At 46.6% G+C, this 118,413-nt stretch overlaps 1 protein-coding gene across 5 annotated transcripts; it reads right to left on the reverse strand.

The window, feature by feature from the left end:
• Positions 1-1,114: 1,114 nt before the first annotated feature.
• On the reverse strand, positions 1,115-88,095 carry GAS7 (growth arrest specific 7). 5 transcript variants are annotated; one of them, XM_069952823.1, is made up of 14 exons: positions 87,648-88,094; positions 35,534-35,654; positions 25,006-25,083; positions 22,682-22,767; positions 17,433-17,486; positions 10,962-11,051; positions 6,592-6,707; positions 5,841-5,915; positions 4,320-4,398; positions 4,010-4,138; positions 3,629-3,752; positions 3,230-3,309; positions 2,853-2,951; positions 1,115-2,770 (listed from the first exon to the last, which is right to left on the reverse strand). In XM_069952823.1, exons 1-14 carry the CDS (start codon positions 87,825-87,827, stop codon positions 2,657-2,659), a joined length of 1,425 nt encoding a protein of 474 aa, XP_069808924.1. In that variant the 5' UTR covers positions 87,828-88,094; the 3' UTR covers positions 1,115-2,656. The 5 variants fall into 5 exon arrangements, with proteins under 5 accessions (XP_069808924.1, XP_069808927.1, XP_069808930.1 ...); XM_069952826.1 differs by lacking the exon at positions 87,648-88,094 and adding an exon at positions 46,394-46,472; XM_069952829.1 differs by lacking the exon at positions 87,648-88,094 and adding an exon at positions 38,664-38,767.
• Positions 88,096-118,413: the final 30,318 nt, after the last annotated feature.

Consider the following 118,413-nt stretch of genomic DNA (forward strand, 5'->3'; position numbering starts at 1 on the left):
GAGTAGTTTAGCTCGAACGGTAGTTGTGGTAGTATTTGAGTTACAGGCTGGTTAAGATGGCCGCTGCTAGAGGGTGGGGTAGGGGGAAAACAGGCATGGCCTTTGTGTAGAGACAAAGAGGTCATTAGCGGGAATACCTGGGGGAGGTAGTGAGCTCAGCTAGGTGTTAAAGGGGACGGGGGTTTTTGTGTATAAAAGGACAGGGATTTTGGCCAGGGACACAGCACTTTTACAGATCCCACCCTCCCACCCTTGTTTGTTGTATTTATTGTGTTGTATTTCTTGTGTTTAATGATCTGTTTGGTTGTACTGAATTTTTTATTGTAAGGCGGAAATCACGATCCTTTCAGCCCAGGTTTGCACTTTAGGTTAGGGGCCTCATTGACAGGGACAGTTCTCCTATATGGGAGCGCTGCTGCCAATGTGGGAGGGCCGGTCTGGTACGGGCTATCCTCAGTATAGGGTCGTTTTTCCTGAAAGGGTGTGATTTGCGTCGGGCCTCCTCTTTTTTCTATGTTTACAATGTTTAATAAAGGGCAGCGTATGCTGCCATTACCGCCAGCAATGTGTTTGTGGTTTTTGTTGGGTTATTGGGGAGTGGGGTTAGCAGGTTCCTTCCATCACAGTGCACAGTACCACTTCTCCTGTCCTGTATGCTGGGTGTTATTCGCAGTATATATACAGTGCACAGTACCACTTCTCCTGTCCTGTATGTTGGGTGTAATCCTCAGTATATATATATATATACAGTGCACAGTACCACTTCTCCTGTCCTGTATGCTGGGTGTAATCCTCAGTATATATATATATATATATATACATACATACACAGTGCACAGTACCACTTCTCCTGTCCTGTATGCTAGGTGTAATCCTTAGTATATATATACTTACAGTGCACAGTACCACTTCTCCTGTCCTGTATGCTGGGTGTAATCCTCAGTATATATATATACAGTGCGCAGTACTACTTCTCCTGTCCTGTATGCTAGGTGTAATCCTTAGTACATATATACTTACAGTGCACAGTAGCACTTCTCCTGTCCTTTAAGCTGGGTGTTATTCTCAGTACATTCTCTGTAGCTTTGATGATAAATCAGACAGATACGTCAGCTTTCGTTATATAGATGATTTATTAGAGCTCTGGATATACAGCGGGAATCTCCTCAGTTTTTAGGGTTTTTTTTGTTTACATTTTTTGCTTGTTTTTCCCGGATCCGTCTCTTCCTGAAAACATTTTTATGACATCACAACTTTACACGAACGTTAAACATTGGACACAATTCTCCGCTTCATCCGATTAAATTAGTTTTATAGACTCTGAATTTTTTTTGTCTTTTACATTAGATCTGTACAAAGGAATGGGGTTGGGGGGGGGGGGGGGGGGGGTGGGAAGGGTGTTTAGGCAGGCAAGGAGGGGGCAGGGCCAGGGATTAGAAATCTGTTATATTACAGGAAGTGGGCGGGGCATGAATATACACAGGTGGCGACAATATACACTATATGGGGGAATCGCATGAACCGGATGTATCGGAGAGCAAAGTGGAGAAATTGGGTGAAATTCTGCTTAAAAATTGGTAACAGTCATTCTGTGAAACAGAAACAAACAAATTTTACAGAAAGTTTTTGTAGTATTTTATAGCAATCATCCACTAGGTGGCACCGAGTCTTATAGGGAATCATTGTCCTTGATGCGGTTTTTCACAATAGTAAATTCTCATTCTGGATCCGCAGTGTCAGAAGTATACAGATATAAATTGGCCGCCTCTTGCTGACAGCCTGGGTCAAAAATGTTTTCTTCAAATTTAACTAAAACAGTAAAAAATAAAAATGTTCAAAAATATTCTGTGTGTCACAAAGTATCAAGGTCCAAGATATGGGGTTCGAGCAGCATGACTACCTTGGGGAGATGATGGGCCGTCACTTGTAATGGACGCTTAGTGGTATTGGCACTGGACTCATTTTCGGGTGGCAGGAGAGGGTTGAGGGCTAGAGATTGGTTAAGATGGTCACAGAGGTTTTTTGTGACCATTCTTTTTGAACTTTTTGGCTGATGTGGGGGTCCATGGCCCAAAATTGGAAAATTCTCTGAACAAGCAAGGACACCATTGGTGGTCACCCCCTTGGTCTTGGGTCTACAGCTACAATTCAAAGATAACCTGGTGAGTGCCAATAGTCTTCACCAGGTTGGGAGGCATTGAGGTCTTAGTTCACCGCTTGGTAAACCCTCCCCATCCATGTAGGGAGTCTAAAAAGTCTTGAAGTCATGTGAGACATCCAAGAAGTTAAAGTTAACCAAGAACGCTCAATAAAACTCCTCTTGGGTGAGGGGGCACCATTTAGAGCACCCATGGCGTAAGGGGGTCCCCTATGAGGTGACAGTTTGTACAGTTTAGTTTTGCTCATATAATACTTTTCGTATATTAGGCGATATGTTGTATTTATGCGGCACCATCCAGTGTGGCACAGGCTTTATAGGGTCCCCTGCCAGAGAAGCTAAGCTAGTTGGCACCATGATGACTGGCAATTCAGAGAACCAAAAACAAACAAATCCCAGTGTCCCCTATTCCAAAAATAGTGATTTGGTAACTCGGCAAGGAATGACCTTGTGTATTTTACAGCAATGTACAACATCCCAGCAGCGGTGGCCGTCAGTCTATATGTCCAGGTCTATGGGTCGGATGTCGCCCGTCTTGTGCTCCTTCACCCACAATTCCCTGTCTTTGGCAGGATCCACTTTCTGGAGCAGCTGGTCCACGGGTTCCACCGTCTGCAGAGATGGAGCAAAGATGGAGGTTACACATTTTACCTGTGACCGTGGGAGTGGAGACAATGAAGTGTCTGATACTTACGCTTTGGTTGAACATGTCTGTTTCGTGCCGTAGTTGTGTGTACTGACAGAGATGCTGACGGATCATCTCCACCCGCTCCACCTCCAGTCTCTCCAGTTCCTGCAGAACAGAAGACCACATGAGATGCTCCAGCCAGGAAGAATCTCCAGTATTTAGAGGGTAACTCTACCCAATATGCATCACTCCTCCCAATATATACTGCTTCACCAAATCCATCACTCGTCAGTGTTATCACAGGGACACAGGAACAACCAATTAAAAAAAAAAAAATTAAGAGGAGTCTGCCAGAAGATTCTCCCAATAAGACATGAAGTGTATGTGTATATAATGGGACATATGGAATAGAATGGTTCCTGCATCGGGGACTGGACACTTACCAATGTGGTTGTCACCATCTCTTCGAACCACTTGGATTGTGCCTGGTTGTAGAGGTCCATGCACCTCATGAGGTCGTCACCTGCAGAAAGGGGACAGAGAACAGTCAAAGGGTGAGGCATGGTACAGACAATCTCTGATCAGTGGAGATGGGGGAGGACAATATGGTGAACAGCGGCCGCGTTTACGAGAGGAGAAAAGTCCAAGAATCTACAGATCCCGAACTGCGGGATCAGCTTTCAGAGAGGCCTTGGCATCTGGGAGATGGCGGCCACCAATGACCATCACTCATGCCCACTGGTCAATGACAAGACAAGTAGCAGAGTCCGGTGCTGACACTGCAAAGCATCATGGTCCTAAATCCAAGCTCAAAAGAGTAATACATGACACAAATCACTCACCCGCTTGTGTTGACTTCCTCCGCGCTTTCTTAATGTCTTCTTCTGTCTTGTTGCTCAGTTTTATTTCCAGTTGTTGCGTTTTCACTTCCAGATCTTTCTGTCTCTCGGCCAAAGCTTTACGAGCCTGTAAGATGGACGGAAAACGTAACGTGACAGGATATAAGGAGAGGGCGGGGCTTCAAGGGTCACTCCATCCACAATACATGATCTTTATGCTACAGGAACAGCTATTCATCTATTACTGCAGACAACCAGCCTGTATATCATGTGTGAGAGGTAGTCACAGCCCCGCCCCCTGGATGACATCACTGATATAATAGTAACATATTTGGGTGGAGTTCCCCTTTATCCTCCTCTATTTTTATCAGATTAAGGAGTCACCTTCTCCACTGAAGCGTATCGGCTGGCGAGCTGCTTCCGTAAATCCGCTATGTGGTGATCAAACTTCTTCATGTCCTTCTTGAAATTCTCCCTGAAGTTCAGCAGCGGTTTCTCCACTTCGCTCTGTAACTATAGGAAGGAAGGAGACGATAGGAGTTGTACTTCCATATTAACATTAGTCCTGATTTCCTATATGGACCCCTCATACGAAGGGGACCGGACCCCGCTGTGTGGTACTGAGCTCTGATGGCGGCAGCAGGGACCTCAGGCCTCATAAGAACAGTATAGAAAGGTTTGGGGTCTTTATTACCTTTGAGGAAAATTTTAGATGAACTTCGGCCTCATCTGCTAGACTCTTTTTCACTTGGCTCCAAGCTTCTCCTAGGGTCCTGCCAGAAGAGACCATAACATTATAATATGTTACATCTGTACCGGTCTTCACTAAATTCCCTAACCTATTAGTTTCTTCTTTTGTAGATGTCACATTGTCCTCACGTACATAAGATATTTATAATATCTGTAAATAACATGAACGAGCAGGAGCTGCGTAACAAGACGAGATCAGAGCAAAGCATGGAGCGGCTCTGGAGTGTAAAGCATGGTGTAATGTGTATTAGATCATTAGACCACTAGGGATACTATTAGATAAATAAAGCACCGGGATATTATCAAATCACTAGACCACCAGGGTTATCGTCAGGCCACTAGAACACCAGGGATATCATCAGGCCTCTAGACCACCAGGGATATCACCAGGCCACTAGACCACCAAGGATATTACCAGGCCTCTAGACCACCAGGGATATCATCAGGTCACTAGACCACCAGGGATATCATCAGGCCACTAGACCACCAAGGATATCATCAGGCCACTAGATCACCAGGGATATCAACATGACACTAAAAGAAAGGAGAAATCCCCATCACATTCCCACAAAATCCTATACTGGGAGGGATTCTACAACAACTGAGGATTTGTTACATTTTTTACTTTAATCTGTGATAGAAAGTGACACGCTGCAGAGATGAGGTGTTGCAGGTTAATCTCAGCCCAGAAGATTTCTGCTGTACTTTCTTTTCAATGTCATTCTCCTTATTAGTAAATGAGGACACCTAAATTGAGTTGTATAACGCTACAGAAGCTGGACTACAATCCTTCCAGGCCCCAATAAGTTAACAGCTCCTTCTATTCGCCTTTGTCTATGGATAATGGAGTGATCTGATTTGCATCATGTTGCAGGAGGTAATTCCCTGGTCACAGTCTTTATTTTCCTCTCATCTCTTGTTCTACTGAAAGGAATTATTCATGGAGTTTAACAAAAGAGTTATGTAGCGACACAACACGCAGCTTAACCATGAATGGAGCTGTAATTATACGGAACAGCCACTAGATGGGGCAGCAGGATAATTAATGAATGGATGTGTAATCATACAGAATGGCCACTAGATGGTGCTGCAGAATACCAGGTAAATGAAGCTGTAATCATACCAGCTACTAGATGGTGCTACAGGATAACACATTAATGGAGCTGTAATACTATAGAGCAGCCACTAGATGGTGGTGCAAGATAACAGATGAATAGTGCCGTAATCATACAGAATGGCCACTAGATGGTGGTGCACAACAACAGATACAGGTGTATAGGAACAATGCCACAAGCAATACAGAGAACAGAGACCTCCATGGGCCTTTTCCCTATATAAAGCACTGAGCCTGACGACAACTTTCCTAATAAACCTATAGGGTGGCACTGACTTTTACAATCAGAGAAACAAGAGAAGGAAAGTACAGATGCACTTTCCTAGAAAATCTTATTTTAAATACACCTACCCCTCCTCTTGTGCTGCCAGGGAATTCTGGGACAGTTTTGCCAAGTTCTTTGCATATTCCTCTTCAATCTTGATCCTGAATCGTTAAATAAAGAAACTGAGTGAGACATCCTGGAGGATCTCTAAGCTCAAAATACTGCGGACAGTCCAGGACCATGGTTATGTGACAAGTTATGATGTCATCAGAGGTTTTGATGGTCCACAATGGCCCTTAAGAAGCTTATGGGAGGCACTAAGTGTTGCTGCTTCTCTCTGGTGGAGTTTTACAGGTTCCCTTATGGGTTTGCACAGAGCATCTATACGACCTAGTGAAATATTACTAGAAGCATCCTGGAGGGGGGGAGGGGTAAGTACTAACTGGGCTATCTAATTAGTTTGGGGGAATACCAAGCTGATTGCTGGGGGTCAGATCACCGGGACCAACCGATCCTGACAATACTCTGCTCTGCCCCAGATGCTGACAACCCAGGCTAAGGCACTGCCCTCCACTTGTATGAAGTAGAAGTGGACCATGGTCAGCTATATCATACTTTTTCCATCATGGGATCAAGCACGGTCTGTGATGGTTTCTAGTCTGCAGTACCCAACCTCCATCTCCGCCCCCCTCCTGATTAATATTCACCAATATGATTTACTGGGGAGTCTGGAGAGTTTCCCATTAGAATTACATTGTGAGTGAAGTAGGTTAAAACCCAGGAGGGAAGTACGTGGAGGAAGCGATTATTGGGAGAAGAGAAGCCGCTCATGATTACCGCTCACGGATGAATTCTGCCATCTCCTTCTGCATTTGTTTTCCTTTAAGCTGTTTCTGGAGGAGTTCTTCAAATCCGGTCACCGAGCTGTTCCCTTGTGGATCCTTCTTATCTGCCTGTAAAGAAGAAAGGCAAATCATTAAAGGAATAGTCTGAAGGTTACCGAGGACTCCTGCCGAGCAATTTATTACTGCCCCTATGTACAGGAATATAACTACTATAGTAGACTGGCACAGTGTGGACTTAGTGTAGGGACCCATGTGTATCAGATACCTGCACGAGGTACATGGGGCAGTGTGGCTTGATCAATTCACATACAGAATTCTGATGTTTTTTATGCAGCCGAGAGGTACTAGTATCAGCCATAGGTGTGAGGTGCAGCACTCTTTTTCTTCCCTGAACCATATAACTACTATAATACTGCTTCTATATACAAGAATATAACTACTATAATACTGCTCCTATATACAAGAATATAACTACTATAATACTGCACCTATATACAGGAATATAACTACTATAATACTGCTCCTATATACAAGACTATAACTACTATAATACTGCTCCTATATACAGGAATATAACTATTATAAGGGTAGCTTCACACGTACCGCATCGCTGCGTTTTTAACACGTTTTTATCGCTGCATTTTTTACATGCGAGTTTTGATTTTCACATGAAAATCATGTGAAAATCAAAATGCGCATGTAATAAACGCAGCAAAAACGCAGACAAAATGCAGAAAAAAACGCAGCGATAAAAACGCAGCGATACGGTATGTGTGAAGGCACCCTAATACTGCTCCTATATACAAGAATATAACTACTATAATACTGCCCCCTATATACAAGAATATAACGATTATAATACTGCTCCTATATACAGGAATATAACTACTATAATACTGCTCCCATATACAAGAATATAACTACTATAATTGCCACAAAGAGAAAACAGGTAACCAGCACAGCAGTGTATAATATGCCCTAGTACATGGAGGTGGATATATTGCCGTATAGGAGGCTACAACCATATAAAGATGCCGTATTCCCGCGGTGCTCGGAGCAGAAGCCAGCAAACAGTCAATGATGAGGTAAGAGAAAACAAGTTCCGCATCAATAACTACTATAATACTGCTCCTATATACAAGAATATAACTACTATAATACTGCTCCTATATACAAGAATATAACTACTATAATACTGCTCCTATATACAGGAATATAACTACTATAATACTGCTCCTATATACAAGAATATAACTACTATAATACTGCCCCTATATACATGAATATAACTACTATTATACTGCTCCTATATACAAGAATATAACTACTATAATACTGCTCCTATATACAGGGATATAACTACTATAATACTGCCCCTATATACAGGAATATAACTACTATAATACTGCCTCCTATATACAAGAATATACCTACTATTATACTGCCTCCTATATACAGGAATATAACTACTATAATACTGCCCGCTATATACAGGGATATAACTACTATAATACTGCCTCCTATATATAAGAATATACCTACTATTATACTGCTCCTATATACAAGAATATAACTACTATAATACTGCTCCTATATACAAGAATATAACTACTATAATACTGCTCCTATATACAGGAATATAACTGCTATAATACTGCTCCTATATACAAGAATATGACTACTATGAATGTTTTTGCAGAAACATGTTTACAGCAGTGCCATAAAATGAGACACTTGTACATCAGCCATCACTGGAATAGTCAATATTATTAACCTGTGTTAGTGACCGCCAATACGGCTTTTCACGGGCGGTCACTAATGGGCTTTATTCCGATACATACGCCTTTTTACAGCTTATGTATTAAAGGCTCCTACGCTGGCTGATCTCCCCCTGTAACTATCTGGAGCAGAGGATCCCTGACAGCGGCATGTAATGGGTTCCGGTGGCCACGTGGGCATACCCACATGATCGTAAAGTCCCGCAGCGAGGTCCCGGCTCCCGATGGTGTGCATGGTAATCCCAGGGGCCTTGGCTGTGTAGATTGCCTGTCAGCTCATTGCTGACATAGACAATACACTGCACTACAGCTATATTTTATAGCTATAAGCTATAAAACTATATCATTCATTATATCGCACGACACACGCTGTATGTTTGTTTTTTTTAAACATTACCAGTATAGCTGTATTTTATCAATCCTTTTCAGAAAATACGTCATAAAAGAGATCAAAAGGTCAAAACTTGGTATCAATAAAAACTACACATTTTCCCCCCAAAACCAGCTCGGTCACGTGAAGGATAGGAACGCTATGGAACTTTCATTGTGGCTACAGTTTTTAGTGTTTTTTTTTCTTCAGGAAGATAGTTTTTATTGTGTCAAATTGGTAATAATTAAAAAAAACAACTTTGGTAGCCAAACCATAGTGACCCAGAAAATACATTTATTTATTTTGTATTTTTACCGAACGTGGAATATCATAAGTTTAACATAAAAAAAACATACACAAATATGACATTTTTCATTGACATTTTTCTATCATCTCTTCAATAAAGGATTAACAAAAATTGATAGGTTTTATGAATGTGAAAACGTCAGCAATAAAAAGTTTTCCCTTAAAAAAAACAAGACCTCATCTGTCTACGTGGGCAAAAATCTGGCAGCAATTAAAAAAATGGATGAAGGTGGCTGGGTCATTAAAAAGGTTATCCAGCGCTACAACAATATGGCCACTTTTCCCCCTATTGTTGTCTCCAGTTCAGGTGCGGTTTGCAATTAAGCTCCATTTACTTCAATGGAACTGAGTTTCAAAACCCCACCCAAACTGGAGACAACAGTAGGGGGAAAGTGGCCATGTTTTTGTAGCGCTGGATAACCCCTTTAAGGCCGGTCACTAAGGGGTTATCAGAGTTCTTTATAACTATTCACGTCCGGTGATCTGAGGACATATGACCGCTCTGCCCTAAATGTTACAGATGGGACTATCAGCAGCATGTGTCTGGTGAGGACTCCTTAGGATCTTACAGATATATGACTCCGCCCACACTGTAAATTATAACATTATGTGGAACCCCCGAGGTCGTCTGAGGCTAAAAGCGTCCGGGCATTGAGGTATAATCTGCCTGTACTGTAATGACATAATGTCCTGCATCAGTCCCCATATAATAGTGCCACACCATGCATAAACCATACCACCGAACAGTGCTCATATACCGTCATAGTGTCCAAAAAACACCATAAGACAGCGATCAACCAATGTTTCCCTACAGAGTCTGGATATTATGTGTGGAGCTGTATACACACATCATACTGCCATATAGTGCCCACATAACACCACCGTACAGTCGCTGCTGGGTATCTTTGGAGTTGCGGCTGTATTTCTGTCCCGCCTTCCCGATGTTGTAGCATCAGGTATATATATATATTTACTGCTGTGTCCTCCGGGCCCCATCATCGACCCGCCACATATACACACATGATCACTATTGACAGCCGGGAGCACAGAGCGGCCACCAGGACCTGACAATCATCAGCACGTGGTGACGGGTGAATAATGGAGCCAGAGCAAGACGTCCCGGGGGAAGAACGTGCTGCATGGCCGAAGAAGATAAGACGGCGGCACAAAGAAAGAGCCAGTAATGACAATATCGCAAGGTTAATGGATCGTTCTTATATACAGAGCTCCGCTATAACAGCATCCATCAGACGTGTAAGGAGGTTATTATAAGAGTATAATACCCACACAAAGATCAAATACACACAAAGGTCAGGTTATGCCAGCTGTAAATGGAGTATATACCCAGGTTATACCATCATGTTCCATATTATTGAATACAAGAGATAACCAAGTTATACCAGATGTATATACAGTGTATTATAAAATACAAGAGATACCCAGGTTATACCAGATGTATTTACAGTATATTATGATATACATGAGATACCCAGGGTATACCAGCTGTAAATATATAATTATATACAGGAGATCCCCAGGTTATAGCAGCTGTAAATATATAATTATATACAGGAGATCCCCAGGTTATACCAGCATGCTCCTTATCACTATATACAGGATACACCCAGGTTATACCAGCTGTACATATATACACACAGGAGATCCCCAGGTTATACCAGCTGTACATATATAATTATATACAGGAGATACCCAGGTTTTACCAGCTGTACATATATACTTATATACAGGAGATACCCAGGTTAAACCAGCTGTACATATATACAGGAGATACCCAGGTTATACCAGCTGTACATATATAATTATATACAGGAGATACCCAGGTTATACCAGCATGCTCCTTATCACTATATACAGGATACACCCAGGTTATAGCAGCATATGACGTACCCAGAAGTAATCGCAGTAGCTCCACTCCCCAGGCTTCAGCAGTTGTTGCTCCGGCATGGTGTCGGGATGAGGAAACGTCACACAGTTTATCTGTGGGGGATGAAACCATCATTAATATTGTGGTGTTTTGTCATTTGCATCTTCAGCAGCTATAATGCAGGTGATAGTATACAATGCACATGGCGGTGGGTAGGGCCCATGATGGCTCCTTCTCATCTCATGGATCTCTGGTCCCACCAACCCATCATCACCGGATCCTGGGAGTGGGGTTACAAGAAGAGGATCTAAGACCTAATAGTAACAAGGGGTCTTCTTGACATTAAAGATTTAGGTCCCCACCAGAGCAGTGTAATATGGAGAGGCACCACCTTGGTGGGGGTATCACCGGTATGAGCACCCCCCACCTGTGCCACCTGCTCTAAGTATAGGGAATACCAGTGGAATTGGGGGGGGGGGGGGGGGGGGGGGAGGGGGGCGGGCGGGCGTCTCTCTCGGCTTCTGCAGAGAAGTGGAGAAGAAATTCTAAAAACTTTCACAAAAAGAGGAGAAAGAGGGAACTGTCCATCTCATGGAAGTCGAGACCACGTGGAGGGAATCCCACAAGGCTCCTGCAGAGTAATGGTGCAGATCTATAAGCATGAGATGTGTTACCCCCAGTCTCTCATCTGATCCAGAGCTTGAGGGCCAATTAGGATCAGGAATCATGTGCACCTTCTATAGTCCACCATACTACAGCCCACCCCCTATAGTCCTCCATACTACTGCACATCCCCTACAGCCCACCCCCTACTACAGCCCATTATCCTACAGACCACCCACTATGGTCAACCATACTATTACAGTACACCCCCAGATTCCACCAACTACAGACCACAATACTATAACCTTCCCCTATAGCCCACCATCAGGACCCATCCGCTACAGTGTGCCATACTTCGGCCCACCACCATACTACGGCACACTTCCAGAGTCCACCAGCTATAGCCCACCATATAACAACCCACCATACAATGGCCCACCATAATACAAGTCCACCCCCTACAGCCCACCAAACTACAGCCCAACACCCAGAGCCCACCCACTACAGCCCAGCATACTTCAGCATACACCCAGAACCCACCCACTACAGCCCAGCATACTACATAACACAGCCAGAGCCCACCCACTACAGCCCAACACCCAGAGCCCACCCACTACAGACCAGCATACTTCAGCATACACCCAGATCCCACCCACCACAGCCCAGCATACTACATAACACAGCCAGAGCCCACCCACTACAGCCCAACACCCAGAGCCCTCCCACTACAGCCCAGCATACACCCAGAGCCCACCCACTACAGCCCAGCATACTTCAGCACACACCCAGAGCCCACCCACTACAGCCCAGCATACTTCAGCATACACCCAGAACCCACCCACTACAGCCCAGCATACTACATAACACAGCCAGAGCCCACCCACTACAGCCCAACACCCAGAGCCCACCCACTACAGACCAGCATACTTCAGCATACACCCAGAGCCCACCATACTACATAACACAGCCAGAGCCCACCCGCTACAGCCCAACACCCAGAGCCCTCCCACTACAGCCCAGCATACACCCAGAGCCCACCCACTACAGCCCAGCATACTTCAGCACACACCCAGAGCCCACTCACTACAGCCCAGCATACTTCAGCATACACCCAGAGCCCACCCACTACAGCCCAGCATACTACATAACACAGCCAGAGCCCACCCACTACAGCCCAACACCCAGAGCCCACCCACTACAGCCCAGCATACTTCAACATACACCCAGATCCCACCCACCACAGCCCAGCATACTACATAACACAGCCAGAGCCCACCCACTACAGCCCAACACCCAGAGCCCACCCACTACAGCCCAGCATACTTCAGCATACACCCAGAGCCCACCATACTACATAACACAGCCAGAGCCCACCCGCTACAGCCCAACACCCAGAGCCCTCACACTACAGCCCAGCATACTTCAGCATACACCCAGAGCCCACCCACTACAGCCCAGCATACTTCAGCATACACCCAGAGCCCACCCACTACAGCCCAGCACACTTCAGCATACACCCATAGCCCACCCACTACAGCCCACCATACTACAGCACACACCCAAAGCCCATTCACTACAGCCCACCATACTACAGCATACACCCAGAGCCCAGCCGCTACAGCCCAACACCCAGAGCCCTCCCACTACAGCCCAGCATACTTTAGCATACACCCAGAGCCCAACCGCTACAGCCCACCATACTACAGCACACACCCAAAGCCCATTCACTACAGCTCACCATACTACAGCACACACCCAAAGCCCATTCACTACAGCTCACCATAGTACAGCACACACCCAAAGCCCATTCACTACAGCTCACCATACTACAGAACACACCCAGAGCCCAGCCGCTACAGCCCAACATAATACAGTCCACCCCCTATAGATCATCATAATGCAGCTCAACACCCAGAGCCCACCTGCTACAGGCTGCCATACTACAGTCAACCCTCTATAGCTTTTTAAACTACAGGCCACCCCGGCATTTAGCCCATCCCCACAAGGGTTCTGCAGAGAGCAGAGTCCTCGTTCAGATGTACAAGCATGAGATGTGTTACCCCCAGTCTCTGATCTGATCCAGAGCTCGAGGGCTAATCAGGATCATGAATCATGTGCAGCCCACCATACTAAAAGCCCACCCACTACAGCCCAGCATACTACAGCATACACCCAGAGCCCACCCGCTACTGCCCAGCATACTACAGCATACACCCAGAGCCCACCCGCTACTGCCCAACATACTACAGCATACACCAAGAGCCCACCCACTACAGCCCACCATACTACAGCATACACCCAGAGCCCACCCGCTACAGCCCACCATAATAAAGTCCACCCCTATAGCTCATCATACTACAGCCCAACACCCAGAGCCCATCCACTATAGCCCACCATACTACAGCCCAACACACAGAGCCCATCCACTATAGCCCACCATACTACAGCCCAACACACAGAGCCCACCCACTATAGCCCACCATACTACAGCACACACCTAGAGTCTACCCCCTACAGCCCGCCATACTATAGCACACACCCAGAGCCCACCCGCTTTAGCCCACCATAATATAGTCCACCCTCTATAACTCATCATACTACAGCCTACCATACTACAGCATACACCCAGAGCCCACCCACTACAGCATACACCCAGAGCCCACCATACTACAGAACACACCCAGAGCCCACCCGCTTCAGCCCACCATAATAAAGTCCACCCCTATAGCTCATCATACTACAGCCCAACACCCAGAGCCCATCCACTAGAGTCTACCCCCTACAGCCGCCATACTATAGCACACACCCAGAGCCCACCCACTTCAGCCCACCATAATATAGTCCACTCTCTATAGCTCATCATACTACAGCCCACCATACTACAGTACACACCCAGAGCCCACCCGCTACAGCCCACCATAATAAAGTCTACCCCTATAGCTCATCATACTACAGCCCAACACCCAGAGCCCATCCACTATAGCCCACCATACTACAGCACACACCTAGAGTCTACCCCCTACAGCCCACCATACTACAGCACACACCCAGAGCCCACCCACTGCAGCCCACCATACTACAGCACACACAGCCCACCCTCTACAGTCCACCCCCTATAGCTCATCATAATACAGCATACACCCAGAGCCTATCCCCTACAGCCCACCAAACTACAGCATACACCCAGAGCCCACCTGCTATAGGCCGCCATGCTACAGTCTACCCCCTATAGCTTTTCATACTACAGGCCACCCTGGCATTTAGCCCATCCCCTACAGCCCAACACACTACACCCCACCAGCTATGGCGACCATACTACTGCACACTCCCAAAGCCCACTATACTACAACCCACCCCCTGCATCCTGCCATACTACAGCCCACCCGCAACAGCCAACCCACAATACTAAAACCCCTGATAACCCACCATACTACTGCACACTCTCACAGCCCACCATACTACAACCCACCCCCTACATCCTGCCATACTACGGGCCACCACCAGAGATCACCAGCTACAGCCCTCCATACTAAAACTCACCATACTACAGCCACCCAGCTCTACAACTATCTGAATAACCTAACCAGGACTCAACATAGATGATTTGTTTTTCAACGACACAAGATGTCCGCCACCACCACCACCACAGAGAGTGCTCCTCATCCTCACTACATCCCACCAGAGCGTGACACGTCCTGTACACAGTACATATAAGTCCTGACAGCTACCGCCACCAGCAAACACGTCTCTACTGACAGAGAAGATCATCGTACTGGGCACAGAACCATGTATCCAAGTACTACACTCCCAGCTGTGTATCAAAGCCCATCATATGTGATACTACCTGCCTGTATCTAATCCTATCATATGTGATACTACCTGCCTGTATCTAATCCTATCGTGTCATACAGTTTACTGAGCTAGGTATCTAAGCCTATCAGGTGTGATACTGTTGGCCAAGTTATGTATCTAAGCCTGCCATGTATGATACTACCTGCTTGTATCTAATCCCATTATGAGTGGTACTGTCTACTGAGCTGCTGTATCTAAGCCTATCATGTGTTATGCTGTCTGCTGGACTGTGCATCTAAACTTATTATAATTGATACTATTTACTAAGCTGAGTATCTAAGCCGTCATGGGTGGTACTCTCTGCTGAGCTATGTATCTAAGCCTGTCATTTCTGATACTTGCCACCTGTATCTAATCCTGTGTGTGATACTTTCTTCTGGGCTCTGTATCCAATCGCATTATGTGTTGTATTGCCTACTGTGTTTTGTATCTAATCCCATCAAGTGTGATACTGTCTGCTGAGCTGTGTATCTAATCTGATCACGTGTGATACAGTTCGGATGAGATAAGTCGGAGGATGCGATCTCTGTGTGCTCCTATCCAGCTCTGACCAATCCCGGCCATCAGGGGCCCCGGGCCGACCAATCACAGCAGCCGTTACATCTTCGTCTTTTCAAAAATTTTATTATTTACAGAATTTTTTGTTGCTGGAAGGAAAACTTTTACAAAATGTTGCCTGAGAAGATGGCGGGGGTTGGATTGCAGAGAATTACAACTCTGTGGCATTGATGATTACCAACAATCGGGGGTGGGGGGAGGAGCCGGGCTGTATACATGTATACACTCACAATACACACATGCTGTATATACATCCTGGCTCCGCTCTATATTTTGTACATAATTGATAGTTACCAAAAATAAAGTCAAATTTTGAAAAAAAAAATATTAATGGAAATTCAAATTTTGAGAGAAAAAACACCCTCAAATGTCAAATATTTCCCATTCATCTGAATCCAGGCTGGAGGGGGGGGGGGGGGGGGGGGTATACGGGACTGTCGCCATGTGAACGCTGCCGGAGCCGAAATTATGCAACGTTACATAAACGCTCGGAGGGAATTCCATCTGACAAGGAGCAGCAGCATATGTATCCGAGCCCCCCTGAGCCCCCCGTATCCACAGAATCTCTCCTACTCGCTGTCACTCACCCCCGGCTCTACCTGCACAGGAGTGGGCGGCTCGGTACCCAATGGCAGGACGCTGCATTCATTTTTCGAATAATTCTTGTTGTTATTACAACCAGATGGCGGTTACCCGGTGATCGGCGCCTGTTGCTGATTCCACACCTGCAAACACCTTGCTGGATCCTGCTGGATCCTATATTTAGTCCCTGGGTATATTTGGATTCTCACATTAGCCTTGATGCGTCCACATCCCCCCACCTCCAATTATGCACACGCACACACATTAACCCCTTCCCACCAACACAGAATTTGGCCAAAAAAATCCCTCGATGTTTTTGAATTTTCAAATTTAAATTCACATTCGTCTCCTGACGTTCTACCTGTCACTCCCCTCCCACATAGATCTACATTCTCCGATTAACCCCTTCTGCTTAGAAAATTTATTTAACAAAAAAACCCTAAACATACAAAAACAGAAAATGGTTTTAAAAATGTTAACCTTTCTAAAATAAATGTGCTGGGCTACGGCAGATAGCGCACGCCGCACACACACGCCATCATCTCCCCCCCTCTCCTTCCCTATTTACCTTGGCAGTACGAAGTGAAAATGTGGAAGAAAAAAAAAAAAAAAAAAAAGAGAAAAAAACCCACAAAAAACTAACAAACCAAAAACATCAGCTAATTGAGATGATGTTCTCGTAACCCCCCCCACTCCCCCCCTTTATCTTTTTACAATTGAAGATGGAGGTGATTTGTTTCCTGGTTTACGGGGGCTGCAGAATAGATTTTTTTTTTTTTAAGATGTTTTTGAATTTGTCTCCGATGTAACCGAGCAGGTCGTCTCCATATTTGCTGCTTCCAGCTGCTGCTGCTGGAATGGCTACATCGTCATAGTAACAAGGCTTAGATGGTACTCACCGTCATGGTCGTCTCCTTGTTGTGTTTTTTGGTGGGTGACGGGGACCCAGGACTCTGCGGAGAGAGGCAAGAAGCATCGTCAAAGCTGGTCTCGATGTCTGACATGTTTTTGCTGGGGCGATGTGTGAGCTGTGCAGCGGGGCGGAGGGGAGGACGGCTCAGGAGCTGAACATTAGCCCTGCACGCTGCCAGGGAGCTGCATTAATTCTGTCACCGTGTCCTGAGGTAACAGCGACGATCGAGGATCGCTGCTACATGAAGATCGCCGATCCTGCCCAGTCAAGCAGCACATTCAGCCAAAACGCGCTCACACCTCCCCCGTGTCATCTAAAGGGTTATCAGCTATTACACTGACACAAGGGAAGCCCGGGAATACAGGGGGGGGGGGGGGGGGATTTTGTTTTTAGTAAAAAAAAAAAAAAAAGGGGGGGGGGGTTAAAAGAAAAGACAACATTTACATGACACACAGGGAATATACTCCGATAATAATATCCATGGTAATAATAATAAAAATAAAAGGGGGGGAGGAATTTTTTTTTCAAATATTTTAATTATATACACACACTCTCTCACAAATATATATATATATATATATATATATATATATATATATATATATACACACACACACGCACACACACACACACATGTATACAGTGGTGCCTTGGATTACGAGCATAATTCATTCCAGGAACGTGCTTGTAATCCGAATCCACTCTTAAACCAAAGCAAATTTTCCCATAAGAAATCACTGAGATGCAGACAATTGGTTCCACACCCCAAAAATAATGATTTTTTATTCTGAACAACATGTAAAACAGATGAAACCAACAATGAAAAACAGCAGAATATGTGATATATTCTAAGTTACTGTGCAGTATAGCAATCAGCATAACCCTGATAACACAGCAGCAGTTTGTAGATACAGGATGGAGCTGCAGATCCCCATAATGCAGTAGTGTAGTACAACAGGCTAGAATAGAGAAGCAGGGCTGCTGTCAGAGGTCTGTGTGGTCACATGACTGCAATGGGGAAGGGGGTGTGCGCAGCATGGACCAATCAGGAAGTGAGAATCACAGAGCTGTGCAGTGACAGAAACTTTTCTATACAGCAGTGTAAATGGCTGAGTGTAAGTGCAGGCACATTATAGCAGTAGTGTGTATAGCTGAGTGTGAGTACAGGCACATTATAGCAGCAGTGTGTATAGCTGAGTGTAAGTGCAGGCACATTATAGCAGCAGTGTGTATAGCTGAGTGTAAGTGCAGGCACATTATAGCAGTGGTGTGTATAGCTGAGTGTAAGTGCAGGCACATTATAGCAGCGGTGTGTATAGCTGAGTGTAAGTGCAGGCACATTATAGCAGCGGTGTGTATAGCTGAGTGTGAGTGCAGGCACATTATAGTAGCAGCAGTGGGTATAGCTTAGTGTAAGTGCAGGCACATTATAGCAGGAATGGAGAGGATAAGAAAAACAAGGGCTGACAGAGACTGCAGGGGGCAAGAAGTAGGAAGGAAGTGGATCTGCCATGATTTGGAAGGTGAGGGAGACTTCCCTGGTCAGAGTACAGGGCTGTAGATCACCTATGCAGACCATGCCCCTCCCTGCTCCCCCTCCCACCCAGTACTGGGAGGTCCTAAACCAAGTTACAATTTTGAAAGAATGTGAGCTCTTCTTGCAAAACACACACACACACACACACACACACACAATGTATATGTGTGTGTATATATATATATATATTTATATATACAGTATATATACAGTGTGTGTGTGTATATATATATATATATTTAAATCAAATCCTGAGGGTGATGAAGCGTTACTGAGCGGTTTTATTCCATAGACTATAGATTGCGGAGATAATGATTTTCTTATGATGTATCACCAGTCTGAGGTGCGGGGGGGGGGGGGGGCTTCCCCTCCGTCTTATCCCGGACAATCATATATCGCCGCTGACACGCTCGCCGCCTCTTGTCACTATTATACATTATATTGACTTAATGCCTATCAGGCGGCAATGACAAAACATACGACTGTAAAGATAGACAATAAATATCTGTGACAACCTTGTGTTCCTATGTTACATCTGTCCTGAAGCCTCCAGAATCGAAAAAACATCTCAAATATGGGAAAGGGGCCACACTTGGCCCTACAGACAGAAGTGTAGGGTGACATCTAAGTTTGGGGTCATGGCTAGTCCCGGTGATCAGCTACAGGTCAGGGGTCAATGGATGGGCCAACCAGGAGGTAGATGGCGCCACATTACAGATCAAAAAGCCCCTGGCCTCCAGTGAATAACCCCAGTGTGGCGGCCTCTCAGCCTGCAGTGACCTTCTGGTTGGTTCATTAGCTTCGGGGTCATCTGGTCAGGGGAATATAGATGGATCAATGATGAACTGAGAATAGGAAGCCGACTGCTATTGATGAGTCATTTATGGTGGATTATCAGGGACGGGGTCACCTAAGACCTAAGGGGGGCCGCGCTGACTCCTTATAGAAAATATGCAAATCTTATAGTGGATTTGGATGCAGTATCACCCATGTTAAACCCCTTTGGAAGTATTTACTCCTATGGAGGGTAGTTGGTATCACAGCAGGCTGTAAATGGAGACACCCCTCATATCATTCACATCAGTTACTACCATCCCCTCTATACTACACGTTAGGTAATCATACAACCCTTGTAATCCAGATTTGTATAAGAAAAAGAGGCGGGGCTTATCAAAGGGTGTGTGTCCCACTATATAACATGCTGACCCACAGCCCGCCTGGCATTGAGCTTACATTCTACAAATCGGTGGATTGAGCAGGTCATTGACTTGGACTTGAATTTGCTCACCTCCTCTGACTCCTCCAGACTCCACTGGCAGCAGCTTACCTCCCCAAGAACAGGATGTTGAGCTCTAACACATCTAAAGATCCCAAGACACTTTATACTGACGTTGTCCGAACCCGCAGTGTAAAATTTAAGGGGGTTTCTTGAGACACCCCAGACAGATGATGTCACAGAGGTAGAGATTGAGCAGGGTGAAATTTCGCTGCCCGACCCCCTTGTTCTCAGAGATGTAAGAACTGTCTAGCAGCAGCTCACCCCTTCCCACAGAGAACATAGGAATAGTCAACCGATAGTTATTGAGGGTATATAGACCCTTCTAATTATCTTTCTCCAACATCTTCCAGCAGGGGCCCCTATACACGTTAGATGATTGGCCAGTCCTGTTGAAATTGATGGGTTGGGCCAACACTTGTCTAATGTGTAAGGGCCCTATTCCACCGGACGATTATCGTTCAGATTATCGTTAAATCGTTCGAATCTAAACGATAATCGTTCGGTTGAAATGCAGTTAACGATTAACGACCGAACGAGAAATCGTTGATCGCTTTATAAGACCTGGACCTATTTTTATCGTTGCTCGTTCGCAAATCGTTCGCGTTGAATAAGACATCGTTCGGTCGTTCGCAATAGATACGAATGCAATAGCGAATAAATAGCGAAGAAAAGCGATCGCAAATACGATCATAAGTAACGATTATCGTTCCATGGAAATGAGTGAATGTTTTCAGGTCTTTCGCAATAGCGGTCGTTTGAGATCGTTAATCGTTAACGATTATGCAAACGATAATCGTCCGGTGGAATAGGGCCCTAAGAGTAGAAAACAACACAGCAGCTTTCTCCCAGAAACAGCGCCACCCTTGTCCTCAGTTTAGGTGTGGTATTGCAACTCAGTTCCATTGATGTGTAATACTGCACACAACCTGAGGATAAAAACAATGGAAAACCCTGCCCCAACAGGAATAAGACAGGAATAGGCCGAGAGTAGCAACAAGGTAATCAAATAGTAGAAAAATCAGAGCACCATGTGGGATAAGATCAAACATTCGGAGATCCCCAGTCGTAGTCCACGTCTGACCCACTACACCCTTTAAAACATAACTAGGGGACCAGCCAAACCACAGACCCTGTATATACAAAAAGTCACCGCCCCCCCCCCCCCCAAAAAAAAAAAAAAGGAAAAATGAAAACAATTAAAAAAATAAAAAAATAGAAGTACAAAAATAGAAATAGGAAAAGTAATACGGACAAAAAGTAAAAAAAAAAAAAAACAGTGAATAAAAAAACAATAATGGCAAATATGTTTTGTATCCCTATCCAGTGGGTTACCAAGGGTTAAGCTGAGAGATCTGAGATTATGGCGGCCATTAGGCGGTCCCGTCCCCCCCTCGCGCCCGTGCTCCGCTTTCTCATTATACAGGATGATACACGATTGCTGCAATTTTTTACACTCCACAAAACTCAGTCAAATAACTGCAGAGAAGTAAATGCCGCATAAGGAGGAGGAAAAGCAGCGACTGCGCTACAGCACCAGAACCCCAACACTGCCAGGGGGTCTACCGTACAGCCCGTGTTTATACTACAAGGAGATACCTCAGTCTTCCCATAATTTTATGCACTGCAGAAGACCCCTAGGTGGGATAACCCTACACAACGCATCACCCTGGACTCAGGAATACAATGCGAGGCAGCAGTACACACTGACACAAGCACCGAGGACACACGGGATGCGATGGCTGCCATCAGCGGGGGTCACACGGGTATCTCCACCTTACCAGACCGCCTTAATAATAACCTCCAGCTCCAGGACACGAGTCGAAGTGGACATGGACTCTTCCTACACTCCCCCCCCCCCCTTCCACCTTGTGGTCTCCCCTGTGCCCAGAGCCGCCTCCTGTAGCGTGGATGCTGAACATGAAGCGGCAGCTGCAGAGGAAGACGAGATCTACGGCCAACAGATGTTTCCTTATGGGGCCAGTTGGACGGAGGCCATGATGGGAAATGGCAGCGATTCATGTGGGCAGAAATACAAGTACAACATGCTGATGGAAGATACTACACAATATAGAGCTGTACATTTAAAGGGGAACTCTAGTAAAATACCTACAACAGTACACAGAGACACTACGAGATCCACACACATTCTAGAACAGGAACAGCTATTCATCGATTACTGCTGACAACCAGCCTGTATATCATGTGTGAGAGGTAGTCACAGCCCCGCCCCCTGGAAGTCATCACTGATATAAGATTCACACACCTTATAGTACAGGAACAGCTATTCATCTATTACTGCTGGCAACCAGCCTATATATCATGCGTGAGAGGTAGTCACAGCCCCTCCCCCTGTGTGATATCACTGATGTTAGCTGTGTATTCTTGTCTCTGATTGGTTGTATTTTTCATACTCGCTCACCTGGGGGTCACTACTGGGTTTTCGGACAGTCACATGTCCGCTCTCTGGATGATGTACGGGCGATCCTGAGGGATGGAATCCGTTTACTGCAAAAGCATAAGAAAAAGTATTAAAATGTCGCAATGTGTGAATACACCAGTTCCATAAAAGAACATAAATGTTCCCTTTGAATCTCCCTCAATGCTGGTGACCCCATAGGACTGAATATACAGTTACCGACAGAGTAGGGGGTCTGAGAGAGATGGGGGCCATAGGGGACAATCTAGAAAATGAAGGAATGAGGAGCAGTCTGTAGATCAGGTGATGGGTTTGGTAGCGCCCCCTTTCTGTAGATAAGGTGACAGGTTTGGTGGCGCCCACTCTCTGTAGATGAGGTGACAGGTTTGGTGGTGCCCCCTCTCTGTAGATGAGGTGACGGGTTTGGTGGCGCCCCCTCTCTGTAGATAAGGTGACAAGTTTGGTGGCGCCCCCTCTCTGTAGATAAGGTGACGGGTTTGGTGGCGCCCCCTCTCTGTAGATAAGGTGACAGGTTTGGTGGCGCCCCCTCTCTGTAGATGAGGTGACAAGTTTGGTGGCGCCCCCTCTCTGTAGATGAGGTGACGGGTTTGGTGGCGCCCCCTCTCTGTAGATGGGGTGACAGGTTTGGTGGCGCCCCCTCTCTGTAGATGAGGTGACAGGTTTGGTGGCGCCCCCTCTCTGTAGATGAGGTGACGGGTTTGGTGGCGCCCCCTCTCTGTAGATGAGGTGACGGGTTTGGTGGCGCCCCCTCTCTGTAGATGAGGTGACAGGTTTGGTGGCGCCCCCTCTCTGTAGATGAGGTGACAGGTTTGGTGGCGCCCCCTCTCTGTAGATGAGGTGACGGGTTTGGTGGCGCCCCCTCTCTGTAGATAAGGTGAAAGGTTTGGTGGCGCCCCCTCTCTGTAGATGAGGTGACAGGTTTGGTGGCGCCCCCTCTCTGTAGATGAGGTGACGGGTTTGGTGGCGCCCCCTCTCTGTAGATGAGGTGACGGGTTTGGTGGCGCCCCCTCTCTGTAGATGAGGTGACGGGTTTGGTGGCGCCCCCTCTCGGTAGATGAGGTGACGGGTTTGGTGGCGCCCCCTCTCTGTAGATGAGGTGACAGGTTTGGTGGCGCCCCCTCTCTGTAGATGAGGTGACAGGTTTGGTGGCGCCCCCTCTCTGTAGATGAGGTGACAGGTTTGGTGGCGCCCCCTCTCTGTAGATGAGGTGACGGGTTTGGTGGCGCCCCCTCTCTGTAGATAAGGTGAAAGGTTTGGTGGCGCCCCCTCTCTGTAGATGAGGTGACAGGTTTGGTGGCGCCCCCTCTCTGTAGATGAGGTGACGGGTTTGGTGGCGCCCCCTCTCTGTAGATGAGGTGACGGGTTTGGTGGCGCCCCCTCTCTGTAGATGAGGTGACGGGTTTGGTGGCGCCCCCTCTCTGTAGATGAGGTGACGGGTTTGGTGGCGCCCCCTCTCTGTAGATGAGGTGACGGGTTTGGTGGCGCCCCCTCTCTGTAGATGAGGTGACAGGTTTGGTGGCGCCCCCTCTCTGTAGATGAGGTGACAGGTTTGGTGGCGCCCCCTCTCTGTAGATTACAGATAAGTCGTCTCCTCTAAAGAATCTCAGGACACTTTCCTGCAGCTCGGTTGCCGTAGCAACTGGATCTTCAAGCATTAGAGGCGGCAAGGAAGACGCGCAAGGGGAGAGGAATACGTCTTCTACCGGAATGTGTACAGAAGACTATTACCAGCCATTTTTCTTGGTTACCAGTAAACATGGCAGCTTGCCCCTCCCCCCTTCCCTCGTTGTGGAGATGAGTGGTTATTATATTAATATTACGCTATAATCTGGGGGGTGTTATCACAAGAGACGGGTCTGTATGGACACCGCAGCTGCACAGGGAAGCTGAGATACGCAAGCTGTATCACACAAGACGATTAGACACAACAGCTTGTCAAAGAGTATTATACATGACTGGCTTAGATACAGAAACTTTGAGAGTATCACATGATAGGATAAGGAACAGCAGCTCAACAAGCAGTATCACACATCATTGGATAAGCAGGGTCCTTTTACAGAGAGATTTATTTATAGACAGATTATTAAGCCAAAACCAAAAACAGACTGTGAAGGAGAGACTGAGATTTCTCCTTTTCAAATCCATTTCTGGCTTTCTCTTCAAAAATCTGTCAGTTATCTGTGTGTGTAAAAAGACCCTTAGATACAGCAGCTGAGCAGACAATATCGCAGGATGATAGACTTGGATACATCGGCACAGTAGTCAGTATCAAACCATAGGCTTAGATACAGCGGGTTAAATCTCACCTGTTGGCAGTGACGTCTTCTTCACTAGTGGACTCTTGATGCTCACAGGTGAGCTGTTCGGTCTCTCCCACGTTGTCTCTTAAGAAGAAACACAGCAGTTACACGTATGTAATATGGTGCAGTGACATGTCACATATAACATGCAGAGATGTAGGTTATGCTCATATACGGGGGCACACCCTCTCCCTGGACACATAATAACGGTAAGACTCTGGATATTTCCGGTGTATCCCACTACTGACCACCATAGTATACAAACACGAGAACTAGCACCGACTCAGCAGCAGCATCTACAGGTCTGACTGGGTACTGCAGGGTTCTTCAACTCTAATGTCCAAAGTCTTATTATGGTTGGTCATCCAATGGTTAACGACTGTCTATGTGGTGTCCAACCACAGGTGTTGCTATTGGTTACACCCTTCGTAAAAGCCTGTACTTTTAAGTGTAAGTGGTGATGTAGTAGTACCAGAGTTTTGCCACAAGATGCTATTATTGCAAGTACTCAGTTATTGCACAGCTGTAGTACTCAAAGGGTTATTGTTTATTTGTGTACCACATGGATCAGCACACAAATGAGAGTTCTTTCTTCTTCTTACCTATCATCTCTCTCTTTTCATTTTTTACATACGCACTCCTCACACACTCACAGCACAACTTACATGCACTGTAGGAAGGAAGTCACATGGGTAGAGGAAATGTAGGGTCTTTTGTCTTTAGACTCTGTAGAGGAAGGATGTTACCTACAGTTTCTTCTCAAGTAACCTCACTCAACACTATGCAGTGTTAAGCCTTCACTAGAGAGGGCAAGTCAGGGATCATTCGAACCCACGCCGTGGACAAGGAGAGACGCAGTGCAGGACAGTATTCATAAGAAAGTAAGGAACTGATCCGGATAGAGAAAAGTTGCTAGAAGCCTATGAACTCTATCTCGCAGCGTGGGTGTAAGCAGGGAACCCTCAGCATTCCGCTTATCCCAGGTAACAAGTTCTGGGGCTTGTGTCAACCTCTAGGACAGGTCACTTGACACAGAAGGTGGTGCAAAGACCAAAAAGTCAAAACACAGTCACAAGTATTCTCTCTACTTTCAAGTATTCTTCTATTTCTACCTCCAAAGTTCTGGCAGAGCACAGTACTAATTGGGTTGAGACTCTTTCAATATCCTCCTCTCTACTCTTCTGATCCTCTCTTCTACTTCTTATCATGCAACTCAGTCGGCACGACTGTACCACTCTCTCTACTCTCAGTACACATCTGGATCCTAAAGTATTGGTTTCTTATCAAGTGTAAAGTAATGTATCAAGGCAAGGCTGTATTATCTACTGCCTACCTCAAGTATCTTCAGAGTAAACAAGATTATATTTATGCTAAAGAGACTCTGTGATTACTCGTCAAGCACCAACACCGTACAATCACACTTCTTGGGTCATCTCCCCTTTCTGTGGGTGGCAGTACCAATAGTCTGGGTGGGTCACAACTCCACTTCGGACCACCATGATAAGTACCCAAGGGACCCCGCAACAACACCGCAGGTCACTGACCACAAAGAAAAGAGGTATAGCTGGCCCATTAAAATAAAAGCAGGTGTGCCACCATACCTGTGTGCCCAAATGGCACTGGCGTCACAACAAATTACCATCACTGGGTTAGGCTATATCTCGGCCAACCACCATAGAACTAGCGTTACACCTAACCATCTGGCAAGTGACCGTTCGTGCCTCCACAATGGGGGTGTACACCACATCTACTCAGGAGAACAGGGGTCCGGCCCATTCTATTCAAGAGATCCTAACAGTTTACTTGGTGGAACAGTGGTCAGGAGACAGTCAGCCAGGGTTAGTGTCACCCTGGTGGTCTCATGGTAACATTATAAACTTATGAGAACGGGATTACCCTGGTGGTCCCAATGGTAAGAGGGCACAGTTACCGTGGTGGTCCCATGATACAATAGAGTCCTGCGCCTTTAAATGTTACATTGTTTTTGAGCTGTGACAATCAATAAAAACAAAAACAAATGATACTTAGTGCAGAATGCGGACGAGGATTGATCAGTTGCTGTGAATTAATAATGGAGTTTACTGGAGGAGCGAAGAGACAAGACACAGCTGACTGATCCATTGGCCCAGTAAGTGTTTAGTCATGGGGTGGCTCAGTGGTCAGGTGACACTCACTGGTTGTGGGGTAAATAAATCTTATAAACCAGTGGCCCTGCCCTGAAGACAAAGAGGAAGATGATGGAGGAGTCTTTTCGGCACTGGACACATCCAACCATCCAGAAGTAGAAGCACTCTCCCTCTGACTGATACATCAATGAGCACTCTTCCTCTGACTGACATATCACTGAGCACTCTCCCTCTGACTGACACATCACTGAGCACTCTCCCTCTGACTGACATATCACTGAGCACTCTCCCTCTGACTGACACATCACTGAGCACTCTCCCTCTGACTGACACATCACTGAGCACTCTCTCTCTGACTGACATATCACTGAGCACTCTCCCTCTGACTTCTCTCCCATACTTTCCCAGCACTCTCCATATTAGGGTGCATTCACATGTACAGGATCCGCAGCAGATTTGATGCTGTGTTCACCTATCTAGATCAAATCTGCTGTGGATCCAAAGCATAAAATTCACTGCGATCCAGTATGTGTGTGTGTGAAGCTACCCTTAGTGAGCGTTCTTGTAACTGTAATCTGCACCCCAGTAGAGGTGAGGCTGTGCTCTATGGGGGGGGGGGGGGGGGGGGGGGGGATTGCTGACCTCATCTTCTGTTCTATTGAATACAATATTCCGTGTATGGTACAGGTGGAGCGGCATCACCGGTTCTAATCAGCTCTGGCTAATCATCGGTGTAATCATGCGTCTCCGCACAGGTGCGCAGAACACTTGGAAACAATTACTCATTCTGTTCTCCATAGAGATGTAATCCATAGATTTATGTCGCTCTTCAGTGAATTCTCTATTAACCTCTTGAGATCTCAGCACATTGACGTAAAACCCAACTTCTGGGATGGGGATGGAGATCGGGTCAGAAATAGTTACCAAGAACAAGACGTTACTGTAGGTCAAACAACATAAAGGATACACAATCTCAGTACCATCGCAGTACCATCTTATGGCACACAATGATGACAACACTTGACGTCCAAACCAAGACAAAAACCAAGGCCAAGACAGAGATGAGTCCTGGTGGGAGAGGAACAGTGGTGGAAGAATGAAGGACTGCTCTAGTGGACTGTTCCTCCTGGCATCCTGCTCTTGTAACCTTTTATGGTCCTTGTTCCTCCTGGCTTCTCCCTGGCATCCTGCTATGGTCATTGCTCCTCCTGGCTTCTCCCTGGCATCCTGCTATGGTCATTGCTCCTCCTGGCTTCTCCCTGGCATCCTGCTATGGTCATTGTTCCTCCTGGCTTCTCCCTGGCATCCTGCTATGGTCATTGCTCCTCCTGGCTTCTCCCTGGCATCCTGCTATGGTCATTGCTCCTCCTGGCTTCTCCCTGGCATCCTGCTATGGTCATTGCTCCTCCTGGCTTCTCCCTGGCATCCTGCTATGGTCATTGCTCCTCCTGGCTTCTCCCTGGCATCCTGCTATGAACATTGCTCCTCCTGGCTTCTCCCTGGCATCCTGCTATGGTCATTGTTCCTCCTGGCATCTCCCTGGCATACTGCTATGGTCATTGCTTCTCCTGGCATCTGCCTGGAATTCTTTTTTGATCATTGCTCCTCCTGGCACCCTGCTTTGGTCCTTTCACCTCCTGACAATTCCCTGGTTCCCAGTTTTGGTCACTGGTCCACTTGGGAGCTCCCTGGAATCATGTGCTAGTTACTCTATTTCCTGGTATCACGCTGGTGCCCTGTTCTGGTCACTGCTCCTCCTGGCATCTTCCAAACATTCTTTTCTGGTCACTGCTCCTTCTGGCATCTTCCAAACATTCTTTTCTGGTCACTGCTCCTCCTGGCATCTCTCTAGCCTTCTGTTCTGGTTACTATTACTCCTGCCACCTAAATGGTCTGGAACACACCAAACAATAAACACTTTACCAAACAACTGGCACCTTATTACATGGCTCCCTGTTGTTTGGCATATTATGGGCACGTTGGCATCTCCGTATTGGCTGCGATTCTTTTTTTAGGCAATTCACTGTAGGCAGGCAGACTCCAGATACAATGTAACAGAAGAGATTGTGCTGCTGCAGCATATACACTGTAACAACCACTCAGCTGTGCGAACAGAACTGGTTCAGAAGAGATTGCGGAGTTGGGCTGTGCTGCCCTCTATGGCTGATACAGCAGACTGCGCACTGCTTTGGTGTCTGCACCTGGGTGTAATAAATCTTCTGCACTCATTGAGAACTTGAGAGACATTTATGGGAGAAGATACTGACCAGAACATAAAAGATGGCACCCAGAGTGATTACTGCCATTACAGTCATTACCAAGACCATCCCTTACATCCTCTGTGCTGCTGGGACCCTGATCCTTCCTCTATGTAACTCTCACCCTGAGACGTGCCCTATAAGATCAGCACACTCCTCTCCTGACATCCTCTGTGCTGCTGGGACCCTGCTCCGTCCTCTATATAATTCTTACCCTGTGACCTCTCCTATAGGATCAGCACACTCCTCTCCTGACATCCTCTGTGCTGCTGAGACCCTGCTGTTACCTTTATGTAACTCTACGTCTGTGATCTCCCATATAAGATCAGCACACTCCTCTCCTGACATCCTCTGTGCTGGTACCTTCAAACTAGTTTTTTACTCCTTAATTAGCCTTAAAATATGACTGGGGATTTAATAAGAGGGAAGGCTACCCCATCCTAACACACAAAACCCCATTACCCATATGTAGACAGTGAAGAGTTAAGACTGATCCCCTTCTGAGGAGGCTCTGGTTCGCCTTATTAAACCCCCAGTCATGATGTAACTCCTTAAAGGTGAACTGTAGTTATTTTTGCTGTGAGGTGGTCACAGGCGGCCATGTTTGAGTATCTCTCATAGCTGAGTATGTTCTCTCACCACAGTATGAATTCAAGAGAACACATTGTCTCCTGACCCCAGGAGCTCACAATCTAATCTCGTACACACAGTGTCACTTCTGCACATTGAAGGCTTAGGAGTCCAGTAGGAGATCCTACTATATGACTGACAGCCTTCCCTGTATAAGTGTGCAAAGAGTAAGCCATTAACAGACTGGGACCGCCCACTGGACTCCCAAGTGCACAAATCTATTTATCAATCCGCTCGGCATCTCCAGCACTATAACATGGCGCCTGCAGATCAGATGAGATTGTGAAATCAACATGACAATGTTCCTTTAAGGAGAGGAATTTTATATTTAAGAAAAATGTTTCTTGCATGGTCTGATATTCTGGAATAAAACGTCTGCAACTCATTTCTCAAGGAATGGGGAGACGCCCGAGTACAGCTGTACGACATCACCCCCGAGAGAAGACACTGACAGAGACCTTCCTGTAGTGAGGCGCCACCACCCACACAAAGTACTCCGCACCAACTCCACATCCAAGGACGGGGCGGTCACTTATAGAAGGGGAGAGGACCAAGAGTGAAGGGAACAGGGCACAAGGGGGGTCATCAGGGGGCAGTATAATAGTGGTTATCTTCTTATACATAAGGAGCAGTATTATAGTAGTTATATTCCTGTATATAGGGGCAGTATTATAGTAGTTATATTCTTGTATATAGGAGCAGTATTATAGTAGTTATATTCTTGTATATAGGAGCAGTATTATAGTAGTAATATTCTTGTATATAGGAGCAGTATTATAATAGTTATATTCTTGTATATAGGAGCAGTATTATGGTAGTTATATTCTTGTATATAGGAGCAGTGTTATAATAGTTATATTCTTGTATATAGGAGCAGTATTATAGTAGTTATATTCTTGTATATAGGAGCAGTATTATAGTAGTTATATTCTTGTATATAGGAGCAGTATTATAGTAGTTATATTCTTGTATATAGGAGCAGTATTATAGTAGTTATATTCCTGTATATAGGAGCAGTATTATAGTAGTAATAATCTTGTATATAGGGAGCAGTATTATAGTCGTTATATTCCTGTACATAGGAGCAGTATTATAGTAGTTATATTCTTGTATATAGGGGGCACTATTATAGTAGTTATATTCTTGTATATAGGAGCAGTATTATAGTAGTTATATTCTTGTATATAGGAGCAGTATTATAGAAGTTATATTCTTGTATATAGGATCAGTATTATAGTAGTAATATTCTTGTATATAGGAGCAGTATTATAGTAGTTATGAGTGTGAAAGTGAAGAAAAAGAGTCTCGCACTCACCAACTGTAGCATGCAGGAGGGTTTATTGCAGACACACTGGAGCAGGTTCAGCGGGGAGAGGGAAGGTGTTCAGCAGGTGTGTTCACATGAGGAGCAACAAATGTTTCACGCCCACTATGGCGCTTCGTCTGGCTTGAAACCAGGCTAACTGCTCCTATATACAGGAATACAACTACTATAATACTGCTCCTATATACAAGAATATAACTACTATAATACTGCTCCTATATACAAGAATATAACTACTATTATACTGCTCCTATATACAAGAATATAACTACTATTATACTGCTCCTATATACAGGAATATAACTACTATAGGAGGCAGTACTATAGTCATTATATTGTTGTACATAGGGTCGTCAGCAGTGAATGGGTTAAGTCATTATCAGCCGCCTCACCCTCCGCCCACAGGGCAGACATGGCAGAAATTACAGGGAGTGTGTACAATGTAACAGGAAACACATTTTGGGTCTATTTCTGCTTGTTTCAGGATTCCTGTGCTGACGTTGGATTAGACTTGGCTCACATCCACCAGGAATATGTAAAGTGACGGTTACACGGATATTGCTGGGTGTCAGACGGCAGCAGATTTGCTCCGGTTGTTGCGCTGTTCTTCCTCTAGGTGGGAGCAGATCACTTTACAGACCTGGTAATAGCAGGCTCTTCTAGCAGTATCACAGCCTGACATGACTCCCTCTGACCACCATGAGTTATGGGGCAGCAGTACAGATGGATGAAGGAGAAGTATGCTGCCATCTTTATGCCTGATGTAATTGGTGAGTGAAGCACATACATGTACAGCATGCCATAAAGCAGGTGTCACGTACCCCCCTGAAGAGACCACCAATGAGTAGGGTAGGAATACATCTATCTAAGGCTATCTTCCTACAGTTCTCTCTGCTTGGGTTATATTTCAGAAAACTGTAGACTGTCATAATGTGGCTACCATACAGTGCCAAATAGTACTACCACCACCTATTAGCCTGCAACACAGTACCTACATAATAGTACCATATAGTACCCACACCATACCAGTATACAGTGTCTAAAGGACACATAACATCCCATATGGTGCCAAATAATGGTACATTCCTACTACCATTACAAAGGATATAACATAAAAAACATAACATAAGACTGACATCCAGTACTTGCATAATAGTACCATACAGTGAGCACATAACACTGCCACACAGTGCCTTCACCACACCGTTATACAGTGCCTGAAGGACCGGATATAACAGTGCCCTAATAATAGTACCATACAGTGAACACATAACACTGCCACACAGTGCCTTCACCACACCGTTATACAGTGCCTGAAGGACCGGATATAACAGTGCCCTAATAATAGTACCATACAGTGAGCACATAACACTGCCACACAGTGCCTCCACCATACCATCATACAGTGCCTGAATGAGTAGATATAATACTGCATAATAGTACCATACAGTGAGCACATAACACTGCCACACAGTGCCTCCACCATACCATCATACAGTGCCTGAATGACTGGTACTAATTAGGGCAGTATTATATCCAGTCATTCAGGCACTGTATGATGGTATGGTGGAGGCACTGTGTGGCAGTGTTATGTGCTCACTATATGGTACTATTATTAGGGCAGTATTATATCCAGTCATTCAGGCACTGTATGATGGTATGGTAGAGGCACTGTGTGGCAGTGTTATGTGCTCACTGTATGGTACTATTATTAGGGCAGTATTATATCCATACAGTGAGCACATAACACTGCCACACAGTGCCTCCACCATACCATCATACAGTGCCTGAATGACTGGATATAATACTGCCCTAATAATAGTACCATATAGTGAGCACATAACACTGCCACACAGTGCCTTCACCATACCATCATACAGTGCCTGAATGACTGGATATAATACTGCCCTAATAATAGTACCATATAGTGATCACATAACACTGCCATACAGTGCCTCTCTCCACCATACCATCACACATGGCCGTCATGGTGGTCACACATTGAGGATTCTGGATGGAGATGCCCTTTAAGGCAGAGTCCCCCCCCCCCCCACTCCTTGTGTCCCCGATGTCTTTATATTTTTGCTTCACAGTCCATCCCTGATGATTTGGCAGAAAAATCATCTCTGGACTTCAAAAGGCAGAATTAAAGGCTCATCCCTGCGTTCTCTTCCACAAATCCCTCCGACCGCTCTAATTCTCCCGGATCCCACAGAAATCTATGAAAACTTCTCCCATCGAGTTGTTATTACTGCACCGCCGCTGATTCCATGTAAGTTATATTTATGAGATGCAGTCACTTCAGAAACTGGGGTTAAGTTCCCCTTAAAGTTGCCCCCATAATGGAATCTAACCAACAGTATCAGTTGTCAACCGTCATTTCCCCCTTTATCCTTCCTCATGGTTCGTTCAGGCCACCACATGCCCTCCCCAGCACAGTTGAGGCTCCTCGGGGGCGGAGCCTCCTCTTTTGGTAACACTGGTGTTCAGTACAGATTCACATCTTCCATCTATTCTAGAGCTACGTTTACTTACTCTGGATCCATAATTACTGCGCTCTGCTGTATTGCATTGTGGGAGATCCAGATGGCTGCACAGTACCTGTTATAAACACGGCAAGTAACTGGAGGCCAGCAGGTGCAGCCTGAGAGCTAACAGGAAAGCAGCAAAGAAGTCAAAGGACAGAATGACCAATGTCTCCTCATCCATCAGAGTAGATGACTAATGCACCCAGAGGACATGACCTGACCAGATAACACAGAGCATGGTCATGTGACTACCACAACAACTGCATAACATCGCAACATGCTGACCCAGCAAATACTGGGAAAGAGGGATTATTAATACCAGAGACAGTAAGGAAGTATTTATGTGGGGTGGGGGATGTGGATTCATGAACTGTATGGTTTATGTCAGGTCATATCCTCTGATCACCTCCAGAGCTGCACTCACTATTCTGCTGCTACATCATGTATAATCCTCCAGAGCTGCATTCACTATTCTGCTGTTACATAATGTATAATTCTCCAGAGCTGCACTCACTATTCTGCTGCTACATCATGTATAATCCTTCAGAGCTGCACTCACTATTCTGCTGCTACATCATGTATAATCCTCCAGAGCTGCACTCACTATTCTGCTGCTACATTATGTCTTATCCTCCAGTCACCTCCAGAGCTGCACTCACAGCATTGACTTTTTGGACAGAAACTTAAAGGTGTTATCCAGGCTTACAAAAACAAACCCACTTTCTTCCAGAAACAGCACTATTCTTGTCCTCCGTTTGAGTGTGGGGTTTTGTAGCTCAGTTCCATTGAAGTGAATGGAACTGAATTGTAATACCCCACACAACCTGAGGACTGGGTGGTACTGTTTTTTTCAATAAAGTAGCTGTGTTTTTTCCAATCATGGGTAACCCTTTAAATGATGAGAAGAAATCCTGTTGTGTTGCATTATAGGAAGTCTGGATGAAGATTGGGGGGGGGGGGGGGGCTGGGTCACCGCTCCCTCCTCCACCCCTTGGCCCTGCAGTGATGGTCGTTCTATTAGGACTGCGTCTCTCTATCCCCATCTCCTCACTCTGCCTGTATACTGGAGTTTTCTCGGTTCTGCCGTCAGATGTGAAGTGTCTCCAGCTGGGAAGTTATGGGGTCACACACACACCCTCCCCCGGCCCCATCTATTCACAATACTTGAACATTGCAGATGTCGCGTTTCCGTCCCCGCAGCACACATTTTCTTCCAGATAATAAAGCTGCCACATTCTCCAGGATTAATCAATGCGCCACTTATAGAGGAACACGACATTCATGATCTGCTGATTGCTTAATACCATTGCTGATTGTATAGAAACAAATTCATGAATACCAAAGAAAACATCAATTCAGGGGTGAAGGATGGGGGGGGGGGGGGGGGGAGCGTCTGCCACCGGCGCAAAACGGTAAAAGTCCCCACCAATCATATATGTCCGCCATAGGGTATTCACCATTACTGACCAGTGTAGTGCACAAATTATATTCCAGTACAAGGACACCTAGTGGTAAGAGGTGGGACTGCAGCTTCACATTATAGTCATGTACCACTCTACTGTTCTCTCTACAGGACCCTTCAATAAGAGAGGATCCATAGCAATAATAATAATAATAATAATAATAATAATAATAATAATAATAATAATAATATTAGTAGATACTTACCATTGGTGTTGGTGTTGACATAGTACCTACGACCCTGCGGAGACATGTAACACTGCCAGCCCTGGGGTAGAGGACCTTGGCTCGAATCTTCTATTCTCTGTGGGCTCATCATACCTGGTTTCTGTGGGTGAGAAGGAAAAATGTAATTCATTAAATTATACAAAAACAAGAAAAACATAATTCTATTTCTTACCATGCACGCTCCTGTGGGATGAGTGGGCATGTGTTCTGACACCACTGATGCCTTATCCACTGTATTTCCCTTTATAATGGAGGATCAGGCACACAGAGTCTGCATGCCTGATCTTCCCCTGACATCTGCCTAGCCCTTTGTACGCTGTAGACGAGATTGGGGATACTGTGTCAGTACTGTACAGTCTCCCTGTGACTGTATACAGTACACACTGTATGATAAGCTCTCGGCCTCAGGTTTCCGCTCACGTTGTTCCGTCAGATAAGGGTTATTATCTTTTTATTGCTCCTGTGGCTTTCCTATGCAATAAATAAACATTTCCTGTGATCATGTGACGCAGCTTGGCAACCAGATTCGCACCGGGGGATATCAGATACACTGCACTCTGGAAAAACATTGCCTGCAGAACTGATCCAGATCTACAATGACTGCATCAGATCATGCTGGGAGTTATACTTCCTGACATGCATCATACTGGGGTCCTATAGAGGGCCCCTCAGGTGATAGGGCTCGGGTAGGACTGCTTCAACTATAGCTACACATCTATAATAACAGACAAGGAATATTATAAAAATAGTATTGCCCCAAATGAGCATGCTCCTCTAGGGCGTGGCTAGTAAGATGTGGGCGGGGTTTACGGCACTTCAAAATCAAATTACATCTAATTACAGTTAAATTACATCTGTCTGTGTATAGGGAGTCATGGGGTAGGGAGCAGCCCGGGGGGACTAGTGACCCCACATCTGACTATTCCTCTGACATGCCCCATTATTTCAGAGTACATCACAGTTTGCTGCCCCTGCTGTCAGGTTTCCGGAGTGAGAAGTGATAAGATAAGAGCGACGTCCTATCAAATATCGGAAAAATAAGGATCCTTCTGGAGCTTCCGCCGCCCGGATCTAGTGACACGTGAGGATTGGCTGCACAGATGAGCGAACCTGGAGCATGTTTGAGTCGATCCGAACCCGAACTTTTGGCATTTTATTAGCGGTGGCTGCTGAACTTGGATAAAGCCCTAAGGCTATGTGGAAAACATGGAAATAGTCATTGGCTGTATCCATGTTTTCCAGACAACCTTAGAGCTTTATCCAAGTTCAGCAGCCCCCGCTAATCAAATACCGAACGTTCGGGTTTGGATCGACTCGAACCCGGTTCACTCATCTCTAATGCCTAGTGCTGGACAACTTCTCCTTCTCCTCCCTCACTATCTCCTCTGCGGCACTGATCGCTTGGCTTTTCCTCCTATCACCTCCAGGGGGTGCTGGTGTCATAGCAGTAATTATATCAGGGACTGTTCTAGCAATGGATGATATAGATACAATAGATTATATAGATGAGAGAAAGAGAGAGTGTGAGAGAGGGAGAGAGATACAAAGAGAAAGAAAGAGTGAGAGAGAGTGTGAGAGAGAGAGAGGACTGGAGAGACAGAGAGGGAGAGAGATACAAAGAGAAAGAAAGATAGTGAGAGAGAGTGTGTGAGAAGGAGAGAGAGAGAGAGAGGACTGGAGAGACACAGAGAAAGAGAGAATAGAGACAGAGAGGGAGAGAGATACAAAGAGAAAGAAAGATAGTGAGAGAGAGTGTGTGAGAAGGAGAGAGAGAGAGAGAGAGGACTGGAGAGATACAGAGAAAGAGAATAGAGACAGAGAGGGAGAGAGATACAAAGAGAAAGAAAGATAGTGAGAGAGAGTGTGTGAGAGAGAGAGAGAGACAGAGGACTGGAGAGACACAGAGAAAGAGAGAATAGAGACAGAGAGGGAGAGAGATACAAAGAGAAAGAAAGAGTGTGAGAGGAACAGAGAGAGAGAGAGAGAGATACAAAGAGAAAGAAAGAGTGAGAGAGAGAGTGTGTGAGAGGGATAGAGAGAGAGAGAAAAAAAGAAAGAGGGCTGGAGAGACACAGAGAAAGAATAGAGACAGAGAGAAAGAGAGGGAGAGAGATACCAAGAGAAATAAAGAGAGTGAGAGGAACAGAGAGAGAGAGGGATAGAGAGAGAGAAATAGAGAGAGACGGAGTGTGAGAGGGATAGAGACAGAGAGAAAAAGGGAGAGAGAGAGAAAGAGAGGGATAGAGAGAGACAGAGTGTGTGAGAGGAATAGATTGAGATAGATACAGAGAAAGAGTATAGAGAGAAAGAGAGAGGGATAGAGACAGAGAGAAAGAGAGGGATAGAGACAGAGAGAGAAAGAGAATGAGAGAGACAGAGTGTGTGAGAGGAATAGATTGAGAGAGAGAGAGTACGAGACACAGATAGAAAAAGCGTGAGATACAGAGAGAGGGCGAGAGAACGAGAGAAAGGAAAAGCAGAACAGAGAGGGAGAGAGACTGAGAGAAAGAGGAATAAAGAGGTAGATTGGTGAGTAAGGGCCCTATTACACCAACAGGTTATCTTACAGATTTTTGTAAGCCAAACCAGGAGTGGATTTGAAAAGACAAGAAATCTCATTCTTTCCATTGTTACCTGTTCCCTGTTTATAGTCCACTCTTGACTTTGGCTCAAAAAAATCTGTCAGATAATCCGTTGGTGTAATAGGGCCCTAAGGGACTCGGAGCCGATTATCTACTACGATAGTTTATTTGGCCGATAGTCGGTCCATGTAAAAGTGTCAGCGGTCAGCAGAGGAGCGGGAAAACACCGGCTCATCGGCTGATCGGATCTTTTGACCGACAGTAAAATTTATTGTTACCGACCGCTCATCTCTCTGTGTAAACTGGAGACATAAGGCCGATAACAATAAATGTTAATGGCCGCACAAATAATACAGCGAGTCGCTGTATATGCTGCGCAAAGGAACTACAAAGGGAGAGGATAGAGAGACAAAGAGCATGTGTTAGAGAGAAATAGAGAGAGATAAGTGAGAGGGAGAGCTTGAGATAGTGAGGGAGAGAGATGCTTACAGTGAGGAGAATGCTCTCTCTCTTTTCCCCCTTGATACCTCAGTCTCTCTCTCTGTCTCTCTCTCCCTGTTCCTCCGGATTATCCAGACACTATAGACACTTCTAGCTCGTCCTTCCCTCAGGTTGCGGATTTCTCGCGGTTCGGGGTTCGTCGCCTCCTGGACTTCGCTCCCATCCACCCATCAGAGCAGGAATCCGGCACAATGGCCTCATTCTCCACACAGCACAATGCAGGATTGTGTGTGATGTGAGCAAATTCCTGACATATCCTCGATACCAGCCTGTCTGTACTCCACACCACACACCCTGCCTGCCTCCCTGAGCTCAACATCCTCTGTGCTGCTGGGACCCTGCTCCTCCACACCACAAACACTGGGACCTCTCCTATAAGATCAGCACTCTCCTGACATCCTCTGTGCTGCTGACCTTTTCTCTATATATAACTCTCACCCTGTGACCTCCCCTATAAGATCAGCACACTCCTCTCCTGACATCTTCTGTGCTGCTGGGACCCTGATCCTTCCTCTATGTAACTCTCATCCTGTGACCTCCCCTTTAGGACCAGCGCACTCCTCTCCTGACATCCTCTGTGCTGCTGGGACCCTGCTAAGTCCTCTATGTAACTCTCACCCTGTGACCTCCCCTATAGGATCAGCACACTTCTCTCCTGACATCCTCTGTGCTGCTGGGACCCTGTTCCTCCACACCACAAACACTGGGACCTCTCCTATAAGATCAGCACTCTCCTGACATCCTCTGTGCTGCTGACCTTTTCTCTATATATAACTCTCACCCTGTGACCTCCCCTATAAGATCAGCACACTCCTCTCCTGACATCCTCTGTGCTGCTGGGACCCTGATCCTTCCTTTATGTAACTCTCATACTGTGACCTCCCCTTTAGGATCAGCGCACTACTCTCCTGACATCCTCTGTGCTGCTGGGACCCTGCTAAGTCCTCTATGTAACTCTCACCCTGTGACCTCCCCTATAGGATCAGCACACTTCTCTCCTGACATCCTCTGTGCTGCTGGGACCCTGCTCCGTCCTCTATGTAACTCTCACCCTGTGACCCCCCCCCCCCCCCCCCCCCCCCATTAGAACAGCATACTTTTTTCATTGTCACCTATTTCTGTGCAGATTATTCTCTGTCACCCACGGTGGTGTTATATGTAAGTGCCATTTTCTGTGCTCAAATTATCACCATCATATTAACTATTTATAGGCCAGAAATGTTTGAAGCAGCTAAGGACACAAAAGTAAAGCCTTTACAAGGCCAAGAAATGAAAAGCAAAAAAAAAATAATAATCAAAATTCTCATTCTGTCATAATGGAAAAATGGCCTCCAAGTTTTATTTTCAAAAAACGGAGTACCCCTTTAAGTGCCGTACTCCTAATAGTCAGGGGAGGTCGGGTCAGCCGCTAAAATCAGTTTTGGCTGAAATAAAAAAAGCAAAAAGGAGAAGGAAATAACAAAGTATCTAAATGCATCACTTTAATGGAGTCCAGAACAAGTGACAACTTCCTCGCTGGAACTTCACTCAATGACAATATAACGAAAGTCGGACGAGGAGCCAAACGGGAGCAACGGACGATGGAATAACTGACACATTGGAATTTTAACTTTTTCTTCCTACATTTGCATATCTCCACCCCTTCTGTGGGCAAACACTCACTATGGGGGAGATTTATCAAGCATGGGTTAAAGTGAAACTGGCTCAGTTGCCCCTAGCAACCAATCAGATTCCACCTTTCATTTTCCAAAGAGTCTGTGAGGAATGAAAGGTGAAATCTGATTGGTTGCTAGGGAAAACTGGGCCAGTTCTACTTTACACCATGTTCGATAAATTTCCCTCTATTTGTACACCCAGTACTGAGTGCCCCCTATAGATGCCTTGTAAATCCACTCCCCATTTTTAATCCTAGCCCAGTCTGTCTATATTAAGCCCCACCCACTTGTGCAGTTATAGCTTTCGAACCTATATGGTGCTCGAAGAGTTTCATGATGGACACAAACTTCTTCGGATATCAATGACTCCGCCCACTATTCCAAAATCTAGAAGGTTCCACTTCAAATATCCTACTACTGATATCACCTTGATTTCTGTGACTTCCCACAATGCCGTTCTTGTTTGTGAATAAAACTTGAGACGTGCAGTAAGACTGACACAGACAGTCAAACAACCGAGACCCAGAAGTCTATTACTGGTATGTGAATAGAACCCTAGAAGTGCAGTGAAGACTGACACACGATGGGAGGAAATATATAAGTCATGTAGGGTCAGGTTGACGGACTCTTTCAGCAGTATCATGGGAGCAGTGGTGGTTTCATCCAGCACTTTTATTAAAGGGACGGTGCAGAGGCCGATGTTTCTGTTAAGCGATGTCATCAGGGGAAACGGTTACTGATTATTATGTTTATGTGCAGATACGCGAGACGTCTCCATGACAACGCCTTCATCGCCTCGTACTCACCACGCGTGTTGGAGTCTTTTGATATCGCTCATTAACAGATCTGCGAGAGGCGGATTCGCTCACAAACCTGACTGCCAGGCGAAGGAAGAAAAAAAAAAAACCCGCCGATGATGTGACGTGCGAGGTGGTGGGCGCCTGGGGGAAGCCTTCTCTTCGCTGCGCCTTTTAAGTCTGGATCAAAGACTTTCCCGGTTGTAAAGGGGCGACGGTCGATGGAATCTCTATGGAAAATATTCGAAAAAGGGGGAAAAAATTCTACTGTTCATCACTTGGAGACAACAAAATCAATTGTCATCCCAATGTCAGTAAGCTGTGCGTAAGCTAATAACATGGTGATACAGGACTATTGGGTTCTGGATAACTGGAACACTGGTTCTAGTCATCTCTTATAGTCTAGAAGCCATGTTAGACTTTACAAGAAATGTTTTCGAGGCCTTGGCTTCAGATTTAACTAATCTTATGGATAGATATGTAGATTATCAATTATTCTTAGGTGGCCTGAAGCCTTTTGGGGCTGGTCTGCTGGTGGTCACACTGAACAAGACATTTTCCGGCATTTCACATGGATGGTAGCCTCCATATCTCCCACACAGTGATGACAACCACCGAACATTTCTTGGCTCATCTTCAGGTCCGACAATCAGATCTGATTCCGAGAAGAAACAAACAAGACACAAACATCTCAATCCTTACGACCTCTGCCAGAAAACCAAGACATGTTGCCAAACCCTAGATTGGAGCCATATGTCTCGGAGGAACGAGGTGGATGATAGGAGGATTAGGAGGGTGGGGAACATCTAATGAGGTCTCCTGGGCTACTTGAAGAGTAGTGGACAATGGTGAGCTGGAGAGAGTCCAGACCTCCTGACTATCACTGATGGGATGTTGGCACAGATGTGGCACTGGATCAGTATAGTATAAAGCTCAGTGTCTTGGCCATTCCTTCAAATAGAAGTTGAGTCTCGCACTACAGGAGGTACTGACATGGTCCAGATGTTTGTGCAGTGCAATTTCCCACACCAACTATAAACATAAAGCAGATGGCTTCATTCTAAGGAAATCCACTCCTGGGATCAATGATGAGGGGGTTTGAGATAGAACGTTCACCAACTCTCAGATGGAGGAGGAACAATATTAATTGGTGCTCTTATGGTGGTACACCGATGGTGGTAAGATATTTGTGGCAAGACATTGATGATGGTGGAACGCAGATGGTGACTCGCTGATAGTGGGAGATTGGCAGAACATTAACACATTGCTGGTGAGACACTGATGGCGGCACATTGATGGTGACTCACTGATGGCGGCACTTTGATGGTGAGACACATTGATAAAGTAGCACTGGTGAAACACTGATGATGAGACTAATGATGGCACACCAACAATGGCTTTATTAACAGTGAGACATTGGTGGGACATTAACAGTGAGACTGATGTTGGAACGTTGATAGTGAGTCACTGATGGTGGCACTTTAATAATGTGGCAATGGTGGAACAGTGATGTTAAGGCATTGATGATGGTGACAGTTCACTGATAGTGGGAGATGGTTGGAACATTAAGGGTGTGGCACAGAAGGAACTCTGATGGGGGGCATATTGGTGGTGGATACCGATGACGAGACAGTGATAATGACTTATTGATAGTGAGACATTTGTGGACCTCTGATGGTGAGATGTTGCTTCCACAGAAACGTTTTAATATCCGACCAAGTTATGGTTAAACAATGGCTGCTAACTCACTTGCGGCTCATTATGCATACGGGGTGGTCCCCCTGGTTCCCACAGTCGCTGACCTTTTACAACCAAGAACCGGCCTGTTGTCCTGAATTTTCCCCATCTATGACTTTAGTCTCCGAATTCAAAATAACTCAAAAATACGTAGGAGGAAGGAGGACGATGGTCCAGGGTCATGTGATCTTTCTCTTGTGGGGGTCCCGCCAAATATTAGGTTCCTTCTAGTAATAGACCTTGGTGACAAGGCTTTGGTCACCAATGACCCACGGACCACCAGGCTGTTTAACCTCATAGGAAAAACCCTTGGTCCCTAAGAGTCTGCACACGGGCCGATCAAAATAAGACTTTAAGCGTAGGGATCCTAGAAGCATAGAGCTCCCCTTTGGGGTGAAGGACATTTCAGACCCAGAGTTTAGGCTGTAAATATGAGAAGAGAGAAATGGAACAGAGAAAATGAAATGCAAATTTTGAGACAACCGGGAGCAGAGACCGAACGTCAGATACGGACCTGTAACCTGTGACAGTGACAACTCTACAGGTGGCTCCCGAGAGATGAAGAACACTGGATGAGCTCAGCCAAGAGAGACAGAGGGAAATCTCCATCCTGAACATACACAAAAGATCTGAGGATCAACTAAAACAACTAAACCAGCCAGAAGTCCCACAAAGGTGTCCACCGTCACCCAACACCTACCGCAGAGCAACGGTCAATCATTGGTGGGAATATTATATTCTTCTATATAGGCATTTATATTCTCGTACACAGGAGCAGTATTATAGTAGTTATATTCTCGTACACAGGAGCAGTATTATAGTAGTTATATTCTCGTACACAGGAGCAGTATTATAGTAGTTATATTCTTGTATATATGGGCAGTATTATAGTAGTTATATTCTTGTATATAGAAGCAGTATTATAGTAGTTATGGTTCAGGGAAGGAAAAAGAGTGCTGCACCTCACACCTATGGCTGATACTAGTACCTCTCAGCTGCATAAAAAACATCAGAATTCTGTATGTGAATTGATCAAGCCACACTGCCCCATGTACCGCGTGCAGGTATCTGATACACATGGGTCTCTACACTAAGTCCACACTGTGCCAGTCAGCGACCACCACCCCCGCAGGCGTGCACAGTCAGGGAAGGGAGGCCATGGAACGGCCCTGCAACCCCCATGCCACAGGACCAGACCCAAAAATGCCACACCAAAACCCAGCCAGCACCACCGGCGGAGGAAGTCTGGATAAGGTATTGCACTCACCATAGCTATCAAAGATAGAATGGGACAGACAGGAGGGATTAAAACCATGAGCACTCAGCTGTCTCCTGCTAATTGTGGTCATGTGGGTCTCACCAGGAGGAGTGCAAAACACGGAGAAAAGAGAGAAACAAAATACGGTTCAGGGAAGGAAAAAGAGTGCTGCACCTCACACCGAGTACCTCTCGGGTGCATAAAAAACATCAGAATTCTGTATGTGAATTGATCAAGCCACACTGCCCCATGTACCACGTGCAGGTATCTGATACACATGGGTCCCTACACTAAGTCCCCACCGTGCCAGTCAGTGGCCACCACCCCCGCAGGCGTGCACAGTCAGGTACATGGGGCAGTGTGGCTTGATCAATTCACATACAGAATTCTGATGTTTTTTATGCAGCTGAGAGGTACTAGTATCAGCCATAGGTGTGAGGTGCAGCACTCTTTTTCTTCCCTGAACCGTATTATATTAGTTATATTCTTGTATATAGGAGCAGTATTATAGTAGTTATATTCCTGTATATAGGAGCAGTATTATAGTAGTTATATTCCTGTATATAGGAGCAGTATTATAGTAGTTATATTCCTGTATATAGGAGCAGTATTATAGTACTTATATTCTTGTATATAGGAGCAGTATTATAGTAGTTATATTCTTGTACATAGGAGCAGTATTATAGTAGTTATATTCTTGTACATAGGAGGTAGTATTATAGTAGTTATATTCTTGTATATAGGAGGCAGTATTATAGTAGTTATATTCTTGTATATAGGAGCAGTATTATAGTAGTTATATTCTTGTACATAGGAGGTAGTATTATAGTAGTTATATTCTTGTATATAGGGGCAGTATTATAGTAGTTATATTCTTTTATATAGGAGCATTATTATAGTAGTTATATTCTTGTATATATGTGCAGTATTATAGTAGTTATATTACTGTATATAGGAGAGGTATTATAGTAGTTATATTCTTGTATATAGGAGCAGTATTATAGTAGTTATATTCTTGTATATAGGGGCAGTATTATAGTAGTTATTTTCTTGTACATAGGGGGTAGTATTATAGCAGTTATATTCTTCTACATAGGGGGCAGTATTATAGTAGTTATATTCCTGTATATAGGAGCAGTATTATAGTAGTTATATTCTTGTATATAGGGGCAGTATTATAGTAGTTATATTCCTGTATATAGGAGCAGTATTATAGTAGTTATATTCTTGTATATAGGAGCAGTATTATAGTAGTTATATTCTTGTATATAGGGGGCAGTATTATAGTAGTTATATTCTTATACATAGGGAGCAGTTTTATAGCCAATTATTGTACACTGCAGATTATCAGATCAGTTTTCTTCATTGTATGAAGATGCTTTGTTTCACTTTAATGCTATAGAAGGAAACTGCATAAAATCCACAAGAATCATGGTCTTCATAAATATGGAGAAGTAAGGTGCCCGGTGGACGGATCTGTAATGCAGCTTAGAGTCTCTGGCTACATAAATTCTGCAGGATTAAGGGGAAAGGTAAAAACAAAACTGGTAATACCGATCCATCACTGTAATGTCCACAGAAGAAGCAAGAACAGGAAACAGGAGAGAGCGGAGACTGCAGCGTTATGCACAATGCTTATCTTATAGTAGCTGTACATATATAATTATATACAGGAGATACCCCTGTTATACCAGCATCTTCCATATCACTACATACTGGAGATGCCCAGGTTATACCAGCTGTATATATATATGTAAATATATACAGGAGATACCAAGGTTATACCAGCTGTACATATATAATTATATACAGGAGATACCCAGGCTATACCAGCTGTACATATATACAGGAGATATCCAGGTTATACCAGCATCCTCCATATCACTACATACAGGAGATACCCATGTTATACCAACTCTATATTTATAATTATATACAGGAGATCCCCAGGTTATACCAGCTTTACATATATACAGGAGATACCCAGGTTATACCAACTGTACATATATAACTATATACAGTATATACCCAGGTTATACCAGCTGTATGTATACAATTATATACAGGAGATCCCCAGGTTATACCAGCATGCTCCATATCACTATATACAGTGGCAGGTGTAATGGGTGCTGGCAGAGGCTCCCAGTATGACACTTATTGTCAGTCACTGTGTACATGGTGCTTCATCCAGCAGTAAAGCAGTATTAGTGCTGGTGCTGCTCTAGGCGAGTGTTATCTGAGTAATATGGGCACATTCTATTACACACATGTTACCCTGTATATAGTATATATAGTATCACCCCTCATACCGTGTGTCACCTGCTCCTCAGACGTATCTCAGCTCCGCACTCTCTCAGTTCTGTATCAGGACTGGGCAGAGATCGGTATATGGGCAGGAAGTGGCAGCAGTGCAGGGCGATGGATGAAGCAATCCGGGTGATTCTTTCCTGTCATCGACCATTCAGGACATTCATTCAGACTTTGTCATTTAGAGGAAGAGCACCCCCCCCTCACCCGATCCCTCATATGGAGGACACAACACGGTCACAGCACATTCTTGTGGTAAAGTTTAGGGGAAGAGAATGAAAGGATTGTAGTGCGGGACCCTGGACATGAGCCCGGACCCCAAGACTACAAAGACCCCAATGAGAAGGATGAGAGGCTGCTCTGTAGTCTGTATGGCCACCACCCTGTCCTCATGTCCTCAGGGCAGATCCACAATTAGATACAGAATATATCCACTAAGGACATCTATACATACTATACCCAACACCATCCAGTGTCCTCCCACTATCCATCACACATCCAGTGTCCTCCCACTGTCCATCACACATCCAGTGTCCTCCCACTATCCATCACACATCCAGTGTCCTCCCACTATCCATCACACATCCAGTGTCCTCCCACTATCCATCACACATGCAGTGTCCTCCCACTATCCACACATCCAGTGTCCTCCCACTATCCATCACACATGCAGTGTCCTCCCACTATCCATCACACATCCAGTGTCCTCCCACTATCCATCACACATCCAGTGTCCTCCCACTATCCATCACACATGCAGTGTCCTCCCACTATCCATCACACATCCAGTGTCCTCCCACTATCCATCACACATCCAGTGTCCTCCCACTATCCATCACACATCCAGTGTCCTCCCACTATCCATTACACATCCAGTGTCCTCCCACTATCCATCACACATCCAGTGCCCCCCCACTATCCATCACACATCCAGTGTCCTCCCACTATCCATCACACATCCAGTGTCCTCCCACTATCCATCACACATCCAGTGTCCTCCCACTATCCATCACACATCCAGTGCCCCCCACTATCCATCACACATCCAGTGTCCCCCCCACTATCCATCACACATCCAGTGTCCTCCCACTATCCATCACACATCCAGTGTCCTCCCACTATCCATCACACATGCAGTGTCCTCCCACTATCCATCACACATCCAGTGCCCGCCCACTATCCATCACACATCCAGTGTTCTCCCACTATAATACATTCTATCACTACACATTCTACCTCTCATTATTTTCTATACAAAATGGACCTGGTCACCTTTAGGGACATGCTCCACCACATTATATCTGCCAGCCCCTCCAGCATCTGCCTCCACCTCCTCCACCTATGTGTTATGGAGCTATATATCATACATCTGCCCACTACTCATCATTAGAGTTGAGCGAACTTCGAGCACGATCGTGTTCGTCTGAACCAGAGCGTGCTCGAAGATCGCTCAGCTGTACTGATCATACATCTCCCCGCTCCACTCTGACGGGGCCTCAGCTCTTATATCTATGTGTTGGTGTCTATCTGTCCGCTCACATCTATGTAGATATATGATGTCTTCTTACCAAAATACCCAACCCCAGATGTCCTGTCCCTTCTCTGCTCCATCCCCAGATGTTTTCCTCTTTTCCTGGTGTCTCGCCTCCTCCCCAGACACCCTATAAATCCAGTGCTGCCCTATCCTTAGAACCTTGCTGCCCGTGTCCAGTCATCCTACTCCTCTCTGGTCAATGTACCCTCCTCCCATATGCTTCACCACATCATATCACCATAGAACACATGGTCTAGCTGTATCTTCTGGTTGGAGGACAGCCTATGGTGGATGAACTCTACCCACAGTGGATACCACTATGGCTGAGTATGAGAATGGCGTTGGGGAGAGAGCATCACAGAGCGTGGAGATCGCCTCTCTAATCCTCTCCCACAGCGGGAGGACAATACCGTCTGTCAGGAAGCCGGAGGGCACAGGAGACGTCTTGTATATACAGGACAATACCATCCGGCTTCCTTCCTTGAGCACGGCCGGCCTTACACTGTAAGTGACATGTTTATAAGCGCGCTGAGAGCGTTACAAAGACGCAGGAACTCCGCACTAGAAGAGATGGAGAGACTCGCAGTGACAGCTCCGCATATTGATGGGGTAGGATTACACTGCAAAGTGACGCACCCTAAAAGATGGAGGGCAAAAAGACCCACGGGTGGTAATCCTCAAGACTTTCCCGAAATAGGACATTATTAATGCCAGGTCATCTACAATCTGCTACTACTAGATGGAAAAAAGAACTTATGTAGCATCAACCCAAGAGGAGTTTTCGACCCCCATGAAGGATGTGGAGGTGGTGGAACTCCGGAGGTAAGAGTGATGGAAGGAGGAAACCAAGATGGTTGGAGATCCAAAGATTAGTCCAACGTCCAGGCCATGTTGGAGTCCGGCAGTCACAACTCCTCGAGAAACACTCACAACAAGGAGGTTTATTACAAGCTGGGATTATTACAGGTCTGGGGGGTCGGAGCCATCTCCTTCCACTGACTATATTCCAGATGTCGTCTAGTTGTCAAAGACGTTGATCAAACTTTGACCATTTGTGTTGTGTGTCAACAAGGGAAAGCCCACAGGAAGGAAGAACCACTTCAAAGTGACCGGAGACCATCTGAAATTTGTGCAATCACATGACTGCCAGATGATGTCATCAGAGTATATAACGGTAAGCGTAGTTTCATATACAAGGCTCATCCTGACCGTGACCATGGATCTGATGTGGGCCATATTACAAGTGCCCACACTACCCGCGTATAACTCACCGTCCATTGACCTCTAAAGCAACAACAATGCTACTGCTTTTCTGTTAGCTTTCAGGATACAGGTTATACCCTCATTCTTCTGCTCTGCTGTAATGCATTATGGGTGTTGTATTTCTTATGGCCCTTTAAGATGGGCTAAGGGGCCCCAATAATGAGCAGCGATCTCTAAGACTGGCTGATTACTAAACCAAACAGAAGAGTGATTGCAGCTCTGGAGGTGACTGGAGTCTCAATTGAAGATCAGTATAAGATACATAAGGCATATTTCCCCTGCCCCTACCCCACACAATAAAGCTGTACACTAGAGGGGCAGCATTTTATGCCTCTATATAAAGAAGTGCAGAAGATCTGATATCCTGCCCAGGACAGTAAAATCTAAAGCCAAGTACGTCAGATGTTCAGTAGTTGGAGTTTCCGAGTCATAGAGGTCCTGACATCTGCGGTGAGCTCCGGCGTAGAGCGAGGCGCTGACACAACTTCTGCTTTTCACACTTTCTTCATCCTCAGTTTTTTATGTTCATATATGACAGAATAATATTTGGTTTCTATGGTTTTCTGAGTCTCTGTGCCCGAGAGTTCAGCAGCATCGTACAGTGTTTGAGGCGCGAGTCGCCATGGAGATTATTCTCCGGGTGACAATAGTATTTATATAATCAACCCAAAACATATCCGAGTATCTGATCAACAACAGCGCCCCAACCATCACCGCCACAGGGTAACATGCGGCCAAAAACACATAAGAGATGTCATAGTATTATAGTAATATAACTACTATAATACTGCTCCTATATACAGGAATATAACTACTATAATACTCCTCCTATATACAGGAATATAACTGCTATAATACTGCTCCTATATACAGGAATATAACTACTATAATACTGCTCCTATATACAAGAATATAACTACTATAATACTGCTCCTATATACAAGAATATAACTACTATAATACTGCTCCTATATACAAGAATATAACTACTATAATTCATTTAGTAGTATAACTACTATAATACTGCTCCTATATACAATAATATACGTCTATAATACTGCCTCCTATATACAAGAATATAACTACTATAATACTCCTCCTATATACAAAAATATACGTCTATAATACTGCTCCTATATACAGGAATATAACTACTATAATAGTGCTCCTATATACAAGAATATAACTACTATAATAGTGCTCCTATATACAAGAATATAACTACTATAATACTGCTCCTATATACAAGAATATAACTACTATAATACTGCTCCTATATACAGGAATATAACTACTATAATACTGCTCCTATATACAGGGATATAACTACTATAATACTGCTTCTATATACAAGAATATAACTACTATAATACTGCTCCTATATACAAGAATATAACTACTATAATACTGCTCCTAAATACCAGAATAAACTATAATACTGCTCCTATATACAAGAATATAACTACTATAATACTGCTCCCTATATACAGGAATATAACTACTATAATACTGCCCCTATATACAAGAATATAACTACTATAATACTGCTCCTATATACAGGAATATAACTACTATAATACTGCTCCTATATACAAGAATATAACTACTATAATACTGCTCCTATATACAAGAATATAACTACTATAATACTGCCCCCTACAGAGGTTTCTGTGCATGACTTCTGCCCTGGATGTTGGCTGTACATTATATCTAGGGTCTGCATTATTTGCCCCTGGATGTCCCCGGTGGTGACAGACTGTAACATATTAGCTTTTGCTTCGGGCTACTGAGCTCCTTACAGAATACACCACATGGATTCTTCTCTGCTCCTTTGGGGTTTCGGTCGGTTGTGAAGAATAACTCTGCTAAGATGTTTGGTTTCCCAAAATGCCTAAAATAAACCCACAAGTGCAGTAACCACTGGAGGAGCCGTCAGCAGTGGAGAAAAGAGAGGAAAGGTCTCGACACAGAGTATCACACATGGTAAGCTTAGGTACACAGATAAGTACAGTGTATCACACACTATAAGATTAGATACAACAACTCAGCAGTCAAAAAAATTTCCATTACCTCCCCCTTAGGGCATCTCACAAATGCATAAAAAAAAGGTACAAAATAGCGCCCCCAAAGCCATATGTGAGTACTGCAGGTGAAGCAGAGCCATATGTGAGTACAGCAGGTGAAGCAGAGCCATATGTGAGTACAGCAGAGCCATATGTGAGTACAGCAGAGCCATATGTGAGTACAGCAGAGCCATATGTGAGTACAGCAGGTGAAGCAGAGCCATATGTGAGTACAGCAGAGCCATATGTGAGTACTGCAGGTGAAGCAGAGCCATATGTGAGTACAGCAGAGCCATATGTGAGTACAGCAGGTGAAGCAGAGCCATATGTGAGTACAGCAGAGCCATATGTGAGTACAGCAGGTGAAGCAGAGCCATATGTGAGTACTGCAGGTGAAGCAGAGCCATATGTGAGTACAGCAGGTGAAGCAGAGCCATATGTGAGTACAGCAGGTGAAGCAGAGCCATATGTGAGTACAGCAGGTGAAGCAGAGCCATATGTGAGTACAGCAGGTGAAGCAGAGCCATATGTGAGTACAGCAGGTGAAGCAGAGCCATATGTGAGTACTGCAGGTGAAGCAGAGCCATATGTGAGTACTGCAGGTGAAGCAGAGCCATATGTGAGTACAGCAGGTGAAGCAGAGCCATATGTGAGTTCTGCAGGTGAAGCAGAGCCATATGTGAGTACAGCAGAGCCATATGTGAGTACTGCAGGTGAAGCAGAGCCATATGTGAGCACAGCAAGTAAAGCAGAGCCATATGTGAGTAAAGCAGAGCCATATGTGAGTACAGCAGAGCCATATGTGAGTACAGCAGAGCCATATGTGAGTACAGCAGAGCCATATGTGAGTACAGCAGGTGAAGCAGAGCCATATGTGAGTACAGCAGAGACATATGTGAGTACAGCAGGTGAAGCAGAGCCATATGTGAGTACAGCAGAGCCATATGTGAGTACAGCAGAGCCATATGTGAGTACAGCAGGTGAAGCAGAGCCATATGTGAGTACAGCAGGTGAAGCAGAGCCATATGTGAGTACAGCAGGTAAGGCAGAGCCATATGTGAGTACAGCAGAGCCATATGTGAGTACAGCAGGTGAAGCAGAGCCATATGCGAGTACAGCAGAGCCATATGTGAGTACAGCAGGTGAAGCAGAGCCATATGCGAGTACAGCAGAGCCATATGTGAGTACAGCAGAGCCATATGTGAGCACAGCAGGTAAGGCAGAGCCATATGTGAGTACAGCAGAGCCATATGTGAGTACAGCAGGTAAGGCAGAGCCATATGTGAGTACAGCAGAGCCATTTGTGAGTACAGCAGGTGAAGCAGAGCCATATGTGAGTACTGCAGGTGAAGCAGAGCCATATGTGAGTACAGCAGAGCCATATGTGAGTACTGCAGGTGAAGCAGAGCCATATGTGAGTACTGCAGGTGAAGCAGAGCCATATGTGAGTACAGCAGAGCCATATGTGAGTACAGCAGTGCCATATGTGAGTACTGCAGGTGAAGCAGAGCCATATGTGAGTACTGCAGGTGAAGCAGAGCCATATGTGAGTACAGCAGAGCCATATGTGAGCACAGCAGGTAAAGCAGAGCCATATGTGAGTACAGCAGAGCCATATGTGAGCACAGCAGGTAAAGCAGAGCCATATGTGAGTACAGCAGGTGAAGCAGAGCCATATGTGAGTACAGCAGAGCCATATGTGAGTACAGCAGAGCCATATGTGAGCACAGCAGGTGAAGCAGAGCCATATGTGAGTACAGCAGGTAAGGCAGAGCCATATGTGAGTACAGCAGAGCCATATGTGAGTACAGCAGGTAAGGCAGAGCCATATGTGAGTACAGCAGGTAAGGCAGAGCCATATGTGAGTACAGCAGAGCCATATGTGAGTACAGCAGGTGAAGCAGAGCCATATGTGAGTACAGCAGAGCCATATGTGAGTACAGCAGGTGAAGCAGAGCCATATGTGAGTACAGCAGAGCCATATGTGAGTACAGCAGGTAAGGCAGAGCCATATGTGAGTACAGCAGGTGAAGCAGAGCCATATGTGAGTACAGCAGAGCCATATGTGAGTACAGCAGGTGAAGCAGAGCCATATGTGAGTACAGCAGAGCCATATGTGAGTACAGCAGGTAAGGCAGAGCCATATGTGAGTACAGCAGGTGAAGCAGAGCCATATGTGAGTACAGCAGAGCCATATGTGAGTACAGCAGAGCCATATGTGAGCACAGCAGGTGAAGCAGAGCTATATGTGAGTACAGCAGGTAAGGCAGAGCCATATGTGAGTACAGCAGGTAAGGCAGAGCCATATGCGAGTACAGCAGAGCCATATGTGAGTACAGCAGGTGAAGCAGAGCCATATGTGAGTACAGCAGAGCCATATGTGAGTACAGCAGAGCCATATGTGAGCACAGCAGGTGAAGCAGAGCCATATGTGAGTACAGCAGAGCCATATGTGGGTACAGCAGGTAAAGCAGAGCCTTATGTGAGTACAGCAGAGCCATATGTGAGTACAGCAGAGCCATATGTGAGCACAGCAGGTGAAGCAGAGCCATATGTGAGTACAGCAGGTGAAGCAGAGCCATATGTGAGTACAGCAGGTGAAGCAGAGCCATATTAGCAATCATGAGTTGTATACAGGGCAGTCTAATCACCAGCTGATGGCACATAGAGCACTCTAATAACTGGCTGAAGGAACACAGGGTATTCTAATAACCGGCTGATGGCACACAGAGCATTATAATCACCGGTGGATGGCACACAGGGTAGTTCAATCACTAATTTATGGGATACAGTGCATTCCAATATCCAGCTGATGGCACACAGGGCATTCTAACAACCAACGGCACAACCAATAGGACACAAGGGCATTCTAATCATCAGCTGATGGTGATTATCTGACACTCTAATGGTCATCTTACCATACAAGCTCTGTGTGTCATAAACTGGTTATTAGACTGTTAAAGGAGAAGTCCGGCGAAAATTTTTATAAAAATATTGTATTGCCCCCCAATAGGTATACAAATCCCCGGTATACACTTATTAAGGGAAATGCACATAAAGGGGGAGATTTCTGAAAGGGTGTAAATATACACCTGGTGTAAACTGCCCACAGCAACCAATCACAGCAATACTTTAATAAAAATTTTCTCCGGACTTCTCCTTTAAGTACTGGATTATGGTACACAGAGCATTTTAATGGGCAGTTTACAATACAATGCGGTAAAGTGACAGCTATTCTAAGAAATGGGGTAAAAAAAAAAAGAAGGTGGAAGGGGATAGGGACAAACCCTTTGAAGAGATGATCCATAGACTGCCCCCTACATTGTCTGTCCCTACTTTATAGAGTGTAGTACTTTATAGGGTGGGGGTGGGATGACACTCATGCTCGGTATGAGGCTCGGGTCATGTGGCTCTTCCCGGTAGCGCCTTTTGGAGCGCGGTGATGTCATGGTATTTATTTATTTATGCTAATTTCTCCAGCTAATTAGAGCGGCTCCTACTTAATGCTTTAATTTATCGCAAACACGAGCAGATGTTTCCTCTCTCCAGATCTCACTTTCAGCTGTTGCTGCGTCTGTGCTTCTCCGGCAGAGCTCATTACCGCCTGGTAGAGCCGAGCCGTGTCTTTAGAAGAGAAGAATCTGTCTAGGGTGTGACTTAAAGGAGACAGAACATCACACACTGGTCCGAGGGCTGGATATGGGTGCCCATTGGTCTGTATAGTCCCTGGTGATCCAGGGGTGTACCTAAGTAGTTGTACCAAGCCTTGGATTAGTAATCTGTGCAGTCCTCCGTGATCCAGTGATTTCTACAGATACCGTCCCTGGTGGCCCAGTGGCTTACGTAATACCCTGTTCCAGTCATTCCTACAATGTAGAGTCCCTGGTAGCCCAGTGGCTTACATAGTGACCAGTTCCAGTGATATCTATGATGTACAGTCCCTGGTGGACCAGTAGCCTACACACTACCCGGTTCCAGATAACTGATACATTATAGTCATTATACATCATAGTCCCAAGTGACATGGTGGTTATTTTTATAGTCTCTTGTACAGTGTACAGTATTTTTTTGATTTTCTATACAGTCATTTATGATCTATTGGTTGATCTACTGAAAATTCCCTGGTGTCCTAGTAGTATATAAGGTATATACCAATCCTAAGTGGCCCAGGAGATTAGAAAATCTAAAAGTCTTGTCTACAGATTGCCACAAAATCAAACTATATTATTAGGAATCTGGAAGTGGGTATTGGGTTAACTACTGGACCACCAGGGGCTATAAGTATACACAGTAGACTGTACTCACAGTAGTTACAATGCATATACTAATGGGCTCCACTACTTAATATTTCATTCACCAATGGGTTAACAGAACCGTACTGCGCCACCGCCCATCAGGAACCAACAATATACTAGAGACCAGTAGAAAACAGTGTCCATATCTATTCACAAATGTACCAGTGATATAATATGAGATGCTTGAAACCAGTAAACTTACAGAGCCAAGGTCCTGGTGCCCTAGTGGTCTATATAATGCATAATGACTGCCCAGTGTGCTCTACAGAGCCAAGGTCCTGGTGCCATAGTGGTCTATATAATGCATAATGACTGCCCAGTGTGCTCTACAGAGCCAAGGCCCTGGTGCCATAGTGGTCTATATAATGCATAATGACTGCCCAGTGTGCTCTACAGAGCCAAGGCCCTGGTGCCATAGTGGTCTATATAGTGCATAATGACTGCCCAGCTTCTTGTACAGAGCCAAGGTCCTGGTGCCCTAGTGGTCTATATAACACATAACGATTGCCCAGTGTCCTGTACAGAGCTATGGTCCTGGTGCCCTAGTGGTCTATATAACACATAATGATCGCCCAGTGTCCTGTACAGAGCTATGGTCCTGGTGCCCTTGTGGTCTATATAATACATAATGACTGCCCAGCGTCTTGTACAGTGCCCATGGTTCCTGGCAGCACATGACAAACCACAGACCCCCTTTTATAAGGCTGTATAACAAACTACATGTACACAACATGCTGTAAAGTGCCCCTCTGTGTATGCCGCCCTGGCATGAAGGGGGGGGGGGGGGGGTCGTGACGCCAATATAATCAGTAAATCGTCAGCGTGTTGATGTTTTCAGGCGAGAAGAACAAGCTCCTATTAATGGTGTCTGGCAGCAGCTCCACAATGACAGTCTTATAAACATAGAGCAGATCAGCGTGTACCCAGCGCCCCACGTCCAGCCGAAATAACAGATCATTATCCCTTAATCCTCTGTATGGCCGGACCGGCACGCTGAACACCGGCTCATGGCAGCGGCCGCGGAAAGTTCCTGCAAGAGTTATAAACGTTCTTCCAGAACTTCTTATATACAAAACAGTGAAGTTTATATAATATGGGATTATCTTATGGTCAGGAAGGAGGAGTCAGGCTAAGAGGTCAAAGGTGGAGCTGGGGCCCCTATAGTGTTTGGGATGATAACATGGTGTGGATTAGCTCCAAGACTATGGGGAAGTATGGCGCCATCTATTACTGAGCCCCCAAAGATGTAGCGTGAACGTTGGAAGATGAATGATCTCATCCTAGAGACCCCCTCCTCCGCTCCGAGACCCCCAGTCACCTGACACGTTCCTGCTTTACAGATTATAATCCATCCTATCATCTGCGGATTAAAGAAGACAAGTAACATCTGTAGGACCTGCTGTACAACACACGAAGGTCACAGCCGAAGGAAGAGGAGGGGAACCATCACTATCATGGGTGGTCCCAAACCCCCACAGATCGCAATGTATAATAATAAAGCTATAGAACAGGGATGGGGAACCTTTCACCCTCCAGCTGTTGCATAACTACAATTCCCATCATGCCTGGACAATTGTAGTTTTGCAACAGCTGGAGGGCCAAAGGTTCCCCATCCCTCCTATAGACAATAACAATGGTGAATACTGTATATGTTATATAAGATAAATCAGTATGATAGAAGCCTGCCCCCGGTGGTCACTGGGTGTAATCATTCAGTATAATAGATGCCTGCCTCCGGTGGTTACTGGGTGTAATCATTCAGTATAATAGAAAGCTGCCCCCGGTGGTCACTGGGTGTAATCATTCAGTATAATAGAAAGCTGCCCCCGGTGGTCACTGGGTGTAATCATTCAGAAAAGAAGGCTGCCCCTGGTGGTCACTGGGTGTAATCATTCAGTATAATAGAAAGCTGCCCCCGGTGGTCACTGGGTGTAATCATTCAGAAAAGAAGGCTGCCCCCGGTGGTCACTGGGTGTAATCATTCAGTATAATAGAAGCCTGACCCCGTTGGTCACTGGGTGTAGTCATTCAGTATAATAGAAGCCTGACCCCGGTGGTCACTGGGTGTAATCATTCAGTATAATAGAAGACTGCCCCCGGTGGTCACTGGGTGTAATAATTCAGTATAATAGAAGCCTGACCCCGGTGGGCACTGGGTGTAATCATTCAGTATAATAGAAGCCTGACCCCGGTGGTCACTGGGTGTAGTCATTCAGTATAATAGAAGACTGCCCCCGGCGGTCACTGGGTGTAATCATTCAGAAAAGAAGGCTGCCCCCGGTGGTCACTGGGTGTAATCATTCAGTATAATAGAAGCCTGACCCCGGTGGTCACTGGGTGTAATCATTCAGTATAATAGAAGACTGCCCCCGGTGGGCACTGGGTGTAATCATTCAGTATAATAGAAGCCTGACCCCAGTGGGCACTGGGTGTAATCATTCAGTATAATAGAAGACTGCCCCCGGTGGGCACTGGGTGTAATCATTCAGTATAATAGAAGACTGCCCCCGGTGGGCACTGGGTGAAATCATTCAGTATAATAGAAGACTGCCCCCGGTGGGCACTGGGTGAAATCATTCAGTATAATAGAAGACTGCCCCCGGTGGGCACTGGGTGTAATCATTCAGTATAATAGAAGACTGCCCCCAGTGGGCACTGGGTGTAATCATTCAGTATAATAGAAGACTGCCCCCGGTGGGCACTGGGTGAAATCATTCAGTATAATAGAAGACTGCCCCCGGTGGGCACTGGGTGTAATCATTCAGTATAATAGAAGACTGCCCCCGGTGGGCACTGGGTGTAATCATTCAGTATAATAGAAGACTGCCCCCGGTGGGCACTGGGTGAAATCATTCAGTATAATAGAAGACTGCCCCCGGTGGGCACTGGGTGTAATCATTCAGTATAATAGAAGACTGCCCCCGGTGGGCACTGGGTGTAATCATTCAGTATAATAGAAGACTGCCCCCGGTGGGCACTGGGTGTAATCATTCAGTATAATAGAAGCCTGACCCTGGTGGTCACTGGGTGTAATCATTCAGTATAATAAAAAGCTGCCCCCGGTGGTCACTGGGTGTAATCATTCAGTATAATAGAAATCTGCCCCCAGTGGTCACTGGGTGTAATCATTCAGTATAAGAGAAGCCTGCCCCCGGTGGTCACTGGGTGTAATCATTCAGTATAATAGAAGCCTGCCCCCAGTGGTCACTGGGTGTAATCATTCAGTATAATAGAAGACTGCCCCCGGTGGTCACTGGGTGTAATCATTCAGTATAATTAGCAGATGATTGGAGTATAATGAATTTTCTGGCTGTTTACAGTAAATTATTATATAATCCCCCATGTGACACAATGTAGCGATCGCAACAGGATTGTCGCCACGGTAACGGGAGAGGAGATGACAATGACTTCAGTGTCTGTGGGTTGTTGGGTTTTATTATTCCAGATTGTTCTGTTGATATTTACAGGAATATTAAGAGATTATTCACTGGGTGTGTATCCGTCCGGGGGTCCACCGAGACCACCCCAAGCCCACCGAGGGTCATGTGACTCGTCTGCTGAACAGCTCCTCTCCTGAAGTACTCTGTGCTGCTGGGGACACTATGCCTGTCCATAGGGATTATAACATTCGGGGGGCGCTCTATCAGAGGTGACTGTAGGACAGGTATATACAATCTATTACTCTCTGGTATCAGCCATGTCAGGCAGGGGAGAGGTGACTGTAGGACAGGTATATAAATCTATTACTCTCTGGTATCAGCCATGTTAGGCTGGGGAGAGGTGACTGTAGGACAGGTATATACATCTATTACTCTCTGGTATCAGCCATGTCAGGCTGGGGAGAGGTGACTGGTATATACAATTTATTACTCTCTGGTATCAGCCATGTCAGGCTGGGGAGAGGTGACTGTAGGACAGGTATATACATCTATTACTCTCTGGTATCAGCCATGTCAGGCTGGGGAGAGGTGACTGGTATATACAATCTATTACTCTCTGGTATCAGCCATGTCAGGCTGGGGAGAGGTGACTGTAGGACAGGTATATACAATTTATTACTCTCTGGTATCAGCCATGTCAGGCTGGGGAGAGGTGACTGTAGGACAGGTATATACAATTTATTACTCTCTGGTATCAGCCATGTCAGGCTGGGGAGAGGTGACTGTAGGACAGGTATATACATCTATTACTCTCTGGTATCAGCCATGCCAGGCTGGGGGAGAGGTGACTGGTATATACAATCTATTACTCTCTGGTTTCAGCCATGTCAGGCTGGGGAGAGGTGACTGTAGGACAGGTATATACAATCTATTACTCTCTGGTATCAGCCATGTCAGGCTGGGGAGAGGTGACTGTAGGACAGGTATATACATCTATTACTCTCTGATATCAGCCATATCAGGCTGGGGGAGAGGTGACTGGTATATACAATTTATTACTCTCTGGTATCAGCCATGTCAGGCTGGGGAGAGGTGACTGTAGGACAGGTATATACATCTATTACTCTCTGGTATCAGCCATGTCAGGCTGGGGGGGAGGTGACTGTAGGACAGGTGTATAAAATAAATATTTATAGAGACCAATTTAAAGGCGATGTCCAGGAACTTACAGACAGACCTGACTAGTATCCCAGCTCTCCAGTCTATATCCTGGTAGGATGGGCCCCTAGTTCTGATCTCAGGGACACAGGGCAGGCTCTGCACATGTGAGCTCCATGTGGGATCCATTTATCATGTCTTCTCTGTAGGGATTAGACCAGACCAATCGATCCAGCAGGAAGCTGATGGAACTCACAGGGTTAAACGGCTTTTACACGGTTATAGAAATCCCACAGAGAAGAGAAGGGCGAGAAATCAGCGGTTACAACGGTCTCTGCGGGAAATCTCTTTATCAGCTTCGTACTTAACATTCTAACAATCGAGAGACAGAGATAGCGGAAAATTCTCACCGCCAAGGCGACAAAAAGAGGACGGTCACAGCGGATGATCAAGGCCGCAACAAAGACAGTGAAGAGGTCATCCCCCTGACACTACTGTCTGCCACAAAATAACTAAAAATTATAATAGACAAAATCTTACATATTGCCGTACAATGTCACCATATGGCGGCGCACAGGACGGTAGGGATCCTGGAGGCCACAATGCAGGCCAGGCCTGAGCACTTAGAGGGTCACAGGTTTGATTTGTGAATTCTGAGATGATAAAAATGATTCTTTTCAGAGTATATGAATGGTTAAGGGCGAGCCCGCGGCATCCTACGTCACCCCTCGCAGATAGTACCGCCAAACGTCGCCCCGCAAAACCATCACTTAAGATTAAAAGCAGTTTGTCCTTCTGAAATTAAATTTAATCGTAATGATTTTGTGTTCTGTGCAGGAGATGAAAGCCGGAGATCTGAGGAGGAGAGATCACACAAAAAACCAAAGACCCGACCGTTAACGAGATGGCGACATTTTGCTGGCAGGACATCAGTAAACAAGGGACAAGGATCAGGGGCGAAAACGATGAAATGTGACTTCTCCCCCCCCCCCCCCCTATACTGCAGGAGACCCCAGATATGATCATAGAGAAGTGACCGTCCTGCTGGACTGTGGAGGAGAAAAAAAACGCAGAAAGTCATGAAAAATAAAAAGAGTAAAACTATAAAAAATTTACTGAAATAGTTATTAGAATTGTGGTGTCCCACTATGGGTATTGCTACTATTCACACCCTTCATAAAAGTCTGTACATTTTTGTAGTCTCATTGCAGCTACAGCATTATTAGAGATGACCACTTCTGTCCTATCATCTCCTTACTTTCCCCTCTTCTGTTGCACTCTTTACACCCAACCACAGCGCACCTTACATGCTGGTTAGGAAGTTAGTCCCTTGGGTGAAGGAAGAGTTTTAGCTAAGCTTTGGTGGAGAAAGGACGCAGCTTAGATAGCTCTTCACCGTGGTTCTACCTGGGCCCTGACCCTCTGCCAGGTCCCCCAGGTAACAAGGTCTGGGGCCTGTGCCACCCATTAGTACGGTTCGGCCAACGCTAGTGGGCATAAGGTGGTGTGCAGACTATAGGAAAGTCAATACTTGGGCACATGTTGTTTCTTCTACAAGTATTCTTCTCTACACTCCAACATCCCGGCAGAGCACATTACTAATTGGGTTAAGACTCTCACGGCACCCTCCTCTCTACTACACTACCTCAGTACAACCTTATCAACTCTACTACATCCTACTCCGCACTTATCCCACAGATCTGGTGGTTCTATGTGTGTGTATTCAACGCTATCCACTAAGTCTGTGATTATTCACCACCACCTGCACAGCACTTATACCACAACCTTGGGACATCTCCCATTTCTGTGGGTGGAGGGTCCTACTATTATTCGGGAGGGTCATTACACCGCTCTGGCCACCTTTGACTACACTATCCCAAGGGATCCCGCAGCACCCCGGCAGGACAACGACCACAGGGGAGAAGGGTACAACCGGCCTTATACTCTAAAAGCAGGTGTGCCATCACACCGGGGTGCCCACCTGGCACTGGCATCACGTGACAAAACCCTAAGGTCCGGCTGTATCTCGGCCATCCACCACAGTAGTGGCGTCACACTTCCATCTAGCAAGTGACCGGCTGCCCCACCGCTACAACATCATCCGGGGGTCACCACAGAACCATCTATTATTACAGATGACACTACAAGCTTTAGAGTTATAGGATACTGTAAAATACTGTACAAAGGGGCAGTATTATAGTAGTTATATTCCTGTATATAGGAGCAGTATTATAGTAGTTATATTCTTGTGTATAGGGGCAGTATTATAGTAGTTATATTCTTGTATATAGGAGCAGTATTATAGTAGTTATATTCCTGTATATAGGGGCAGTATTATAGTAGTTATATTCTTGTATATAGCAGCAGTATTATAGTAGTTATATTCTTGTATATAGGAGCAGTATTATACCAGTTATATTCTTGTATATAGGAGCAGTATTATAGTAGTTATATTCTTGTATATAGGAGCAGTATTATAGTAGTTATATTCTTGTACATAGGAGCAGTATTATAGTAGTTATATTCTTGTATATAGGAGCAGTATTATAGTAGTTATATTTTTGTATATAGGAGCAGTATTATAGTATATTTTTGTATATAGGAGCAGTATTATACCAGTTATATTCTTGTATATAGGAGCAGTATTATATAATAGAGATGTAGGATATATTATATTCTCAGCTTTTTTATAGGAGCAGTATTATACCAGTTATATTCTTGTATATAGGAGCAGTATTATAATAGAGATGTAGGATATATTATATTCTTCAGCCTTCCCGGTGACATGAGGTAACATAGAGGTTACAGATGTTGGGGTTCGGGGCTGTCAGGATTCTCCGATGTTCCTGGGAGACGCCCGTGCTGCGCTGACATTACGAGCAGCTGCACTCCAGCTGTGTTCGGCCAATAAGTTAATGGAGGAAACTCGTACCAGATCCAAGCGGAGGATGACGAGAGCCGACATGTGACAGAGCAGACAAGAACCCAAACAGGGGCAATAGTATGAGGCTGATAATGTAGAATATCCAGTCGTCTGACCCCTTGGTAGCCTAGAAGAAATATCAGGAAGCTGAGATACGAGGAGCTGTTTACAGGGTGGGATGTGGGATATAGAGCAGCAAAATGACAGCAGAGCGAGTCCTGAACCCATTACTACAGGATATGCAGTGGTCATGTGACTTTCCTACTGGGACCTGTTGTTCTACATACTGAGGCTCGATGGCTGCCCTCCCAATGACCGAGCCCCCGACCCTGCGCTGTCATCCAGGGGGCGCTCTGCAGATGGTTGTGATTACAGCTGGAGCTATGTAAATATTTAGGTTTTTACAAGATGTCCCGAGACCGCTCCCCATGTCCTGAGGACACCGAAGACCACAGAGTCAGGGGCCAGAGAAGTGGTACTGTGCATATATCCTGAGGACACCGAAGACCACAGAGTCAGGGGCCAGAGAAGTGGTACTGTGCATATACCCTGAGGACACCAGGGACCGCAGAGTCAGGGGCCAGAGAAGTGGTACTGTGCATATATCCTGAGGACACCGAAGACCACAGAGTCAGGGGCCAGAGAAGTGGTACTGTGCATATATACTGAGGACACCAAAGACCACAGAGTCAGGGGCCAGAGAAGTGGTACTGTGCATATATCCTGAGGACACCGAAGACCACAGAGTCAGGGGCCAGAGAAGTGGTACTGTGCATATATCCTGAGGACACCGAAGACCACAGAGTCAGGGGCCAGAGAAGTGGTACTGTGTATATATCCTGAGGACACCAGGGACCACAGTCAGGGGCCAGAGAAGTGGTACTGTGCATATATCCTGAGGACACCAAAGACCCAGGGCCGTCTTATCCATTGGGCATGGTAGGCGGCTGCCCGGGGGCCCTTGCGTCCTAGGGGGCCCCTGCCCGCTGTGACATACCCGTATTTTTCGCTTTATAAGACACACTTTTTTTCCTCCCAAAGTGGGAGGAAAAACTAAGTGCGTCCTATAAAGCGAAGGCGGCTCCCAAGCAGTGCCGAGCACCGCAAGGAAGCCGTCCTGCCCGCCCCCTATATTGCCGCTTACTATGCATTTGCATAGGGAGCGGCCCTGAGCGATCCCCCTCAGCCCGCCCAGCCCGCCCCATCTTTCGCCGCTCAGCTGAGCCGAACAGAAGCCCGGGAAAGTGCAATGAGCTGCACTTTCCTGGGCTTCTGATCGGCTCAGCTAAGCGGCAATAGAAGGGGCAGGCTTGGCGGGCGGTCCTGGAATGTCCCTGATGCGTCGTGCAGCGTCTATCATTCATGATAGAGGCTGCAGGACACTTCCGGCACAGGCAGTCTCTCTGTACCCCGCTTCCTGTGCCCGGAGGATGACGGGAGTGCGCGCTGCCAGGAGACATCAGCTGCTGGGGCTGGCGGACGGGTGAGTAACTGGTTTGTTGTTTCTCTGTTCAGCAGGGGGCACTGGCTACTATGTGGGGGCACTGGCTACTATGTGGGGGCACTGGCTACTATGGGGGGCACTATATGGGGGCATTGTCTACTATTTGGGGCACTATATGCAAAGATGGGGGGTTTTGATGGCAGTGGCCGTGGGGGGGGGGGGGGCAATTCGCACCTCTGCCCAGGGGCCCATAATGCTGTTAAGACGGCCCTGCAAAGACCACAGAGTCAGGGGCCAGAGAAGTGGTACTGTGCATATACCCTGAGGACACCAGGGACCACAGAGTCAGGGGCCAGAGAAGTGGTACTGTGCATATATCCTGAGGACACCAGGGACCACAGTCAGGGGCCAGAGAAGTGGTACTGTGTGCATATATCCTGAGGAAACCAAAGACCGCAGTCAGGGGCCAGAGAAGTGGTACTGTGCATATATCCTGAGGACACCAGCAGGGGCCAGAGAAGTGGTACTGTGCATATATCCTGAGGACACCAGGGACCGCAGTCAGGAGCCAGAGAAGTGGTACTGTGCATATATCCTGAGGACACCAAAGACCACAGAGTCAGGGGCAAGAGAAGTAGTACTGTGTATATATCCTGAGGACACCGGAGACCACAGTCAGAAGCCAGAGAAGTGGTACTGTGCATATATCCTGAGGACACCAAAGACCACAGAGCCAGGGGCCAGAGAAGTGGTACTGTGTGCATATATCCTGAGGACACCAAAGACCGCAGTCAGGGGCCAGAGAATTGGTACTGTGCATGTATCCTGAGGACACCAGGGACCGCAGTCAGGGGCCAGAGAAGTAGTACTGTGTATATATCCTGAGGACACCGGAGACCACAGTCAGAAGCCAGAGAAGTGGTACTATGCATGTATCCTGAGGACACCAAAGACCGCAGTCACAAGCCAGGGAAGTGGTACTGTGCATATATCCTAAGGACACCGGAGAACGCAGTAAGGAACAAGGGAAGTGGTACTGTGCATATATCCTGAGGACAACACCCAGCATACATGAGATGCACAAACCTTATACTACAAGAACATTGATTTATAACTGCTGAGAACCAGCCTGTATATCATGTTTGAGAGGTAGTCACAGCCCCGCCCCCTGGCTGACATCACAGGTGCTCCCTGTGTATGGAGGTTCTGGGTGTGGCTCTCCTGCTCTGTTTACCTTATGAGTCAGGGACAGGACTCTGGGAACCGGTTCCAGGCTATGACATCACTGCCCTCACATCCAGCCATTTCACAACACCGAGAGGAGAACAATTTCCTTTTATTTGTCGCTCTTCACATTCCTGTCCTGACATCTGTATTTGTCCTTGGAGAAGCCGAAATCGTATCCAGCCCCCACCTTATATACAGACTCCTGGCCACCCGCCCTATATACTGAGACTCCTGCCCACGCACCCTATATACTGAGCCCCCAAACTGTATACAGAGCCCACCCACCCTATATACAGAGACCCCTGCCCACCCACCCTATATACAGAGACTCCTGGCCACCCACCCTATATACTGAGCCCCCGAACTGTATACAGAGATCACCCACCCTATATACAGACTCCTGGCCACCCACCCTATATACAGAGACTCCTGCCCACGCACCCTATATACTGAGCCCCCGAACTGTATACAGAGCCCACCCACCCTATATACAGAGACTCCTGCCCACCCACCCTATATACTGAGACTCCTGCCCACGCACCCTATATACTGAGCCCCCAAACTGTATACAGAGCCCACCCACCCTATATACAGAGACCCCTGCCCACCCACCCTATATACAGAGACTCCTGGCCACCCACCCTATATACTGAGCCCCCGAACTGTATACAGAGATCACCCACCCTATATACAGACTCCTGGCCACCCACCCTATATACAGAGACTCCTGCCCACGCACCCTATATACTGAGCCCCCGAACTGTATACAGAGCCCACCCACCCTATATACAGAGACTCCTGCCCACCCACCCTATATACAGAGACTCCTGCCCACCCACCCTATATACTGAGCCCCCAAACTGTATACAGAGCCCACCCACCCTATATACAGACTCCTGGCCACCCACCCTATATACTGAGCCCCCGAACTGTATACAGAGCCCACCCACCCTATATACAGACTCCTGGCCACCCACCCTATATACTGAGCCCCCGAACTGTATACAGAGCCCACCCACCCTATATACAGAGACTCCTGGCCACCCACCCTATATACTGAGCCCCCGAACTGTATACAGAGATCACCCACCCTATATACAGACTCCTGGCCACCCACCCTATATACAGAGACTCCTGCCCACGCACCCTATATACTGAGCCCCCGAACTGTATACAGAGCCCACCCACCCTATATACAGAGACTCCTGCCCACCCACCCTATATACAGAGACTCCTGCCCACCCACCCTATATACAGAGACTCCTGGCCACCCACCCTATATACTGAGCCCCCAAACTGTATACAGAGCCCACCCACCCTATATACAGACTCCTGGCCACCCACCCTATATACTGAGCCCCCGAACTGTATACAGAGCCCACCCACCCTATATACAGAGACTCCTGGCCACCCACCCTATATACTGAGCCCCCGAACTGTATACAGAGCCCACCCACCCTATATACAAAGACCCCTGCCCACCCACCCTATATACTGAGCCCCCGAACTGTATACAGAGCCCACCCACCCTATATACAGAGACCCCTGCCCACCCACCCTATATACTGAGGCCCCCACAATGTACACAAAGCCCACCCACCCTATATACAGAGACCACTGCCCAGCCACCCTATATACTGAGGCCCCCACACTGTATACAGAGCCCACCAACCTTATATACAGAGACCCCTGCCCGCCCGCCCACCCACCCTATATACAGACTCCTGGCCACCCACCCTATATACTGAGGCCCCCACACTGTATAAAGAGCCCACCCACCTTATATACAGAGACTCCTGGCCACCCACCCTATATACTGAGCCCCCAGACTGTATACAGAGCCCACCCACCCTATATACAGACTCCTGGACACCCACACTATATTCAGAGCCCACCAAACCTATATATAAAGACCCCTGCCCAGCCACCCTATATACTTAGGCCCCCACAATGTACACAGAGCCCACCCACCCTATATACAGAGACCCCTGCCCACCCACCCTATATACAGAGACTCCTGGCCACCCACCCTATATACTGAGGCCCCCACACTGTATACAGAGCCCACCCACCTTATATACAGACTCCTGGCCCCCAACCCTATACTGAGGCCCCCACACTGTATACAGAGCCCACCCTATATACAGAGACCCCTGCCCACCCACCCTATATACTGAGGCCCCCACACCCTATATACAGAGACTCCTGGCCACCCACCCTATATATTGAGCCCCCACACTGTATACAGAGCCCACCCACCCTATATACTGAAGCCCCCACACCCTATATACAGAGACCCCTGGCCACCCACCCTATATGCTGAGGCCCCCACACTGTATACAGAGCCTACCCACCCTATATATAGAGACCCCTGTCCACCCACCCTATATCCAGAGATTCCTGGCCACCCACCCACTCTATATACTAAGACCCCTACTGTACACAGAGGGAGACCCTTTCCCCCACTCTATATACAAAGACCCATCCCATAAACAGAGACCCTGCTTCCCAAACTTGTCAGGGCATGCTGGGAGTTGTAGTACTGAAGACATTGCTCCGCATGTAACTGACAGGAAGAAGAGATCTTGTTCATGTTGTTCTATTGAAACTTTTGAAAGTAAAATGTAACCATTGTATCTGAATACCTGTAGAAGGATGTATCTGACTGTATCTAAGATGTGGGCAATGTTGAGTTAAGTGATTGTGATGGGAGATTCCTGCGGGTGGCGCTGTTATGTGGGGTGGATACAGGACAGCAGCTGTATTTTCCTGGGTCACCCCCCGCTGGAGCACAGGAAGCAGCGACATCGCCCACATCTGCCTCTGATGTCATCACTCAGGACTATAGAGTTGTGGTCACAGCCCTGCTCTACACCAGGGGTCTGCCGGGGGCCACATATTAGGCACCGACTCCCCTGTATGAGAACAGGGCAGAAACACACGGTTGCTTTCTCACAGCCACAGCACCACCCTTATCTACTGTCTGTTTGTGGTATTGCATCCCAGTTACTACCCTCACTTTAAAGACTAAATTCACATTGGGTACTGCAGATTTTTCCTTTCATCTTCAAGTACATAAGAAAAAAAACCTGATCCGATCGTGCAAGTTTAACAATTTCATAGCCGGTGAAGTGTCATCTACCCTTTATAAACACAAGAAGCATTGAGGTGTTGTGATGTGACGTGCAGTACTCCCTCTCTGACACCAGGTGGCAATAAACATTTCATTTTCTGCTCAAATCTCATCTGGGTCCTGAGGACTGGCTTATACAAGGACCGCCAGTACTGATCACAGCCGCACCCTATAATAACCCGTCAACCTGAGCGCCAGACAGTCAGCTGAATCTATTAGAAAGTGAAGACTGACCAGGCGATAAGCAGTCTGGGTTCCCGAGCTCCTAAATATATTATTACAGACAAACAGTACCTGAATAACACCGTCCTGTAGTGCAAAAATGCTTCAATGCACTGATATCACCTAACAACCTACTAATACCACAGAACAGTTACCGGATAAGAAGTGAAATGGTGCTATTTATACTATTAAACAGTATATTAATATCACTGCCATAAAGTACATCAATAAAACCATCATACAGTATATCAATAATACTGCCATAATGAACATCAATAACACCATCATGAAGTATATCAATAATACCGCCCTGCTGTTCCTCGCATCAATAAAGACTGAAGACATATCGGTGAATGCGGATTCATTTCTACTTGTTTCTATTCCGTTCTAACTCCTATCCATGCACCCCGAACATTAGTTATTACCGTGACGCGGTCCAGACGCCATATATCGGTGTGTGAAAGTTCGTGTCAGTAGAGCCGGCTTTCTATACCAGTTTGTGTATATTAATAATGCCGCCATAGAGTGCCGTAATACCACCGTCCTACGGTATATTAAAAATACCTCCACAGAGGGAAGTAATAACACTATCATACAGTATATTTATAATACCGCCATAATGAGCATCAATACCAACATCATACAAAAGATGAATACCAACACAGAGTGCAGTATTAACACAATCATACAATATATTAATAATACTGTCAGAGTACAATAATAACACCATTATACAGTATATTCTTACCACCATAGTCTACCAATACCACCATAACAGTATAGTAATAATATCGCCATAAAGTGCAGTAATAGCACATCATACATTATTAATACCCCCATACAGTGGATTAATAACACCATGATAGAGTATACTAATAACATCGCCACAGAGTGCAGTATTATCATATAGCATATTAATTTCACCGCCATAGAGTGCAGTAATAACACCAGACAGTATATTAACAATACAGCCATAGAGTGCAGTAATAACACCATAATACAGTATATTAATAATGCCGCCATAGAGTGCAGTAATAACACCATTATACAGTATATAAATTATACCGCCATAGAGTGCAGTAATAACACCATCATATAGGATATTAACAATACCGCCATACAGTGCAGTAATAACACCATCATACAGTATATTAATAATACCGCCATAGAGTGCAGTAACACCATCATACAGTATATTAATAATACCGCCATAGAGTGCACTAATAACACCATTATACAGTATAATAATAATACCGCCATAGAGTACAGTAATTACACCAAACAGATTTATAGAAAGCAGTAATAACACCATCATACAGTATATTATTAATAATAAAGCCGCCATAGAGTGCATCAGTAACACATTTTAGGGTAAAAATAAGCATATGACATTCAGAAAAGCACTGATGGTAACTCGGATTTCTGGAGTATGGCTGCACACGTAGGGTTAATCCCAGAAGAGATGATGGGAGTTGTCTGTAGTTTCTATTCTGGGACCAGTCATGTACAGTTCTACAGGTCTCATAACCCGACAGGAGATTACCGCAGGTAACTGCTATTACTCAGACCCCTGCAGACCCACAACCTACTCCCCCCATGCACCCTACACCCTGCCCCCCCAACGCTTCCTATTCCTTTTTATAACAACCCCCCACACACAAGGATGCAGTGATAATATACAGTAATGCTTCTCCAAAATACCACCACCTCCACCCTGATTCCTCTTATAACGCTCCAGTATTGATATAACCTCCAGAGACATTACATCATGTGACTGATATCACCCTCTTATAACGCTCCAGTACTGATATAACCCCCAGAGACATTACATCATGTGACTGATATCACCCTCTTATAATGCTCCAGTACTGATATAACCTCCAGAGACATTACATCATGTGACTGATATCACCCTCTTATAATGCTCCAGTACTGATATAACCTCCAGAGACATTACATCATGTGACTGATATCACCCTCTTATAATGCTCCAGTACTGATATAACCTCCAGAGACATTACATCATGTGACTGATATCACCCTCTTATAATGCTCCAGTACTGATATAACCTCCAGAGACATTACATCATGTGACAGATATCACCCTCTTATAATGCTCCAGTACTGATATAAACCCCAGAGACATTACATCATGTGACAGATATCACCCTTCTATATATATATATATATATATATATATATATATATATATATATATAGTATAGATGCCATGATTAAGAGCCAGATGTGCTCGAAATGCGTCGGTAACGTTTTTTCGAGATCTACAATAAAATTGATAGTTTTATATGAGCTGAAGGACTCCAGTTACTTCCTTGCTCCTGCTATAATGCTGCAGTACTGGCCCTTTAAGTACCCTGCAGGACACAGATTATTTGCAGGATGTTTCCGCATTCGCTCTCAGGTTTTCCTGGATCTTGGACACATTGGCCATCAGCTCCTCCCGATCCTGAAGAGGAAAAGATTACGGCTCTGTATACACATATTTGTATCACACACTGCAGGCCTAGATACCCAGCTCTAAGATATGTATCACACACAACAAGCCTAGATACACAGGTCTAAGACATATATCACACACACACACACACTACAAACCTAGAAACACAGTTTAAAGATTTGCATCACACACAAGCTTAGATACCCAGCTCTAAGAGATGTATCACACACACAAGCCTAGATATACTGCTCTAAGATGTTTATCACACACTACAGTCCTAGATACACCGCTCAGAAGACTGTATCACACACAACACACCTAGATACACAGCTCTAAGATATGTATCACACATGACAGGCCTAGATACACAACTCAACAGTGGCTGATTAGGCAGCCTCACAGAATAAGCTTAGATACAGCAGCTCAGTTAACATAATAACACAATAGGCTGAGATCCATAGGCTCAGTAGACAGTATCACATAATAGGCTGAGATCCACAGGCTCAGTAGACAGTATCACATAATAAACTTAGATCCACAGGTTCAGTAGACAGTATCACATAATAAACTTAGATCCACAGGTTCAGTAGACAGTATCACATAATAAGCTTAGATCCACAGGCTCAGTAGACAGTAGCGCACATGATACAGTATCCACACTCCAATGGTTTATTAGATACACCCCTTAAATTTATTTTCAGCACTTAGTTTTTCACACTTATGTGGCCACCAGAGGGAGCTGCAGTCTCTACCTCTATAGCTGGGTTGCTGGATGTAATGTAACTACAGATACCATCAGCTCTGATTCCAGAAGATTCCACAGACACTTGACATAGTTGTCTCCTGGCCTCCTTCCTGTGGTCGCCATTGTTCTGCGTCCTGTCAGCCTCTGAGGGATTCATCTTCTGTTGGGGGCTTAGATATCTGTGACAGTCTGACGCTCAGGAGCACACGTCTACACACAGAATATATGTCTACATACATGTCACATGGAGACGATACGTGTGCACTGTGGATGGACTCTAACACTGCCCCACCCTTCAAAGCATGCCAAACACTGCCCCATCCAGCACCCAACGCCAAACACTGCCCCATCCAGCGCCAAACACCAAACAATGCATCATCCAGTGCCAAAAACTGCCCCATCAGCGCTAAACACCAAGAACTGCCCCATCCCGGCTAAACGCCAAACACTGCCCCATCCAGCGCCAAACGCCAAAAACTTCCCCATCCAGCACCAAACACCAAACACTGCCCCATCCAGCGCCAAACGCCAAACACTGCCCCATCCAGCACCAAACGCCGAACACTGCCCCATCCAGAACCAAACGCCGAACACTGCCCCATCCAGCGCCAAACGCCAAAAAATGCCCCATCCAGCGCCAGACGCCAAAAACTGCCCCATCCAGCACCAAATGCCAAACACTGCCCGATCCAGCGCCAAACACCAAAAACTGCCCCATCCAGCGCCAAATGCCAAACACTGTCCCATCCAGCACCAAACACCAAACACTGCCCCATCCAGCGCCGAACACTGCCCCATTCAGCACCAAACACTGCCCCATCCAGCGCCAAACACCAAACACTGCCCCATCCAGCGCCAAACACTGCCCCATTCAGCACCAAACACTGCCCCATTCAGCACCAAACACTGCCCCATTCAGCACCAAACACTGCCCCATCCAGCGCCAAACACCAAACACTGCCCCATCCAGCGCCAAACACTGCCCCATTCAGCACCAAACACTGCCCCATTCAGCACCAAACACTGCCCCATTCAGCACCAAACACTGCCCCATTCAGCACCAAACACTGCCCCATCCAGCGCCAAACACCAAACACTGCCCCATTCAGCACCAAACACTGCCCCATTCAGCACCAAACACTGCCCCATCCAGCGCCAAACACCAAACACTGCCCCATCCAGCGCCAAACACTGCCCCATTCAGCACCAAACACTGCCCCATTCAGCACCAAACACTGCCCCATTCAGCACCAAACACTGCCCCATCCAGCGCCAAACACCAAACACTGCCCCATCCAGCGCCAAACACCAAACACTGCCCCATCCAGCGCCAAACACTGCCCCATTCAGCACCAAACACTGCCCCATTCAGCACCAAACACTGCCCCATCCAGCGCCAAACACCAAACACTGCCCCATCCAGCGCCAAACACTGCCCCATTCAGCACCAAACACTGCCCCATTCAGCACCAAACACTGCCCCATTCAGCACCAAACACTGCCCCATCCAGCGCCAAACACTGCCCCATTCAGCACCAAACACTGCCCCATTCAGCACCAAACACTGCCCCATTCAGCACCAAACACTGCCCCATTCAGCACCAAACACTGCCCCATCCAGCACCAAACACTGCCCCATCCAGCGCTAAACACCAAACACTGCCCCATCCAGCGCCAAACACCAAACACTGCCCCATTCAGCACCAAACACTGCCCCATTCAGGGCCAAACGCCAAACACTGCCCCATCCAGCACCAAACGCCAAACACTGCCCCATCCAGCACCAAACGCCAAACACTGCCCCATCCAGCACCAAACGCCAAACACTGCCCCATCCAGCACCAAACACCAAAAACTGCCCCATCCAGCGCCAAACACTGCATTATCCAGCGCCAAAAACTGCCCCATCCAGCGCCAAACACCAAAAACTGCCCCATCCAGCGCTCAACGCCAAACACTGCCCCATCCAGCGCTCAACGCCAAACACTGCCCCATCCTGTAACGCCAAACACTGCCCCATCCTGTGGGCAACGCCAAACACTGCTCCATCCTGTGGGCAACGCCAAACAATGCCCCATCCTGTGAGCAACGCCAAACACTGCCCCATCCTGTGAGCAACGCCAAACACTGCCCCATCCTGTAACGCCAAACACTGCCCCATCCTGTAACGCCAAACACTGCCCCATCCTGTAACGCCAAACACTGCCCCATCCTGTAACGCCAAACACTGCCCCATCCTGTAACGCCAAACACTGCCCCATCCTGTAACGCCAAACACTGCCCCATCCTGTAACGCCAAACACTGCCCCATCCTGTAACGCCAAACACTGCCCCATCCTGTGAGGAACGGCAAACATTGGGGCAGCACAGCACATGGAGGACACTACTGATCTCTATAAAGACAGAGGAGAAGTGACTGCGGCCCTCAATGACATCACGACTCGTGTCACCTCAGCCACCTCCTCTGAACTTCCTTCCCAAATTCTGTGTAGTGAGAAGTGACCACTTCCTCATAACCTGAGGAAGAAACCCCCATCATCCTCTAGGGAACGGTAAGGGAACTGGTTAGACTCAAACACTTGGTTTATTTTTGATTACAATGATCACAACTGTGAGATCAGCATTAATGGACCTGTATCGTGCGGGGTGACCTTATAATAGGGTAATGTAAGTGGGTGACCCCTACTGAACCCAGGGCTACTTATACAGTGCGCAGTGACCCCATAATAGGGTAGTGCAACTGGGTGACCCCTAGTGAACCTATATAGGTGCCTAGATACAGAATCCAAGATGTCCCCCGTAGAGAGACTGTAATATATATCTGGACATAAGAAATCCAACAATAAATAAGAATTATACCAGACCAGACCCGCCGTGTGTGGCCCCTGTAACCCTGATTTTTTTCTCCCACCGCCAAACATGAAGCCCCCCGTGATTCATCCCACAAACAATTCTCTCTGTGTGTTGGCAGGGACAGCATGTGTTATTAGATTTGTTTTCAGGAAAATGTATCTTTCAGGTCATGAAAGTCAAAGAAAGAGAGAGAGAGACAGCATGACTGCAACAGAAATCCCTAATACTGATAGAGATCACAGTCTACAAAAAAAGTCTTCTATATAGCATATGACTACCATAATACTGCCCCCTACATACAGGAATATAAGTACTATAATACTGCCTCTATATACAAGAATATAACTACCATAATACTGCTCTTATATACAGGAATATAACTACTATAATACTGCCCCCTATATACAAGAATATAACTACTATAATACTTCTCCTATATACAAGAATATAACTACTATAATACTGCCTCTATATACAAGAATATAACTACTATAATACTGCTCCTATATACAGGAACATAACTACTATAATACTGCTCCTATATACAAGAATATAACTACTATAATACTGCTCCTATATACAAGAATATAACTACTATAATACTGCCTCTATATACAAGAATATAACTACTATAATACTGCTCCTATATACAAGAATATAACTACTATAATACTGCACCTATATACAAGAATATAACTACTATAATACTGCACCTATATACAAGAATATAACCACTATAATACTGCCCCCTACCTATATAGCTGTTATACTGTAGGAATGACGTGTGTCCAGTTCATACAGAATTGCTCTTTGTCTTCTTATCTGGGTTCTGGGAAGTTTGGCATTTTTCTGCAGGAATTCTTTTGGTGCCCGTTCAGCCTCTGTGCCCCCCTCCTCCTCCTCCTCCTCCTCACTGGGATTGTTGCCCAGGACCTTGCAGCAGATAACACTGAGTAGTCATGCAATCTTCCGACCCAGCGTTCCTTGTCATTATGGAGGTTATCGGAGGTCACGGTGCTAACATGACGCCAGCCACGCGCTGTGATGATCATGAGTAGTGACATGGAATTAGCGCAAATTTTACAAAGAATCTGCACAGGGGGCGGCACACACCAATTCGCCCAATTGAGTTAGATTACAGGGCAAATGATCTTTGCTCAGGTTCCTCAGGGGCGTGGCTACAGAGGTAAGCTCTTACATCACATGATCAGATATTTATGGTCATAACAGGGCAATAATCAGTGTATGGAGGGTCTTACCCTTTTCCGTACATGACCGACTGACCCGATAATGGTTTAGGGCCCCAGCTGGAGTAAAGGCGGGGGTTGGGTGGAGCAGATTACTTGCTGATCACATGGTACTCCGGCCTTCCCAGACGGTTACCATTCACAGTTTTTGGGCCTCTCTGCGGGTGTATTGATGTTACATTTGATTACAATGTTTTGTTATGTTTGTTATAATGTGTGTTACGCTTCCGCTCGGGCGCAGTTCAGCCTCAGCAGCTGCGCTCCTTTCTTCCACATTCCACTCACTTACGTGCAGAACATTTTGAACGTTTTCCAAGCAGCTTGTTAGCGGCGGCTCACCCTCCCGTGTCCCAGAGCCGGATGACTCATCCGCCACATGGATCTTCACTACATCCCCATCATCCCCAGCACATAGGGGGTTAAATCCCACCGCCATCCCAGACGCAAATCCAAGGAGTGCCGCAGCCAACACAAACACAACATGATACCGTGCAGATTCTATTGTCTCCCAGAACTGTGGGCTCGGATACATCAGCTCACCAGAGGTATCACACATAATAGACCTCCATACACCATCTCAGCAGGCAGTGTAAACACAGGATAATATAAGTTACTGTATCTAAGCCTGTAATGCGTGATACTATCTGCCAAGCTGCTGTATCTAAGACTTTTGTAGCTAACTAACGGTATCACACAGGATATTCTTGGATACAGCAGCTCAGTAAGAAGCATCACAACACAATTAGAATTAGATACAACCCAGCTTAGAGTATCACACCAAAAAACATTAGATACAGCAGCTCAGACGTCCGTATCACACAGAAGTAGATACAATGGCCCAACAAACAGAAAGATAGGATAGGCTTAGATACTCTGCTAAACTGTTGCCTCTACTCCAATTGTGTGATACTACGTGCTGAACTGCTGCATTATACAGATAAGGCTTAGATACATTTGCAAAAAGAACTGAAACCACTGGTATTCCCATGGATTCCTCTAAGCAGATAAGTCGGAGAAGTATCTCATCCTGTTAGGAATGTATCCGAGCTCTCCACATCACATTTGGCCTCCACACTCCCTGGAGCGCAGTCTCTCTGCATAGTAATGTATTTTCCCATGTAGAGGAGGAGCAGGGGGTGACGTGTTCTGTGAGTGGAGCCAACACTTGTACTCAGCTCGGCTATGAATTCCCATCCCCCGGAGCCAGCGCAGCCCAATCATCGGTAATTTGTCTCGGCCTTATTATTTATTCGTTTGTAATGGGTGGAGGAGTATAAATCAGCATTATAATGAATCGTGGGGCGTGTCCAGATTAGGGGGGTGGATGACTGACAGCAATGTTGTAATCTTCCCTATTGACCTCGCTATTCACTCCTGTGATGACAGTAAGTGTCTGCTTGGCTTCTAAATTCACTCTCACACCTCAAATTTGCCAGTAAAACATGGTACAGCACTCCAATGGCTCCTCAGGGGCGGTGCCTGGCTACTCCTCCCATAAGCTCTCATTCCGGCACTGATTTACATAAACTGATGAGCTTACTCGTCTTCTCGTGCATTTACAGTAGCAATAAGGTCACCCCTTCCCCTTAACATGCCATCACAGAAAGCAAGACAGGAAGTTACATCACTTCTAACCCCGCCCCTGCTGAGCACAGTCCAGAATCAATTCATAAAGTTATATCAACCAATAAGATGGTGGGATATTAAAGGGGTATTCCACCCAAAAGCTAAAAAATTAAATGCTCACATCTCCTGTCTTTCTAGCTGCTGCCATTTCTGAGCTACAAGTTTTTCTAAAAACTGGTCTATATCCAAGATGGCGCCGTCCGGGAAACTACATCTCCCAGCGTGCATTGCAACTCAAGAGTGATGTTTAACAGGATTTATTCAGGTAAATACAGTAAACTCCAATGAAAAGAAACATCAGTGGTGACAGTAATGAAATGCTACCTAGCACCCACACAGTCCAGCTGCTTCTAACAGGGGGGATAAGTTTACAGGTACCTGGATTTCAACAGTCCTTTCCTGTAATCCATCTGATTCCCACTGGGCTAAAATCTCTCCCCTTATAACAAATCCAAATGGCTTTCTCTGTCACTATTTCTACCTCACACAGAACAGGGCTTTGCTTTCTTTTGCCTCATGCACAACAGGGCTTTGCTTCCTTTTACCTCACACACAACAGGACCTTGGTTCTTTTTACCTCACACACAACTGACTGGACTGCCTTACTGATTCTTCTTTGTCCCTCCTCTCTCAGCATGCACAGCTCTTAGTGTTAACTCCCTCCCTGCTGGACAACTAGCTGTTTCCTTTCCCCTATACTGCTCTGGAGGCTATCACTGTTCTGTTCTTTCCCCACCTCTTAGCCAGGTGCTCAGTGACTGGTGTGATGTCAGTAGTGGGCGGGGTTAGAGATGAGATGTTACAGAAAAGACAGGGTTCATGTGACTTTAATCTCAGAAAGGAGGGGGAGGACAGAGGAGCCGAGACCATGTGGACCAGGAAGTGAGGGTTTTCTGCAGCTTCAGACTGGAAGTCAATATGTGCTGCAGACAAACGTAATTCATGTAATAGAAACCTATTACAGACAATCATAGATTATGGGTGGGGATTCAACAAGGTAAAAATTTCTTAAGTGCAGTACCCCTTTAAGATTCTCTCTCTCTCTTATAAGGGAACTCTGCCTCCTCTAGACTCTTCACCCAGGAACAGAGGATGAGCACAGATAACAGGTAGCCCCTCCCCACAAAGACTCCGCCCCCCAGGGACATGTGATGTCTTCACATCGTGAGCTACACTGGAGCGGGACTAAGAGAGTGAGTCACAATATCTGGACCCAGAAGGCGATGATTGGGGGATGTTTATCTGGAGGAGCTTGTGGGCTGCAGCCGGAGGTGCAGAGAGGGATGTGTCACCGGCTCAGCAGGGGGAAGAGATCTCATCATCTCCGAGAACAAAGGAGAAATATTATATAAGAGAAGGGGACAAAGGAGACAATATAAGGCAGCTGAAAAAGGAGAGATATACCGGGGACGGTTCTGTATATACAGTATATATAGCGCACAGTACTACTTCTCCTGTCCTGTATGCTGGGATATGGACAGTGCACAGTACCACTTCTCCTGTCCTGTATGTTGGGTGTAATCCTCTGTATATATGGACACAGCACAGTACCACTTCTCCTGTCCTGTATACTGGGTATAATCCTCAGTATATATATATACAGTGCACAGTACCACTTCTCCTGTCCTGTATGCTGGGTGTAATCCTCTGTATATATATATATATACAGTGCACAGTACCACTTCTCCTGTCCTGTATACTGGGTATAATCCTCAGTATATATATACAGTGCACAGTACCACTTCTCCTGTCCTGTATGCTGGGTGTAATCCTCAGTATATATATATATATATATATATATATACAGTGCACAGTACCACTTCTCCTGTCCTGTATACTGGGTGTAATCCTCAGTATATATATATATATATATATATATATATATATATATATATATATATATACATACAGTGCACAGTACCACTTCTCCTGTCCTGTATGCTGGGGGTGTAATCCTCAGTATATATATACAGTGCACAGTACCACTTCTCCTGTCCTGTATACTGGGTGTAATCCTCAGTATATATGGACAGTGCACAGTACCACTTCTCCTGTCCTGTATGCTGGGGGTGTAATGCTCTATTTACATGGACAGCGCACAGTACCACTTCTCACTGTACAGATCAGGATCTGCTCTAAGGCTGGGTTCACACTATGTATATTTGAGGCTGTATTTGTGAGGCTGTATAGCAACCAAAACCAGGAGTGGATTGAAAACACAGAAAGGCTAAGTTCACATAATGTTGTAATTGAGTGGATGGCCGTCATTTAATGGCAAATTTTTGCTGTTATTTTAAAACAACGGCTGTTATATTGAAATAATGGCAGTTATTTACCGTTATATGGCGGCCATCCACTCAATTTCAACATTGTGTGAACAGAGCCTTTCTGTGTTTTCAATCCACTCCTGGTTTTGGTTGCTATGAGGACCTGACTTGAGGACCAAATACTGCCTGAAGTATACAGTGTGTGAACCCAGCCTTATGGTGCGCTTACACAGACAGATTTATCTGACAGATTTTTTAAGCCAAAGCCAGGAACAGACTATAAACAGGGAACAGGTCATAAAGGAAAGACTGAGATTTCTTCTCTTTTAAAATCCATTCCTGGCTTTGGCTTCAAAAATCTGTCAGATAAATCTGTCTGTGTAAATGCACCATCAGACTCTTTCATCAGGACGCAGAGATCGGTGCAGGAAGAGACTTGGATCTGGCGGGTTTCCCGACCGTTCACCAATGTAACAGGTGTCATGTGACCTGCTCAAAAATCACAGCGAAAAGGGAAAGCAGCTATGTATGTCATCAAGAGGAGGTGACGTATCTAATCCCGGTGTAGCCAAGGATAGGTTGATCTTGTATGCACAGGCTTAGCAGATAGTATCACAAATCAGACAGATTAGATACTCTAGCTCAACAGAAAGTATTATGCATGATTGGCTTAGATACACAGTATTACACATGGGAGGATTAGATACAGTAAGTAAGTGGACAAAAGCAAACTTGATAACATGTGCTGGACTATGTATCCAATCCTTTCATGAATGATAGGATTAGATACAGCATTTCAGCATCACCTGGGATTAGATACAGCATTGCATCAAATGGGATGGGATTAGATACAGCAGTTCAGATGACAGTATCACATGATAGCATTAGGTACAGTGACTCAGAAGATGGTATCACATGTTACAGGGCTCAGCAGACTGTATCACACAGAAGAGGGATTAGATACTCTGGCTCAGCAGTAAGTATCATGCATGATGGCCTTAGTTTCACAGTGCAGCAGTATTACACATGGGAAAGTTAGATACAGTAATTCAGCAGATACAACCACACATTATAATGCCTGATGGGTTGTGTATCTAATCCCATCATGTGTGATTCTGTACGTGGAGATGTGTATCTAAACCTATTGTGTGTGATACTGTCTGCTTAACCAGCAAATCTAATGTGTGATACTGTTTGCTGAGATGGTGTATCTAATCCCACGTGATACTATAAATGATGAGATGATTAGACACAGCAGCTCAGCAGACAGTATCACACGTTATAGGATTAGATACACTGATGGTATCACGTATGTTGGTAATAGATTGTCAGCACTGCAGACTGGTAGGGTGCATTTACACAGACAGATTACCTGACAGATTACTGAAGCCAAAGCCGGGAAGAGACAACAAACAGAGAACAGGTCACCACTGAGACTGAGATTTCTCCTCTCTTCAAATCCATTCCTGGCTTTGGCTTCAGTAATCTGTCAGATAATCTGAGTAAATGCACGGCTAGAATTAGATACAGTAACTAAGCAGACGGTATCACACGTGATAGGATTAGATACGGTAGCACAGCAGACGGTATCACACGTGACCGGATTAGATACAGTAGCACAGCAGACAGTATCACTGGGCAGGATTAGATACATTATTACGCATGATTTCTCTGACCCCTTCCTAGGCTGTGAGGGTCTAATAGGGTGGCCCCCCGCCCCCGCCCTGGGCACACACTGGCATCGCCCGCCGCTCTGAATACTTCACATTCCTCTGTATTATAAAGAGCTTGTTCTGTATTACGGGACAAGAGGAAATTGGTTGTTTGGGCGGAAGAGATTCCTGTATAATATATACTCATTGTTAACCCTTCCCAGCACCGGCCAATCAGGAGGCAGGAGATGACAGCCCCGCCCCCCAGCAGGTTCCGTGGATTCAGGGCTCCGCAGGGGTGTGTGTCATGTGACTACCAGGCTGTGCTGATTGGCTAAGCTTACCCATAGAGAGGCAGGGCCAGTGTGACCAATGGATGGCGTCTACATGGCGGTATATTCCCCTTCAGGGTCTCTCAGTGTTTTCACACATCTGACGAATGGCGTCCTGAGACGAAACCATTATCACCTCAGATTATCCTAAAATAGCGTCGCCATTCTCACCTCACAACGTGTGAAAAGCGCCAATCTATAGAATTAGAGCGCAACCATGGCGTATCCCAGAGAATGATTAACCCCCGAGGTGATGGAAGGTGCGAGAATCAGAACCAGCGCCCCACAGATGCCGCTTGCCGGGTCTTGTTCTGGACTGTGTATAGGCCGTGGTGATATTGGTGTAGGGCAAGCTATGGCGGCACAAAACATCCGACTGTCTTACATCTCTGTGCGGCGACAGAGATCGAAGGGTGAAACCTGGAGGAGATGACGGCGAGAACGTTTATACAGTTATATACCGAATATAAAGTCTAAATAAGGAAACAGTCGTCCACCTTCTTATAATACAGGTTACTATACAGATCCTAATAATACCGTATATACATGACAGGCGCTTACTCACGTGTACAATGGCCGGCACCGATTCTAACAAGGAAATAATCATCTGTTATTACAAAGTAATCATGGATCTTCTGTCCCTGGGAGGGGGAGAACCGACCGCACTGCGAGATTTACAAGACCGTAAATATGATGGACGATACAACACAGGCCGTATATTATACTGAGAGCTGCACTATATATATATACACTGACTGCACACGCATCACCGCGAGGAAGAACACCGGAAACTATAAAAATACATGAGATAACCACCGCCAGATACTGGGCACATACTACTATATACTACTATAGTACTGCCCCCTAAATACAAGAATATAACTACTATCATACTGCTCCTATATACAGGAATATAACTACTATCATACTGCTCCTATATACAAGAATATAACTACTATAATACTGCTCCTATATACAGGAATATAACTACTATAATACTGCTCCTATATACAAGAATATAACTACTATAATACTGCTCCTATATACAAGAATATAACTACTATAATACTGCCCCTATATACAGCGATATAACTACTATAATACTGCTCCTATATACAAGAATATAACTACTATTATACTGCTCCTATATACAGGAATATAACTACTATAATACTGTCCCTTATGTACAGGAATATAACTACTATAATACTGCTCCTATATACAGGAATATAACTACTATAATACTGCTCCTATATACAAGAATATAACTACTATAATACTGCTCCTATACACAGGAATATAACTACTATAATACTGCTCCTATATACAAGAATATAACTACTATAATACTGCTCCTATATACAAGAATATAACTACTATAATACTGCTCCCTATATACAGGAATATAACTACTATAATACTGCTCCTATATACAGGAATATAACTACTATAATACTGCTCCTATATACAAGAATATAACTACTATAATACTGCTCCTATACACAGGAATATAACTACTATAATACTGCCCCCTATATACAAGAAAATAACTACTATAATACTGCTCCTATATACAGGAATATAACTACTATAATACTGCTCCTATATACAGGAATATAACTACTATAATACGAACTGGAGAGAATGGAACCGCTGCACATCCCATCTATGGCTGATACTAATGCCGCTAGGCCTATATTAAAAATCAACACCAGAGTGTCTGTATATGAATTGATCAAGCCATATTGCCCCGTGTACCACCGCGCAGGTCCTCTGGTCCACACGGGTCCCTACGCTAACTCCACACCGTGTCGGTCAGCGACCGCCAACCCCGCTTTGCGGGGTTGGTGGCCACTGACTGGCACGGTGTGGACTTAGTGTAGGGACCCATGTGTATCAGATACCGGCACGAGGTACATGGGGCAGTATGGCTTGATCAATTCATACACAAAATTCTGATGTGTTTTTTATTTAGCCTAGCGGCACTAGTATCAGCCATGGGTGTGATGTGCAGCACTCTGTTTCTTCCCTGAACCGCATAACTACTATAATACTGCTCCTATATACAGGAATATAACTCCTATAATACTGCTCCTATATACAAGAATATAACTCCTATAATACTGCCCCCTATATACAGGGATATAACTCCTATAATACTCCTCCTATATACAGGAATATAACTACTATAATACTGCTCCTATATACAAGAATATAACTACTATAATACTGCTCCTATATACAGGAATATAACTACTATAATACTTCTGCTATATACAAGAATATAACTCCTATAATACTGCCCCCTATATACAGGGATATAACTCCTATAATACTGCTCCCTATATACAAGAATATAACTACCATAATACTGCTCCTATATACAAGAATATAACTACTATAATACTGCTCCCTATATACAGGAATATAACTGCTATAATACTGCTCCTATATACAAGAATATAACTACTATAATACTGCTCCTATATACAGGAATATAACTACTATAATACTGTCCCTTATGTACAGGAATATAACTACTATAATACTGCTCCTATATACAGGAATATAACTCCTATAATACTGCTCCTATATACAAGAATATAACTCCTATAATACTGCCCCCTATATACAGGGATATAACTCCTATAATACTCCTCCTATATACAGGAATATAACTACTATAATACTGCTCCTATATACAAGAATATAACTACTATAATACTGCTCCTATATACAGGAATATAACTACTATAATACTTCTGCTATATACAAGAATATAACTCCTATAATACTGCCCCCTATATACAGGGATATAACTCCTATAATACTGCTCCCTATATACAAGAATATAACTACCATAATACTGCTCCTATATACAAGAATATAACTACTATAATACTGCTCCCTATATACAGGAATATAACTGCTATAATACTGCTCCTATATACAAGAATATAACTACTATAATACTGCTCCTATATACAGGAATATAACTGCTATAATACTGCTCCCTATATACAGGAATATAACTACTATAATACTGCTCCTATATACAGGAATATAACTCCTATAATACTGCCCCCTGTAGGCAGCTCCGTCCCTGCTCTATGTGACATGTGAGGACACAGGGTGACTCTCGGCTCCTAGCACAGGGTTATGGGTTATTGTTCGGTGTTTCGGTGACGGGCGGTGATGACAATGCTCCAGTTGATGCCGGTGACAATCACACAATGACTCCGCACTCCGGCTCCGGTCAGCAGATCAGGGACGCTGCCAAGTCAACAATGAGATGATCTGCGGGGCCAAAACCTGAATGTGAGGACGATTCATGAAAGCGCAAACCTGCGACCTCAGATGATTCAGCCAAGTCCTAGGTATCATGGGGGATAAAGAGCGATGCTCTGCAGATCAGTACTGAGGCCGGTGTAATAATCTGCAGGATATATCACTATGTGTCAGGAGGTAGAGAGGACGGAGCAATGTTCTGCAGATGTGTACTGAGGCTGGTGTAATATTCTGCAGGATATGTCACTATGTATGTGTCAGGAGGTAGAGAGGACAGAGCGATGTTCTGCAGATAGCTTTGTACACCGCTCCTGATTAGGTAGCGCCATATCCTGTGGGCAGGGGACAGTCACTGCGCTTCGGGGTCTCGCTGTCACCTGATCAGCACCGATCATCTCATCATTATCCTGATAGGAAACATCTGCTCTGAGCGTCACGCCACCTGGTGGTCAGTCAGCTGCACTGACACAGGCTGATAGCTGAGGGACAGCAACTCTCAGCAATACAGAGGCCGAGGAGAGACTGCTGGGGGTTGTAGTCCCCAGAGTCACCTATTACTCTCCGTCCGTCTACTTATGATAACAAAAACGAAGAAGAGACGACACAAGTGTGGAAGACTGAGCGCTGGTCACAGACACACAACACGTATCCCCTGTATCCGATCTGCACAACGCGTATCCCCTGTATCCGATCTGCACAACGCGTATCCCCCTGTATGCGATCTGCACAACACGTATCCGCCTGTATCCGATCTGCACAACACGTATCCCCTGTATCCGATCTGCACAACACGTATCCCCTGTATCCGATCTGCACAACACGTATCCCCTGTATCCGATCTGCACAACACGTATCCCCACGTATAAGAACCAGAAGTTATTACAGCAGTTCCCCATTACAACCTTTCTGGTCCAGCAATTCCCCATGACAATCCTTCTAGCCCAACCAGCAGTTACTGGTGCAGTTCCCTATGACAATCCCTTTAATCCAGTTAGTAGTGATCTGTGTAGTTCCCTATGACAACACTTCTGGTCCAGCCAGCAGTGATTGGTGCACTTCCCTATGACAACACTTCTGGTCCAGATAGCAGTGATTGGTGCTCTTCCTTATGACAACTCTTCTGGTCCAGCCAGCCAGCAGTGATTGGTGCGGTTCCCTATGACAACCCCTGTGGTCCCCCAGCAATGATTGGTGCAGTTCCGTATGACGACCCCTGTGGTCCCCCAGCAGTGATTGGTGCGGCTCCCTATGACAACCCTTCTGCTCTAGCCAGTAGTGATTGTGGGCTTCCCTATTACAACTCTTCTGTTCCAGCCAGCAGTGATTGGTGTGGTTCCCTATGACAACCCTTGTGGTCCCCCAGCAGTTATCGATGCAGTTCCCTATGACAAACCTTCTGGTCCAGCAAGCAGTGATTGGTGTGGTTCCCTATGACAACCCTTGTGGTCCCCCAGCAGTTATCGGTGCAGTTCCCTATGACAAACCTTCTGGTCCAGCAAGCAGTGATTGGTGTGGTTCCCTATGACAACCCTTCTGGTCCAGCCAGCAGTTATTGGTGCGGTTCCCTATGACAACCCCTGTGGTCCCCCAGCAGTTATCGCTGCAGTTCCCTATGACAACCCTTCTGGTCCAGCAAGCAGTGATTGGTGCGGTTCCATATGACAAACCTTCTGGTCCAGCAAGCAGTGATTGGTGTGGTTCCCTATGACAACCCTTGTGGTCCCCCAGCAGTGATTGGTGTGGTTCCCTATGACAACCCCTGTGGTCCCCCAGCAGTTATCGCTGCAGTTCCCTATGACAACACTTCTGGTCCAGCAAGCAGTGATTGGTGCGGTTCCATATGACAACCCTTCTGGTCCAGCCAGCAGTTATTGGTGCGGCTCCCTATGACAAACCCTGTGGTCCCCCAGCAGTTATTGCTGCAGTTCCCTATGACAACCCTTCTGGTCCAGCAAGCAGTGATTGGTGCGGTTCCATATGACAACCCTTCTGGTCCAGCCAGCAGTTATTGGTGCGGTTCCCTATGACAACCCCTGTGGTCCCCCAGCAGTGATTGGTGCGGTTCCCTATGACAACCCCTGTGGTCCCCCAGCAGTGATTGGTGCGGTTCCCTATGACAACCCCTGTGGTCCCCAGCAGCTCTTACCTCCAGGATCTGCACGTAGCTGGCAGGGAACCACCCCCGCACTCCGTCCTTCTCCCCTTCCCACCATCCGCCATCCAGCACCTGCAGGACGCTGATCACCTCCCCGGCCTCAAACTTCAGTCCCTGCTGGTGCTGCTCCCCGGAGAAGGCGTACAGGCTGCGGCACCGCGCTCCGGACATGGCCCCGGGCTCCTGCTGCCCCACACCGGGGAGGATCAACCCGTCATGGTCCGCGGGGTCCGAGCCTCCACAGGTCCGGCACAGGACGGAGAGAACCGGAGGACCGGACAGCACAGCAGAGGACAGTGCAGCACGGCACAGCAGAGGACAGTGCAGCACGGCACAGCAGAGGACAGTGCAGCACAGCACAGGAGAGCCGAGCACCGGACAGTGCAGCACAGCAGAGCGGAGCGTCTCCAGCTGCAGCCCCGGACTGGGAGGGAATAGTGTGTGAACAAGAGTGTAGAGCGCTGCCGAGCCAGAGACTGAGGCCCCGCCCCCTGCCAGGAGGAGGCGTGCGATACACCGCGCTATCGGCAGGCTGACAGGCTTAGATACACCGCGCTATCGGCAGGCTGACAGGCTTAGATACACCGCGCTATTGGCAGGCTGACAGGCTTAGATACACCGCGCTATCGGTAGGCTGACAGGCTTAGATACACCGCGCTATAGGCAGGCTGACAGGCTTAGATACACCGCGATACCGGACAGGCTTAGATACACCGCGCTATCGGCAGGTTGACAGGCTTAGATACACTGCTATCACCACAGCTCACAGGCTTAGATACACCGCGCTATCATTACAGTTTACAGGCTTAGATACACCGCGCTATCACCACAGCTCACAGGCTTGGATACACCGCGCTATCACCACAGCTTACAGGCTTAGATACAATGCGATATCACCACAGCTTACAGGCTTAGATACACTGCTGTCACCACGGCTTATAGGCTTAGATACACTGTGATATCACCATGGTTTACAGGCTTAGATACACCACTGTATAGTTTACATGCTTAGATACACCGCCATATCACCACAGTTTACAGGCTTAGATACACCGCTATATCACCCCAGCTTATGGACTTAGATACACTGCAATATCACCACGGCTTACCGGCTAAGATACACCGCAATATCGCCACAATTTACAAAGCTTATATACACTGCAATATCACCAAAGCTTACAGGCTTAGATACACCACACTATCACCACAGCTCACAGGCTTAGATACACTGCAATATCACCACAGCATACAGGCTTAGATATAACACGAAATGACCACAGCTCACAGGCTTAGATACACCGCTGTCACCACAGCTTACAGGCTTAGATACACCGCACTATTACCACAGCTCACAGACTTAGATACACTGCTGTATCACCACAGCCACCGCTCTACAGGCTTAAATACACCACTGTCATTAAAGTCACCAGGCTGCAGGCTTAGATACACCACTGTCCCCACAGCCACTGCTCTACAGACTTAGATGCTCTCTACTTCTAGCCTATTACTCTTCTTCTTTCTCTTACACACATTCCTTTCCAGCACTCACAGGGTACCTTACTTAGCCCCTGTAGGAAGTTACTTTTTGGAAGGAGGTGTAGCGTTTTTAGCCAGATTCTTCTGAGAAAAGGGCACACAGAGCAGACGTCCCTGCTTTAGCCAAGCCAGTCTATCTGAGTCTAAGATACGAGTGTGGTCAGATGCAGCTAAAAAAACTTTGGGGGAGATTTATCAAACATGGTGTAAAGTGAAACTGTCTCAGTTGCCCCTAGCAACCAATCAGATTCCACTTTTCATTCCTTACAGATTCATTGGAAAATGAAAGGTGGAATCTGATTGGTTGCTAGGGGCATCTGAGCCAGTTTCACTTTACACCATGTTTGATAAATCTCCCCCTCAGTTCTTTCAGTATTCCTACTCTATCTACTATGCAGTGCTAAACACTACAAGAGGGAGAAGAGTCCGGGAACATCCTAGCCCACGCCGTAAACCTAGAGGTGCAGGGCATTATCCTGATACAAAAGAGGAACTATCCTGGATAGGACAAAGCTACCAGAAGGTCTACGTATCTTATCTCGCAGTGCAGGTAACTGGGACGCCCCAAGATGTTAGCTTCAGCCAGGTAACCACAACTGGGGCTTGTATCACCCTAGGAGGACGAGTGACTCGACACTGTAGGGCAGACGGTGCTCAGACTATAGTCTATACACGGGTACAAGTAACTTCTGCCAAGTATTCTCTCAAGTTCCGTCAGAGTACATTACTACATTGGGTTAGGACTCCTTTGACAAACTCCTCTACACTACTCTACTCCACTTTCAACTCTTCAAGCACCGCTACAATTACCTCTACTCTACTTCTTCAAGCACCTACGCAGCACAAAGTTCAAGCACTGAAGCCTGTGTAAGATTTATCTATTCTACAAGTGTTTTGTACTAAGAGGCTGCACAGTAAGGCTGTTCTATTTTTATATCACTGGGACTCAGTCATCTTTACCTCCGCACAAGCACCTATACACATCACCACTGTCACCACAGCCACGCTTAGATACACCACAGCCACTGCTCTACAGGCTTAGATACACAGATGTGTCACCACAGCCACTGTTCTACAGGCTTAGATACACAGATGTATCACCCCAATTACTGCTCTACAGGCTTAGATACACAGATGTCACCCCAATCACTGCTCTACAGGCTTAGATACACAGATGTCACCCCAATCACTGCTCTACAGGCTTAGATACACCACTGTGTCACCACAGCCACTGCTCTACAGGCTTAGATACACAGATGTGTCACCACAGCCACTGCTCTACAAGCTTAGATACACAGATGTGTCACCACAGCCACCGCTCTACAGGCTTAGATACACAGATGTGTCACCCCAATCACTGCTCTACAGGCTTAGATACACAGATGTGTCACCACAGCCACTGCTCTACAGGCTTAGATACACAGATGTGTCACCACAGCCACTGCTCTACAGGCTTAGATACACAGATGTGTCACCACAGCCACTGCTCTACAGGCTTAGATACACAGATGTCACCCCAATCACTGCTCTACAGGCTTAGATACACCACTGTGTCACCACAGCCACTGCTCTACAGGCTTAGATACACAGATGTGTCACCACAGCCACTGCTCTACAGGCTTAGATACACAGATGTGTCACCACAGCCACTGTTCTACAGGCTTAGATACACAGATGTATCACCCCAATTACTGCTCTACAGGCTTAGATACACAGATGTGTCACCACAGCCACTGTTCTACAGGCTTAGATACACAGATGTATCACCCCAATTACTGCTCTACAGGCTTAGATACACAGATGTGTCACCCCAATCACTGCTCTACAGGCTTAGATACACAGATGTGTCACCCCAATCACTGATCTACAGGCTTAGACACACAGATGTGTCACCACAGCCACTGCTCTACAGGCTTAGATACACAGATGTGTCACCACAGCCACTGTTCTACAGGCTTAGATACACAGATGTGTCACTACAATCACTGCTCTACAGGCTTAGATACACAGATTTGTCACCACAGCCACTGCTCTACAGGCTTAGATACACAGATGTGTCACCCCAATCACCGCTCTACAGGCTTAGACACACAGATGTGTCACCCCAATCACTGCTCTACAGGCTTAGATACACAGATGTATCACCCCAATTACTGCTCTACAGGCTTAGATACACAGATGTGTCACCACAGCCACTGTTCTACAGGCTTAGATACACAGATGTGTCACTACAATCACTGCTCTACAGACTTAGATACACAGATGTGTCACCACAGCCACTGCTCTACAGGCTTAGATACACAGATGTGTCACCCCAATCACCGCTCTACAGGCTTAGATACACAGATGTCACCCCAATCACTGCTCTACAGGCTTAGATAGACTATTGTGTCACCACAGCCACTGCTCTACAGGCTTAGATACACAACACCGCTATATTACCCAGCCACCGCTCTACAGGCTTAGATACACAACACTGCTATATTACCCAGCCACCGATCTACAGGCTTAGATACACAACACCGCTATATTACCCAGCCACCGATCTACAGGCTTAGATACACAACACCGCTATATTACCCAGCCACCGCTCTACAGGCTTAGATACACAACACCGCTATATTACCCAGCCACCGATCTACAGGCTTAGATACACAACAACGCTATATTACCCAGCCACCGATCTACAGGCTTAGATACACAACACCACTATATTACCCAGCCACCGATCTACAGGCTTAGATACACAACAACGCTATATTACCCAGCCACCGATCTACAGGCTTAGATACACAACACCGCTATATTACCCAGCCACCGCTCTACAGGCTTAGATACACAACAACGCTATATTACCCAGCCACCGATCTACAGGCTTAGATACACAACACCGCTATATTACCCAGCCACCGCTCTACAGGCTTAGATACCCAACACCGCTATATTACCCAGCCACCGATCTACAGGCTTAGATACACAACACCGCTATATTACCCAGCCACCGATCTACAGGCTTAGATACACAACACCGCTATATTACCCAGCCACCGCTCTACAGGCTTAGATACACAACACCGCTATATTACCCAGCCACCGCTCTACAGGCTTAGATACACAGATGTGTCACCACAGCCACTGCTCTACAGGCTTAGATACACAACAACACTATATTACCCAGCCACCGATATAAAGGCTTAGATACACCACAGCCACTGCTCTACAGATTTAGATAGACTACTGTGTCACCACAGCCACCACTCTGCAGGCTTAGATACACAGATGTATCACCCCAATCACCGCTCTACAGGCTTAGATAGACTACTGTGTCACCACAGCCACCGCTCTGCAGGCTTGGATACACTGGTGTATCGCCCCAACCACCGCTCTACAGCCTTAGATACACCAATATATCACCCCAGCCCTTTGACTACAAGCTTAGGTTTAGATACGCAGCACCCATCTCGATACATGTCACTCTGAGCCACCGCTCTACAGGATACACCAGCGTCCTTCATACAGGTCATTGAAGACAAAAGCTACCACTCTAAAGGCTGTATCACACAGCACAGGCTTAGATATACGGGACTAGTCTATAGATGTCACCAAGAACCACAGCTCTTCATTCTGTAACACACAGAACAAGCTTAGATACACAGTCGTCCTCCATACACGTTACTGAGAACCAGTGTTCTATAGGCAGATGTGTGCGGCTCCTGGGGGGCAACTGTGTCACAGAGGACGGGAGCAGAGTAGCAGCTCTACAGGCTGTATCACACAGAACAGGCTTAGATACACACTCCTGCTCCACCATACCAGAGCCACCACTCTCACTCTGCAGGCTGTATCACACAGGGATGGCTGAGATACACAGTGGCCACCTCCATACATGTCAGCGCTGTGAGCTGCTCCTAAGAGACAACTGCATGACAGAGGATGATGTGTGTATCACACAGCCTAGGCTTAGATAGAAGGTATCACAGGCGATTGATTTTCATAAAGCAAGCTATTAGATAGTATCACACATTCTAAGATTAGATACAACATACAGCACACAGTGTTACCTTTAGATACAAATTACGATCACACATGATTAGACACAGGAATGAGGGGCTTAGATACAGCAGTTCACCAGACAGTATCACACATGATCGATTTAGGTACTGCAGCTCAGCAGAGAGTATCTCACGAGGGGCTTAGATACAGCGTCTCAGCAGACAGTTTCATACTAGATGGGCTTAGAATACAGGTACTCAGGAGACAGTATCACACATGAGGGGCTTAGATACATCATCTCAGTACACAGTAACATACACGAGAGGTTTAGATACATCAGCTCAGTACACAGTATCACACATGAGGGGTTTAGATAAATCAGCTCAGTAGACAGTATCATACTAGAGCGGCTTAGATACATCAGCTCAGTACACAGTATCACACATGAGGGGCTTAGATAAATCAGCTCAGTAGACAGTATCATACTAGAGCGGCTTAGATACATCAGCTCAGTACACAGTATCACACATGAGGGGCTTAGGTACATCAGCTCAGTAGACAGTATCATACTAGAGCGGCTTAGATACATCAGCTCAGTACACAGTATCACACATGAGGGGCTTAGATAAATCAGCTCAGTAGACAGTATCATACTAGAGCGGCTTAGATACATCAGCTCAGTACACAGTATCACACATGAGGGGCTTAGGTACATCAGCTCAGTAGACAGTATCATACTAGAGCGGCTTAGATACATCAGCTCAGTACACAGTATCACACATGAGGGGCTTAGGTACATCAGCTCAGTAGACAGTATCATACTAGAGCGGCTTAGATACATCAGCTCAGTACACAGTATCACACATGAGGGGCTTAGGTACATCAGCTCAGTAGACAGTATCATACTAGAGCGGCTTAGATACATCAGCTCAGTACACAGTATCACACATGAGGGGCTTAGATACATCAGCTCAGTAGACAGTATCATACTAGAGCGGCTTAGATACATCAGCTCAGTACACAGTATCACACATGAGGGGCTTAGATAAATCAGCTCAGTAGACAGTATCATACTAGAGCGGCTTAGATACATCAGCTCAGTACACAGTATCACACATGAGGGGCTTAGGTACATCAGCTCAGTAGACAGTATCATACTAGAGCGGCTTAGATACATCAGCTCAGTACACAGTATCACACATGAGGGGCTTAGGTACATCAGCTCAGTAGACAGTATCATACTAGAGCGGCTTAGATACATCAGCTCAGTACACAGTATCACACATGAGGGGCTTAGGTACATCAGCTCAGTAGACAGTATCACACATGAGGGGCTTAGAATACGGCTGCTCACCACACAGTATCACACACGTGGGATTAGATACATGATCACTACCCTGGGGTGTAGCTTGCTGTGTTGACACCTTAGTTGCACAAGTTCTGGGATTATTATTAACTCTTTACTGTAAGAGGAAGTGGCGGTTTGTGATGTCACTCCTGCACCATGTGACCTGCTGGTATAAGGCGTCACCGGAGAACTCCCCGACCACTACCATGAAAGTCACCTATGTCACCTGTACTGTGCCCAGCTACTGTTCTCTGTTATCAGCCCCTGTGTAATCTATACTGTGCCCGGCTACTGTTCTCTGTTATCAGCCCCTGTGCCCCCTATACTGTGCCCAGCTACTGTTCTCTGTTATCAGCCCCTGTGCCCCCTATACTGTGCCCGGCTACTGTTCTCTGTTATCAGCCCCTGTGCCCCCTATACTGTGCCCGGCTACTGTTCTCTGTTATCAGCCCCTGTGCCCGCTATACTGTGCCCGGCTACTGTTCTCTGTTATCAGCCCCTGTGCCCCCTATACTGTGCCCGGCTACTGTTCTCTGTTATCAGCCCCTGTGCCCCCTATACTGTGCCAGGCTACTGTTCTCTGTTATCAGCCCCTGTGCCCCCTATACTGTGCCAGGCTACTGTTCTCTGTTATCAGCCCCTGTATCACCTATACTGTGCCCGGCTACTGTTCTCTGTTATCAGCCCCTGTATCACCTATACTGTGTCCGGCTACTGTTCTCTGTTATCAGCCTCTGTATCACCTATACTGTGCCCGGCTACTGTTCTCTGTTATCAGCCCCTGTATCACCTATATTGTGCCCGGCTACTGTTCTCTGTTATCAGCCCCTTTATCACCTATACTGTGCCAGGCTACTGTTCTCTGTTATCAGCCCCTGTGCCCCCTATACTGTGCCAGGCTACTGTTCTCTGTTATCAGCCCCTGTATCACCTATACTGTGCCCGGCTACTGTTCTCTGTTATCAGCCCCTGTATCACCTATACTGTGTCCGGCTACTGTTCTCTGTTATCAGCCTCTGTATCACCTATACTGTGCCCGCCTACTGTTCTCTGTTATCAGCCCCTGTATCACCTATACTGTGTCCGGCTACTGTTCTCTGTTATCAGCCCCTGTATCACCTATACTGTGTCCGGCTACTGTCTCTGTTATCAGCCTCTGTATCACCTATACTGTGCCCAGCTACTGTTCTCTGTTATCAGCCAATTATTGACACACTTCATATGAAATGCAGGGATCTGATTGGTTGCTGTAGCTGGTTGCTAAGGAATTGATAGCATTGCCTGTAGCAACCAGGTATACAATAAAAGCTGGAATCTGTGTCCAATTCCTTAAGGGATATTCTGAAATTTACGGAAAATGGTTGGAATCGGGATAAATGACGTCATGTACCTGGTTGACATGTGCAGTACACGTAGGGAGGGAAGCCGCAGAGGCCACTGATTGGCCCACAGTATATGTGATGTCAGAGTGGCGGTGTTTGACACTGGTGACATCACTACTTCTTGGATTACACGTACAAACAGGTCATGTGAGAAAACTATGACATCACTAGCCTCCTCCTCAGCCACGCCCACTGCGCCTACAGCTGATAATCCCGCCATTGTGGTGTCACTATCTGGTGACCTTGCGTCTCCTATCTGCTCCTGTATGTTTGACTTCCCTGTTTTCTCGCCCTTGTGCGCGGTCGTCCCGTTGTGGGCGGCACGTTATGATTTCCTCACGTTACAAAAGGAGAAACGGATCCAAACATGTTTCCTGCGGCATTGAGGGTCGAGGGCGGGTCATGGCCTCTAAATCTTTAAAGGGCCAGAAGCCCTTAAAGGAGAGACCCCCTTAAGGGCCCTATTCCACCGGACGATTATCGTTCCCATAATCGTTAAAGATTAACGATCTCAAACGACCGCTATTGTGAAAGACCTGAAAACGTTCACTCATTTCCATGGAACGATAATCGTTACTTATGATTGTATTCGCTGTTTGTTCGCTATTGCGTTCGTATCTACTGCGAACGACCAAACGACATCTTATTCAATGAGAACGACTTGCGAACGTTTTGCGAACGAGCAACGATAAAAATAGGTCCAGGTCTTATAAAGCGATCAACGATTTCTCGTTCGGTCGTTATTCGTTAACTGCATTTCAACCGAATGATTATCGTTTAGATTCGAACGATTTAACGATAATCTGAACGATAATCGTCCGGTGGAATAGGGCCCTAAAGAGTATTTATTCATTTCCATATCCTGAAGTGATTCGCTGAGCTTGAAGGGGGTTCTGGTGTCGCTGGTCATGTGACATTGTCTGATATGATGACATCACATTAATGATGACGGCACCAAATTCTGTCAGTGCAGAAAGTTTTACTGATTGTTTTCTTTTAGTTTTGTTACTTTTTTCTTTTATGTTTTTCTATGATTCCTGTTTCACGTCCATCACTCTCCTCTCAGTTCAGAATATGATTTTGATGGCCTATCCTGCCCCCCTCTGGTCAAATAGAAGAAGCGCCATCACATGTTGTAGAAACTTTAAGGGATCTACTGTAGAAAAAAGGTACAGGAAGGTTCTCCTTTAAAGGGGTTATCCAGCGCTACAAAAACATGGCCACTTTCTTCCAGAGACAGCACCACTCTTGTCTCCAGCTTGGGCGGGGGTTTTGCTGCTCAGTTCCATTGAAGTGAATGGAGCTTAATTGCAAACCACACCTGACCTGGAGACAAGAGTCGTGTTGTCTCTGAAAGAAAGTGGCCATGTTTTTGTAGCGCTGGATAACCCCTTTAAGGACTTGGTGGACCTCTTGGTCCAACTAATTGTGGTGAAACTATAACTCCCAACATCCCCTGATGGCCGCAAGAAGAAAATCCTAATTCTGTGGCTGCAGTTGTCTGAAAGTAGCGCAAGAAAAAGTTCCCTCCAGGGGAAGTACAGGGACCTCCAAAGTATACATTGTTAGGGGCCCATGTATGTCAATGGCTGATATCACCCCCAATAAGGGTCAGAAAATCCAGGTGAACGCAAGGAGAAGGAGAGAGAGGGGAAAAAAGATTGGAAGGGGGATAAAAGAAAGGGGAGAAGAAGTGGAGGGAAAAAGGTGAGACGATAGAAAGGGGGAGAGGAAGAGCATAGGAGGGAAAGAGGAGAAGGATGAAGAGATGGATAGAGGAAGAGGAGAGGGGGGAAAGGAGAGGAAGAGGATGGGAGGGAAAGAGGAGAAGGAAGAAGAGATGGATAGAGGAAGAGGAGAGGGGAAAAGGAGAGGAAGAGGATGGGAGGGAAAGAGGAGAAGGATGAGGAGAGGAGAAGGGGGAGAGGAAGAGGATAGGAGGGAAAGAGGAGAAGGAAGAAGAGAGAGATAGAGGAAGAGGAGAGGGGGGAAAGGAGAGGATGGGAGGGAAAGAGGAGAAGGATGAAGAGATGGATAGAGGAAGAGGAGAGGGGGAAAGGAGAGGAAGAGGATGGGAGAGAAAGAGGAGAAGGATGAGGAGAGGAGAAGGGGGAGAGGAAGAGGATAGGAGGGAAAGGGGAGAAGGATGAGGAGAGGAGAAGGGGGAGAGGAAGAGGATAGGAGGGAAAGGGGAGAAGAAAGGGATAGGGGAAGAGGGGGAGGAAAGTAAGAGGAAGAAAGGGATAGGGGAAGAGGGGGAGGAAAGTAAGAGGAAGAAAGAGAGAGGGGAAAGAGAAATGGAATGAGAGAAAGGGGAGAAAAAGTGGAGGGTAAAAGGTGAGATGATAGTAAGGGAGAGGAAGAGGATAGGAGAAGGGGGAGAGGAAGAGGGCAGGAGCAAGAGAGGGGAAGGGGGAGAGGAAGAAAAGAGGAGAGAATGGGAAAGAAAGAGGGAGAGGAAAGAGAGAAGGAGAAAATGAATGGAAGGGGGAGAGGATAGGAGCAGGAGAAGAAGGGGAAGAGAAGAGACCAGAAAGAGGAGAGGGGAAGGGTGATGGAAGAGGAGAGGGGAAGGGGGAGAGGAAGGAAAGGGAAGAAAGGGAGAGAGGAAAGAGAGAGGGGGAAGATGAATGGAAGGGGGGAGAGGATAGGAATAGGAGAAGAAGAGGAAGAGGATAGGAGGAATAGAGGAGAAGGAAGAAGAGAGGGGAAGGGGAGAAGAAGAAAAGAGAAGGGAGAGGAAAGAGAGAGGGGAAGAGGTATGGAAAGGGGAGAGGATGGGTACAGGAGAAGAAGGGGAAGAGGAGAGACCAGGAAGAGGAGATAAGGGGAAGGAGGGGGGGGGGGGATACAACGATGACAGGAAGGGAAGAGAAATAAGAAAAGAGAGAAATGAGGAAAGGAAAAGGAGGGAAAGGGTGTGAAGAAGAGGATAGTAAGAGAAAGGGAGGATAGAAGAGATGAGGTATCCCGGGGGATCTCCTGTTGGCTGTATTGGTTGTTGACCCAGCAGAAAGTATTACACTTGACAGGCTTGGATACCACAACTCACTGGACTGTATCACATATAATAGATTTACATACACAGCTCAGCAGGAAGTATCAAACATTATAGATTTAGATACAGCAGCTCTGGTGGTAGTATCATGTATGGCAGGTGCAGATTCTGTAGCTCAGCAAGCAGTATCACATGTGACAGGCTTAGATACAGCAGCTCTGGTGGTAGTATCATGCATGGCAGGTGCAGATTCTGTAGCTCAGTAAGCAGTATCACATGTGACAGGCTTAGATACAGCAGCCCTGGTGGTAGTATCATGTATGGCAGGTGCAGATTCTGTAGCTCAGTAAGCAGTATCACATGTGAGAGGCTTAGATACAGCAGCTCTGGTGGTAGTATCATGTATGGCAGGCAGATTCTGTAGCTCAGTAAGCAGTATCACATGTGACAGGCTTAGATACAGCAGCTGGGTGTATTTATAGCTGATGATGACGGTGCAGTCCCGTGCGGCAGATGGCTGCTCCATGAATCGCTTTCTATCCTCTTCTTCCTATTTTGCGGCTTCAATACCAGATAATTAATTTTTGGCCTTGACTTCATATTGGCAGAAAGCGGGCGAAAAGAAAAAACACATTGAGTGAATGTGAAGTGAGGAGCAGCGGATCTGAGGGAGGGGGCAGAGGAAGATGGAGGGGGCAGAGGAGGATGGAGGGGGCAAAGGAGATTAGAGGGCAAAGGAGAGGAGAGGGCAGAGGAGAATGGAGGGGGCAAAGGAGAGGAGGGGGCAGAGGAGGATGGAGGGGGCAGAGGAGGATGGAGGGGGCAAAGGAGAGGAGAGGGTAAAGAAGAGGAGGGGGCAGAGGATAATGGAGGGGGCAAAGGAGAGGAGAGGGCAAAGGAGAGGAGGGGGCAGAGGAGGATGGAGGGGGCAAAGGAGAGGAGAGGGCAAAGAAGAGGAGGGGGCAGAGGAGAATGGAGGGGGCAAAGGAGAATGGAGGGGGCAAAGGAGAATGGAGGGGGCAAAGGAGGATGGAGAGGGCAAAGGAGAGGAGGGGGCAGAGGAAGATGGAGGGGGCAAAGGAGAGGAGAGGGCAGAGGAAGATGGAGGGGGCAAAGGAGAGGATAGGGCAAAGAAGAGGAGGGGGCAGAGGAGAATGGAGGGGGCAAAGGAGGATGGAGGGGCAAAGGAGAGAAGAGGGCAAAGAAGAGGAGGGGGCAGAGGAGGATGGAGGGGGCAGAGGAGAATGGAGGGGGCAAAGGAGGATGGAGGGGCAAAGGAGAGAAGAGGGCAAAGAAGAGGAGGGGGCAGAGGAGGATGGAAGGGGCAAAGGAGAGAAGAGGGCAAAGAAGAGGAGGGAGCAGAGGAGGATGGAGGGGGCAAAGGAGAGGAGAGGGCAAAGAAGAGGAGGGGGCAGAGGAGAATGGAGGGGGCAAAGGAGAGGGCAGAGGAGGATGGAGGGGCAGAGGTGGATGGAGGGGGCAAAGGAGAGGAGAGGGCAAAGAATAGGGGGGGCAGAGGAGAATGGAGGGGCAAAGGAGAGGGCAAAGAAGAGGGGGGGCAGAGGAGAATGGAGGGGGCAGAGGAGGATGGAGGGGCAAAGAAGAGGAGAGGGCAAAGAAGAGGGGGGGCAGAGGAGGATGGAGGGGGGAAAGGAGAGGGCAAAGAAGGGGGGGCAGAGGAGGATGGAGGGGGGAAAGGAGAGGAGAGGGCAAAAAAGAGGAGGGGGCAGAGGAAGATGGAGGGGGCAAAGGAGAGGAGAGGGCAAAAAAGAGGAGGGGGCAGAGGAGGATGGAGGGGGCAAAGGGGAGGAGAGGGCAAAGAAGAGGAGGGGGCAGAGGAGAATGGAGGGGGCAAAGGAGAGGAGAGGGCAAAGGAGAGGAGGGGGCAGAGGAAAATGGAGGGGGCAAAGGAGAGGACAGGGCAAAGAAGAGGAGGGGGCAGAGGAGGATGGAGGGGGCAAAGGGGAGGAGAGGGCAAAGAAGAGGAGGGGGCAGAGGAGGATGGAGGGGGCAAAGGAGAGGACAGGGCAAAGAAGAGGAGGGGGCAGAGGAGGATGGAGGGGGCAAAGGGGAGGAGAGGGCAAAGAAGAGGAGGGGGCAGAGGAGGATGGAGGGGGCAAAGGAGAGGGCAAAGAAGAGGAGGGGGCAGAGCAGGATGGAGGGGGCAAAGGAGAGTAGAGGGCAAAGAAGAGGAGGGGGCAGAGGAGGATGGAGGGGGCAAAGGAGAGGAGAGGGCAGAGGAGATTGCATGGGGCAAAGGAGAGGACATGGCAAAGAAGAGGAGGGGGCAGAGGAGATTGGACGGGGCAGAGGAGGATGGAGGGTCAGAGGAGGATGGAGGGGAAAAGGAGAGAAGAGGGCAAAGAATAGGAGGGGGCAGAGGAGAATGGAGGGGGCAGAGGAGGATGGAGGGGGCAAAGGAGAGGAGGGGCAAAGAAGAGGAGGGGGCAGAGGAGAGGAGAGGGCAAAGAAGAGGAGAGGGCAAAGAAGAGGAGGGGGCAAAGAAGAGGAGGGGGCAAAGGAAAGGAGAGGAGAGGGCAGAGGAGGATGGAGGGGGCAGAGGAGAATAGAGGGGGCAAAGGAGAGGAGGGGGCAGTGGAGAATGGAGGGGGCAAAGGAGAGGAGAGGGCAGAGGAGGATGGAGGGGGCAAAGGAGAGGAGGGGGCAGAGGAGAATGAAGGGGGCAGAGGAGAATGGAGGGGGCAAAGGAGAGGGCAAAGAAGAGGAGGATGGAGAGGGCAAAGGAGAGGAGAGGGCAAAGGAGAGGAGAGGGCAGAGGAGGATGGAGGGGGCAGAGCAGAATGGAGGGGGCAAAGAAGAGGAGGGGGCAGAGGAGAATAGAGGGGGCAGAGGAGGGTGGAGGGGGCAGAGGAGGGTGGAGGGGGCAAAGGAGAGGAGAGGGCAAAGAAGAGGAGGGGGCAGAGGAGAATGGATGGGTCAAAGGAGAGGGCAAATAAGAGGGGGGGCAGAGGAGAATGGAGGGGGCAGAGGAGGATGGAGGGGGCAAAGGAGAGGGGGGGCAAAGGAGCAGAGAGGGGCATAGGAGAGGATGGGGGAAAAGGAGATGGGGGGGGGGGGGCGGAGAAGAAGAGGGGGGCCAAGGGAGAGGATAGGGGGGCAGAGCAGGAGGAGGCAGAGGACATCACTTCATTCATCAGAATTATCTTCATTGTTCCTATAAAATGTATAAATATAATCGCTGACATCTGAACCTCTGGGAATAGAAACTGATGATGGATTTGTGTGGCAGAATACAGGGGGGGGTCTCTCAGATATTACATTCAGTATTAGGGGAAGAATACAGGGGTGTGTGTGTGTGGGGGGTCTCTCAGATACCACATCCAGTATTTGGGGGGATAAGGGGTCAGGTTGTGGGGTCTCTCAGATACCACATTCAGTATTAAGGGCAGAGGAGAAGGGTATGGGAGTCTCTCATATACTTAATCTAGTACTGGTGTACAGAGGGTTGAGAGGTCAGAGGTGAGTGTCTCTCAGATACCACATCCAGTATTTGGGGAGCTGAGGGGTCAGGGTGTGGGGTCTCTCAGATGCAACATCCAGTATTGGGGGGGGGGGGCAGAGGGGTCAGAGGTCAGGATCTGGGGGCTCTCCAATACCACATCCAGTATTTGGGGGGCTGAGGGGTCAAGGATGTGAGCGTCTCCCAGATACCACATCAAGTATTGGGGGCGGTAGTGAGCCCATATATTGGATTATAAGATGCCAGTATGTTTGTGGTAATAAGGATCAGTCCAGAGGACACAATGTAGCAAACACTCATCTGTATCAGAAGGGACACAAATAAAAGCAGGGTTCCCATGCACTGACAGCAAAAAGAGATACAGTGGTGCCTTGGATTACGAACATAATTCGTCCCAGACCACGCTTGTAATCCAAATCTACTCTTAAACCAAAGCAAATTTTCCCAAAAGAAATCACTGATATGCAGACAATTGGTTCCACACCCCAAAAATTATTTTTAAATCTGATTAAAAGTTACTGTACAGTATAGCAATCAGCATGTGGAATATAATGTATAGTAACTGCATAAGCCTGATAACACAGCAGCAGTTTGTAGATACAGGATGGAGCTGCAGATCCCCCATAATGCAGTAGCGTAGTACAACAGGTTAGAATAGAGAAGCAGGGCTGCTGTCAGAGGTCTGTGTGGTCACATGACAGCAATGGGGTTTGGGGTGTGTTCAGCATGGACCAATCAGGAAGGGAGAATCACAGAGCTGTACAGGAGGACAGTGACAGAAACTTTTCTATATGGCAGTGTGTATAGCTGAGTGTAACGCCTGGAGTAGTGGATCCACTGGACCGTCACCAGCGATGGCACTAACCTCACCAGGGAGCGGAGTCTAAGGGGCCGCTGGTTTTCACCAGAGCCCGCCGCAAGGCGGGATGGACTTGCTGCGGCAGGCGACCCCCAGGTCGCTACCCCTGGCTTGGTTGCTAGTGACGGCAGGCGAGGCGTGGCAGGAGCAGTAGGCAGGAGATAGTGCTGGCAGAGGTCTGTAGGCGTAACCGCAGGTGACAGGCTGAACACAGGAGCAATGGTGAAACAGAGGAACAGGAACCAGGAACAGGGACTAGGGACCAGGTAGCGGATAGGAATCAGGAACAGGGACTAGGGACCAGGTAGCGGATAGGAATCAGGAACAACAGGGAGCTGGGCCAAACGCTATGGGAAGCATGTAGAGGCTCCAACACGAGGGACAGGGCATGCTGGGATTTATAGGGAGTGATTGGGTGCAACTACCAATTAGGGATGGACTGGCCCTTTAAATCTGAGACAGCCGGCACGCGCGCGCCCTAGGCAGCGGGGACGCGCGCGCCGGCCGGCACAGACGGAGAGCGGAGCGGGACGAGGTGAGGCGCCCCCCGGGGCCGAACAGACCGCAGCGCCGGGTCCCTGCACAGGGACCCCGGCAGCTGCGTGGGATAGAGGGCGGTCGCGGCGGCGGCCCGGAGCACGGGACGCTGCCGCGGCCATGACAGTACCCCCCCCCTTTGGCCTCCCCCTCTTTCTAGCCTGCAGGAACCCCTTGATGAGATCTTTGTCCAGGATGTTAGCCTCGGGTTCCCAGGACCTCTCCTCAGGACCAAATCCTCTCCAGTCCACCAGGAAGAATCGTCTCCCTCTCACAGTTTTCATGGCCAGAATGTCTTTAACAACGTAGACGTCGTCAGAGACGGCTTGTGGAACAGAGTACGGAGACTTATCGGAGAACCGGTTGAGGACCACTGGCTTCAAGAGGGAGACATGGAAGGCGTTCGGAATCCGCATAGTAGGGGGCAGGCGGAGTTTGTAGGTGACAGGGTTGATGCGTTTTAGCACCGAGAAAGGGCCAAGGAATCGAGGACCCAACTTGTAGCTGGGAATCTTGAGTCGAACATATTTGGCCGAGAGCCAGACTTTGTCACCTGGAAGAAAATTCGTGGCAGGTCTCCTCTTCTTATCAGCCTGGTCCTTCATGCGTTCAGAGGCTTTGAGTAAGGACTGTCGAGTTTGTTCCCAGATCGACTGCAGGTCAGATAACAACTCCTCCACGGCTGGGACCCCAGAGGATGGAGAGAGGCAGAGGAGGACGAGGGTGATGCCCGTAGACCACATAGAAAGGAGACTTGCCTGTGGAACTCGAGTCCAGATGGTTATAGGAGAATTCCGCCCATGGAAGTAGATCGGACCAGTTGTCTTGGCGGCTGGACACAAAATGACGTAGGTAGTTACCCAGGATCTGATTGACTCTCTCCACTTGCCCGTTGGTCTGGGGATGGTAGGCCGATGAGAAGTCCAGCTTCACTTGGAGCTGCGAGCAGAGGGCACGCCAAAACTTGGAGACAAATTGAGAGCCTCGGTCGGACACAATGTGAAGAGGAAGTCCATGCAGGCGGAAGATGTGTCGGAAGAACAACTGAGCCAGACGAGGAGCAGAGGGTAGTCCAGGAAGAGCCACGAAGTGAGCCATTTTGGAGAAGCGGTCCGTCACCACCCAAATGACCCGCAGATGGGGGTAGGTCCGTGATGAAATCCATCCCAATGTGGTGCCAGGGATGGTCGGGGACTGGCAAGGGCAAAAGTAGGCCGGCAGGTCTTTGACGGGAAGACTTATTCCTGGCACAGACTGTGCAGGAAGCCACAAAGTCCTTGACATCCTGGAGGAGATTGGGCCACCAGTAGTGACGGGAGATCAATTGCTCGGTCTTTTGAGCTCCTGGATGCCCGGCCACCAAAGAGGAATGCCCCCACTTCAAGATACGTTTTCGGAGTGCGGGGCGCACATAGGTCTTACCGGGAGGCAGTCTCTGCAGAGCAGAAGTGGAAACTGGTACTAGGCGATCGGGAGGTATTATATGACGAGGAGATTCCTCTTGCCCCATGACATCGGATGCTCGGGATAATGCATCGGCCTTTATATTCTTCTCGGCTGGACGGAAATGAATGGTAAAGTTGAACCGAGAGAAGAAGAGGGACCACCTGGCCTGCCGGGGATTGAGGCGTTAAGCCGATTGGAGGTAGAGGAGGTTCTTGTGGTCCGTGTAGATGTTAACGGGGTGTTTAGCCCCCTCTAGGAGATGACGCCACTCCTCCAGTGCCAACTTAATAGCCAGGAGCTCACGGTCTCCAATCGTATAGTTCCTCTCGGCAGGGGAGAAAGTCTTAGAAAAGAACCCGCAGGTTCTGGTCTTGCCTGATCTGTCCCTTTGCGAGAGGACGGCTCCTGCGCCCACAGAAGATGCATCGACTTCAAGCGAAAACGGCCTGGTGACGTCCGGACGGACTAGAGCAGGAGCAGAGGCAAAGGCAGACTTTAGGCTATTGAAGGCTTGTTCGGCCTCAGGAGGCCAACGTCTGGGATCCGCCTTCTTCTTGGTGAAAGCCACTATGGGTGCGACCAGGGTCGAGAAGTGACGGATGAATTGCCGATAATAGTTGGCGAATCCAAGGAAACGTTGGATGGCTCTAAGTCCCACAGGGCGTGGCCACTGGAGGACAGCGGAGAGCTTGGCCGGATCCATCTGTAGACCCTGGTCGGAAACGATATAGCCAAGAAACGGAAGGCTGCGCTGATGGAAAACGCACTTCTCCAGCTTGGCGTACAGATGATTGGCCCGTAGTCTTCGCAGGACCTGACGCACTTGTGCCACATGAGTCTGCTAGTCAGGGGAGAAGACCAAAATGTCGTCAAGATAGACAATGACGCAGACATAGAGGAAGTCTCGGAAGATATCGTTCACGAATTCCTGGAAGACCGCTGGGGCATTGCATAGGCCGAATGGCATGACCAGATATTCGTAGTGCCCATCCCTGGTGTTGAAAGCGGTCTTCCATTTGTCTCCTTCACGAATACGGATTAAGTTATACGCTCCCCTGAGATCCAGCTTGGAGAAGATCCTAGCTCCACGAAGGCGGTCGAATAGTTCGGGAATTAGCGGAAGACGATAACGGTTCTTGACAGTCACCTTATTTAAGCCCCGGTAGTCAATGCATGGGCGGAGAGAACCGTCCTTCTTCTGCACAAAGAAAAATCCAGCGCCAGCGGGAGACGTGGATTTACGAATGAAGCCCTTCTGTAAGTTCTCCCGGATGTAGGAGGACATGGCTTCAGTCTCGGGCACAGAGAGGGGGTATACTCGACCCCGTGGAGGAGAAGTTCCTGGAAGAAGGTCTATAGGGCAATCATAGGGCCGATGAGGTGGTAGTGAGTCCGCCTCCTTAGCCGAGAAGACATCAACGAAGTCTTGGTAATCCTCCGGTAGTCCAGACAGAGGCTTGGCGTATGCAGGTGACCTCGTAGAACATTTGGGTTGAGGAGACCTCAGGCACCTATTTGGACAGTCCTGGCCCCAACTGAGAACCTCCCCAGTTCTCCAGTCAAGCTTAGGGGTATGTAATTGCAGCCAAGGAAGACCCAGCAGGATGTTAGAAGAGGAATGGCGCAAGACGTAGAAGGAGATCCTCTCCTGATGCAAAGCGCCCACCTGGAGGATTAGGGGTACAGTCTGGCAATGTACCGCTTCGTTAAGAATCTCGCCCGTGACCGAAGAGATAGACCGAGGTTGGGCTAGCTGGATCACGGGTATCCGCCATCTTTGGACCAAGGAAGCAGAAATGAAACTGCCAGCAGCGCCAGAGTCGATGAGGGCAGTGGTCTGACGAACCTGCCCAGAGGGTGTCTGGATGGAGACTGGCATAGTCAACCTTGGAGAGGTGGCATTCACACCTAGGGAGGCCTCTCCCACCGGACCTAGGTGCGAGCGTTTCCCGGACGCTGAGGACGTTGGGGACATCCCTGCCGATAGTGATCAGCGCCACCGCAATAGAGGCAGAGATTCAGGTTCCGTCGACGAGTCCTCTCATCAGTTGTCAGGCGAGCACGTTCCACCTGCATAGGAACCTCTGGAGACGACTGGGACATGGGAGCAACGGGATTCTGGAACACCGGTGCCAGCCGAGGATGGCGACGGGGCAGACTCAGACGCCGTTCTTGCCGGACCTCCTCCTCTCTCTCGGAAAACCTGGTGTAGACTCTGGTAGCCAGTAGGATGAGTTCGTTCAAAGAGGTAGGCAGGTCTCGGGCAGCGAGCACATCCTTCACTTGACTGGACAGGCCCTTTTTAAAGGTGGCAATCAGAGCGGCCTCATTCCAGTCTAGTTCCGCAGCCAGGGTGCGGAACTGGATGGCGTAATCACCAACGGAGGAAGTTCCTTGGGATAAATTGAGGAGAGCAGTCTCAGCCGAAGACGCACGGGCAGGTTCCTCAAAGACAGAGCGGAACTCGTCCAGGAAGATTCGGAGATTGGCAGCAACCGGATCATTACGGTCCCATAGTGGCATGGCCCAGGTCAGAGCTCTACCCTCCAATAGGCTGATAATAAAAGCCACTTTAGAGCGCTCGGTGGCAAACTGACTGCTTAGAAGTTCGATATACATAGTGCATTGGGTCAGGAATCCTCTGCACAACTTGGGGTCACCTCCATATTTACTTGGGAGAGCCAGTCGTAGTTTTGAAGAGGCTGCAGGTGGTGATGACTGCTGAGCTGTGGTATGCTGCTGTACGGCTGCAGTCAGTTGTTGGATCTGCTGTGACTGTTGCTGGATCTGTTGAGCCTGTAGGGCGACCACTCGGGCTACTTCGCGGATATCAGGCACCTCGCCGGGATCCATGGTTGGAGCCTACTGTAACGCCTGGAGTAGTGGATCCACTGGACCGTCACCAGCGATGGCACTAACCTCACCAGGGAGCGGAGTCTAAGGGGCCGCTGGTTTTCACCAGAGCCCGCCGCAAGGCGGGATGGACTTGCTGCGGCAGGCGACCCCCAGGTCGCTACCCCTGGCTTGGTTGCTAGTGACGGCAGGCGAGGCGTGGCAGGAGCAGTAGGCAGGAGATGGTGCTGGCCGAGGTCTGTAGGCGTAACCGCAGGTGACAGGCTGAACACAGGAGCAATGGTGAAACAGGGGAACAGGAACCAGGAACAAGGACTAGGGACCAGGTAGCGGATAGGAATCAGGAACAGGGACTAGGGACCAGGTAGCGGATAGGAATCAGGAACAACAGGGAGCTGGGCCAAACGCTATGGGAAGCATGTAGAGGCTCCAACACGAGGGACAGGGCATGCTGGGATTTATAGGGAGTGATTGGGTGCAACTACCAATTAGGGATGGACTGGCCCTTTAAATCCGAGACAGCCGGCGCGCGCGCGCCCTAGGAGGCGGGGACGCGCGCGCCGGCCGGCACAGACGGAGAGCGGAGCGGGACGAGGTGAGGTGCCCCCCGGGGCCGAACAGACCGCAGCGCCGGGTCCCTGCACAGGGACCCCGGCAGCTGCGTGGGATAGAGGGCGGTCGCGGCGGCGGCCCGGAGCACGGGACGCCACCGCGGCCATGACACTGAGTGTAAGTGCAGGCACATTATAGCAGCAGCGTGTATAGTTGAGTGTAAGTGCAGGCACATTATAGCAGCAGTGTGTATAGCTGAGTGAGAGTGCAGGCACATTATAGCAGCAGTATGTATAGCTGAGTGAGAGTGCAGGCACATTATAGCAGGAATAGAGAGGATGGGAAACACAAGGGCTGACAAAGACTGCAGGGAGCATGAAGAAATGAGCAGGACAGATGTGGGCACAGTATAGCAGCGCTCTCTGTCTGGGCAGAGAGAGGAAGTACAGCTATGAAGAGATTACCTCCACAGTCCTGTCCCCTGATGCAAGCCCCAGCCTGAAGTGGATCTGCTATGATTTGGAAGGTGAGGGAGACTTCCTGGGTCAGAGTACAGTGCTGTATACCACCCTGTGCAGGCCATGCCCCTCCCCCACTCCCCCTCCCACCCAGTACAGGGAGCTCTTAAACCAAGTTACAATTTTGAAAAACTGTGAGCTCTTAAACCAAAGCGCTCTTAATCCAAGTTAGTCTTAAACCAAGGGACCACTGTATACAATGGTAAGGATTTAAAATGTAACATACAGCAGATGGCGCCATATTCCTGGATATTCACACTGGACAGTGGAATTCTGTATTTAGTAAGGCTGGAGATATTTCTTCCTGCGTCAGCGCAGTCCATGTGAGCTGTGTGCAGAGATGCTGTCAGTAAAGAAGCTGTGTGCAGGGAAGCTATCAGTAAAGAAGCTGTGTGCAGGGAAGCTGTCAGTAAAGAAGCTGTGTGCAGGAAAGCTGTCAGTAAAGAAGCTGTGTGCAGAGATGCTGTCAGTAAAGAAGCTGTGTGCAGGGAAGCTGTCAGTAAAGAAGCTGTGTGCAGGGAAGCTGTCAGTAAAGAAGCTGTGTGCAGGGAGGCTGTCAGTGAAGAAGCTGTGTGTAGGGAAGCTGTCAGTAAAAAGGCTGTGTGTAGAGAAGCTGTGCGTAGAGAAGCTGTGCAGGGAGCAGTCAGTGAAGACTCTACGTGCAGAGAAGCTGTCAATGAAGAAACTGTGTGAAGGGAAGCTGTCAGTGAAGAAGCTGTCAGTAAAGAAGCTGTGTGCAGGAAAGCTGTCTGTGAAGAAGCTGTGTGCAGGGAAGTTGTCAGTAAAAAGGCTGTCTGTGAAGAAGCTGTGTGCAGATAGGAACACAGGGGTGCTAGATATTACTTGCAGGAGCTGATGTTGTATGGTGTAGTACTCGGCCAGTGATAGTGATTGTCGTGACGCCAGTCCTAGTCCAGCACACAGGTGTGATGTTGGTACCTGCTTCGTGTATGGCCGGTGTGTATCCCCACATGGTCTGTGACCTACCGGGCTGTGATAGGTCCCTTGTCACGGTAGTCCTGAGTGGTAATTGACCCAGCTTCTGCCCTACAGTGTCGAGGTACTCGTCCTAATAGGGTGATACAAGCCCCAGTCTTGGTTACCTGGGTGAAGCTAAGTGTCCGTGCATTCCCGCTTAAATTGCACTACAAGATGGAATATGTAGACATCCTGGTAGCTTTGTTCTATCCAGGCTAGTTCCTCTTGTGTAGTAGGATACTGCCCTGCACCTTTTTGACAGGTTCACGGCGTGGGCTTAGGTTATCCCTGACTTTTTTCCCTTGGTAGTGTCTAGCACTGTATAGTAGATCTAATAGATAGACTAGAAGAACTGAGTGTCTCTGGTTGCTTCTGCATACACATGTCTAATTCTGCGTTTCCACAAAACGATAATTGGCCCGATCGTACGATTAACGATGTCGGAGTGACGATTTTTTTTCATAACAATCAGCGTTTAGACGGTACGATATATCGTACGGAGAATTCGTTTGGCGATCGTTTTGCGATTGCTTAAGCCTATCTCACACATTGGTTAAATCGGCGAACGACAAATTTTTTGCGAACGATCAACGACGATTTGAGAACATGTTCAAAGATCAAAATGAACGATTTCTCACTCGTCATTTGATCGTTCGCTGCGTTTACACATACGATTATCGTTCAAATACACCAACTCAACTCACTATCACACTGAACTGAACTAGACTTTTCTTGGACAAGGGTCCTGGCAGAGCTAGGTCCTGGCTTGGCTACAGCAGGGACATCTGTCCTGTGTGTCCTTTTTTCATGAGAATCTGGATAAGACTGAAGCTACACCACCTCGCACTGAGTAACAACTTTCTAAAGGGGATATGTTATCTACCCTGTGAGTGGTGGAAAGGAATAGTGATAGGCTAGAAACTAAGAGCATCTCCCTTAGGTAATAAAAGCACCTGGTACACATAAAACAGTAACCCTTTGGTAGCTTTAGCCGTGCCTTACATAAGAGCTTACATATAAAATACTGAGATCTTGTGGTGAAACTCTAGAACAGTGCTTCTCAATTCCAGTCCTCAGGCCTCACTAACAGGTCACGTTTTGAGGATTTCCTTAGTATTTCACAGGTGATATAATTATACTCAGTGCATCAGGTATTAGCACAGGTGTCCTTTGTATGGGATATCCTAAAAACATGACCTGTTGGTGAGGCTGGAATTGAGAAGCACTGCTCTAGAATACCTTCATCACCACTTAACCTAGAGAAAAAAGCTTTTGCGACAGGTGTATGAAACATGAAACACCGATGGGGGGATACCACCGTTGTAATAACACAACACGGAATCAACGTCCATTAAAGGTGTTCCTAGTGTTTCCCTATGTAGTGTAGTGGTGCAAAGCGGAAATGCACGGAGTCCAGGACAACGTAAACAGTTGCAATGTTGACTTGGCTGTTTTCTTAAAGGAACAGTACAGTATTTTTTTAATGACCAAGTTTACAAGGTGTGTTTTGTGCTAGTTTTGCCAGCCAGTTCCCTTTAAGTCCTGCAATAGCAGATATACTGGAATAGAGTATTTGAAAGTTCCGTAAAGTCTCTGACAGTTACTTAAGAAGAAAGACGTGTAGTTGATGCAAGGTGGCATACCAGGAGGGGGACCTGTCTAGATACGCACTGCATTTTGCTGAAAGTGATCACAGAGTTTCTGGTCCAGTAGTACAGGCCCAAGGTTCACACATCTGGGCAGAGCTAGCTGCTGGAACTGGGTGACAGGTAGTGGGGTACATAGGCTTGTAGCAACTTCTCCAACTGCTTTTAGAAATGTCTTGTGTAAACTGGAAGAATTTGTGATCCTTGAGAAAATTTGGGAGATGACCCCCTAACCTGTGGTAGTTTACCCTTTCTTTACTTTAGCAGGCCATAGCCTGGCTGGCAGGAACTTGTAGAAATAAGCAGATTACAGTCTCTCAGTTGCTCAGGATCTGGCCACAAGGCCAGGCCCTGAAAAAGACTCCCTCAGGAACTCTGTTCTGTGCTGATCTGCTCTGGAACTAATCGGGAACTAATTTGAGTCCGAAAATCTGCTCACCAAACTTATAAGTAAGGGAGGGGACTAGTTTTTTATTGGTGGTGCAGGATAGGGCTGGCTCCAGGTTTTTGTGGGCCCTTGGGCGACAGAACCTCAGCGGGCCCCTCATCCATCCTCTATGCACCCATAATCCACACACTATGCACAATCACTTGAGACACCACAAACGCACAAACACACATTACACAGACACTGCCTGATTCTGTCTGACTCTGACTTACTGACTGACTGACTCACTCATTGACACTGACTGACAAACGCTCACACTGACTGACTGACACACTCAGACACTGATACACAGCACTTACAGCTCAGTCCTCTCCCTCTTCCTTTCTGTCTGTCTGCCTCCACACTGTAAAGATTGAGAACCTTCGGATCATGTGATCAGGTCCTTTACCCTTTTCTCTCTATGTGCAGGTCCTTCTTCATCTCCTGTGTCTTCTGATTTTCAGCTCCTCACCCTGCACTACAGGGACCCTAAAGGTGCTGTGGGCCCCAGCACTTTCCCAGGTAAGCTCTGTGCTGATGCCGGCCCTGGACCAGGCTATCTGGTAACCCAACACTTGGGAGGTCAGAACTGGAGGGAAAGTTTAGCAGGCCTATAAAAGGCTTCGAGTTTAGGGAGGTGGCTGGCAACTGGTTCCCAAGCACATACAAATGTAAGATAGGCAATTAACCCTTTGCAATATACTTCCTGTGTTTACTACAGGAGAAGATAGTGCCATCTTGTGGCCAAAAAGTAGCAAGCACCTTCTATCCACAGATTACCCTGAAACATGGACAACTTCAGTGCCGACCTATATATATATATATATATATATATATATATAGCAGTGGCACACAGGTTCTGGGGCACTGCACAGAGATGCTGTTAGTAAAGAATCTGCATGCAGGGAAGCGGTCAGTGAAGAAGCTGTGTACAGAGAAGCTGTCAGTAAAGATGCTGTGTGTAGGGAAGCTGTTAGTTTTTGTAATGACTTAAAATACGGTGTGGGAATTAAACTCCACTGTGTATATAATAAGCCATTTTGGCCACTAGGTGGCATCAGTGTGCTGAATTTGCACCCACATTAGAACTGCATAAACAAAGTAAGACTTCATTCACACATTATTTCTTTCTGTTTATGAATCAAGATCCTGATTTACTGACAGAAAAAAGACCTATTGATTTCAGTGTGGATACCCACACATTCATTTCTGACCACTGATCCATTCTGATAAAAGTAGGGCCTGCACTTATCTGGTAGTTTTTTTTTTTTTTTTTTTCAGAACAGAAGCTCCAATAGAAGTCAATGGGTCCATACCAGATAACACTGCTCATGCACTGTCTGCTGGCTGTTGTTCACTGAGGCATTGCCTAGGCAGGCTCCACCCTGTGGCCTTTTATTACCCTCCTGTCAGATTTTTCTGATCTGCAAAAACTGGTGCAAAACCGATGGTTTCTCCAGGACATCAGACTCACTGATGCTGCAGAAATGGCTGAAGCCTACCAGCTATGAGTTACACAACAGTATCACTGACACCAATGTATAAAACTATACAGTGAAGTGATCTGCTGTGACCACTAGAGGGCGACAAAGAGTAATATCACTGAGCTCTAGAGACCTGCAGAACATTGCTCTCTCCTGACAGCTACATAGTGATATACCCTGCAGATTATTGCCCCACTGACCTCTCTACAGATCTGCAGGGCATCCCTCTGTTCTCACTACTTCCTGATGGATACATAGTGACATCCTGCAGATTATTACACCACTGACCTCTCTACAGATCTGCAGGACATCCCTCTGTCCTCTCAACCTCCTGAGAGATATATAGCGATATATCATGCAGATTATTACACCTTTTACCTGTTAACAGATCTGCAGAGCTTCACTTCATCCTCACTACTTTTTGATGGATACATAGTGCTATATGCTGCAGATTATTACACCACTGACCTCTCTACAGATCTGCAGAACATTGCTCTGTCCTCTTTACCTCCTGGCAGATAGACAGTGATATATTCTGTCATCCACCTGATAAGTAAGTGCCCCCCTTACAGACTTGGCGCCCTGTATAGTACGAGGACTTCGCAGATATTTAACCTTTCATTCAGCTCCCCGACACCCTCATCATCACATTATCACCCTCATCATCCGCTCTCTACATAATCACATGTAATCAGAGTCGGCTGCAATTAAAGTTGCGCTGGTCTCACCCGGGTCACGTGACATTATTCAGATTAACCCCACACTTACCAGGACACTGGTTGGGGTTTTATTTATTTACCATAAGGAGATATGCTATTTATGTCCACTAGATGGCGACTATATTGAACTCTTTGATTCATCGCTGCTTGGACCTTGTGCTTCATGACCATAATGAGTCAATGTTATATCCAGGAATGCTGAGAGTTGTAGTTCCTAACAGCTGGAGTCATCAGCTGGTGTATGTCGTCTTTCACAGCACTTTCCTTGGATATACAGCAGAGACCACTCACTTCCCAATAGCTTGAAATCAAACTTTCCAATCTGTTGTGCTGACATCTAGTGGCCAATCTGAAAACTGTAGCCTTTACACAATCAATGAGTACCAGTATCAGAAACGCGTTATCAGTCTTTTATGGGTTTATGAGCGAAGATCACTCTACTGTTTGTAATGAAGCACAGCTATGACTAAAGGTCCCCATACAGCTTAGACTTTATTCGTCCGAACCTGCCTCTGATAGCCGATTTGTCGTTAATCTAAGTTTTATGAGGCTCTTGTGCCCATCCGACGACACATGATGTCAGTAGAGATAGGGGTCACACTTGATGGAAAATTAACATCTTTGTTTCAGGAGAGATAAGCAGTAGTGATGAGCGAATAGTATTGGATGAAATAGTACTCTATTCTTGCTATTTGATTGCATTCGAATATTCGAACGATAACGCAGTAAAAATTAGATTCGCCTTCCCACCCGCACTGTTGCTTTTTCCAGCCAATAAACATGCAGGGGGGGGGGAGGGACAGGCACTAGGAATAGGCAGGACTTAAAAAAAACCTCTAAGGGTATAAACACACACACTGTATACGCAGCGTATTTACTGCTGCAATACGCAGCAAATACGCAGCAAATACACAGCAAATACGCAACAAATACGCAGCAGATTAGATCTAAATAACTGAACACAGCATCAAATCTGCACCATCAAATCTGCTGCAGATCTGCTGCGTATTTGCTGCGTATCTGCTGCGTATATGGTGTGTGTGTTTGTACCCTAACTGTCTGGCTAAACCATGTGACCTCCTGAATATAAGAATAGTGGATTTCAGATTTGTATCACTTGCTGGTTGGAGCTAGAGAGGGACAGACCAGGGAGAGAAAGCTTTTAGGTGAAGATAGGTAGGGAGGGACCCCCTAAAGCCCTTGTTAGGGCTAAAGGTATAAAAACCAGAGATTTAGGAGCTGTTGTGAGACAGGCAGTGTGTTTAGACATCTACGGCTGTATACTGTGTGTGGGATAATACATTTTATTTTGCTACTACTAATTTGTGCGTCTGTGTCCTGTAAAGGCGTTGACCAGTCCTTTAATTTTAATATTTTAAAAATCAATTATATATCCGGTATACGGCTCTATACTGTGAGTGTGGGAAAATACCTGTTATTTTGCTACTACAGATTTGTGCAGTCTGCGCCCTGTAAAGGCGTTGACCAGTCCTTTAATTTTAATATTTTAAAAACCAATTATATATCCGGTATACGGCTCTATACTGTGAGTGTGGGAAAATACCTGTTATTTTGCTACTACTGATTTGTGCAGTCTGCGTCCTGTAAAGGCGTTGACCAGTCCTTTAATTTTAATATTTTAAAAAACAATTATATATCCGGTATATGGCTGTATACTGTGAGTGTGGGATAATACCTGTTACTACTACTATTGCTAATAATACTATTGCTACTACTGATTTGTAGTTATCGTTAATTTTCGTCTCATCACTAGTGTTAGATGCAGCCAAGCATGCTTCCCCTGCTGTCCTATATGCATCCAGAGGTGTTGGCATCTCCTGAAATGTCATTGGGCACTTGGTGACCTCCTAGTGGTCAGATATTTCCAAGTTCCAAGTATTTTTCTCCCTTAGACTATAATGGGATTCGATATTTGTTCGAATATACAAATATCGGGAGCTATTCGTATCAAATATTTCACTATCACTCATCTCTAATAAGCAGCAGTAAGAACCGAAGGGATAACTGATGGACAGACAATCATTCGGCCATCAGTTATTGAAGGTGGAAGGACAGCTAAGATCAATGCCTGAAATGCGTCAGAATTCTTAGTTTTCAATGTGCAGAAGTGTGGAGGTCATACTTCTACCTAAAACAAGTTGGTACCAGAAATGCATCGGAATTCTAATTCTTTCATGAGACCTATCGGCCATACAACTTGAAATGAGGGCTGGCACCAGAAATGCGTCAGCAGCTCGATTCTTCTACTTAAGGGGCACACAGCTGTAACAAAGCATTGTTATGGGAAACGGGTCAGAATTCTTCTTTCTTTGTGATCTTAACTAAATGAATCAATAAAGTTTACAGATTCAAAAAATTAATAAGAAGCAGCCTTTCTCTTGCTTAAGCTATGAACAATGAATGTTACCTAAAACGCGACAGAACTCTCCTGACATTTGGAATAATGTCTGTGATTGTAACAAAATGAATCAATAAAGTTGTTTTTATAGATTCAATGGATTTCTAAGTGCCGGCCTGCCTCTTGTTTGATATCGAGCAAAGCTTAGGGCCCTATTTCACCGGACGATTATCATTCAGATTATCGTTAAGTCGTTCGAATCTAAACGATAATCGTTCGATTGGATAGCAGTTAACGACTAACGACTGAACGAGAAATCGTTGATCGTTTAATAAGACCTGGACCTATTTTTATCATTTTATTAATAAGAAGTCCTTCGGTCGTTCGCAGTAGTCACGACAAGGCGACCGCAAGAACGATCATAAGTAACGATTATCTTTCCAAGTAAATGGGTAAACGATTTCAGGTCTATCGTAATAGCCGTCGTTTGGATCGTTTATCGTTAACGATAATGCGAACGATAATTGTCCCGTGGAATAGGGCCCTAAGACTAACAAACTATACCCAAAACGCGTCAGGACTCCGTTTTTGGTATGATATCTGTGATTATAACAACATGAAGTTGGTTCTGATCAGGGGACTGGTGAGTGCCAGCCTGTCTCCCTGTCTCTTAAGACTTTCAGGGGTGGGGGCGACAATGGGGGGGTCCTCGGGCCCCCCCCTACAGCTGACAATGAGTCAAGATGCTTCCACTTTTTGAGGACTTTTTTCTGGAGGTGAGAGAGTTAACCTTGCCGCGCGCGGTCATTAGCAGCTTCTACATTTGCATTCACACCTGTTCCGTTGTTCACTGATTTTGGGAGAACAGATGGCGGCACTTCACGTTTTTTTTCCCCTTTCCTTCGGAATTGAACAGGAGATCTTATTATAGCAGCAGCAGCGAAGTGTTTCTGGGTCGGATGACTCTGGGCTTAACCGCAACACTCGAAAGTTGGACGGGTGCGACTCGCCGTTCAGGACCAAAATAGCGAAATTCTAATCCTCTTGCGGTCTGCAGTGAATGCTCCCTCTGAGCAGCATTACTGTCAGGGAGGATTACGGGGGTCCGGGGTCCATCATATTTAGGATAACTCTAGGATTTCCTGATTGTTCCGAAGATATCGGATTAAGAAATAAACCATAAAATATGGTGTCATTTCCTCCAAATTATCAAAGGATGTGGTAGATAAAATGGTATTTTTTAATGATTTGTAACCACAGCAGCACAGAGAATGCCAGGAGAAGAGTGTTCTGATCTTATGAGAGGCTGTGATGTAGATCTAATAAATACCACCAGCCCAGAGGGCAGGAGACAGTGTACTGTGCATGAGATCTATCTATCTCCTATCTATCTATCTATCTATCTATCTATCTCCTATCTATCTATCTATCTATCTATCTATCTATCTATCTATCTTCTATCTATCTCCTATCTATCTATCTATCTCTCTATCTATCTCCTATCTATCTTCTATCTCCTATCTATCTTCTATCTCCTATCTATCTATCTATATCCTATCTATCTATCTATCTATCTCCTATCTATCTTTCTATCTATCTATTATCTATCTATCTCCTATCTATCTCCTATTATCTATCATC

The sequence above is a fragment of the Dendropsophus ebraccatus genome, chromosome 14 (genome assembly GCF_027789765.1).
Source record: "Dendropsophus ebraccatus isolate aDenEbr1 chromosome 14, aDenEbr1.pat, whole genome shotgun sequence".
NCBI lineage: Eukaryota > Metazoa > Chordata > Amphibia > Anura > Hylidae > Dendropsophus > Dendropsophus ebraccatus.

Bases quoted from the DNA above. Each gene is read 5' to 3' on its own strand.
- GAS7 (XM_069952823.1), bottom strand. From the start codon at position 87,827: ATGTCCGGAGCGCGGTGCCGCAGCCTGTACGCCTTCTCCGGGGAGCAG. The intron at 17,487-22,681 runs GTGAGCGAGTAT...CTCTCTCCGCAG, and splicing joins AACCCAGTAGTGACCCCCAG to AGTCCTGGGTCCCCGTCACC. The intron at 11,052-17,432 runs GTGAGTACCATC...CATCCCCCACAG, and splicing joins ACAAGGAGACGACCATGACG to ATAAACTGTGTGACGTTTCC.